This window comes from Prionailurus bengalensis, chromosome C1 (genome assembly GCF_016509475.1).
Source record: "Prionailurus bengalensis isolate Pbe53 chromosome C1, Fcat_Pben_1.1_paternal_pri, whole genome shotgun sequence".
NCBI classification, from domain to species: Eukaryota; Metazoa; Chordata; class Mammalia; order Carnivora; family Felidae; genus Prionailurus; species Prionailurus bengalensis.
The window spans coordinates 73,883,241-74,027,419 of NC_057345.1; positions in this window are offsets into that span (position 1 = coordinate 73,883,241).

The following is a 144,179-nucleotide window of genomic DNA, read 5'->3' on the forward strand; positions in this document are numbered from 1 at the left end:
AGGAACCTAAGTGGGGAACAGCAAACCTTTAACAGGCACCCGCTCTGCCCCTGGCACCTGTAACACTGGTCTTTATAGGACTGGTGGTACCTGTGGGGGTGGGTAGAGGGACAAGCTAAGTGATAACACAGGGTGAACTGGAGGAGTGAGCGTGTTCTGGGAGCCCGGAGGAAGGGCCCCAAATACTCAGGGGGGCCAACTCTGTGCCAGAACTTTCTAGATGCCTTCATGTGTGATGCCTCAGAGTAGACTCACATCATGTGATGTAGGCATCGTCATCCAATTTTCAGAAGAGAAAATGAGGCTCCATGAGGTTGAGAAACTTGCTCAGGGTGACATGGTAATAGGAGGTAGAAGGATTGGAGGGCACATTTGGTTTTTTAAATTAAAAAAAATTTTTTTTAACGTTTATTTATTTTTGAGACAGAGAGAGACAGAGCATGAATGGGGGAGGGGTCAGAGAGAGAGGGAGACACAGAATCTGAAACAGGCTCCAGGCTCTGAGCAGTCAGCACAGAGCCCGACACGGGGCTCGAACTCACATACCTCGAGATCGTGACCTGAGCCGAAGTCGGACGCTTAACCGACTGAGCCACCCAGGCGCCCCTGGTTTTTTAAAATTTTTGAGAATGTTATTTATTTATTATTTTTAGAAAGAGCGAGTGGGAGAGAGGGGCAGAGGGAGAGAGAGACTCTTAAGCAGGCTCCACACTCAGCGTGGAGCCCAACACGGGGCTCGATCCCACGACCCTGGGATCGTGACCTGAGCTGAAATCAAGCACTGGGCACCCAACGGACTGGGGCACCCAATGGACTGAGCCACCCGGGTGGAACGCACATTTGATCGACTCCAAAGCTGATGCTGTTCATTCTGAGTGACCAAAGTGCCCAAAGTGTCACTTTTTCTACTCCACTCCTCAATACCATAGCCTGTTTTCTCCCTTGGATGGGGAGAGCAGACAGGCGAGACAGGAGCGGGTCGGGGATGAAGGGTGAGCGGACACCGTGCAGAACGAAGTCACCTTAGCATTCTGACGACGAGTAAACTTTGCTGACCCCTGACCCCAAATCTCTGAGGGGCAAGTAAAGGGTCCCAGGAAAGAAAGTTTACTGGCCGGTGTGCGCTGAGTTGTGGTATTTATTGCCCAATCTGATGTTTTACGTGCATTTCCTGTGACCTCAGGCTTAAGAAGAAACAGAGACTTTAAGGCACGGATTCCAAAGGGCATTAGGTCTGTCCTCCTGCCCCTGTTTCACCTCTTAAAAACTCCTTTAAGGGGGTCTGTTGGCCTGAGTATATGAAGAAAAAAAAAAAGTGCTCCTTGCTCCAGGAAACCTCACGGACAAGACGTGACCTGTTGTGGCCCAGTTGTCTTCCGGCAAGCAGGCCTGCGTTGGACAAGCTGAACGTTTTCGTGGCTCAGCCTCGCCGCCAGCATCTTGGGGCCCATGGCTGGGGTGGGGCTGTGCAGAGCAACCTGCTAACAGACAACTGGCCACCTGGGCAGGGGCGCTTGGGGGGTTAACTCCCAAACAGCTTCCCACCCGTGGATAATTATTTCATCGGAAATGAAACCTCTGGTGTTCCCTGGCCTCATTTTGATAGCTGCCATCCTTCCTTTCCCTCTTTGGAGTCCTACAGTAATGTCATTAAAGTCCCCAGAAAATGTCAGCCGAAACCAAGGTTTCTGTCGGTTATAACCTATGAAAAATGTATTGGATTTAATATGTTTGGTTTGGGAAATCAGTTTTTGTCCACTGTAACCAATTGTCCATAATAACCATGTCTGTTGTAAGTGGTGTGCAGTGTAATAACCCTCATATAAAGGGTAAAATGAAAGACAAACCATTTCAGACGGTAGCTGGAGCCGTATCAATATAGATCACTGGCTACGTATATCAAATGATTGATGGCCATTTTTAAGGCTTTTTCAATTCAATGCCGCGCCGTCTAACGGCAGTAAAGCGCACAGTGTTTGCTGATACCCTTCCTGATAAACCGTCTGGTTGCAAGTGAGAACAGCTTAAGGAATGAAAAGGCACCAGGAGCCATTTCTTTCAAATGATCCATTCCATTCCCAGCGTCCTGGTGGGAACACGGCCCGGCCCTCGTTACAGGAGAGGGGAACGCGCTGACGGCTGGCAGCAGACAGGGTGTGCCCCCTGGCCGGGGGCGGGGCGCTGTCTCAGCACAGCTGCTGGCCCCACAGGGCTTCACCACCCCTGCTTAGCGGACTTTGAGGGAGAGACAGTTCTGGTGGCCCTCTCATAATAACAGCAAACACTTTGACTTGTTCATTCATTTAATCCTCAGACGAACCCCGCGAGGTCTGTATTCCTAGCAGTTCCATTTTTCCATTTGGGGAAACAGGCACACGGAGGCTAAGCACCTTGCACGAGATCACAGTGAGTGAGTGACCAAGCTAGGGAGTGCACCAGGTACTCTGGCTCCAGAGTCTGAGGATTTGGCTACCAGGTTATTCTACCTCGCAGGTCACGGAAGTGCGTGCGAGCTCATTTACAGGTGGGATCTCAAATCACAGAAGCAGAGGGTAGAATGGAGAGCTAACAATACTGTGTTGTACACTTAAGATTTGCTAAGAGGGGAGATGTTCCATTAGGCGCTCTTGCCACATGCATGTACAAAGTGATAATAATAATGATGATAATGAAAGGGAGTGGGAGGAAACTTTGGGAGGTAATGGGTATGTCTACGGCCTTGTTGGTGGTGACGCTTTCACAGGTGTAATCTCATCCTCAAACTCATCGAATCGTATACATTAAATATGTACAGCTCTTTACGTGTCAATAAAGTGGTCTTTTTTCTTCAAGTGCGTGGATATTTCGCTGTGATTTCCGCTGTTTCTTGCTGACATCCGCACCCACAAGCACCCGCTAACAGCCTTGGCTTGGTGAGAATGCCTTCGTCTTTATTCTAAGCCCTGACTCATCACCATGATGCTAACTGACAACCTCACTCTTCCCCCAGGAACATGTACCACAATGCAACCAATGAGACCAGGCTGGCTCTCCTCACACACCTCTACCTCTCCCGCACAGTGCATCCACCCGCTTACTTTAAACATGTATTTACATAAGTATTTGTGAATATAAGTTTCTCAGAATAGACTATAAACTAGAGGCGGAAGTCATTTGTCCGACTCGTTGCTATCCGCCCTGTCCCCACCACCCCCTCCGGCCGTGACCGCCCAACAGTGAGCCTGGAACACAGTAGGGTTCAAGAATTGTTAAAGAATAAGTAAAATGAATGAAATTCTTCAGTACTGACAGGAAAGAAGCTATTTTATCTGTCCTTCCTGGCCTTTATCCAGGATGAGAAAAGTGATAAATCCTTTTCAAAAGGATCACTTTCCTTAAAATATCCATGTCACTATTAAGGAAATGAAATTTCACAAGGGTCAGCATCCTCCAATATGACACCAGTGCAACTTTCACATCGCACTTGATTCCAGACACACTTGCACATGCATGTACACACACATGCACACGCATACCACACCCCCAGCGTGCATCCCATTAAACCCACCAGGCCCACACTGCTGTTCTTGCGTCCTCTGAGAGGCTTCCTTCCTCCCGGAGAGCATGCATCAAAGGGGTGAGCTCACTGTCTTGCCGGAACCCTCCTGATGTTCACTTGCTCTGGGAACACATGCAGATACTCACAGTTTAGCACACGGGCCCTGCCTTTTCAGCTGTCTTTTAATCTTTGGTAAATTGAACAAGCGTGGAGAACTTGCAGGTGACAACCAGCTTGGCTGAGACGCAGGGATGAAAACCATGTCAGTGGAGTCCCTAAAAGTCCTCCAATGTGCTTGAAGCATATAAAGAAAACCCTTGATCCCGGCTATCAAAGGGTGCAGAAAGATCAAGAAGAATTAAAACTGATGGTGTGCCAGAAACCACCTGCAACAGAAGGTCATTACTTCCCCTCGTTAAAACAGCCTCAGTTCTGGGGCCTGATCTGAAGCTTAATTGAAATGTTTCAAACAGTGGATTATAACGAAGATGAGACATCCCCTGTCCATTTCATGACCTTTGCTAAGAAAGGCAGATTGGTAATAAGGTAAAAAAAAAAAAAAAAAAAAAAAGTCTAAGCGATCGCCTGAAGACAGCAGAGCCTCTTAATGATATAAGTCTGGGACACCTTTCTTGGCCAGGAGGGGCTCTCCAGGCTGCAGCAGGGATAGGAAGGATCAGTATGAAGGTAAGAGGACCTGGGCCTCAGGATCCCAGCCGTTTCCCTGGAGCCTGCTTCTCCATCACCATTTCTGGCACCTTTCCTTTTCTAAACAGGAGTGGAGGGACACCAGATGCAATGCTACCTCTGGGATAGTAGTTGTCTGTTGTTCCACACGTTACTCTTGTGGTGCAAGGGGCCCATTGCCCTCCCGGGCTTCTTTTGCAATCTTTCTATCTGGCTTGTGTAATCACACATGACCCCCTTGATAGATGGAGCAAGGCCCTCCAAGTCTGCAGTGGACCGGACTGTGCCAGGAGGGGACACTGGCAGGAGATAGCTCAACGCTGATGTTATCAATTTCTCTATATCCTGAAAAAAAAAAATCACAATGCTGCTGCCACTTATGCTTTTCACATGATAATAAATTGCAAGTCATATTCGTCCAGAGATTTGAATGCCTTCTGGCTCTCTTCCCCTTTTTGGTATGATTATCTGCCCTGGCAATAAAGTCCATGTCTAAAGTCCTATGATTATCTCAACCTCCAGCTGGCATGTTGTGAAAGTCACTGTTTTGGGGATATTGTTGCAGCAGCTGATATGAAAGCTTTACAAAAGTTCCTACATCTTATGGTCATTTGTGCTTTAGACTCACCTGCTTTTACCTGCTGCATATCTTAAGTTTCCTACATGATTGCTCAGATGTTTGTCTTTGGGAACCCTCTATGATCTCCCCCATGCAAAGTCTGGTCTCAAGCGGCAAGACCTTGAGTGTGGTGGGCGGGGGGGGGGGGGGGTTGGGGGTGGTGGTGGCACTTGTTAGGATGCAGAGTCTGAGGCCCCACTCCAGACCCGCTGATCAGATCTACAGTCTAAGATCACCAGGGGATTCACGTGCACATTCAAGTTTGACAAGGGGCTTTAGGAAGAGGGAGCTATCTTGGCCGGGTGGGTTTGAGGAATCATATTGAGCATGCCTGGGGGCCGAACACACCTTTCTAAGATTGGATTCAGTTGACCCAGCACTGAGCAGGGCCAGATGGACGCCTTGCTGTTCTCGCACTGTTCTAATGAGAAAGGGTTAATAAGTCCTTCAACAGCTGGAGCGATTTTGCAATCAAGGACCAACATAAAAAGACAGCAGGGCCAGGCACCAAGGCCAGCCTGCCAGAGCTGTTGGATTAGAGTTCCTAAGACAGCCTGAGAGAAAGTACTAGTCGTTCCTTCTGACTTTATTAAACTTTTGTGTGGTGGCAAAGTTTGTTTGAACTTCACTAAATCCTCCAAATAAAAGAGTAGCTTGGACCATCTGGTTTTCTAGGATGAAATCATTTAATTCAGGACGAGCAATTATCAATAATTGTTTTGGGATAGTTCAGAATGGAAACTCGGTCCCACCTGCTGTTCTCTCCTGAAAGTTTTTTTTTTTTTTTTTTGCTAAGCTTCTGAGTGGAAAATTGAACTAGGAAAGTTAGTTTCATTTTTACGTCTTGCTTTGGGTATCTCTGATCCTATCTCATTTGATGCTAGTATAACTTTTTCTTCAAAATTCAGTATTTGCTCCCCCAAACCAATATACACACACCTACCTCTTTTTTTTTTTAAACATTGCTTTCATAATTGTCTACATTTCTACTGTCTTTGTATTTGTTCTTTACTTCTTTCTTTCTGAGTTTCAGCCCCACGATATTTTGGGGTTCTCTTTGTCATATTTAATCTTTCTCCCAAAGCATTTTCCTGGTTTACATCCCATTAGTCTTTTGGATATAACTGAAAAAAACCACATTTATTGAAGTGTCCAAAAAGACTCTTTCATTGAGATATGTTCTGATGTAGTTTTAAATAATTCTGTATGTAGTTTTCAATAATTCTCTATACTCAAGAGACCCAATTTTGGGGCTACTTTCTCAGGTGTGTTCCCTTTTGAGGCTTCCTGTGACTGTGAGAACTGGTGAAGGCCACCGACTTTGGAGCTCTATGTCTGGAGTTGCCAGACCATCTCAGGAGCAAGTACTGTAATTCTGTCAAGTGTCTCATTTTTCTGACCTGAAAAGTGAGGCCGTTGCCATCTCCTTATCCTCAGGAACGGGAGAGAGCTAAGGGGGGGACAAAGCCCATGACAGCTGAGTGTCCTGAGGCCAACATTCATCATACTGAATGCATGCTGCCCTCCTCCTCCTCTCTCTCCTTCTTCCTCCCCATGGGTGTCTGTTTCTCAGATCACATGAAGAGATCCTGTGTTGTATGCCCACACACCTACAGAGTCTGATAAATGTTCCCTTGGATTCAACTCCAGATCTTCAGTAGAGAATCTGGTTGGCTCAGCTGGGGTCAAAAGTCAGTCACTGGACCCATCATCGATAACTAGGGAGAGCAGCCGAAATTCCTAGAGAATAGGGCAAGAGCAGACACCTCCAAATGTGGCCATGATAATTACATAATCAGACAGTAATTTAAATGCCAACCTGGAAATGAGCTTAAATGGTTAAATTACACATATTAAACACTATTTTAAATGACTTTTTAAACACATGCCACAATAGATTTTAATAAAACATGTGCTTCTAAAATTAATTTTCATAGGCTTTGGGGGGACTTATACTTTTAATGTGGTTCTTTGTGTTGCTATTTAAGTCCTTGATAATCACCTCTTAATATTTCTCTAGAAAATATGAAGCAATATGCCACTTACAGCATATGTTGCTTAGTTTTTTATATGAAGTGTGGTATCTGATATTCCTAGAGCTTTTTCTCCTCTCACTTAAAGATCCATGCAAAGCCCTCAGTCAAGTCAGGTCAGTGGGAGATATTAGTTGTGATGGAAGAAAATGTAAAGGCTTCATTGACACACTGAATTTCAATGCTTGTTTCTAAAGGGGAAAAATATTCTTTATCAACAAATTACATTTTGATTTTCTTCCCAAATCAGTTATTCCCAAATCCACAAAGTGTAATCTGTCTAAAAGGGGGCTATCTTAATCCTTATTCTCTGGAGGTTGGGGGACTGAGGGTAGATTACCAATCTCAGACAGAATATCACAAAGCCTTCTGACTCTGGGGCATCAGACTGCAATGTGCTCAGAACCGGGTTTGATATTCTCTCAACTAGTGACAATTTCAGTTTCAACAACAGAAGGACTATAATTAAAAGAGAGATGGAGCCATCTATTTGGAGGTTTTTCTTTGGAATTTTGCCTCCTTATAACCTGCCAGAAGAATAAATGAGGATTTATATACCTTTGATGTCTGTGTTACTTGAGATTACCATCAACGGGTATCCATTGTTCTTCAGAAACTGGATTTTCTCACAAAGAAATGTTATCTAATGTGTAGATTCCCAATTATAAAATAATTATCATTTCAATCCATCAGAATCAGGACTGAGAGTAGACTCAGTCTAGTCAGTAGACATTGTGAGCTATAACAGTAGTAATAATATTAGCATTAATAATTGTAACAACACTTTTCTAATAATGCTTTATAATTTAGAGGTATCCTAATGATATAATGAATATGAAAGAACTTTGTAATTCTAAAAATACAAGATTGTTTTACATTACAACCAATTTTTTTTAAGTCGTTTATGTTCTTAGTACGTTGCAGGTGGTGGTGAGACAATTTGGGAGGCAACTAAGACATTGGTCTTTACTTTCAAAGAGTAGGTGAATTTCATTTGAGGACGCAAGATTAAGACTGAGACAAATAAGCAAATACAAAAAAAAAAAAAAATAAGAAAGCACCATCTTGTGAGACATAACCCGTAAGTGTATATTCAGAAGAGAGGGGTATCAAAGAAATCTAGAACACAAATTCCAGGAGGTCAGGGAATTTTTTTACTCATCACTGCATTCTACCACTTAAAGCAATGCCTGGTATATAGTAGGTGTTCAATAAACATTTGATGATTATTAATGAATGAGGAAGGACTTAAGAAGAACAGTGAAGAATGGTTATTATTTGTATGTATAGGGAGAACAGAGAGGAGGCAATTCTAGGTAATAGAAGAAAAATAGAGAGAATGGGTAATGGGTATTCCTTAGAGAAAAAACAGTATGGACAGATGGATTGTTTTGCAGTGGCACATGGGATGGCTCATAAACTACAAAGAGTAGATGTAGGATGAACAGTTGGAAGCCTGTCAAAACAATCCCACCATTACATCCTTTTGGCTCAGCCTATCTATCATATACCTTTAGGATGCACGAATTTCTCTCCATCTCTACTGCCATTGCAGCTCTGCTGGTCTTCTCCCACATGAACACTGCAATAGCTTCCTAACCTATCTATTTGCATCCACTCTTGCCCTGTGCTATCCACCTTTCAGACACTGCAGCTGGAATGATCTTTGCAAAATTAAAATCTGACCATGCCACCCTTCTGCTCCTTCTTGCTCTTAAGATATAGACAAACAGCCTGATGTGGCCTTATTGGCCTGGCTTTGGTCTATCTTTCTAGCAAAATTTTGAATTGCTTCACCCCACCCTTTCATAGTGTTCCCTGCAATGGTCGTCTCTGAGTTTGTTTGTTTGTTTGTTTGTTTTTTTGAGAGAGAGACAGAGAAAGAGCACATGTGCACACACGGGAGAGGGGCAGAGGGAGAGGAAGAGAGAGAATCTTAAGTAAGCTCCACACTCAGCGAGGAACCTCACTCAGGGCTTGATCCCATGACCTGAGCCAAAATCAAGAGTTGGACATTTAACTGAATGAGCCACCCAGATGTCCCTTCTCTGAGCCTTTTGAATAGGCTATGGCTTCCTCCTAACCCAGGGTCTTTGCATATGCTGTTCATTCTGTCTGGCAGACTCCGCTCACCATCCTTCATCCTTTGAGACTCACTCAATAGTCACTTCCTCAGAGAAGAATTCACAGACTTCTCTAATTTAGGCCAAATCTTGCTATTATATGTTTTCAGACTCCTAAATGCATCTCGTTTCCATGGTTTTAATCTAACATTTATTTCCATGATTATCTAATTTACTTCTGCCTCCCTTACTGGACTATAAACTCCACGAGGAAAAGAATATATAGTTTCTGCTCACCATTGTGTTCTCAGTATATATCTCTGTGCCTGGCATTCAGTAAGTGTTTGTTGAATGAGTAAAGAAACGACTAAATGAACAAGTGTCTGAACAGTGATATGGGATAAGGAATGGGGACCCTAGGACATGTGCACACAGCTTCGGAAAGAGAAGCAGCACTATGTGTTGAGAAGAACATGGCTTTGGCGTTAGAAAATCAAGGTTTGAGTCCTGACTTTCCACCAATTGGCAAAAATTGTTTTGGACCATTTCCTCAGCTGCTTTTAGTCTCTACTTCCTAACTTTAAAATGGGAAACAATACCACCTCCCTTCAAAGGGTAGCAAAGAATGAATGAGAGAATGTACACAAAGGTGCTTTATTAAATAGAAAACGCCTCCGTGATCTCACGGTTCATGAGTTCGAGCCCCACATTGGGCTCTGCGCTGACACTGTGGAGCCTGCTTGGGATTCTGTCTCCTTCTCTCTCTGCCCCTCCCCCACTTGTTCTTCGTATCTTTCTCAAAAATAAATAAAAATAAAACTTAAAAAAAAAAGGCACCTTATGAAGATATCATTTTACAGCCAGAAATGACCTTAGAAAGAACCCTGTCCCAGCTCTGGCTGTAAGGATACAGAAAAAATACTAATAATGGTAATGATTTTGATACTGACCCTTTTTGAGCACATACGAGGTACTGACCACTTCATCAGTATATTTCTTTATTACCTAATCTTTGCAACAACCTGCCAAGCAGAGATTATTTCTATTTCAAATTAAGAAAACTTGTCAGAAAAGCATAAAGTCAGGGTGAGAATTTGGTAGTCTTGGTTTCCCATGTAGCGATGGATTGTTCAATTATTTCATTGCAGGGAGGAGTGGGAAGAGTCAGACACATCTCCACATTTTTGAACTTGAGCCAGCCAGCGTCAGAGTTAGATGAGGAACTCAAAGTAGAAGGAATGAGGGTTTTTTTGTTTGTTTGTTTGTTTGTTTGCTTTTGTTTTTTTGTGAAGATAAGATTGTGATATCTCAATAGGACTGGTTTTTGATGAAATTACTGAGGTTTCCAGAGCAAGAAACAAAACCCTTGAGAGTTCTGTAACTGGCATTTCTAGTCCTTGTGAGGGTTTTATTTTCACTTATGGAAGAGAAGAAGCGTTTATTATTGTGAAGTTCTTATAACAAGACATCTTAAAATGTGAAATTTATAATTTTATTGCCATTTTCAGTATAAAATGAAAATAAGTCTTGATTGTGAGTTCCACAAAGAACAGTATGTTATTTCAGCCCCCACTTTTTGTCACAATACCACAATTATTGCTGCCAGCTTTCTCCAGGACACGAGGAGTGCTCCATCACTCTGCTCTCTCTGCTCCCTTCCTCCTTCCCAACTTCCTTTCTTCCTTCTTCCCATCTTCTTCCATTCTTTCTTTCCATATTTTTTCTGGTAAGATTTTATTCATCAAAATACGTGCACGGTGAGCGCTAGAAGTAGCCAAGAGCATTTCACTAATCCCGTCCTCTCTCATGGATATGGCCGCTGTTTTGCAGCTGGTGTTCTTGAGAGTTCATAGCCTGGGAGTTAATTCACCCAACAGATATTCATTGAGCTCATTTACTTTTTTCTTTATTGAAGTATAATTGGCATACAGTATCCTATTAGTTTCATGTATTTATCATAATGAGTCACTATTTTTATATATTACAAAATGATCCCTTATGGTAACTTACTGATTTCATGTAGTCCCATTTATTTATTTTGGCTTTTGCTGGGGAGACTGGTCCCCCCAAATAATGCCAAGACCAATGCCAAAGAGCTTACTGCCCATGTTTTCTTTTAGGATTTTTATGTTTTCAGGTCTTATATTCAAATCTCTAATTCATTTGCATTAATTTTTGTACATCGTATGAGACAGTGGTCCATTTTTATTCTTTTGCATTTGGCAAAAACTGCATATAGCAGTTTTCCCAACACCATTTATTGAAGACAATGTCTTTTCCCTATTCTGTATTCTTTCCCTCCTTTGTTGTAGATTGACCATATCAGGATGGACTTATTCCTGGACTCTATTCTGTTCCATTGATCTCTTTTTTTGTGGCCGTACCATCCTGTTTTTTTTTTTTTAATAAATTTCTGTTGTTTTTTTTTTTTAATTTTTTTTTAACATTTATTTATTTTTGAGACAGAGAGAGACAGAGCATGAATGGGGGAGGGGCAGAGAGAGAGAGGGAGACACAGAATCCAAAACAGGCTCCGGGCTCTGAGCTGTCAGCACAGAGCCCGATGCGGGGCTTGAACTCACAGACCGTGAGATCATGACCTGAGCCGAAGTCAGCCGCCTAACCGACTGAGCCACCCAAGTGCCCCCGTACCATCCTGTTTCGATTACCACAGTTTTGTAGTATAGTCAGGGAGCGTGATACCTCCAGCTTTGTTCTTCTCTCTCAAGATTGCTTTGGTTATTCCGGGCCTTTTGTGCTTCCATACAAATTTTAGGATTTTTTTGTTCTAATTGTGTGAAAAATGTTATTGGTATTTTGGTAGGGTTTGCATTGAATCCATAGATTGCTTTGGGTAGTATGGACGTTTTAACAATATTAATTCTTTCAGTTAATGAGCATGGACTATCTTTTCATTTATTTGTGTCATCTTCAATTTCTCTTGTCAATATCCTATAGTTTCCAGAGTTCAGGTCTTTCACCTCCTTTGTTAAATTTATTCCTAGCTGTTTTCTTCTTTTTGGTGCAGTAGTAAATTTGGGATTTTTTCTCTTAATTCCTCTTTCTGATAGCTCATTATGACTGTATAACAACACAGCTGATTTCTGTATGTTAATTTTGTATCCTGTGACTTAACTGAATTCATTTATTAGTTCCAACCGAATTCTCAAAATGACTTTATATCATGACTTCTCTTATGACTTTACACTGACAACTTTACATGACTTTCTCAGTCACACAAGGAAACTGAGAGGACAGAGTAATGAAGCAGTTTATCTAAGGTGGCTAAGCTAACAAGTGGTGGAGGAGAGAGATTTTTTTTTTTTAATTTTTTTTCAATGTTTATTTATTTTTGGGACAGAGAGAGACAGAGCATGAACGGGGGAGGGGCAGAGAGAGAGGGAGACACAGAATCAGAAACAGGCTCCAGGCTCTGAGCCATCAGCCCAGAGCCCGATGCGGGGCTCGAACTCACGGACTGCGAGATCGTGACCTGGCTGAAGTCGGACGCTTAACCGACTGCGCCACCCAGGCGCCCCAGGAGAGAGATTTGAACCCAGGCAATCTGACTGTTGAGCCCATGCTTGTGACACTGTTCCATGTTGCCTTGGGTACAAACCACAACCCTGAGTATTGAGACCCTACTGGTTCTTTTTCAGAGAGAATCTCAGGAAAGCAGGAGAGATTGGGAGACCAAACCCCATCTGAATAAAGCTACTACTAACCTTGCCCTAGTTTTTGAAGTGACTACATTCTTTTTTTGTTTTAATCTTTATTTATTTTTAAGAGAGAGAGAGACAGACAGAGTGCGAGTGGGGGAGGAACAGAGAAAGAGGGAGACACAGAATCTGAAGCAGGCTCCAGGCTCTGAGCTGTCCGCACAGAGCCCGATGCGGGGTCCCGAACTCATGAACTGTGAGATCGTGACCTGAGTCAAAGTCGGCCGTTTAACGGACTGAGCCCCCCAGACGCCCCTGAAGTGACTACATTCTAAGCAGCTCTCCCTGCCCAGACTTTGAGATGGTCTGTCATGAGCCAGCCGTACTTCTGACCTGGGGATGGGCTTGTTCAGTATTTACCCGGCCCTTGATTGGGGAGAATAATGTGCAGGGGTGGGAATCAGGTGGTTTACACCTGCCGGATTCTCTGGCTATATTTATAGTCATGTTTGTGCATTAATATTTTATACTTAGCTAAATTGCACGCATTGCATTTAAGGCCAGGTTTGCCTTGTTTAAAAACATCCAAATTGGGATTAAGTATTCAAACTGTAATCTCTTTAGTGGGCGTCTGTCCATTGGATTTGTAGGACATAAAGAGGGTTATTGAAATACTGTAACTTTAATATTTTTTATCCTCTATACAGAAATCACTCTTAAATGAATTTAGAAACTAGGGGAGGCATTGGACAGATACCAAAGAACAAAGCAGCTCTCATTATTCGTCAGGCCAGTTATAGCAGAGCCCGTGTCTGTGTAAGTTTCCCATCCGGTGTCTTCCTCGTAAGCAGTAATATGCTAGGCTCCTTGGTGCCGCAGAGTAAATTCCCTTGGGGCTTCTAATTTCTCCCCTCTCCCTGTTTGTGACCGTGTTGTTCTAAGTTGATACGGTTTCGCTCACTCTTTACCCTTGAGCTGCTAGAGATTTTGGTTCATTCCGACCTGGACTATTTCCAGGAATGCGGCAAGGGGTGGAGCGGGCTGGGGGTTAGTGTGGGTGACTTGAAATCTACGCATTTGTATTAATTGAAGAGTGTGCGGCCCTCGTTAGTATTCCACAAATATTGAATATGAATAATCAGATAAGACACTTCCTAGTATAAAGAAGCCAATAAATTTTATTTTTGTGGTACATTAAAATAAAATTCAGATAAAAATTTAAAATCATAGCATATCCAGAATAACCATTTGATAGCTGTATATAAATCTATTTTAGAGATGTGCAAGCACAAATTATGGAATGCCACAGCAAGCTGATTTAGGCTGCTTTTTCTCTAATATAAATAATGCAGAGTGCCGCAAATATTCAAGTACACTTAACTGAACATAATTAAAATATTGGAATATATTTTAAAAATAAATAATTAAGTAGTTAGAAGTATCTGCAATACTAATTCAAAGTGATAGTCATATGGTGATTATATTATGCGGTTTACCCAGTACTTTTGCTTTAAAGTGCTATAATAAAATTTGCATTTAATAAAAATTATGATTCTGTAATATTTGAGGATATGGGCAGATTCTATTTCAAGTATGAAACACAACCCTTGTCTCTCTGATCCATCAACAGATGGACTGAGAACAGACATTTTCAGCTCAGCTGAGCAGCTTGCCTGCAAAGACGCTACTTATACCCATTATCACGTTTTTAAATGCCATGTCATGGGTTTTGTTTGTCTGTCCCCCCTTCTGGATTGTCAGTTCCTTGAGGGTAGCGACCTATGTATCTTTGTACACCCAGCGCTGAGGGAAATGCTGGTGGGCAGTAGGCATTTGATAAATATTGTCAAGTTAATGACTCAAAGAATGAATGTCTTTATCCTTGCCCCCCGTTCGTTCTTTCTTTCTTTCTTTCTTTCTTTCTTTCTTTCTTTCTTTTAAATGTTTGTTTATTTTTGAGAGAGAGAGAGAGAGAGAGAGTGAGCGGATGAGGGTGAGAGAGAGAGAAAGACACAGAATCTGAAGCAGGCTCCAGGCTCTGAGCTGTCAACACAGAGCCTGATGCGGGGCTCGAACTCATGAACTGTGAGATCAAGACCTGAGCGGAAGCCAGATGCTTAACCAACTGAGCCCCCCCCCCCCAGGCGCCCCGCCCCTGCCCCCTGTTGTGAACATAGTAGGAGGCCAGGCATGCTCCTGATCAGGAGTTTGCCTTTGCCCTCCCTCGGTCTGGGATGTTCTTCCCTCAGATACAGCAGAGCTCAGTCCCTCACCTTCTTCACATCTTTGTTCAAACGTCACTTTCTCTGTGAGACCTCCTCCGAATTCTGTTTTAAAGAAAATTGCCCCCTACCCCACCCCCGATGCACAGTTTCTAGCTCCATTTGTATCTCCATATGAGATACTTGTTTATTTTGTGCATGATCCTATCACTTTTTGCTGAAAAGCGTAGGCTCCATGGTTTTGTGATTGGCTGGTTTTGTGACTGGCTTTGACCAATAGAATACAGTGGACGTGACGCTGGCAGTTCTGAGCCTAGCGTCGAAGAGAACTGACAGCTTCGTCTTCCTCCTCTTGGAAGCCCTGTGCTATCATGTGAGAAATATGGCTTTCCTGCTAGAGAGATCATGTAAAAGGAGACAGAAACAGGCCCTAAAATTACATGGCAAGAGGGAGTCCTGGTCTTCCCAGTATCTTATCTGCCTCTGGTCTTTGTGGCCATTCTCAGCAAGGCACCAGTCATGGAAGGAAGACATTTGGATGTTTCAGTCCTATCTGACATCGGAGACTCAAGTGAGACATCAGAAGAGCCCTAGTCAATCCAGAAAATTGTGAGGAATAATACATTATTGCTTTAAGCCACTAAATTTTGAGGTAGTTTGTTACATGGGAATAAGTGATTGAAATAGGCATTTACAAAACCTCTTTGAGCCTTTATTTTCTTGCCTGGAAAATGGAAGCAGTCATCTCTGCTCATGGGGCTGCTGTGAGGCTGTACATAAAGTACCTCAAATGATGCCAGGGAACATAATTGTCGCTTTCCTTCTACTTCCCTTCACTGGGCAGGTCCTTAAGCTCCAGACACATCCTTCCAATTTCGTCAGTCATCAAACTCTTCCTCTCCCCACCTGACCCATTTTCTTTGACAATTTATTTTGGAGAAGACAACTCGATAACCTCATCCTGGTGGATATGGACACCAGACTCATTTGTTAGTGCTTCAGGGCCATTAGGAGGCCCCAGTAAAGCACAAATGTCCTTCCTGAGGACTGAAGTTTTAGGTTCAGTGATGGAAGAGGAACACTGGGATGTGAGAGGAGAGCTCTGGGGGGTGGGGGGAGAGGGTTGAGAAGGAAGAGCATGTCTTCTTGGAGCCCCTTGGTTTTCTTGTTTGCAAGCTCTTAGGCTTAGGAAAGCCCAGCTCAAGACTCAGCTATGCTCAAGCCAAGGGAAGCGTATACTTTCTTCCACCCAGTACCCGTATCAGATTTACCATCAGGCATCTCCGTGGCCCTTATTCTTTCCTCACCTTTAAACCCTCCACAGCCTGCTCATTTTTCCAAAGTGGTGCAGCACTGCAAAGGAAGGCAAAGTCCATTTTGCGGTGACCCCTCATGGACTCAATGGTGAAGCCAACAATATCCCCCCTAGGTGTAAGGGAGGTAGGAATGGCAGAAGCGTGGGTCAGAAAATGACCAACCAAGCCCTGGCTGATTAGTTTATTTTTAGTTTATTATTTGCATATTAGTTTATTTTTAGACAAATCTTGTCTGTTCAGCAACTACAGACTTTGTTTGTTTGTTCAGGGTTACCAGCTCTGTTTTGGGGACTATATGCACTACCTTCCCATTCCTACGGCATTTTTATTATAAATCATTTATAACAATATTAAAGAAAACTTTCTCACAGTGAAAGAGCGGGGAAAAAAAGTTCCCTTTATAAGGATCAAGATTTATTTTTAAGTTAATTTTATTCCAATTTGATATGGTTGTGAATAGAATATTTCCAACACTGATTCTTTCTTTTGTTGATGTGGGGGGATGCATAACATAGAGAGATGAAATTCTCAGAAATTTTCAGTCAAAAAATTTAATGGAACAAATAGTGATGATGATTGAGGAAAGTGTGAATGGTGAAAGGGAGTAAACAAAGTACACAATTAGAAACATTAAATAGGGGCACCTGGGTGGGCCTTACTTAGCAGGTTAAGCATCTGACTTCAGCTCAGGTATTGATTTTACGGTTCATGAATTCGAGCCCCGAGTCAGGCTCTCTGCTATCAGCATGGAGCTTGCTTTGGATTCTTTGTCCCCTCCCCGCCCCCGCCCCGGCCGTTCCTGCTCTCACTGTCTCTCTTTCTCAAAAATAAATAAACGTTGGGAAACAAAAGCAAAAATGAACTATTGGGACCTCCTCAAAATAAAATTTTCTGCACAGAGAAGGAAACAATCAGCAAAACTAAAAGGCAACCAACGGAATGAGAGAAAATATTTGCAAATGACATATGAGATAAGGGGTTAGTATCCAAAATCTATAAAGCACTTATCAAGCTCAACACCCAAAAAGCAAATAATCCAATGAAGAAATGGGCAAATGAATAGACACTTCTCCAAAGAAGACATCCAGATGGCCAACCGACACATGAAAAAATGCTCAACATCACTCATCATCGGGGAAATACAGTTCAAAACCACAGTGAGATACCAACTCACACACGTCAGAATGGCTAACATGAACAACTCAGGCAACAACAGATGTTGGCAAGGATGCGGAAAAAGAGGATCTCTTTTGCACTGTTGGTGGGAATGCAAATGGGTGCAGCTACTCTGGAAGACAGTATGGAGGTTCCTCAAAAAATTAAAAATAGAACTACCCTATGACCCAGCAATTGCACTACTAGGTATTTAACCAAGGGATACAGGTGTGCTGTTTCGAAGGGGCACATGCACCCCAATGTTTATAGCAGCACTATCAGCAATAGCCAAAGTATGGAAAGAGCCCAAGTGTCCATCGATGGATGAATGGATAAAGAAGACATGGTGTATATATATATATACAATGGAGTATTACTCAGCAATCCAAAAGAATGAAATCTTGCCATTTGCAACTACATAGATGGAACTAAAGGGTATTATGCTAAGTGAAATTAGTCAGAGAAAGACAGTATCATATGACTTCACTCATATGAGGACTTTAAGACACAGAACAGATGAACCCAAAGAAGGAAAGCAAAAATAATATAAAAACAGGGAGGGGGACAAAACATAAGAGACTTTTAAATATGGAGAACAAACAGAGGTTTGTTGGAGGGGTTGTGGGAGGGGGGTATGGGCTAAATGGATAAGGGGCATTAAGGAATCTACTCCTGAAATCATTGTTGCACTATATGATAACTTGGATGTAAATTAAAAAATAAATTGTTAAAAAAAATAAACATTAAAAAACATTAAATAAGATAAAAAATTGCAAAAGGTATGGATAATGCACCAGCTACATAATTGGCCTATGAATAATTATAAACTGTTTATGTCTAAAAATATGTTTTCATTTCACTGGACAAAAAGGGGTGTAATAGACACTTTGTCTAAGGTCACTTTAAATTACAGAAGAATATTTTGGTTTTTGAAGTCATTGTTGAGATCAAGCTATTAGACTGAGAAAGGGAACTATTTTATTGTTCCCTTCCAAACTTTGGTTGTTTGAATTTCTAATGGTTTGGAAACACATAGGTGGTGGAGGTTGACGGCTTTCTCATCAACTTCACTGCCATCCAGTAAACAGATGCTGTAGCCTTTCCATTTCCTTGCCTTGAGCACTGTAAAAAATCTTTTCCTCCCCTTGGAGAGACTGAGAAGAAATGTGCTGGAATAAAGATACCAGGGTTTAAGTTTTGGACACGTCCATTATTTCTTGGTATTTCTTGGTATATAACATGAGGATAATAATCTTGTCCATATCTACTCCAGTGTGATAATGCCTGCATAAGAATGCAACACCTTTCAGATGGTTCTCACCGGGAGACCCATCCTGTAGCTCGTGATTGTCCCTGTCACTACATTAATATGGAAGGCTACTGGACATGAGCTGGCTATGGAAAGGGGTCTGAGCCTTCCAAATGCTTTCATTCTGCCACACGACCCACTGAGAGCAGGCTGTTCAGACAGCGACGATCTTTCCTTGTAGCTAAAATGAATAATTCCAATTTGATGGATGGGCTAATCTTTGCAAAACAGTATTTCAAAAAGAGATACTTTCTTTTGGTCTCTGTGCATTGTGAAGGGCACATAGCCAGAGCTTTTAAACTGCTTATTTTAAATTAGCAAAGTCATACGAGCACATGGGAAGAATAGTAAAAAGCGGAGTAATTTAAAACGAGTCACTCCTAGGTAATCACCGTTAGAAGTTTCTGTTTTTAACTCTTATCATAGCTATGATTTAGAACTTTAAACGGTGTGTTTCTACTATTGATTGGTCACTGGGAGTGACACCTATTGACCCCTTGATACGGAATATGAAGTATTCAGGGCAATTGCAACGCTATTCACTTCCTCTCATCCACTTCATTCTCAGATTTTGTTAGTTATATTTAGTTATTACCTAGAGCACTTTGTAATTTTAATTAATATATATTCAACCCTCTGCCTCTTGATTTATTGAAATTAGATTTCTATTTATTTCCTGCTATGAAAAAATGACACTGGTTTCCTTATACTCTTTTGTAGCTCTTCTCTTTTCTTCCAGTTTTAATTATAGTATTTTCACCTTGTTAAAATTTATATTTGCATTTTGTTTTGTGATTATAATGTTTTCTGTGCTTAGTTTGTAATTTGATTAAAAAATTAAAAACCAACAAACATAGTCCTATGATTGTGCAAATAATATTTACTGCAAACCAAGAAGTCTGTGGTTTGACCTAAAGGGCCACAAACTAAGTCTGGATTGCGAGCCTATTTCCTTCAAAAGAGAATTTTCTTAGTGTGTTAAAGTCAAATTGATTCTTTTTTCTTTTTAATTTAAATGTTTATTTATTTTTGACAGAGAGAAAGAGAGTGAGCAGGGGAGGGGCAGAGAGAGAGGGAGACACAGAATCTGAAACAGGTTCCAGGCTCCAAGCTGTCAGCACAGAGCCTGACACGGGGCTCGAACTCATGAACAGCGAGACTATGACCTGAGCCAAAGTCAGATGCTTAGCTGACTGAGCCACCCAGATGCCCCCAAATTGATTCTTTTAAAGTGTCTTTTTAGCTTTATTCACTTCTTCTGGTTCAACTGCACTCCTTCTTTTATCTCTTGTAGCCTTGTATTTTGACTTTTTGTTTGTTTTTCTGCAACATATCTTGAGTAGTTATTTTTCACATAGAATTCATGGAGCAAGCTTTGCAGCCTCTGCATTTCTGCAAATCTTTATTTTGTCCCCACTCTATGTTTATACTTTGGTTGGTTATAGAACTTTAGGTTTGAAACGTTTTTTGTTAGAACTTTGAAGGCATTACTGTCTTTGAAGGCATTTGCCTTCTAACATCAAGTGTTGTTGATGAGATATCTAATGGCAATCCAATCTTTATTCTGTTGTGATAGCCTATTTTTTTGTCTCTGGAAATCTGAGATTTTCTCTTTATCTTTGGATTTCTGAAATTTCACTAGAATGTCTCTCATAATAGGTTTTTCTTTTCTCTCATGCATACTGCTCACCACTTAGTGTGCTTTTTAAATCTAAAGACTCATGTCTTCTCCTCAGTTTAGAAAACTTTTCTTGTATTACATCTTTGGTTATTTCCTCCTTTCTGTAGGCTCTTCCTTATGCTTCTAGAATTCTCACTAGCCAGTTACTGATCTCTTCAATTTCTTCTCTCTGCTCATATTTGACATCTTGTCTTATTTTGAGAGATTTCGTGGAGTCTTCTAGATCTCCATTTGTCATCTATAACACATTCAATTAGGCAGATTACCCAGTGGATTTCTGATATAGACATAATGTATTTCTATTTCAAGAACTCTTATTTTGTTCTCTGAGCACTTTAAGAAAAACAGCACGTTGTTTTGGTAATTGGAAACATTATTCTCTTGAATTTTTTCTGAAAGTAGTTGAATATTTATATAAAGACATCTTTTATTTTCCGAATAATCACTGTTCTCTGTGAGGCAAATTGTTCCCTCTCTTTTTTTTTTGTAATTTCCTTAAATATTTAATAATCCTTAGAATGTATCTCCATATAACAGTACAAAGTTTCCTCAAAAAATAAAAATAGAACTACCTTAGGATCCAGTAATTACGCTACTGGGTATTTACCCAAAGGATACAAAAACACAGATTCAAAAGGGTACATGCACCCTGATGTTTATAGCAGCATTATTAATAATAGCCAAACTATGGAGAGAGCTCAAATGTCCATCTACTGATAAATAGATAAAGAAGATATATATATATATATATATATATATATATATATACACACACAATGGAATATTACTCAGCCACCAAAAAAAGAAAGAAATCTTGCCATTTGCAAAGACCTGGATGGAGCTAGAATGTATTACGCTAAGTGAAATAAGTCAATCAGAGAAAGACAAATACCATATGATTTCACTCATATGTGGAATTTAAGAAACAGAACAAATGAATATATGGGAAGAGGGTAAAAAAGAAGAGAGAGGGAAACAAACCACAAAAGACTCTTAATGATAGAGAATAAACTGAGGGTTGATAGAGGGAAGTGAATGGGCGGGGATGGGCTAAATGGGTGATGGGTACTAAGGAGGGCACTTGTTATGATGAGCACTGGGTGTTGTAAGTAACTGATGAATCCCTGAATTCTACCCCTGAAACCAATATTGTACTGGATGTTAAGTAACTAAAATTTTTTTTTTAATTTTTTTTTCAACGTTTTTTATTTATTTTTGGGACAGAGAGAGACAGAGCATGAACGGGGGAGGGGCAGAGAGAGAGGGAGACACAGAGTCGAAACAGGCTCCAGCCTCCGAGCCATCAGCCCAGAGCCTGACGCGGGGCTCGAACTCACGAACCGCGAGATTGTGACCTGGCTGAAGTCGGACGCTTAACCGACTGCGCCACCCAGGCGCCCCTAAAATTTAAATAAACATTAAAAAAAAAGAATGTGTCTCCATATATATTCTTAGGAGTTCATGAGTCCTTTAAGATAATTTTCAAATTTGGTTTTCATTTTAACGATAATCTTTTAAAATATCGGTTGTCGATTTTGGAATATCTAGTTTGGCAAGCAGGATCAGAACCTCCATTTGCATTTGTGCTTTTAATCATGGCATCCATGTCTTGTGTTGCCCAAATGACATCAGAGCCCTCTGCACAGATGGTGATTTGCACAGCCAGACCAGTCTGGAGAGGATTGTCTTCATGCTGGTGCCTGGGTTCTGGTTTGAGAAACATGGCTTCAGTGTATATTTCGCTCATGGATAAGATGACTACATAATTTATCATTCAATGGAGTAATAATGGAGACATTTGGTACACTTGGCTACCTGTCCCTAGCCACCATGGGCTGCCCAGCCATTGGATGATGAGGCCCTGGAATTGGTGACACTCACAGATGTGGCTGTGGACTTCACCCAGGAAGAGGGGCAGCAGCTGGACCCAGCTCTGAGGGGCCGGAACAAGGATATGATGCTGCAGAACTTCTGGAACCTGGAATCTCTGGCTATTTGGGGACTGGGAGCAAGAGAGGCAAAGTTCCTTGCATCTGGCCATCTCCTGATTTGTTGATCCCATCATACCTGAATAAGAATAAAACCTACGTTAAAAATATTTTTTTTAATGTTTATTTATTTTTGAGAGAGAGAGGGAGAGCGTGAGTGGGGGTGGGCAGAGAGAGAGGGAGACACAGAATCTGAAGCAGAGAATAAAACCTATGTTTTATCTGGAGCCTTCTGGGCCAGGCTTCACTTCCAGCTGGGGTCTGCAGAAAATCTCAGACTAGTTGTCCTAATCTCTAGGCTTCTTCCCTTTGTCTCCGCCTGTGGCCACTCTCTCCCTCAAATCTGGGTCTTTTCCCTCCTCACCTCCTCTGGGCTTTGCCATCCCTGCCTCCTGCTCTCTTCGGTGGGTCCACACGTTGTTTCTCAGTCTGCCTTCACTCTCTCACCTTGTAAATAGAACCAAACTTTCCCTGTAACAAGCAAACAAACAAAAAACCATCAACGACAAAAAACCCGAGACTTTCTGAGCATAGAAGGAAAACTGCTTATTAATGATTGTGTGGGGATTATAACGTAAACTGGAACGTACTGGGAAGCCCAGGATGACTGGTTCTCCTGCTGAAGGCAGAGCAGCTTTGCTTTTGTTTTCTCCCTGGCAGCTGTTACAGAAGTCCAGAATTGTCTCTGGCTCTGCCCTGCTTCTACCTCAATGCCCAGCCCCAGTAAAGGACCCGGCTCCTTCTCCAGGGAATAATTCTCTAGGCTTCACCCAGAACGCAAAAGCTATTAATTGTTAGCTGATCTGCAAGCATGGGGTGTGGGGAGTGCTTTGCCTCATTGGTTCAGCTGTTCCAAATGTAGTTCTTTTAATTAATTGCTCTTATGATTTCTCACTCCCCACCCGCCACCTCCCTCTTCCCCCCTCCAGCTCTGCATGTGTTGCCTCTGAACTTGGAACTTGTCCAGGATTTCCTTGCTGTTTTCTTCACTTTTCATTTCTCTGTCACCCCAGTCCCATGTGCTGTCTTCCATGAATTCCTCCATTTCTAGCCTGTTGACATGGCAATCCCACTTTTCCTGAATAGGTTTGGTTTCGTTATTTTAAAACATCTCTTTTCTATAACTTCCCTAGGACCTTTGGGGTAAGGGGAAGCAGATACTGGTGCTCAGGACACCCTCATGAACCAGAGCTCCCTGTTCAAAAGCTCTAGGCTTTTTGAATTTGAATCTGAATATGGATGTATCTGTTCTCTTGGGTATAAGACCACCTCAAAGTAAACAATGAAGTGACACTGAAAGATCCATTTAGGAGACTACTGCCTTTTCTATTCTGTCCTCTCCTTCTCTAAGTAAACCCAGAACCCAACACTCTGTGAAGGAATCAATTCTCAGAAGAGAACTTTCTTTTTTATTTTTTTTTTTAAATTTTTTTTTCAACGTTTTTTATTTATTTTTGGGACAGAGAGAGACAGAGCATGAATGGGGGAGGGGCAGAGAGAGAGGGAGACACAGAATCGGAAACAGGTTCCAGGCTCCGAGCCATCAGCCCAGAGCCTGACGTGGGGCTCGAACTCACGGACCGCGAGATCGTGACCTGGCTGAAGTCGGACGCTTAACCGACTGCGCCACCCAGGCGCCCCTCAGAAGAGAACTTTCTTAACTAAAACTCCACTCTGGTTCTTAACTAGAACCCCACTGTCTTCAGAGCTCAAACCTGTCCTGAATTACAGGGGGAATAGTTAAGTGGTTTAAAGTAGAGGACTGTTATTCCTAATGCTCTTTGGACATGTGAGGAGAGCATCAGAAATTGAGAAAAAGTTAAATATATGTTGAAAAGCCGCCACAGTTTTGGGCTCAGTGGTGGAGGGAATGCAAACAAATATAAGATTCCTTCCCTCAATATACTCATTACCCAGCGGAGTTGAAAATATATGCAGAAAAAGTTAAGAGGCAAGAGAGAGTAGGTCACATGTCAGTACCTAAGTGCCACGTCTGAGGCCAGCCTTCAGGATCATGGTTTCATAGGTCAGGAGCTCTCTGTAGATCTGGAGGCTCATGGAGGCAGCTCAAGCCTGTAAAACATACAGTGGTCTCCCCTTTAACTGCGGTCTCGCTTTCCCTGGTTTCAGTTATCTGTGGTCAGCCCCTGTCCAGAAGAAGATGATCCTCACTCCCCACCCGATGTCAGAAGGTCAATAGTAACCTACCCTGCATCCCAAAGTCCACGTCCGTCACCTCGCTTCATCTCATCAGGCGGGCATTTAACTAGCTCACGTCATCACAAGAAGAGTGAGTAGAGTAGGATACTCTGAAAGAGACCATAGTCCCATAATTTTTATTACGGCATATTGTTAAAACCGTCCTATTTCATAATTAGTTATTGTTGTTAATCTCTTACCGTGCCAAATTTATAAATGAAACTTCACCGTAGGTATGTATGTATGGGGCGGGGGGGGGGGGGGGGGGGGGACCATGGTATATTCAGGGTTTGGTACCGTGGTTTCAGGCATCCATCGGAAGTCCTGGAATGTATCCCCCCGCGGATGAGGGGGCTACAGTGCTCTGACTTTTGAAGAAAGAATAGGAGTTGGGCTGGTGGAGAAGTGAGACTGAGAGAATGTTGTGGCCAAGAAGAGGGAGGCTGCAGTGTGCCGTGCCTGGTGGGTGGGTCAGCGAGGTAAGCACAGAATGTAGCAAGGAGGGACAAGGTTTGTTAGCAAGGGGGACGGAACCTTGTGAAAGTTCTGGAATGTCAGCTAAGGTATTTAGGTTTTGCTCAGCCAGAGGATTTTGATGAGGAGTACATGATTAGGGTTGTGGTTGAGGAGGCTACAATGTGCTTAAGATGTGTTTATGAATTATAGTTGTGAAGCATGGGGAGAGAATAATGTGAAGACCAGACAGAAAGATAGCTAACAATTAATTCTATCAATTGTATTAATAGAAAAAAAAAAGTTGCCATTTTAGGGATGCCTGACTGGCTCAGTTGGTGGAGCATGTGACTTTTGATCTCAGGGTGGTGAGTTCAAGGCCACTGTCAGGTGTAGAGATTGCTTAAAAAATAAAATCTTTTTTTAAAAAAGTTACCATTTTAGGTTATAATATTAACAGAGATTTTGAGAAGAAAAAGAGATGACAATATCAGCAATTATTTAACAGCAAGCTTTACTTAGTGATAAACCAAAATTTTTAATGAATTTAAGAATTTAAAGTTTATCCCAAAATTCCTTATGAGCATCCTAAGATTAAGAGTATGACTTTCTTTTATCCTACCCAATAGGAATTTTAAAGGAATTTATTTTTCCAAGATGTGTGTGTGTGTGTGTGTGTGTGTGTGTGTTTGGCCAACATTATTTAATAATGTACCATCGGATGTGATCACCACATTTGCTGTATTATGGTATCTAATATATTAGAAAAGACTGCAGGCTTTTGGCAGGTGACAGAAAAATGGGTAAGACCTACATTTTAAAATAGATTATAAAAGCATTTTTGTTTACCTTAATTATAGAACCTATAAAGAGATAAAAAGAACTTCCACATTATAAATGAAGTTCTTCTGGAAGCAATGAATCCATCAAGATAGTGACTCTGTCTCTGAAAGTCATGATCTCATTGCAGCTAGGTTTGTAAAATTATGTTTGTGAAAACCCCAGATGGGTACTTTACTTCCAGCCTCCTCTTTGTGAGTCTTTTTTTTGTGTGCCAATCACTGTGGGGATTACATGGAGATAAAGACAACGTTCTTCTCCTTGAAGAGTTTGCCATCTAGCAGGGGTATATGACACTTATACTATAATTGCTGAATGGAATTAGTCTTACATTGTGTGAATATACTAACAGGATGGTCAAATGTGAATATACTAACAAATAAAGCCACTCACTTACTAGCTCTCTTTACTCCTATCTGATGAGAACCGAAGAAATCGTCTTGTTGATTTTCCTGAAGCTTCTCCCCTGTTGTCCTCTTCCTTGATAACATGCTGCTCTGGATGTTTTTATGATCACAGTAGTGAATGAAATCAGGCCTAAGAGGGTAGGTGACTGACCTTAGGTTCATATCCTACCAGATACGCCTAAGCTAAGTTTTGGGCCTTCTTTGGAACACTTTATGAATCTGTTGAGCAGCCCACATAGATCCTTCAAGAACCCATTTGTAACCACTATTGCACTGGCTCGGAAAGCAAAGGAGCAGCCAATGGCCACCATATGCAAACGTAAACTCTTTGAACATGACACTGTGTTTCCTTGTCCAGAACTCAAGGTATTTGGCACTCAGAACATGCATTCATTCATACATTTATCTAAATACTATTGAATTTCTACTCATGCCTGCCATATACTAAAGGCAGATAGTGGCTAAGGTACAATAATATCCTAAGGTAGCTTTCAGTAGATAGAGGGGACAGACAGATGCCACGTAGTGAACATATATTGTTTTTATCTGTCCAGCATCTCTCCCTTTCTTTTTTTCCTGGCAACACTCTTCTCTTTCCCATGGGGAAGTTCTCTTTTCCAATTTCAAGTGGTCTGGAGACAGCACCCATCAGAGTAGTTCTCCTCCACCCCCACAAAACCATGGGAAGTTGGGGGGCAGGCGATATGTGCCTGTGGCCATAGTGATTATCCCAGGAATAAACATGTAAACCCAAGCCAGGCCAACAGGAGTAATTCCCTGGGGTCTAATATGTGGCTGCCAGGAGAAAGCAGCTCTGCTTCCTCTGAGGTCATCGGGATGATGTAAACCCAGTACCCTCCGCAGTCAGGCTCTCCCCCAACCCAACTCGCACCCCCCTACTTTCTGCTCATAGAAGATGAGGCCCACACAGGGTGAAGCTGAGCCGGTGGTTAGAGAAGAAGAGAAAAAGATTCAGGAGAGACCAAGAGAAATGTAAATCGACCATGTACTTCGAATCTAGCTCTGCCCCATCCATTGCAGTTACCTATGATAACAAATTCCCTCTTTCCCCCCAGTTTGAGTTGTTTTTCCCTTACATGTAAGAAGAGTCCTAAGTAACACACAGCATGACAACCTGATTGGACCTAACACAGCTGCTGGGTGAACCAACGCTCACCTGGTATTACGGGATGAGGGATGACTTTCTAGAAGCAGAGACGTCAGAGCTGAGGCCATGTACCTTTCCAGGAAAACTGGAGCTGGAGGAAGGGATAGCATGGGCGGTGAAAAGGCCCAGGCAGAAGGAGCATCTTGTGTGAGAACCTGTAAATACGAGGGGAAATGGCTCATTTGGGGAATTACAGGGATTCTGGTATGCCTGGGGTAGAGTACAGAGACAGGAAAAATTGCTCAATGGTGTTGGTACAGAGTCACTAAGACACCGACTGCCTCGGTTCTCATGGAGTAGTGGTAGAAGAGAAAGATGGTCTCTCCCTCAAGGAGCCTATAATTTCACCAGGAATGTGGGACATAAATATGCACGGAGTTAAACCAACATCTATGGCCACAGTAAGATGTACCAAAGCAGCGACTGTGAAACAGACAGGAAGTGCATGAGATTCTGAGCAAGGTCACTGGAGATTGCAGACAGCAGGAAGCACTGGGACTGGGCCTTGAAGTAAAGGCAGGGTGTGGGTGGATGGACATAAGGCCCAGTGCAGGGCACCGGTGAGGAGACAGCTGACCGGTTCAGGGGGTTGAGTCAGGGAAGAGTGGAAGACAAGTTTGGAATAGTAGGTTAAAACCAGTTGGTGAAGCTTTGACTGTCTATTGACTTTAGACTTTATTCTGAAAGCAATGGGGAGCCGCAAATAGTTTCTGAGCGTAGAGAGGGGTGATATGTGGAGGAATACTTTGGTGGGGGCATGCAGAAAGACCCAGACCAATTGGAGGCGGAAGGCCAGAGGAGACCCCATCAAGGCCTGGCTTAGGGCAGCAGCAGGGACACTGAGGGAGGGTGCGGGGGAGACCGTTTATGAAGACAAAATGGCTGGGCTTGAATTCCTGGATGCGGAGAAGGAAGAAGGATGAGCAGAGCGTCCTGCCTGTGGGACAGAACGAACTCTTGTTATCCTGAGGAGAATGGGCTCTCCTGCCACAGCCCTTGCACCCCGAGTGTTCAGCCACGCTCACTCCCTGGGGAAAGATGCAGCTGCTGCCAAGGTGGCACAGCAGCCTTGATGGAGAGGGACAGAGGTGGGTGACAGAAGCGATTATGCAGCGATGCCAGGCTGGTTTGTTCTGTGTTACACCTTCTGTGTCAATACGCAGAACTGGTTTGACTGAATTCAGTGAAAAGAACACCTGAATTCAGGAAGACAACAAAGGCTTGACACCAAGGACCCTGCTTAACTGCTTCTACCTGTTTTTTTTTTTCTAAAACGAAAACAAAAACAAAAACAAAAAAATAAAAACAAAAACCCCCAAGCAGTTCTATTGTCATGCAGACAAATCGGAAGAGTCAACCCGTTTACTCTGGTTACCCGCCCCTCCCCCCCCACAGGTCAATGAGATCTCCATAACACTTCCTCCCCACACAAGTGTGTGTCCCGTGTGTCTATAAATTCTGGCAATGTGCTGGTGCTGGGGACACTGAAATGGATACTGAGTGCTGAGACCACGGGGGATGAGCATGGGCAGGGGACAGGAAGCAAATCCCAGCTCTGCCCTTTGCCAGTTGTCAGACTTTAAACTCATTGACCTTTGGTTTTCTGACCTATAAAATGAAGATAATACCGCTGTGGATGATTGTAAGGATGAAGAGATATTTATGTGTAAATTACCTAGCACAGTGATCGGCATATAGTAAGCATTCAATAAGTGATGCCTATTTATTACAGAACAAGATTTGTATAAGATGCAGTGGAAGAACAGAAGGGAGACAGCCCAACTTGAGGGAGTTCAAGGAAGGCTGCCTGAAGAGGAGGACACGTGAGCTGAATATTGGCAATGGAAAAGGAGTGAGGAGGGGACGGGGAGAGAAGGCTTCCAGGCAGAGGCGCCAGCACATGTAGGGAACACATAAATGACCAGCTTAGGACCAATTCATTGCATGGCTGGAAAGGCAACTCCACTTGTGTGGCGTGCCGAGAGTGAGTCGGACCCTGGATTCTAGAACCCACTGAGCACAGCCTGTGACCCCCCGTCATATTTGACACGATTGCTTGTACTTGGTAAAGGAAGCAGCTCCGTGCTAAATCTCATTCTCCCCCACGCCACAAACTAGCCCATTTCTGTCTTTCTTACTCATTCTCATCACACATGGTACTGACTCCTGAGGGCAAGAGGGAGCGTGCGAGAAGTGTCCTGAGGAATGTCCCCCAGTTGCCTGACGTGGTTTCAAAAACCGGAAATAGGGCAATTAGTAAAACGTCCTGGTGCTCATAGGGCAAGGCTTTCTCTAGGCCCTGAAAGCATTCCCCCTCTTTTATGTGTTGCTATTGATGCCTGGTAGAAGGTTTCTTCGGGACTGCATTGTTATGCCGAGTTCCAGATGGGGCAATTAAATACGGACAGTCGGACTGTTATTTTAGTTGCCTTTGGAAATAGAATTTACAGTGCTCGCTTGTCCTTTTCAATTTTCCCCCAACGGAGCTGTTCCCCCTTCACCTTGGAGGAGACAGAGCCTTGGTGGTGGAGGGAGCCACTGGCTGGGCCCGCTTCTGCAGGGGCCACGGCGTCCCTCTGGATGAAAGGCTCAGCAGAACTTGAAGTCATTATCGTGATCAAGGACGCAGGGAACCGTTTCGGCGTGTAAATGCAGATGCTCTCTTGGTTTCTGTGATAGATGTGTTCCCAGTGCCAATGCAGCAGTGTGTTGAATTCTTTTTAAAATCTGAACAACCTGCAGGCTCTTCTCTCCTTTTCTTAAATCCATTTCCCCGTTGAGATGAAAAATGTAATACTTTTCAGCTTACTTTAGACTTTCTTCAAAAGTATTTCTGGAAAAGGATCCTTCATGTGGAGCATATGAAAACTGTCAGAGGACGGGAGAGAGCGAGGTTTTGAAAACACACTAATGGACGGCCATTATGCCGTAGGGAGTTCCCCCGGAGAGCAGAAAAATACAGGCTGGGGAAGTCGTGGGGAGACAGAGCACAGAAGCTACGGATTAAGGGACGAACATAGTCCAGAGATCCTAAGAAAACCGGATACATAATGAGATGGGAAAATAATACTGGCTAAGATGAATAAGACTGCTGAGGTTTGCCCTAGGAGAATGCTGGAAAATAGAAGTTTTGGAATTTGACACACCGAGTTCCAGTGTTGACTTTCCCACCCGCTGGCGATCGGGCCAGTTAATTTTTCTGTGACTCAGTTTTCTCGCCTCTAAAGTGGCCCTAAAAATGACCACAAGGGTGGTTGTGCTGATTGAATGAGCTAATGTAGGTAGAGGGTCCACCTTATTCTCTGGTGTGTGCAGTGTTTCATAAATGCTACCTTTTATTATGCTTATTATCATTGTTATTAGCAGCGACACGAGGGCATAGATACCTTCCCAGACCACCGGCCAATCCTATTTCCCATCTGAGGGTGTACGTGCATGCGTTTTGTCAGACATGCTGGCACCCTTCTTTCTCGATGGCAGTGGATTGGCACATTTAACCCCATCGCTGGGATTCCCTTGCACGCATCCGGGATCCTCCGTGAGATGTTTGCCATGGCATGGAGCTGCTCACGGAGTGTTCTTCTACGCAAGGGGCTGTGTTCTGTTAGCAACATGGGCTCCACAAGGAGGTCCCGTGATTCATTTTCACCTCCTTGCCAGTTGCCTTGCCCCTACGCCAGGGCTGCGAAGCAACGAGCTGGAGGTTTGTGCTATGAGCAAATCTGAATCACAGAGAGAATATGAAGGAAAATGAGCAGCTTAAAAATACTCCATAGGAAAGAAATGGTAAGCCACATGGTTTCTTTTGAACTTTCCCAATTCGGCCTCTAGAAAAGGTGTCATAAAGCTCTGAGGAGTGACTAAGAGCTGGGACAGAGGCAAGTTTGTTACAGACGTCCCCGTAACTCCAGGAGCAAATCTCTTTTTTCCCTTCCTAAATAACTCCAGAACATTACACGGCATTAACAAGTTTCCCAGGACAGGAACTTCTAGTTTATTACTTGCTCACATTGTCATCAGAAATTAATTTTGTCCCTGAAAGACAAATTGGCTGGTAGCTTATGAAGTTAAATGGAAAGAACAAGTGCGCATCTGTTTCTTCTGCATTTTGTCTCCTTGGTGTCTTACATATAAATGAATCAGAGTGTTCAAACTTAAATTAAGATCTTTGGCTAGATAAACAGTTAAAACTGGTTCCCATAGCTACCTCTCACACATAGCTGTGATTGCATTATAATCCCCTAGTAATCAGCTCTAAATGAAAGAAAGATGATAAGGGTGCTCTTTTCAGTTTTCAGTACTGATTTTTATTAGCTCTCAATCAGTCCGGGACTGCTCTGTCTTTCATCACATTGTGGTAGTGTTTGTAGAATCATTAGAGTAATAAAGTGTAAATCTTACTGAGGTGCATTTTTCTTGAGGTGTTTTATATAAGGAAAACTCTGAAGATTACACTGGCTGGTACAAGAAAGATTTGTTTCTGAGACGAAAGTAAGAATGTAATGTATGCTGTATTCATTTATTCCTTCCCGGAGTCAGAATCTAATGAATTATCCAGCCTAGGTGAACCAACCACCACAAAACCCCCCTTGGACTTGGTGGGGGGGGGTTTACAGTGTTACCATACTGTAGATTTGCATGCAGTTAGCCACTTCCTCATTTGCCTTGTTATCCTTCTCCAACACTCTTCCAGTGTAAAGCCCTCACATTACAAACGCATTACCCACAAAACCGCAAGCTTTGCTATTCCCAATGTGATTTCTTCGGCAAACGAGTGTAATCCAATAAAACATCATGTCTCACCAACATTGAAGTATTTATTGCAGAATAAATTTCAGCTTAAAAAAATGCACTTGCCCCCGTTCTGCTCGTATATCACCGACTGACCGGTCTTCCCAGCTTCATGCGGGTCAGAGACCGCTAAGTGGGGCAAAGTGGCAACTGGAGACCACGGTTCTCAGGTGCCTCCCTGCATTGGTTCTGGATTTCTCTAGGCCCATCCAAGAGACGGTAGCATGAGAAGGAACTCACACTGACTTTCTCCAAGTAGTGTAGGGTTCTCACAGATTTTGCAGGTGTGCTACACGTTTGCAATTAACAGAATACTTAATCCTGATGTGCCTTTTCTTTCCCATAGGCTTTATTATAGCCAGAATATGTTACAATGCATCATACTCTACGATACCTATAAAAATGCCTCCTTGTTTTAAATGGTGGATTTTATGCATTTTATGTTTATATTAGGCCGAAAGTGTCCCTGTATTTTAGTGATAGACATTTACGCTCATCCACAGGGTAAGAAGCAATATAACGTCGCAGTGTGCTGTCTCTGAAGGAGTTTATAGAAATGTGGTGGTTTCATATTTAATTTTAAGTTACTAATTTTTAAGAAAAGGTTTTGCTTGTGATAATTATTACAGTTGCCGTGCTCACATGCTGATCATGTGCATCTTTGCAACCGGCTGAGTGTTTGCAAGATCCAGGTACCCAGAGAGTCAGGTGGTGGCAAATAGCGAAGCTTTTCTCTATGCATCTTTTTGGTTTGTAGCATGACACGTAAAAATATGTGTAGGATTTGGCCTGTAGATAGCATTTTTAGGGAATGAGAAGGAGAGGTCACTTGATTAGGGTGGTTCTAGATGATAAAAGAAATCTTGTTTCCAGGGATTTTTTTTTTTTTTTTTTTACCCTTAGATAGTCCTGAGAGAGACCTCATTCTTTATTTACTACTTATGTTTAAAAATATAAAAGTCTGAATTCAAGTACTGGTTCTCTTTTTTTTTTTCTCTTTTAAAAGAAAGCAAATAAAATATTTTGCTGATGATGGCGCTTTTTGTATGTCTTCGCATGTTGGTACTTAAATGCAATATGTCTGGAAGATGTTGCTATTTTACACTACACGCACAAGAAAGAGTAAATTGTAGGTCCTGATTATCAACAGATAACAAGACATACTGTATATAAATAAATGCTCGGCATCAAAACCCATTATTGGATTAGCTATATAATCATGTCTCAGGCTGTAAGTCTGTGCTGACAAATGAACACTTTTCATTTGGCTCAAGGTCCTCATCAGCAACGGAACTAATTTTACATTCTCACCCATTAAGTGAATAAGATGTGGAAAAAGCTGTCTGCTTTTTGAAGTGTAAATTTGCTGCTACAGGCTGTGCAGACCAAAGCGCTTTTGAAGCAGGCAAATGAGATCATCTCTAGGGACATGTGAACCTCACAAAGTTTAGGTCATTTCGGTGGATGGGACGGGGTGTGTGTATGCCTGTCCACCAATGTTCCTATGATTTAGGTGGACACATACATTGGGCCATGTGGGTGTTCTCTGGTGTAGACGGTGGGCTCTTGGCTTAATCCGGAGCGAACTGGGAGCATAGCGTTCATCTTCTCCAGAAACCAAGGATCCATAGAATGTGTGTAGAGACTGAGGTGGAACATCAGGGGTTGGCATGTTAGACAGGATTCTCTACCCTCTGCCACGCTCAAGAAGAAGCAACAGAGCCTCTAGTCTCTTGTTTAAAACCCCCTGGTAGGCCTGGAACCCTCCGCAGAAGCACCGAGATAAAAGATGTTGGTAGTGCTGGGGTTGCTGGGGGACAAGATGTACTGGGAGAGGAGAACTCCCCCCCCTCCTCCTTTTTGAGTGATTTTAAATACTCTATATGCTGATGACTCCACATTTATATCTCTCACCCAGATTTCTCCTTTGATTCTGATATACAACTGCCTATGTGTTCTATCTGCTCGGATGGTTCATACATATCTCAACTTAACACATCCAAAATGAAACCATGAGACTCGACCCCAAAATTCATCTGTCCCTCAGTTCCTCCTCATCCCACAAATTGTATCCCCATCTTCCTTCTTGCTCAAGTGGGAAACTTAAGAGTCATCCTTAAAAAAAAAAGAAAAAAAAGAGTCATCCTTGATTCACCCCTTTTCTTCACCAGTGAAATACAGTCTATCAGCTGTCATGCTAGTTTTATCAACAAAATACATTGTAAATCTCCTTGGACATCTGGAGCAAGCAAACATCACCTCTTCCCTTGGCAACGGTGACACCAGCCTCCCAGCTTGCTTCTCTATCTCTACCCCAACTCCACCTTCTCCCCATTCATAATGAGCAGAGCGTAATCTTGAAAGGTCATGTTATAGGTTGAATTCTGCCCCCCTCCCCATTCATATGCCGAAGTTTTAACCCAGTACTTCAGAATGTGACCTAACTTGGAAATAGACTAATTGCAGACATGGTTAAGATGAGGTCATTCACAGGGGGAGTAGGGTGGATGCCTATTGTATACAACTGGAGTCCTTCCTTCTAGAAAGAATGCTGTGTGGAGACAAAGAGACACACACGGAACGCAGATGATGTGAAGACACGGGGAGGGAGCCGCCTGTAAGGAATGCCAAAGATTGCCGGCGAACCACCAGAAGCTAGGAGAGAGGCCTTGAACAGATTTTCTCTCACAGTTCTCAGAAGGAACGGGCCCTGCTGATACCTCCATATTAGACTTCCAGCCTCCGGAACTGTGGGACCGTACATCTTTGTTGTTTGGGCCACACAGTCTGTGGTACTTTGTGATGGCAATCCCAGCAGGCCAAGGCAGTGCGGAATCATGCCCCTCTACTACTTAAGGCCCCAGGTGGCTTCTTATTTTATTCAGATTCAAATTCAAAGCCTGCATCACTAGAACCCTAGAACACTCTTTATGATGGGGGCCCACCCACTACCCCAGTCTCATCTCCCACCGATTCTTCCTTCATCATTTTCAGTCACACCAGATGCTTTTCTGTTCCTCGGTCTTGCCAAGCTCTTTTGTCTTCCACAGCCTTTGCACATGCGGTGCCCTGCCCTTGGAGTGCTTGCCTCCTCCTCCTCTCTCTTTGCCTGGCCAGAACCTCAACCTCCAGGTCTTAACTTACCTGTCACCCCTCCCGCCTCTGCTGTTATTCTCTGCTTTTGCCCCATTTTTCTTTTATAATTACTTATGATGATACGTATTTATATTTCTGTGTACTTTCTTATTTTGGTCTGGACTCTAAGGTCCAGCAGATCATGTCAGCCTGGCTCATCAGTGTAGATATTGCTGGTGCCTTACACAGTGCCTGATACACACTTGCTGTTCAATAAATATTTGTTCAGTGAAACAGCGAACGATAGGTGCTTAAAGAAGTACCTCTGCCCAAGTCTTATGGCTGGTGAGATGTGTTTCGCATAAGCCTTGCTCCCTTTATTACTGCTTAGAAAAGGAGGATTCTTTTGTGGGGGGCCTCAGTTGGCTTGGACCTAAGATGGAAATGTCTAGATCACTCCCTATCCTCAAGATGATCTGTTTAGGATTGGAGAACCTGATCGAGAATTGAGATGGAGGGATACCGTAGGCAAAATGGGCAGTGAGTCGGGTCTCTACCTACTAATTGCACCATGAGGTTTGTGAATCCTCTCCCAGAAAGATCATTGCCTCGGCAGGCCAAAGAATATAATGCTGTATAGAAATACTCCATGAACTCATCTTTTCCAGAGTCAAAAAATAAGAAGTTGTGTGGGTGAGTGTGGGAGAGATTGCTAGCTGTCCACCAAAATCTGTTCTCCTTTCTTCCTGGGCACACAACTAAATTACATTTCCGGGCCTCCCCTGCAGTTAGGTGTGGTCACGTGACTGAGTTCTCTCCCATGGTATATGGGCAGAAGTGAAGGATGCTGTTTTCAAACCCAGCCCACTGAAAATGTCTCTTGTGTCCTGCCCAAGATTTTTCCTCTCTGGTTTGTGAGGCTGTCGATGCCCAGGGCAAGCCTAGAAACCATGGCTGAAAATGCAAAAACCCTGTCAGCTTGGGTCTCTGAAGACCAGGTAAAGACCCTCTATAGAGATCTGAACTGAATAGGCAATCCTAGCAAGCGGTTTGTTTGAAGCCACTGAAATTTTGGGGTCTCTCTGTAACTGCAGACTGGCCAACTCTAACAATGCTGTGGTGCCTTCCTGAAGAAGCTGATGCTCACGACAGGGGTGAAATCAGCAATCATAATTTTGGCTAAAGGAAGTGGGAGGTTAAAATTGGCTCAAGCAAGAATATCTTCTCTCTCATGAGGCCCCAGAGCCACATGTAAAGGGATTTGGAAAGAAACAAGGTAACCACTGGTCCTTCCAGCACTGTGAGCTGAAGGGGATCAAAGAAAAGGTGACAGCTTCGAGTTGCCTACAGAGGTGTCTTGATAACTATCACTGCACCTCCCTGGACACTGTGCCACTCCAGATTAGTCCTCTCATCCTTTCTGGCCATGACTCTTCTTGAGGGCATCGCAGAGACTTCGAAACCAACAATAGGAAGGCAAAATTAAAACCAGTGACAGGAACACAAGATATGTGAGGTGAGCACAGAAGACCGGGAAGGGGAAGAAAAGGGCAAATAAATTTTGACTGGCATTCAGATTCAGATGTTTGATTACCTTCTCAAAGGTTATATCTGTGAGGAGGGTGGTGATTATGTTTTAGTGAGCTCTCCCCGCTCAGTGCTTGGTAGATCCTACGTGTTTAACGAATGTTTGAGAAATGAATAAATACGTTGTCTTATTTGGGCCTCCTAAAACCTTATGAGGAGATGAGGCGTTATTGCAGACAGTGTGTTTGTCGGTTGGGGTCAAAACCATTCTTGTTCCATTCTTCCTCCTTCCAGTACAAGAAGGACTGGGCTTCACAGTCCTCATGTGGTTAAGTGGGGTCAGTGACTGGTTCTGGCCAAAGAAATGTGAGTAAAAGTGACAGAGTAGGAAAGTGCACTCCAGCTTCTCTGTGCTGCTGCAGCCATTCTCGAGGTCTTGTGCTGATGAGCTGGAACCTCTGTCAGCTTGGCCCTGATTGACTCGTACCGGGCATGTAGTGTGAGCAAGAAATAAGATTTTGTTGGGTTAAGCCATCATATATGTTCTACTCCAGCAAAACCTGTCCTATGCGGATCAACGCATTTACCCAGCATTAACTTCCCCGTCTTCATTTTATGTGCACAGTAGCTCAAATTTTGCTTCTGCTTTTCTTCTCTGGATGCCCATCTTCTTCGGGGGCAGGTAGGCGCCTTCAAGGCTCACGGGTGAAATGGGGATGGTCTAAGCTGATCATGGTTACCTGGATCCCTTCAGCCAGTGATTACTCAGGGATAGGGATGTAAGCTAGGCGTGACCAAATGATGTGTGGGGAATTCTGGGGATTTTGGGGGAGAAATTGTTTCTCACATATAGACCAGGAGACAAGAATGCTTCCTTTTCATGACAAGGGGTATTATTTGGGAGGATGTGAGGCTTGGAGTGGCTACAACCATCTTGTGGCCATAAGGGGAGATGCCAATATGCTGAAGGTGACCAACTGGAAAGAAGAGGAATCTACGTTAGGCTATTTTAGTTGAGTATTGTGTTCCTTGTACCTCAAAACACCCAGACAGATCATCTTCATTTTACTGAAGAGCAAAATGAAGCTTGGAGAGTATAAGTGATTCACCCAATGTCTCTTCTTGTAGGTAGAAATCGGGTCTTCTAATTCCAAGTCTTCCCTTTAAACATTTCAGGAGTCTGCAAATAGATGTTCTCTCATGTGCCAGACCAACTAATTGGGGATGGTTGCTTGGAGAGTTGTGTTCGGAAGGTTTTAAGACCACATCCACCAAGAAAAAGGGTTTGAGCTGATTAATAATTTCATGGGCAACATAGGGAAACAGTATCCCCCCCCCCCCCATTTCTGTAGTATGTAGTGTTACTTCTGGGTTAACTTTCTGTAGGAAAAGTCATGTATTAGTTACCAACCACGTTGAGTGACAAATTGCCCCAAAATATCGTGGCTTAAAAATGCCAAACATCTACTATGCATAGTTTCTGTGGGATATGGAAGTGTGGGTGTGGACTGGCTGAGTGCTTCTGTCTCAAAATCTCTCATGTGGTTGCAATCAAGCTGTCTGCTGGAGCTTATGTCTATCTGCAGAGGGTCTATTTCCAAGCTCACTTATGTGGTTATTGGTAGGATTCTGTTCCTCATGGACCATAGGATTGAGGGCTTCAGTTTTTCACTGGCTGTGTCTCAGGCCCTTGCCACGTGTGCCTCATCGTAGGGCAGCTTTCCCCACGGTGGCTGGCAAGGGAGAGTATTTAAGAAAGAAGACTTTGTGTAACTCAGTCTTGGAAGTGACATCTCACGGTTTATGGAGAATTCCAATCATTACAAGTGGATCGATAATAAGTCCAGCCCACACTCAAGGGGAGGAGATTACACAGAGAAGGGAACATCAGGAGGCGTTTGGGAGGCTGCCCACTACGCAAGTGATAAATCATCATCATCATCATCATCATCCCATGAAATTACTCTTTCTGTTACCATTTCTGTAATTATCGCGGTTGACTACTTTGCCTCAAAAATTGCAGTCTCTTTTCTCAAAGTTCTAATCTCTCTCTGTGGGGCAAGCAATAACATGAACCACATAAAGATAATGTCTTATGTCCTGCTCCATGTCAAGGGTTAAGCATATCATCATAACAATGTTATTAATATTCTTTTAAGAATCATGAACAATATTATTAATGTTATTTTAATAATCATGAACTGTAATCAATAATAATAGTAAGTAACATTAGGAAAGAGTCTCGTAGTGTGGTGAATGCCATTGGCATCGGTGTTTCTCTTCTTACTCCTTCCCCCAAATCCTGGGCGCATCACGTGTGTGCCTGTTTTGAAATTGAACACAAACAGGGCTCTCCCTCTGAGTTTCTTGTCTCTTCCCAGACAGGATATGACCCAGGGCCATCTTTAAATCTGGTCTACCTCTGTGAATTTGCCTGTCGGTGGAAGGCCCAAGAAAAGAGAGAAAGGAAGCCGTTCACTTGGGTAACGTCCTTTCTTTAGAGTTTGGCGCCTCCTTAGACACCAGGCACACATTCGTGTGAGGGAAAGAGACGATTTCAGGGACTCAGGGGGGAAGAAAAAAAGAGCAGAAGTTGAATGGGTTAATGTGAATCAGAGACGTTGAATGGTTGTGGGGCTTTTACTAGTCTGTCAGGGTGGCTAAGACGACAGAATGAAAACTGGACTTTTAATAAAGGAAGGCAGATTAAATTAATCATGACAAGAAAATGAGCAAGAAATGCTTTGACATTGTTATTTAATAAGAAAAATGTGTAATTAACTGATAAAAATAGTTTTTGCAAGAAGCAGGCAGTTAAATAGTTTATGAAGCCAGGCAGGCCAAATCCTCAGCATCTCTGACTGTTAGCAATCAGAATGCTTTTTATATGGTGTCTTTCTTTGGAAACGCACAAGCCATCTTGCCACAGACATTACCTCATTTGCTTCCCAGCCTAACGAATGCTTTATGGCTGAGAAATGGTGGAGGAAGCGAGTGAGATGGAAGAGATGAAGAAACTGAGGCACGAGGGGGGAGACTTGTTGCAGCATTTCCAGGAAGTTCCTGGGAACAGTACTTAGCTTTTCTCCTTGTGTTTGGGCATTAGCTAACGAATTAAAATGCAACATTGTTGTCTCTTCCAAGAGCTGCACAGAGGAACCTGGGGTATGTATTATGGCTGATATGATACTAGTCTTCCGAACGAACGGGAGGTGGGGGTGGAAAGAGATCCTGGCATTTGCCATCTGGTAAGCCTGTCTTTAATCCTCAGTAAAGTAATGGAATGGAGATGAAGAAAAAAATGCGTAAGAATCAAGAGCATAATGCCACCATGAGCAAGCAGCTGTCTGGATTTTTAAAGAGCAAATTCCATGAGACAAATTTAATTGCATTTTTTAATAGAATTAAAAAAAAACCCTCTGCAACATTAGTGGGTGAAGGAAATGAAATGGATGCATCCGGAAATCTCACTTGAAAGATGAATTCAACCGAGCTGGTTCTGAGCTCTGTCTCATGGATGGAAACCTGGCTGGAAGGCCACGTGAGCGGCCGGTGGGCGGCTGTGGACTGCCTGGGAGATAGTGGCCCTTGGCATGCTTCTGGCAGGCTCTGAGATGGGCCGGTATCTACAGAGCATCATTATTAATGACTTGCAGGAGGTGACGAGCAGAACATTAATTAAATGTGCACATGTGGCCAAATGGGGAATTGGCGGCAGAAACACCAGAGAGGCAGGCGCTTGTTTTTCAGCCTCTGTGATTTGGCCTGTGAGAAGTGGCCTGACTGCTTCCCTCCTCTGTCCCTGCACCCTTGGGTTTGAACCAGAGTTTTGCACGATGCCATGGAGGAAGTGGCAGGGGAGGTACCTTTGAGCAGGCTCGAAAATCCCCTTCCCAAACACCAGGGTCTGTGCAAATTGCACCTGTAGCCTGATGCTCTGAAAAAGGAAGCCTACAATATTTAGTATTGTTATTAGCGGAGTAATGAAGCAGCTTCCAGGCTGGCTCACTGCTGCCTTGCCCCATTTTGTGGCATGTTTACATCTGCAAAGGGGAGCACAAGCAGGAGACACAGGGATGGGGCGGTGTCTCCTCTGGGTCACCTTCAGGGGAGCCCTTTGGCCCATCTCATTCTTCCTAAGAGAAGCCTGTGTGGTTTGACTCCTGAATATATTCAGGCATTTGAAATTAGGTGGCTCACCCCAAATCCTAAAGAAAGCCATGCTTATAAGTGAAGTCCAAGCATTACACAGTTTTCACATTCAGTCAACATTTAGTTCTCTCCTTAAGAGATAATTCCTGGGGCACTTGGGTGGCTCAGCGGGTTAAGAATCTGACTTCGGCTCAGATCCTGATCCCATGGTTGGTAGGTTCGATTCCCAAGTTGGGCTCTCCACAGACAGTGCGGAGCCTGCTTGGGATTCTCTCCCGCCCCCCCCCCCCCATGCCCCTCCTCAATTCATGCCTTCTCTCTCTCTCTCTTTCTCTCTCTCTCTCAATAAATAAATAAATAAACTTAAAAAAGAGAGATAATTCCTAATAATTCCACCGGCTTGGCTGGGAGTTTTGTCACAATTGGGTCTTGGCATTGCCTCTATTGGAATTTATATTTATTTGAAAATGCCTCTGTTGCCAGGGTAGAAAGAATGGCTCCAGGAGAATGCAAGCTCCCTGATCTGCAATATCGAGCACTGTGTGTTCTGAGATGGGAGATTATCCTTTGTGTTTTATTTAATTTGAGAACTATTAGCCAAACTCTTTGTAAGCAGGGAAAGTTTTGTAATGGTGACAGTGACACGGATCGACCCTATGCCTTTCTGAAACTGTACTGTGGCTGGGGAGGCAGCCGTGCAAGTATTTAGGAAGAGATGAAAATGCTGCCCCGGCCACTATGCCAATAGGAGTAACATGATCTCCAGTATTCACCGACTGCCAATGTGCATTATCTTTTCTAATTCATACAACATTAATATGGAGCTAGGCATTATTATTGTCCCTACTTATAAAAAAATGGATCCAGATTCAGGTGAAAGTTTCCAGAATGCAAAGTAAACTCCAGAGAATGAAGCCCATGGAGGTCTGACCTGCTCTGAGCCTCAAACCCATCGCTCCAGCATGGAGACTATCATCCAATCTTGATCCAAGGTTACTTTGGCAGGGAATTTGATGCCCAGAGAAATGAATCTGGAGCCTAAGGCCGAGACAGTGGCATATCACCCTTTAATTATCAGTGTACTGTTTTTCTAGAGGAGAGGCTGAAATTTACATGAGGGATGGGCAGAAATGAAGGACTTCTAATGGCAACATCTACCTTTTTTCTACTCATAAGCCATTCAGCTTTGGCCCCAGACTCGCACAATCTACCCAGGAAAGCAAAAGTTCTGAGTTGGCTGGGGCCACTCTCCCTAGAGGGCACTTCCGTGGAAGGCGCTCTGTTGTTACTTAAGCATGTCCCCTTCTGAGTATCATTTCCCACCTCTGAGATCTAATTGAGTCACTTGTTCCAGTGATATGTGGCATGCTTCCTTACAGGACTTCTGATATATTAAATTTTCTCCACATCATTATATTTCCAGAGACTTTTTTTTTTTAGGTCCAAGCATTATTGTGGAGCCTTTTGTAGATGGATGCTCCAAATTGCAACCCTACTGGCTCTGCCAGAGTCGTCTACCAACCTCTGACTGGGATGGCCTGAGGTAGGCATTCCAGTATTGAACTAAGGGAGCAAACGACTTCGGATCTGAGCAAAGACGCTCAGTGGTGACAAAGGCACTTTTGACCCTAAGGTTGTAACAGGTTGTTTTAGGTACCACACCATGGGAAGATAAGTGGAGGTTTTTTGTCCCAGGTCCCCAGCTATAGACTATATTTTGTAATGATCTTCCAATCCCACATGTCTTTTTATTTATTTATTTTTTAAGTTTATTTATTTTGAGAGAGAGAGTGTGACAGGGAGGGACAAGGAGAGAGGGAGAGAGAGAATCCCAAGCAGGCTCTGTGCTGTCAGTGCAGAGCCTGATGCACGCAGGGCCTGATCCCATGAACTGTGAGATTGTGACCTGAGCTGCAGTCAAGGGTTGGATACTTGACCAACTGAGCCATTCAGATGCCCCCTCCCCCCCCCCCCAAAAAAAAAACGTTTTCAGAAATGTGACTTTGCACTCCGACTTCCAGGAGGAATGTAATGTCCCTCCTTTGAAGCCGGGCTCTCCTCATGACCTGGTTTAAAACCAATGGGATGCAGTGGAAGTGACACCATGTGACCTTCATCATTAGGTCAGAGAAGGCCTGAAGCTTCCCCAAGGCCTTCTTCTGGAACCTCTGGGGGTTAACATCACCCAAAGAAGGCTCTGAAAGTCCTACTTGCTCTTCACTGGCAGTCTCTCCCTTTTATTTTTTTTTTAAGTTTTTAAAATATTTTTAATGCGTATTCATTTTTGAGAGAGAGAGAAAGAGCACGCACGACCAGGGGAAGAGCAGAGAGAGAGGGACACACAGAACCCGAAACAGGCTCCAGGCTCTCTAGCACAGAGCCCGACTCGGGGCTCAAACTCACGAACCACAACATCATGAACTGGCTCATGGGCCTGAGCCACCCAGGTGCCCTTTCTTATTCTTTGGGCCCCATACCTATGTCATTCATTTTCCATTTCCCTACTCCTTATTTTTACATCCATCCCCTCCTCCTCTTGATCCTCCTGAGTTTTCTCCTTCCTGTCCACTCACTTTCCATCTGGGGAGCAGCGAAGAGAACAAAAAAGAGAGCTCTGTGTGCAAGGTGATTACCCTGTGGGGTGCCATGTTACCTATGTGGTTACATTTTATCTCCTGACAGGCTTCTGAGCTAGGTGGGATTATTCCCATTTTTTTTTTTTCAGATGAGAAAACTGGGACTCAGAGCACAGTAACTTGCTGAAGTTCACCCAGCAAGTAAGTGCTTGGAGCTGGGTATCTTCCTAGCACTAAGTCAAGAACCATTCTGTTTCCATGGGTGGCATGACTTAAGGGAAAACAAAACTTAACAATTTACGGCCCATAATCCCGTTTCAGTTAACTTGCCTAGCAGGCCACAGGACGTTCTTCTTCCATCATAAGGGTTTGATTATTCCCATGAATCCTCTGTTGTCTTTAGAAAGTCCAGAGTTAAACAAAGAAACAGCAGAGAACAAAATTCCCGGGTTTTGTTATCGGTGTAAATCCGAACCTCATGGTATTCTTGCAGTCAAGTTTCTGCTGAGCACCGTGGGTAAGTCTACATCTGAGAGCACTGCCCATTACACTAGCAATGGGGGAGCTCACGGAAAAGAGTTTCCATCATAAGCTTAAACATACATAGTATCAAGATGGCAGTACCCAGCATGTAGTAGGTGTCTAATAAATATTGCTTAAATAAATAATTATTAAGATTCCTACCTTGGTATTTTTGAAGGGCATAGCCAATGTTATTGTTTCTGCTGAATTTTGTGACTGTATACTGCACCTTGTGTGTGTGTGTGTGTGTGTGTGTGCACGTGTGTGTGAGTGTGTGCGGAGGGGTGGGGAGTGAGGCTATGGAGGGCAGTCTAGTGTAGTGTGTAAAAGTCCATACAACCCCATGTGGGCAAATCGTGGTGTCATTCTGTCCCTCAATGTGCTCCTTTGCAAAGTAAAAGTTGGGGTAAGAGGACGTCTCTGGCTCCCTCCTGCCCTGGGTATGACCATCATGATTCTCGCATTGAGATCCAGATATATTTTCGTTGCATTTTCAGTGTGGGAAACTGGAACATGCAGTATAATCATGCAGTAGGGATTTTTAATCCAAACATTATGTATCCACTACTAATCAAAAATATAATGAAAGGATTTTAAAAAATAAAAAGCAAACTGAGAAACTCCAGACTAGAAAACAAGCTTTTTTTTTTTTTTTTTTTCTCTCTACTCTCACAGACTCATTCTAACATCTGGGGGATTTACAGGTGTTAAAAATGCCCCTGAAAGGAGTCTTTTTATTTCCTGGGGTGATGGAAATATATTGATAATTACAGGGAGAAATTAGTTTTTTTCTAGTAAAACAATTAAAACGGCTTAGTGTTTAAGTGAACGAGAACGTAATTTTCCTTTATTTTATCTGTCATTAAATTGATGTTACAAGCTATTAGAAGAGTTTAGTTTAGTCAAGGCTGATTTTCAAATATAATTCATATTCATGTGGATAGTCAGAGAAGAGGGTGGAAAAGTTCAGTGCCTGTGCACATATCCACAAATACATCCCATGGGGGTTTCTTTCTTTAAAAATCATGAAAACATGCTGGCAAAGAAGGGGCAGAATGTGAAATAGGGAGACTATACATAGAGTTCTAAAGGGGCGATCCCTGCTTCCTATTAAGAGGCAATTCTTGATTTAGTGGGAACATTCTACGATATTCCCTCTTTTTTAAGTTGTAAGTGCAAAACTGTAATGCGTGAGCATCAACATGTGACATCTGAACACATCTGTACAGATTTGAGCATTATAGTCAAGGATACAATGGCCCTCGTCTCTTCCTGGCACCATGTTCGGTGACATCACATGGGTAGTTTGAAATTCACTATGCTGGGATTCCTGACACCATGGAAGTCGGCAAATGCTACAAATCAGGCTTCCCCTCCCCCAATCTGGTTGTAATTGAACTATAATCAGTGGTATGTATTTACCAACACACCATGGATCATAGCTCAATAAAACTTACAACAAAATTAATGGGACATTAAGTTCATTATTGTTTGCAATGATAATTAAACATAAATGACTTACACACACTCGTATACGTAACCAGCTGCCCTTTACTGAGCTCTACTACGTGTCAGGCCTTGTAGATTGTATCTAGTCCTCATCCGAACCCTGTAAGACATGTGTCACTGTCTCTATTTGATAGGTGAAGAAATGGAGACTCAAACTGAGACTCAAAAGAAATTGTTTGTGGTAACATAACTAGTTAATTGCTCCATCAGGATTTGAACCCAACACAGTCCTTGCCTACAGTGAGTGAGCCCAAGTGTTGCTGAGGTCAGCTCATGAGACTGCAATGGGGGCATGATGCTGAGAGAAGCAAAAACACCCTGAAGGCTCTTGTGATACTCCAGGGTCCCAAAGTCAGAGACTGAGCCGTCAAATGTCTCATTTCTACAGCAGGGTCCACCCATGGCTCAGGAGTGATAGTAAGACTGCGGTGTTCCCGGGGGCCCAGATTCCCACCTACGCTGGGAGTGAGCCCTCATGAGTCTTCATAGAGCCGAGAAGTAGTTCTGGGGCAGCCTAGCTCCAGGGATTTTCCTGCTGCCCTTGCCTTGAGGGCAACTTTGTCACCAAAGTTTTCCTGTAGACCTCCAACCGCTGATTTTTCTTCTCCTTCAATATCTGTTCTCCCTCTCTCTCTTTTCCCTTCCTTATTTTGTATCTGTGCAGCCCAAATCTTATTCTACCTATTCAACCTCTGCCCACTTGCCCTCACTATTGCCTAAATTCATCTTTGCTTCCAACAGTATCTCAGCAGAATATGACTCTTCCCATTTTCTGAACATCACCAGGACTTCTCAGAGCAACGGGGTGGAGAAGATTTCTCTTTCTATTGATTTCTATTCTAATGATTGGCCACAGAGTGTTTTTAAGGGGAGAGGTGTCTTTTGTTAAAGAGATGCCTCGGTGGGTGCTTGGGGAGGGGTGTCTGGACTGGCCCACATGCTCCAGGGAAGGGAAGCCACTCTCCGTGATAAATACAGAACAGTTGGAGCTCGAGGGTGGAAGCGAGGGGTGGGGTGAATAAGAGCAGAGGTGGGAGGAGGGAGAGAGAAGGTAAACCTGCCTGGGACATTTTGGTAAAGTCTACAAACCTGTGAAAGAGTTGGGTGGGGGAATTTCGCACTTTGATTATGGAAAATGAAGAAGGCCCTGGTTCCATATGGGAGTTGATGTGTGGGAAGGAGGCTGTTAGTTAAGGGGCCCCTGGAATGAGCAGAGACTTGGAGCAGAGCTTTGGGTTTCCAAGGGCCACAGAATGGGTGAGGTGAGGTGAGGTGGATTCTGGGCCATTTTCTTCATACCCATAAAGATCTGAGGGTCTCTGGCTGGCATCTGAGTTACCTTAGCTTCCAATGGCTCATGGCTTCACCAAACTAACCCAGCCTGCTCTGATCTTGACCAACATCAAACATTCCCTTCTCCCATCTCACCATTTTTCTCCGTGGGCCATGTGTAGGCTCAGGATAGCCAGCTGGTAGTGAGGGGGATGGGGTGTGGAAACTGAGTTACTGGCAGCAAGGAGATTAGGATAGATAGATAGAACACCAGAGGTGGAAGAGAGGCAGAGTCCAAGAAAAGAAGGCAATCGGTAAAGAAAGAAGTGACATTTCATGAACCTCCCTCCGCCAAATGAAATAAAGCAAAACAAATACATATCCCAAGGCAAAGTTGACACAGAAATAGAAACTTCATCCCCCCAACAAGAAAACTCCTCTTTCCAGATGGTGGTAAGGTAAAGTGAGAGCAGACAAGGATAGCCAGGATGTGGTGATCTGGTTGCATGGGGTACAAATGGTAATTTGCAATGGCACATTGGGCCCAGGCAACAGTAGATGGCCATGGTGATATCTTATGCCTTACTCGGTTATTCTCATGGACATGCCACTGAGAACTGAGGTCTTAAATTCTGTCCCCAAGTGTGACGCTGAAACCGGAAGGCCCATCAAAATGAGCCTTTCTGAGTGCTATGCAGAGATGATAAAGGTGTGGGAATCCTGTCCATGCTAACATCACAAAGAAAGAACTCGGGGATGTTCCTTTTCAAGTCCTGGCTGATGGATTTTGAGGTGGATAGCTGGTTTCAAAAATCGACATTTAAAAATCGTACTTGGGATGTAGGTAAAGCACCTCCAATTCTTCAACCAGCCAGTTGCAAGTTGAGGAACAACAGCCCCATTTTTTATGATTTGCCTTAGTCACTGACAGTGATCCCCTAAACTCTAGAAAGTTGTCACCAACCGTCAGACTGTGGGTCCATAGCCCTTAGAAAAATAACCCCAAAGAGTACAAATTTCCCACCTCTACCAAAGAGAGAGATAAAGAGAGAGAGAGAGAGAGGTGTTCAACTAAATTACTCAGACTTTGAAAACACAACACCATTTCTCACTTTGCTTTAGTATAGTAATAGTAATTTTAACAAAGGTCATTCTCAAGCGCACAACTGTATAAACTTGCATTCTGAATGGGAAGACTGGAATGTAGGCAGTTGAGCCCTGGGATGGTGTTTATGAGCAAATCCAAGAGAATGCTGTTTGCCAGTTATGTTCTAGTTGACATCACTCTGCCTGGCATCTCCATTTGCCAGGTGTATACAACATGATCTCAATCAGTGAAAGTATATCCCATGCCTTTACCATGTTTGTGAACCAGAAAGAGGAATATCCACACCGAACGAGAATGAATTCCAGAGAAACTCAAAGAGATTTATTGGGCTGCCATTTACTCGCTGTAAAATTGAGCTTGTGATGGTCTCTCCCTCATAGGGTTTTTGGGAGAATCAAAATATGATCAGGCTCGTAAAACTTTAGCCAAGAGCCTGGCACAGAGAATACACTCAGGAAATGGAACTAGAACTTTTATTAATAAGTGATGGGAAGTTTCCATGGTGTGGGAAATTTAAAAATGAATAGAGCACAGTCCTTCCTTTAAGAATCACACCAAGGAGGGAGTAGAGGAAGACAGGCCGGCAGATAATTATGATATATAGCACATAGTAAATACAATGTACAATAAATAATAGGAGTGTATATTGGGTGCTACTGCAGGAGAAGCTTCAGTGCTCCGAAATGGGGAATCATTAAGGGTGAAAGGACCATCTACTTGCATTAAGCCTGTGGATGTGAAAGACTAGGTCCTAGGAAGGCCAGCGCTGTCATTCTGCTGTCCTAATGATGGATGGGGATTTGTGAGCAATTGAATTGAACCTCTGCCATTACTATCGATTGTTGGGATAGACTTCTCGATCGGAGCCAGTGGGCCACAGTCTGGGTCGGTGGTCACACTGACAGAAGGTTTGTGACCTTTCGTGGGCTTCCCATGTGCCTTGCACACGCCCATCTGCCAGGGACCTAGGATCAAGCTGGCAGTAAAGGACTTGGGGAAATGAGGATTGAATTAAGTGACCTCAGATCTAAGCCAGCTGTGGCGAAGCCTCTTCCTTCATTTGAGGAGGAATTTTTCTCATTTCCAAAGCTTTGCAGGCAGTTAAGGCACAGAGGTGGAAATGAGATGCATAGAGGTTTAAATAGAAGCCCCGGCTGCCTTGTTCTTTGACCCCGAGCAAGTTATTCACCCACTCTGAACCTCAGTTCCCTTGTCCACAAAATAGGGAGAACGAAACTGACCTCATTAGGATTTGGGGGCTTTGTTTTTAATAATAGCTTTATTGGGATATAATTTACGTACCATAAAATTTGCCCTTTTAAAGTGATTTTAGCGGTTTTTCATATACTTCCAGTGTGCCACCGTCAGCACTATCTAATTTTAGAACATTTTCATCACCCCCCAAAAGAAACCTATACACATTAGCCATCACTTCCCATATTTCCTTTCCCCCAATCCTTGGCAACCACTAATCCACTTTCTGTCTCTATGGATTTGTCCACTCTAAACATTTCATACAAATAAAATCACACGATGGGTGGTCTTTTAGGACGAGCTTCTTTTCCTTAACATGATGTTTTCAAGATTCATCCATGTTGTAGCATGTGTCACTACTTCATTCCTTTTTCTTGCTGAATACTCTTTCATTGTGTGAATATACCATATTTTATCTATTCATCCAATACGTTGGTGGGCATTTGGCTTATTTCCACTTTTTGGACTGTTGTGAATAATGCTATGAACATTAGTATACAAACTTGTTTGTGGATATATGTCTTCATTTCTCTTGGGTATATACCTACGATGGAATTGCTGGATCATCTACAGACTCCGTGCTTCACTTTTTGCAGATCTGATTGTTTTCCAAAGCAGTTGCACATTTTATAATCCTGCCAGCAAAAAATGAGGCTTCCCGTTTTTTTTTTTTCAGATCCTCAACAACACTTGTTATTGTGTGTCCTTTTGATCTTAGCCATCTTAGTGGGTGTTGAATGGTATCCACATAGTGATTTTGATTTGCATTTCCCTAATGACTAATGATGTTGATCATCTTTTCACGCACTCATTGGTCATCTGCATATTTTCTTTGGACAAACATCTATTCAACTGCTTTGCTGATTTTTAATTGGGTCATTTGTCCTTTTATTGTTGAGTTTTAAGAGTTCTTTGTATATTCTGGATATAAGTCCCTTTGCATGATACATGATTTACAAACTTTTCCCCCCTATTATGTGGATTGTCTTTTCACTTTTCCTGATGTGTCATTGGAAACACAAAAGCTTTTAATTTGAGTGAAGTCCAATTTATTTTTTCTTCAGAAACTTGTACTTTTGGTGTCATATCTAAGAAACCATGGCTTAACCCTACGTCTTGAAGATTTACTCCTATGTTTTCTTTGAGGAGTTTGGTAGTTTAGCTCTTACATTTAGGTGTTTAACCCACTTTGAATTTTTGCGTACAGTGTAAGGTAGGGTTCCACTTTTATTCTTTTGTACATAGATGGATATCCAGTTGTCCTGACATCATTTGTTAAGAAGAAAATCCCTTCTTTATTTAACTATTTTGACACCCTTCATTAGGTTTTGAAGAATACATGACCTAATTTATGTGAAGTTCTTGGCATATGATAAGTTTTAGTACATGGTAGCTATTACTATTATAATCATTACCATTCAGCTCATGGGTAAATTTCTAATCAAAATATGATAGATTATAGGTCTTCTCTACTAATCTTACTACTAGAAATTCCAGCAAATAGGAAAAAAGAGTAAGTGGCAGCAATTAGCTTGAAATCTTCTATGTAAGGTTTGCAAATCATAATCATGTTTATTTAGCAGCTAACATGTGTTAGTACTTCCTATGCACCTGACACTTTATTTCAAGCAACTCAATAAGCTCTCACCACAACACTATGAGATAGGTACTTTTTTAATCTCTTTTATTCTGCTGAGGAAACTGAGAGCAGTCAAGGTGCCAGTTCAAGGCTGTAAAAGTCCTCGCAAGTAGCAAGCCACAGAGTGTGTATTTGAATTCAGACAGTCCCTGATGGCCCGGGACACGGTCTCAGTAGACATGGTGAGCGTGAGAATGAGAGAAACATGGAATGTCATGTGCATTGACTAAACGAGCAAGAAGGTGGTTAAGAACCCATTCTTGGGGTTCAGCCCTCAGCTTGGCCACTTACAAACTGTACAACATCAGGTAGCCCAGATTCTTTAACATAAAATGAGGATAATTAGGCTTATCTCATGGGCTTATTGTGAAGAATAAAGGAGTTACTATATGTAAAGTTCTTAGAACAGTTCCTGGCACATGGGGAGTGCTCAAAATTATCAGCTGTGATACTGATGAAGAGCTTTAACCTGATTCCACGCTTCTTGTTGCAGAATTATTCCTAGTGTCAGGGCCGGCTTCATGGGTGAGCAACCTGTGCAGCCCTACAGGGCCCTATGCTCCAAAGGGCCCTGGATTTGACTTAATGCTCTCTTGTCACCATATTGAATTTTTCAATTATTTTTGAACACAGGGCATTTCCATTTTGCCTTGTGGCCCACAAATTATGTAGCCAGTCCTGGGTGGGGCATAGGTCTGGCTTTGGCCAGAAGAGTTCTCTCCCCCTACCCAGTGATGCCCAACATGGTACATGGAGGGGTATCTCTTCACATACACACACACACACACACACACACACACACACACACACACTTCAGAAAGAATCTCCTTGGTTGTTATGAGCTTTAGTGGATCTCAATGTGGAAGATAGTAGTGTTCAGTTTAATTACCATGTCAGCAAGGCCAATGCATACCCACTTGACATTCCTGATTTATTACCTAAAAATGAATGCAATGCATAGTGGGCCCCAAATCCTGCCTCTATTATTGGACTGAAAACCTCCATTGACTTCAGCTGGCAGCCTGCACGACTAATTGAGGACAGAGTTTGGCCCCATGGGTTTTATATAGAACATTTTTCTTTATTTCTTGTTTTCATGGGTGTGTGTTGTGGGCTGGGGATTATTTTTATGTTTTTCCACTTCCTGATTAGTTTTAGGACTTGTTTATTTGGAGACTGCTTTAATAAATTTGCACAGCGGGGTGAGTTAGTAACAGGGTTTGGTGTATTTAACCAGGAACCACCTTCTTTTCAGTTTGGTTTTTGGTATTTAGCTTCAGGGCACAGTCACTCCGTTTCAGAACCAAATCTCTGCCAAAGCTCACCTATCCCTGCTCTGGAGAGGCGATGGTAGCTTACTCCGAAGGCAAGCCTCTGTTCCCACACGGAACTACACCACAGCATCCCACCATGGCACTTTTAAAGTGTTCTTGATGTAAATGGCATTTCCCTGTCTCCTCTTCTAGATTGTGGGTACGCAGCAGGCAGGTACTCGGTCATCAGTGTGGTTTCAGTGTCTAGCATAGCTCCTGTCATAAACACCTTCATCTGAGAAACATTCCCTGAGCATCTTCTATGTACCAGATAGAGTAGGTAGGACAAGATAAATGAGGTCCCTGCTTGAGAGGGGTTTCCATTCTATGGGTGAGGCACAGGTACAAGGAAGCAGACGATTGTAGCAATCATTGTAGAGTAAGATTGTTATTAAAAAATACAATTGGAGGGTGTGATAGAATGACTGATTGCATGTGTGTGTGTGTGTGTGTGTGTGTGTGTGTGTGTGTATGGTTCGTCAGGGGAAGACTCCCGGAAGAGAAGACTTCTGAATTGAGATGTGAAGGCAAGAAGGAACTAGCCACATGCAGATAATCATTGCAGGCTGAGGGAGCCGCCGATGCAAAGGCCCCAGAGCAGAAAGGAGCTTGGCTGTGAGGGGCGGAGGGGAGGCCCAAGCGTAGCGAACATGAGGACAATGGTGAGAGATGAGCCTGACCAGGTAGGCATATCCCAGATAATGCTGCCTTGGTAAGGAATTCCATTTATTCTGAGGACATTGGGAACCTTAGGGAGGGGCATACTCTGACTATATTTTCAAAGAGCCCTCTGGCTGTGTTGTGGAAAAGGAGCTGGGGGCAGTGTGGGCAAATTTGGAAGCAGAAAAACCACTCAGGGGGCTTTTGTGTTAATTTGTTGAACTGAATGGATTACTTGCAGAAAGACGTTGGTGCTGTCCTTGCCAAAGCTGGCAGCGGAAAGTGGAAGCGGAGGATGAGATTAGGGTTCAATAGCCTCTTACCGTGAGAGCCAATAGCGAGGTGACGTTCCCCTTGACTGCGTCCTTGCATCTACATTTCCAGGAAACATCAGGAGCCCCAGATCATGTCCCTGTGATGCTGGTAGGATGGGAGTTTTGGGGAGTGAAGAGTCTGGCTGGAAACGAGGAGGGAGGAATCACACACACAGCATGACTTAGCTAAGGAGGGAAACTGGAGGGAGGAGGGCATTTCCAGGCAGCAAGACGGGGTGGCCATGAGCTGGAGCTCGGGGGACGATGGCGTGAAGCGATAGCTTGTTTAATAGCGAGTGCATGGCGGTGCTATCAGCAATGTAGAGCCGGGTCTGCCAGTGCTGCACATTGGAACTTATTTAAAGAGGCTATTGTAAAAGTCTCCGAGCCAGTTAATTACCAGTTTTTGTTATGTCAGGAGCTCCTTGAGTAAAAGCAGAAAGAAACCATTCATGAGTATGTTCCAGTTCTGTAGTTTAATGGGACAAGTGAAAAAAAAAAAATTAAAAAACTGATAAAATGATTTAGTTCATGGCAGGGTTGAAACCCCTCAAAAAAAAAAAAAAAGGCTGAAATTACATATTGTGCTCGCCCTCCTCCTATAGGAGCCATTCAAAGGGCTGCAGACTTAATTGGACTAATGACCCATTGCTGTTATGCATAAAACTCAGGTGCCGGTAGAAAACTGACAAGGCCGAGGGAACGGCGTGTCGCTGTGAACCCAGGTGCACGTGATGACCCAAACGGGCTTTTCCAAACACGCTCCCGGAGGTGAAAGGGGAAAAAAGTTGTAAGCAGCTTGTGCGCACAGCTGGGGCGGCTCCTGGGAGCAGGTTCCACTCCATCTTGTGGTCCAACGGCCCAGCTTGCTGAAAACAAATGGAAAGAAGTCCACGTGTTCAACTGAAGACGATTGGGAAGGGGCAGGAAGTGCAGATGAGAGGGCCCAACGAGGCAGAAGGGAATGCTTTTAAAAGGTGCTGTACCTGGGCCAAGGCTCTGGTCCAACATGGCGACGTAGGAAGGCTCTGAACTCACCTCCTCCAGGGGTATACCGACCCCAAGCTTCTTTATAGACTGGCTCCCCGTGAAGAACTGACGGCTGACTGAACAGCTTCTGCACAACAAAGGAGACCACAATGAGAATGGCAAGAGCTAGAGACAGGTGATGAAGGGAGTCTGCACCCAGACACTGGGGACTGATGTGGCAGGACAGGATTGAGGGAGCAGAGCAGATCTGCCTGCCACGTGAGCGCCCAGCCCCTGCCCACAGGAGCCCAGATGCCATGGGGCATAGAGAAAAAGCTGGGGTTTAACAGAGCAACTAGAATACAGAAGAGCCAGCCGTAGGACTCTGCCCGCAGAGAGGAAGCTGCTGGAACTGTCTGTGGATCGGAGGGGCTGGTGAGCACCATGGTTTACAGTGTCCTTCCACTTTGATAGTGGGTAGTGTAGACAGAAGCAGGGTTCTGGGTGACCCAGCCAGCCGCCTCAGTGAGTTCCAGAGCAGCACATACGGGGATACTGCTGGTCAGTGCCCGCTACACCTCCAGCTGTCAAATTAGGTCACAGGGGCACAGGCACCCCAGAACACTCCAGGCCTGCACCACTTCAGCTCCAGATGGCTTGCTAGGGCACCCCAGAACATAGCACTCGGGACCTCCTGGCTCTCACCTGCTGTAGCTCCAGCCACCCTGCCAGCATGCCTCTCCCCCTGCCCCAACCTCGTACAGAAAGCCCTGGACACCTGGCTTGGACTCACTTCAACCTCAGCTATCCTGCCAGTGTGCTCTCTGTGTGGAGAGCCCCAGGAATCCCTGGCCCACGCCTACTTCAACTCTGGCCATTGCATCAGGGCAGCCCCCGCACAGAGTACCCCGGGACCCCCAGCCCATGCCAGCCACAGCTCCAGTCAGCTTGCCAAAGTCAACAGACACACATAGTCTACACAGGAGATGACCATACCCAAGATGATGCCTTCAAATTTAGAAGAAACTGTTCTGCTTAATTCTTAGACACAAGCACAGAAAGTCAAGCAAGATGGAGAGACAGAGGAATATGCTTCAAATGAAAGAACAAGACAAAAACCTCAAAAGAAGAACTAAACGGAACAGAGATAAACAATACACCTGCTAAAGAGTTCAGTGATTGTAAAGATGCTCACCAGACTGGAGAGAAGAGTGGAAGAAATCAGTGAGAACATCAAAAGAGAGAGAATATAAAAGGGAACCAATGAGAGTTGAAAAATACAATAACTGAAATGAAAAATACACTAGGGCTGATCAATAGTAGGTTAGTGGATGCAAAAGAATGAATCAGCAAACTGGAAGACAAGTTATGGAAAGCACCCAAGCTGAACAGCAAAAAGGAAAAAGAATTTTAAAAATGAAGATAGGTTAAGAGATCTTTTGGACAACATCAAGCAAACAAACATTCTCATTATAAAGATCCTAAAGGAGAAAAGAGAAAGGGGCAGAAAACTTATATGAAGAAATAATAGTTGAAAAGTTCCCTAACCTGGGGAAGGAAATAGACATTCAAGTTCAAGAAGCACAGAGAGTTTAAAACAAGATGAACCTAAGGATGTCCATACCATGACATACAACTACAGTGTCCAAGGTTAGAGAGAAAAAAATCATGTAACAAATGTAGTTGTACGAACTGAACACATTTGAGAAGAAGAGGCTGAGTATTTAAGACATTCTGGACTAGGAAAAAAAGACATTTGGGACTAGAAGACATTCCTGTCTGGGGTTTTAGTTCTTCACCTGGGTTGGTTAACTCAAGTCACTGGGGATGTATCAATACCCCAATGCGGATGTCTGGAGCGGTAGTTGGAGAGAGCATGACTCACATGGAGATTGCCTCCAGATTTTACTCCCTCCCAGTACTGGAGTTAAATAGACCTATGTTCTGATCCTGGTTCTGGCACTTACAGGTATGTGATACTGGGTCGTTTATATTACCTTCTGATCTATCAAATAGAGATAATGCAGAGCTCATCTAGGATACTGAGGTAGCTTTCATCTATTGAATTGCTAGGGTTTCTCGCATACCCCAGACATAGGCCTGATATTAGTGATTATGTTTCATGTAACATTTAGAGATGAATTCCATTGAACACTTTGAAGTCACCCTATTATCAGATACCTTTGTCAGTAACTTAGGTGATATAGGTTTTCCTTATTTATAGTGTAAACTCAGTCAATGCCCAAGAAGGTTTCAAAAGAGCTAGAATAGCTGGAATATCATTTATAATGCCTTGTTTTCTCTTAGCATACTTTGTAGTTACTAACAATATATTCTCCAGATCCCTCTGAAACAGGTGTCTTATACTTTCTCATTCTCATTGTTTTTCAAATAGGCAGGTAGTAGGCCCTTCAAAGGTATATGTATGGAGACGAACGGCTAATTCTTTAGACCATCTGTAGCCCAACTGGGACTGTCAGTGGGCTGCCTGGCATGTTAGGTCATGATCATCCCTGCATCTCCTGCTTTAGGCCCTCTTCATTACCACTTCCTCAAATGGGCAATAGTCCACTCCAAAAATAATAATGGTTTCACTGTGTCCCCATCTAGATTAAGGTTATGTAACCGCATCAGAAAGAAGGCAGGCGCCCACAGGCATAGAACGAGGTGAGAGATGAATGAAGTGAGGGATGGGCTTGTGAGGCTTTGTCAGTTGTCTTGACAACAGTGTTTTACAGATGTGCGCATGCTGATCTGCATGATTTAAAGCAATGAAGTCATTTTGTATTTTCTCTTTTCATTTTGCGTTTCCAGGGAAGGGCCTGTCAGTAGGCTAGGCTTATTGCCATGGGGGACTATCAGATCAGAGGTGGTCTAACAACTGGCTTGATTTGCTCCTGAGATTCTTCATAGAGACTGGGGTCCACACTTGCTTCCTCAATGTTTCTCCTCTTCCTCACTCCGTCTGCTGCTGCTAAATTCACTGATGAGGAATTACTGCCAAGTCTGATGGGCAATGGTCCTCACTTTGACCTTTCTGAGGACTCTGACTCTGCCCGCAAAGTTTCTCTTCTCCAGACTGTTTCTCTGTTGGCTTCTAGGACACCACATTTTCTTGCTTGCCCTCCCCTCTGTCCGGTGTCACACTTCCCCGGGACCCTGAGCTCAGGTCTGTCGCTCTTCGGTTGAGTTCTCTCTGGGATTCTCAGTTTCAACATGGCCTCAAACACCCATAACCCATGAATCTTTACCTCTGGCCTTTGGTAGCCCGGACATGATGTCTCCAACTATCCGACGCCCCCTCAGCTACTTATTCCTGTGCCTGGTCATTGCCAAAATGAGAGCTCTTCTATAATCTCAAAATAATGTGCTTGCTTTTGGTCCCCACCTCCTGTCTTTCCAGCTCATTTTCTGTAGCACCCCCGCCTGAACAATCCCTTGGCCACCAGGACCATACTCTATTGATTCTTCCACAGTTTCACTGTCCCTCACTTCTTTGATGTCCTCATTCTTCTTACTGGCCTTAAATTCCATGCTCAATCATCATAATTAACATCCTGCCACATACTGTTGACCCCTTTCCCCTCTCTCATTTCCTCAAACTCATTTGGTAAAACCACAATATTGGTTAAAACCAATTCTCTTCCATGCAGCCGAATATGACTGGAGAAACACACAGCCATGCAGACAGGTCTCACTTTAAATTCATGACCATGAACCTTTAGTGGGTCCTTAATGCTTAGTTCCTGGTCCTTTTGTTCTCTCGGTTAACTAATTTCCTCACCCCACACTCGCTCTCAGCTAATGGCCTTGCTTCCGACATCACTGAAAAAATTGAAGCCATCCAAGGAGAAAGTCCACAGGTTCCCACCCTACCTCCACCCACTTACTGCCATCTATGCCCACAGACTTAGCCTTGCAGGCTGTTCCTGCAGATGAGCTACGTGTGCTCCCATCTGCAGCCAGTCCCTCTGCCTGTGCTCCTTATCCTGTCCTGGTCATCTACTCAAGGGTACTGCTCTAGCATCTCTCCTTTCCCTCCCACATCTTCGATATCTGACTCTCCACTGGGGTATTCCCATCAGCATGGCTCCTAATTCACTCAGAGGAAAAGACAGAATCCTTACAAGTGGCCTGTGTGGCCATAATCTGACTCCCCATCAGCTCTCTGACCACATCTCCTATGTCTCTCTCCTCACTTACTTTATACCACACTCCCTGAACTCCTTGCTGGTCCTCCAACCTCAGGGTCTGAGGCTTCCTTCCCTGTCCGGAAGCTCTTCTCCAAGTCTGCTTGGCTCCTCCCCTATCTGCTTCAAGTCTTTGCTCAGATCTCACTTCTCAGGGGGGTCTTCCCGGACCATCCTCGTTAAAACCACAAAATCTGTCTGCCCAACCTCTGCACTCCTGATCCTCCTTATTCTGCCCTGCTCTGTTTTTGTTTTTGTTTTGGCTTATTATCTATCTTCTTATATAGTTTGCTTCTTTATTAGGTTTATTGTTACTTGCCTGCCTCTGCATTAGGGTGTAAGCTCCTTAAGGGCAGGCATCTTAGGTTTGTTCATTGATGCATTCCAAGCACCTGGAAGAGTACCTGGCACAGAGCAGGAGCTCAAGAAATTTGGTAGAGGCTGACTGCCGGTGCTATCCATGTAGATATTCTCTCTTCCTGTATTTCTGGCTGAATTTCCTACACTATTCATATAATGAAAACCTGCCATTTCTCATACAAACCACAGTCCCTCCTCTCCACCACTCCATGAGATTAACTTATGTTCCAGTCACACAGACATTCTGGCCATTGATTGCATATGCCAAGCTCTTCTGTGCCTCCAGACTTCTGCTGTTGATCCTTCCCCTGAAAGCTCTCCACTCCCTTGTCCAATGTGGACTTCTACTCAAGGGTCGGCACAAATAAGCTCTCTTTTGTGATGATTTCCTGGGAATTTCAGGCCTTTGCTGGGCTCCCAGACCACCTTGTGTGTCACTTTATTACAGAGGAAGAGACTGTCTTCCTCTTCTTTGTGGTTCCAGTGTCTCTTCAGTGCTTGGCAGTGTGTGAATGAGTGAGTATACACTTAGTTGTCCCCCACCCCCAGCTTTGTTGAGATAGCAACATATAATACTAAGTTTAATGTGTACAACATAATGATTTGATATCTGTACATTATTTCAAAAATACACAATAAGTTCATGAGCAATAGCTAGCTTCAGGAGTAGTTGGACCTAGCACTTCAATAATGTTTATCATTTCTCTTCTCTGCATGCCTACGCTTGGCTTAATTCTCAGGAAGTTTCTCTCCATGAATAGCCAAGATGGCTGCTGGTAGCCCCAAATAATTGTATTTCTCAAGAATTATACCATGAAAGAGCGATTGGTCTGACTGAGTCATATGCCCACCTCTGAGGTCATCACTGAGGCTATGGGGCTGGAGGATTCTATCAACTAGGATTAGGTTTACACAAGACCCTGTATTGTGGGGAGGACAATTCATGGACATGCTGGCCCAAACTAAGCTGCGTGGGTTGAGCCATATTATTATAGAATGGGTGAAGGATAAAAGAGGAATAAATAATGAAGATTCACAACAGAAGCAATCAAAAAAAGCTATCAGACTATGTAGAACAAAGAACTTTCGCCCTTTTTGCTCCACAAATATATGTTCAATAGATGGCCATTCTGTCCCTTACTTGAATCTTCTCAACTACCTGGCTTTCCTCATTTCATCAATTTCTAGATTTCTAATCACTGAACCCAAGAACCATATGTTCAATACCCTGATAACAGTGATCATTGGTTTGATGGGTGATTGAAATCCCACATCCTTGTTTTTCCTTATCTGCCACATCCCATTGCTGATCCCTGGGTCAGAATCAGTCATGTCTTGGATGTGACAGGGTTAGCACCTCTGTTTTTGGTATAATGTTTAGCATAATTTTTTGATATGTCAGAGCACCAAAGTAGTGTTTTGTGTGGTAAGATGATGAATGAGGATTATGGTTAGTACTTTGTTTTTTTGGAAAATTGTGTCTTTTGCTAAATCTTTTGATTTAGAACTATTAATATTTTGTAAAATTTTTTTTCAGATAATATATGTTCATTGAAGAAAATCTAGAAAATATAAAGGAATATGAAACAGGAAAAAAATGGATATTTGCTTATCCTGGTGAGAATAATTATTAAAATTGTTTTATATTTCTTGCTAGATTTTCTTAATGCAGGAATATGTCTATATGTGTGTATAACTACAAAATTCTCTATATACATCATTTAAACCTACTCATCTGCTTAATATAACTTAATATTTCTTGTATCACTAAATATTCTTCTAAAATATGATTTTTAATTTTCAGAGTCCATATATATGGCTATTGCTAAACTTACTTAAATTTCTCTATTTTGGTTATTTTGGTTGTTTACAGTTTTACATTGTAAATAATACCGTAATATGCATCTTTGATTTTTCAAATCTTTGTGTTTTTATACAAATTCCTGGACATTGACTCCTGAACTGTTTTTAGGATTTTTACACATAGTTGGAGTTAATTTCAGAAAATTAATGCACCTACCGAGAATGCACGAGCATATACATTTCCCTGTATTCTCTTCAACACTGAGTAGTAACATTTAAAAATTGCTGATTTCATGGGGGAAGGAAAGCATCTCATTTTTGTTTTAATTTATATACCTTGATTACTGGTCAGTCTGTCCATTTTCTTTCCATTTATTGGCTATTTGTGTTTCTTCTGCAGAGTATCTGCTCATTGGCTCTGCCTGTGTTTCTTTTGCTGTGATTGTCTTTTCTACTTTGAAGGAGTCTTTCGTGATACACCATTTGGTGGAACACCACACATTGGCCAACAGGGAGAGCTACTAGGTTTTGCAGTTGCCTTATCTATAAGATGGGGTAATATTAGATGGATCCATAATCATTTTTAATAGATCAAAATATTTAAATCTTAGCCATTTCAGACAATTCAACCCATAGACTTTGCCTTGCATGTCTCATGGGGAGTTTAAGAGACTCAAATAAGTGGAGTATGCAAATACTTTATGAGCAACAGGCATGAAGCAAAGTAAGGAACTCACTAGTACATCCATAGTAATCTAGGTACAAGCCATTTTACCTATGGTGTTTCACCTATTTCTCACCACAACCCTGCTAAGTATATTTAGCAGATGAGGACACTAAGGCTCTGCCAGTTTAAGTCCTGTGGCTCATCAGGAGCAGAGCCAGATGTTAGCCTGGGACATTGGGCCCCCTGGCTGGTGATCTCTCTGCTATGAGATCCTGCTTTCCTCCAAGGCCAGAAACGGATTTCCTCCCAGGTATAATCTACTTCTGTGGCATGCTAAGCAATGGACATCAGCCAAAGCTGCGCAGACACAGTCTGGATCAGCATGGTGACCAACTAACTCTCATTAACAACATAAAGAGCATTATTGAATGTGATTATTTTCTTTGGAGATGATTGTGTTTCAGAGACTTGCAATTTTGGGCACCTATGAATGTGTTTGGTTCATAAGGCTAACTGCTATAATGATTTGGAATCATGACCATCTTGGGTAATTCCTTAGGTCATTTTCATTTACAGTTGCCTAGGTTATGACAAGGCAGATTCACATCCCTTATAATGCAATTGGGAGAATAATGCTTTTAGAATTCTGAAATTTCCAAAGAGGTATCATGTGCTTCATAGTCCCTTACCTCTCCATCTGGGCTTGTGAGAATAAACAAAATCCCTAGAAGAATAATATTTCTAGAAATATGAGGAAAAACTTAATTTCTTTCATTTTATATCCAGATGTTTTCCAGCAGGAAAGAAAATCTCCATAGAATGTAAGATTCCCAAACAAATAAAACTTCCAAAAGAATTTTCCTTTTAGCAGATCTCGTTGTATTACTTGCAAACTAGCTGGTGAATAAAAGATGCTTTGAAGTTTGCATAGTCAATTAAAAATATTTCTTAGGGATGAGCAGACGCATTCATAATCTATCAACAGGTATTTTTCTTGATCATCTCCTGTGCTTAGTTCATCTTTATATGTAGTACTTTAGTAACCAAAGCTGTCGTTAGAATTCATGAACAAGCCCTAGACCAGGCAGTGTGGAGACCATTGACTGAGGTGGCCTTGCAAATTAGGAAGGGGATTAACTCTAAGGCAGAAACCTGTAAATTCCACAAAGGAGCAACATACAAAATCCTGTGGGAGTAAAAGTGGGAAGGGGTCATCTTTGCCTGTGGAGACCAGGGCAGACTCTGAGGAGGAGGTGGCATATGGGATGGGAAGGCTTTGGGCAGACTGAGAATGGAGGTTGGGGATCCCAGGCAAAGGAGATAACAGAAGACAAGTCAAGGGGGTCCCAGTGATATGGGGCTAAGGTGGGGTGGGGTGGGCTGCAGTCAGGCTGGGCTGGTAAGTGGGAGGGAAAGCGGGTACACGGGCCAGAGGATGGGGCTCTGGCAAATGAACCTCCCGGGGTGCTACCATCCACCTTGCTTCTTGCCAAATCCCCGTCCCTGGCCCAGTGCCATTCAAAGGAGGTGCTTCCGGTTATTGATAAACTCAATAAATGAGCAAGTGAAAGAACAAAGACCAGAGGAGCAATAAAGGAGGACAAAGCCTTCAGGTTTATGGCAGCTCATTCTTTTGTCTAATTCACTCTCAGAGCACTTTGTAAGTTGGTATATTTATCTCTAATACAGTAGAATCTCCCTTTCCAGACTGGTGGTTCGTTACCCGAAAAAAAAATCAGTTAAAAGGAGTATTATAGAAAACTATGCACTTATGGCCTTAAATTGTTTTATTTTATCTTAACATACATAAATGAACTTTTACTTACTAGCTTGCTCTATCTCTCTCTCTCTCTCTCTCTCTCTCTCTCTTAATATAGAGCCAAGGCCTTTTCTTTGAGTAAGGGTCCACTGATTGAAGCTTCCCCAGTAGTTTTGCATAGACACATTATAACCCAATGCCTATGATTTCCAGCTTGGTTTCTCTTAATGTAGGAAACAAACTGAAAGCAATCTGAATGCAGGGCCATTTTGAATTTTTACTATCTTACCCCAAATATTTACAGTTGTTTTGTCCACATCTCATTGGACAGCATTTTTTGTTTTTAGCAACTGCTTTTACCAAGTGTTTCCAGATTATTCTAGTTTAGTTTTCATTTCTTTTTTGTTCCTGGAGCTCCTATTTCATCAGATTACATGATATTGACCAAAATTATGTAATTATAATCTCAAAGGAATTTGGAATAAGGAGTCTAAACAACAACAACAACAACAACTGACTCTTGATCGGCACACAATTCAGACTGTAGGAGTAGAAACCTGCAGGTAACTAGAGCCACTCCTGTGTTCAAACGCTGAGGTCCTCAGTCAGTGTGTGCCCCAGAGGGACAAGAGAGTGTCTGTGAACCGAGCAGCTGGCTAGTCTGGGGTGAGAGAGCTTCTAGGGTTCTACGAGCACCTCTTCCCACAGTACACTGAAACCTTAACCAGACCGCAAGTGTGTCCTGCACGCTTGGTGTAAGGCTGATCTGTCTTAGGGTTCACCTGAGGCGCTTAACCTTAGAAGTGCCAAGGAGATGCTGCTCTAACACTTAAACTTATCACAGAGTCCCATGGGGTGGCCTTCACAGCAGGCGTTGGAGTGAAACTCTGGGGTGTGTAATTGTTTCAGCATAAATCTGTCCATAGTGGGGAGGAAGTCTCTTGGGGATCATGGAACAGTGCTTGGCATGTTGCTAATATGTATTAAATAGCTCCAAATAAAAATGGACATGGTTTCCTGCTACACTAGGCAGATTGCTTGGCTCTCTGGGAGTTGAGTACTTGCAGGAGAAAAATGAAGGTTTCCAAGACTCTTGACTAGTGTCCTAGCAAAATTCATTTTCCCTTGTCAAGATGGCTGGTTTCCTGCAGGAAGGAAGGGAAGGCAGGCCCACCTGAGCAGGTCAGGCCAATGCCATAAACCCTGATGATTCTTGTCCTGCACAAAGCAGGCACAGTGACCCCCTGGGAAGAGAATCTGGGTCTGGGTCAGGAGCCAACCATCCTATTCATTCTTGTGCCAAATTGGCCACATACGCTAAAGAAACTCCTTTGATCCATGAATGCCCACATTTTTCCCCCTGTAAACTGAGGGTAAGTTGAAAGCATTTGTGGAAGTCCTTCGCTGTCCACGTCATGTACGATTCAGGGCCAAGAACCATGCACTCATCTGCCTCCTTATCCTCTCTTCACTTGGAGTAACTGAGCAAGACCTGACTAATTCTGGTCTCCCAGTGATCCACCCACAAGAGTTCATTAGTGCCTCTGCCCTCGAAATGACTCTACACCTCAGGATTACCCTTGGAGCATGAAGATCATTGCCTAGAAAAATTTCGGGGGGGTCGGTCGGGGGGTTGAAATACTGAGGTTGTTTTGATTTGCTCTTCTATCTTCTGACTGCTCTGAGGATTTTTAAGATCCTTTGTACCTACACCCTCCTCTGAATACCCAGCACCTCCGTCTTCCCAAACTTCCGCCACTGAGCACATGTATAGAGCCTCCCCTCATGGAGCAGTGTGGCCTTGCCCTGCTCACCTATGGAGTTGTGAAGTCAGGTGGCAGAGCAGGAAAAACCACTCAGCTAGTGACTCCAGGAGCCCTGGGCTTTGTGATCTCCACTCCCCTCCCCCTGGAAACCCCATGCTGCCCCATAACAGGGAGTGGAGTCAAGCTCAGGGGTGAGTCAGCTGGTAAAACGTTCCATTACAGTGTATGAAATGCCACCATCATTAAAACAAGCAAAACCAAAGTAAAACATTGGTGAACAAAGAAATGATTTTTTCCGAACAAACGGACGGTGTTTGCATCTGATAAGGAACAAGTGAACCTGTAGTTCTTCCTGTTTAATAGTGGCACGGGCCCAGAAAAGTGTTTAGAATGTGTTTCTGGAAGTTGTATACAACAAGGCTTTCTGTAGAGCCACCTTTGAGACCTGGGGTTGGGGTGAGGAGGATTAGGAAGTGGAGACCCAGGGAGGGAGCTGAGGACTGGCAGGGTTGGGAGGGCCCCAGGCATCCTGGACCAGGTGACACTGCCATCTGGCTCCAGTTTCGTGGGCTTTGGAAAGCAAGTCGTGTTCTGAAGGCAAGGCAAGGCAAGGAGGTTCCCAGTGCCAGGGAACGGGGTAAATGAGAATTTGTCTCTAGGCCACGGATTCTGGAATTTCCCATAATTAACATTCCAGCTGAACATTCAAAAGGCCTAGGCTCTTGGTAGGCCTGTAAATTAAAGCAGGATCAACTATTTAGAGTCTAGTTGGGAGAGTAATGGTCTAGGAAACCATTGCATTTGTTATCTGTGAATGGTGACTCAGTTTTTGCATTTGTAAAGTGGCAATAGATGAAGAAGTTTAAAAAGTGTTACTGCTGACAAGGATCTTAGAATTAATGTAGTCGAATTCCTTCGTTTTAGAGAAAAGATCCTGAAGCCAGACAGGTGAAGCTTGTTACTTTTATAATATTAATAATAATAGAACTGACTGTACTGAATGAGCTAAGTGTAGAAATTCATTTAATTTTCACAAATTCTTTCTAAAAAGCTGTAACTATTATCCCTACTTCACAGATGAGTAAACTGAGACTTAAGAAGGTTGAGTACCTTAGGGGTGCCTGGGTCGCTCAGTCGGTTGAGTGTCTGACTTCGGCTCAGGTTGGGATCTCGCAGTTTGTGAGTTCGAGCCCCGGCGTCGGGCTCTGGCTGACAGCTCAGAGCCTGGAGCCTGTTTCAGATTCTGTGTCTTCCCCACTCATCCTCTGTCTCTCTCTGTCTCTCAAAAATGAATAAACGTTAAAAAAAAAATTAAAAAAAAAAAAAAGAAGGTTGAGCACCTTGCCCAAGGTCATGCAGCAAGTAATGGGCACAACTGGGACTTACTATCAAGTCTAGTGGATTCTAGATTCCAAGATCTTAGAGAAAGAACTCGTAGCAGCACACGCAGAAAACTTTTCTGTTTTATATCTCAAGGGTCTGAAGAGAACCATAAAGGTGAAATGTGAGGAAGAAAATGGTGCTTTTTAAAGCAACCCCATGCTGCGTTGTCTGACAATAATGACGGAGAAAGAGTGCTGACTATGGCTCAGATGCTGTATTGATTATATACCTGGATTACATCAACCGTTTAATCCTCACTTCAACACTCTGGGTAAGTGAGCGTATTATTCCCATTTAGTAGATTAGTAACCTGAGGTGCAGAGATGAGTCAAGGTCACACAGGTAATAAATGGTCGGATATGAACCCACGATCCTACCTTCTATGTTGTACATGCATCTGACATGCCTGTTATTGAATGTGTTCCCATACAACTACCACATAATGGCAATTTACACTTATTATGATGACCTTGATCACTAGAGACAGATTAAAATGTAATCACTAAGATGCATCTTATTGTACTCAAGTGCTGAAGGTGAGTAGTCCATCTAGTCTCCAGATAACGCTTCTAGATTGATAACTCAGTTCCTGACCATTCACCCATAAGGATCTATTTGCTTAGGTCGAAGGGATGCGCCTGGCTACAGTTCACCCTTTCCTCTTCAGAATTGGATGAGAACCCCGCCCTGCCATTAGTCTCAGCTTTGCCCCTTTGACTGGTTGTCTCGAAGTCTTGTTGCAGATGGGACAAGCGGTAGGTTTTGTGAAATTGTGGCATCCTGGAGTGAAATTACTTAAAGTAGAAGCTCTTTTCCAAATGATTTCATGTCTAAGATTTAAATGATTCACTTGAGAAATGAATCAGTTTGGATTTTAGAAGTTACTGTAGGGTCATTTTCTTTTTTCTTTCTCTTCTTTTGCCTCTAATGGATAATTTGAGGGAATTGGCTTTTATATGAAGAAAATAAAACATGAGTTTGCAAAGTTAACATCTGATCTTATTGCCTGGTGGGATGCCTGGGAAAAGGATTTTCTGATGGGTCTTGGATCCTGAGGTGCCTGAGGGCAGGAGCTACATATATGCTATTCTCTTTGTCTATTATTTAATGCAGGAAAACTGGACACTATAAACTTTCTGGTTAAAGGATATATAGGAGCTGATTTGAAAAGTCAAAGTCTGAACTAGAGAGTTGACCCCTATCTGGGCTAACCATCCCTCCTTACTTGGGCTTCATTGCAGCCGCCTGCCTGCATCTGACTCTGAGCTGAATGGTTGTCCCCACAGGACAAAAAGTATGGGTAAATAAAGCTGATTAAGTGTGTATTTTATTGAGCCTGTTCCTTTTTTGGAATAAGGCCCATTGAGTCATTCCAGTCTTCTTAGCTTTTCCTCTTACATGGTAATACCTGTGTCTGAGCATGAAGTTGGTCCTAGGTGTGTCTATCCATGGTCCCTAAGCTCATGAATGACTTCCACTCTTTTGCTTAGCTACTTGTTTAATATTTCTACCCATCTTCAACTCTTCAAGAAAAGAATTACTCTTTCACTCTGTATTAGCAACCCATGCCCCCTTTTTTCCTTCACTTTAATTTTACCTTTTCTGAGGAGAGATCTGGTCTTAAAATTGTTATAGCTATGGTTTATTGAATGCCATTATGTATCTGGATCTATGCTTGGAGCTTTATTAACAATTTTTAATAGTTGTCACTGTATACTTACTATATGCCAGGCACCGGGCTACATGCTTTACAGATGTTGGTTCACTGAATCCTTGTAACAAGCTTGTGAAATGATTATTATTATTAAATCCATTTCCTAGATGAGGAGACTGAGGGCCTGTGAAGTTAACTAACTTGCCCATGGTTACCCAGCTAGTAAGAGGCAGAGGACAGAATCAGGCAATTCAACTCCCTACCTTATACTCTTAATCACTATGACATATAGTCTCCCCTTTAAATCTGTAGTCATGCATATTCTTCATAACCATCCTTCAAGGTCAGGTGATTTATTGTACATAAACTACTAAGATACATATTTTGATCTCAGGTCTGTCTGCTTCCCGAGCCCACACTCTTTCCTTTCTCTAAGTTGCCTTTGAGAAAGATAGACTTTGAGTTGCCCACCATTACCTGCTTAATTGTACCTTTCTCAGGCAGAGAGATAGGCAGAATTATTTATGCCACACATGATGCCTAAGCATATATAGTGGTTTAGTCCATTGGTTTACCAATGATTTTAAGCTTAGTATCCTTTCTTCAGATTTTATGTGGTAAACCAGTATGTTCAAGAGATCAAGACAAAGCTACTATGCTTGAATTAAGAGTAGGGGATCAATGCCCTTTTTGTGCCTACCGCCTATAAGCCATGGTTTCTTCAGCCCCTCTATCAAATTTTGAAGGACACCAAAAAGTACAGCTGGAATATCACTGATTTCATCCTAAGTTAGGTACACATGGCAACAGTCTCTAAGTGGAAAGTTATTTATCCCATTTATGTATTTATCGAGCATAACCTTATTCCAAGATATCAATGGTCTCCAAAAGAAAAGTATTGTGCTTATCTCAGCCAGAGGTACATATTAAACCTATCTTTGTATGGTGTCCACTAAAAGAAATTTATTTGTAAAATCGAATCAATAAGCATTCCTCTAGTGCCTGCTAGTCTTGAGAATACAAAATTCAAAATGACATGGTAACTTGTACTCTACATTATAATATAACTATTATTTTCTCTGTTTTCTGACTCATTTAAGCACAGGCAGTTAAGGCCACTCTAGGACTACAGTAACAAAGTGAGCTGTCTTGGATTTTTCCTCCCACAGAAACATCAACATCCAAGCCATGGACACATCAAAAACAGTGGTCACTCAATGATTTTACTAAGCAACTAGCATCAATCATAGTTCACTTTCTTCCTCCAGACAACCCAGAGAATATGCCAGGCATGGCCCTCAGCTGCTGGTTTCCTTTATATGAAGGCAGATTTATCATAGATAGATAACTCATGGTGAGATGTAGAGTATCATGAAACCAAATTTAAGTTTCCTGGCTGCATCTATTATCTTTACCATTTTAATATCAGATTGATCTTCTGAATTTTGACATTCAGATATAATGACAGGGAAATCGTACTCTTCTGGAATGAGGAAAGTGGGAAAGATGCCATATACATCTTTCAGGGTATGGGTATACGGGGTGTGCCAAAGAATAGTACCTGTCCACCAAATACCACTCCTTTGTCTTTTAGGCACACACCTAGACTACATTTCCAAGCCGTCTTGGCAAAAGTGATGTGTACCATTTCTAGGCTGGCCCACAAAATCACCCTACACAGGCCTTCCTGGTCTCTCCTCCTGTATTTTCTGGTTGAGTGGAGAGGATGAGTATTTAGAGGAGGGTGGAGTCAGAAGGTGGAAAGAGGGAGAGTTTCTCAATTACTATGTAAAGCAAACCCTCCTGGACTGTGACAGTCAGAATCAAAACTTCATTGTGCAAAGCCACCAAGATTTGGGGAATGCTTGTTATAGGAGTTAGCCTACTCTGACTAATACAGAGGTACAGTGAATCGAGCATAAGAATTACAACCAGACAACGCTAGGTTCTACACCAACTTTTCCATTTACCAGCTGTGTGACCTTGCACCAATTACTTAGCCTCTCAGAGTTTCAACTTCACTTGTGAAATGGGAATATAATAACACTTACTTCATAGGATTATGCAGTACTCTATGAAAACATATGTGTATAGTGTCTGTTACATAGCAGGTGTAGGAAGATTACAGATTTACTCACAAAATCCAATTGTGCAAAGAAAATGTAATTTCTTTATTTCTCTCTAACTGACTAAATTTTCTTCAAGATCCTTCAGCCCTGAGGTAGTAGGGAAACAAATGTGAACTTTAAATGAGCCAATTAACAATATGTCAGTCTCCTTTTGGCTTAAAACCATCTTTTTCAGGTAGATGATCAGGCTTTTGGAATCCTTGCCCTCAAGGTGGTAGATGGGGGAGTTTGTTCTGTCACCATGGCAATTGGGAGTGGTCCCAGAAGTCTTCATCAGGCTCTTGGATGCTCTCTGAGTTCTTACTGGTCCTGCTGGATTTTGTCCTTTCTCTGTATTATTAGTGCTTGCACAGCTGGCATCTGCTTCAGGAGACTTGAGACCTCTTTTCTCTCAGGTTGGTGATGGCCTGGTGGACCTCTCTTTTGACCCAGCTGGGGCTAGGTAGCCTTCTGAGGTCTGGCTGTGACTCCCCCATATGCTTGCTGGCCCAGACTGTCCTTGGCGGCAGGGTCATTTTGCTCTACCGTGATGACCCTTCTGGTAAGCTGACTATCCAGCAAGTCAGTTACTTTCCAATTCTTTCTCTAGAGCATCCAGGAACTTCTGAAACTTTCCATACAAGAAGGAGACTTCAGGAGATTAGCTCAAGCTCTCTCTCAACCTAACCATGACTTAGCTATGATATGACTACCACATGCTGAGGATGGGGGTAGGGCCAATGCTCTGCAAGACAGTATTTCCCCAGAGACTCAGACAAGGATAGAGGCCTCTTTGCTCTTGGTATTTCGGGCTGACAGACTTAAGGGTAACCCCTTGTGTTCCCTACTTCCTGGTTTTCATTCCCTTGTTTAATCTCTGCCCCTTGCATATGGGTGGGTCCTGTGATTGCTTCTACCTAGTAGAATATGGCAAAGGCAAGCAGTAACAGTCATGTGATTATATTACATTGTAGAAGACTCCATCTTGCTAGGAGACTCACTCTATAGACTTTCCTTGCTGACTTGATGAAGTGGCCATGTTGGTAAAGTCCATGTGGCAAGAACTGTGGATGAACTCTAGAAATTGTGGGTGACCTTCAGGGTCTGTGGGGCCCGCAGACATCAGCCAATAAGCAAGGGCCTCGAGTTATACAACCAGAAGGAAATGAAGACTGCCGAAAATCTAAGTTTGGAAGTAGGTTCTTTCCTGCCACACACGCAGATGAGAACACAGGCTGGTTGACATATTGATGGCTGCCCTTGCAAGATGCTAAGCAGAGGACCTGTGAGATAATACACACATGTTATTTTAAGGTGCTAAGTTTGTGGTAACTTGTTTTTCAGCAATGATTAACTCTCAAGAACTTTGGCTGAGAGGAATCATTCACAGCATTCGTGTCCCCTCATTTCTTTCCTACCTCTGCCCTCTTACACTTCACACAGTCCTCTGGGGGCTAGAAGGACAGATTTAACTTTCCTCTTCAGTCTAGGGGAGCACCCCTCCCTCTGTCCCCATCTATACACACATCATCGTTTCCTCCTGCCTGAAGTTCACTCTCTCTACTTCCTTTGTGCTCAGGATGTAGAGTGGCTACTATGAGACCTAAGTTAGAAGAAGAGGTAAAAGGTATAATGAGGATGTTATATTAAAAATATTATCCTCATGACACCGATCATAATACATAGTTTCCTTCCCTCTAGTTGGTATGAACCTCATTGTTTTCCCAGGTCAGGAAGTTATACAAGCCATCTTTAACCAATTTTCTCTTGAGTTTTGCCCCATCTTAAGCTCCTCCTGGCATGAGGAAGGCCATCAAAGCTGGGAGGCCTGCACACTCAGATATAAATATGGCTTCCTGGTTTCGTATCGGGATGCATCTGTTGGTAAGATGATCAGGATAAGTTACTATCCAGTTTTGGCTCATGAAATATAATCACAGATGATCAGAGCTGGAAAGAGAAGTATAAAGTCCAAATACTCTCATTTTCTAGAAAAGGAAACTGAGGCCCAGGGAAGTAAAATGACTTGGAAAAATTCACCCTTTTAGTTATTCCAAACCTAGAACCAGAACCTGAACATGCCAACAAGCAGTCCATACACTAGCTGTCTTAAGATATCACGTACAGACTGCAAATAAGCGTGTAGCAGACAATTCTTTATGAAACAAGCCTTGCCAAAGTGGATTATTTTTTAAATCCACCTTCTTGAGACCTCTTCTTTTTGCAAGAATTAAGTTTTATCCTTTTTTGCTGGTAAAAGAAAATCTTCCCAGGAAAAGTCAAAGAATAGCTGCTTTTCTCTGACCCGCCAAATGGTAATAGCAGCTGTAGAAATATGTCCCATCACATCCCAGGGAGTGAGAGGTGGGGCATTTACAAACTTTGGGGTCCAGTTGGGGTTGTCTGGATCTGGGCAGTCTCCTGACCTTGGCCGGAGACAGAATTTTTTAACTGTGCTTTTATGTATAGTCTCTTCTGTCTCTATCTCTCTTTTTTCCTCTGAAGAAGGGGAGTGAGTCTTTATATCATTTTTTCTTTTTAGTCGTGAGTTTCTGACAAAGCCGGGGAAATATGAATACAGCCTTTGTGAAAATGAGTGAGAATCTTCTTTAGAAAACAATTCTTTTATCACTTTTATTCATTTTGCAGAGATTCCTTTCACTTCTAGAATTAGAAAATGGTCTGGGTCATAGAGAATGACCTTTTTAAAGCATGTTGTTATCTTATTCCTAATTCTCATAAGAGAGCTCCCTGCAGATGAGTAGCTTGAGACGCTGTTAACGTTGTTTCATTTTGTTCTTTCCCAGTCCAGCAACAGTCAGTTTATGATGTCAAGCACGTGCCGTCTTTCCATTTTGTGTGAGACAGTGTAGTGTGGTGGATAAGAACTCTGATTATGGAGTCAGACAGACCTGAGTTCAGAGTTCTGTAATTTTGGATGAGTTTGTCTTAGTTTCCTTACATGTAAACTGAGGAGAGTACTAGTACTTAGCTCACAGAGTGTTAGGAACATCTAGCCCAGAGTCTGGCGCATAGAGGGTGCTATCATAACACACGGGGCACTTTCTTAGAATCACTGAGCACATTAGTTTGTTCATGTTCCTAGCTTAGACTGAAAATTCCACTGCAGCGGGTAATATGTCTGTCTTGTTCATGGGCGGAATCCAACATCCAGCTTGGTGCCTGCTACATAGTAGGCGCACAGAATATATTTATGCGAATAAACGAATAGACAAAAGAACGATCAAGAACTGATAACTATTATTAATGTTACCTTGAACTTGGGCTGCACACCAGCAGATCACACAGGCTAGCTGAGTCCTCTCCACGGCGTCTTGTTCCATATGCACATCCAGGCTTGCCCCTGCAGAGAGGTGGATGTCAACTGCTTCTGGGCCTCCTATCTTGGACATATTTAATTCAGGTTTAGCAATTTGGATAGGCATTCCTTCATCATCTGGCATCAGTGGAAGCCTATAGAAAATTCTAACAGCCAGACATTCAAAAAACCAATATCTAAAGAAGAGCCAGAAAGGGCAAGCGTTAAAATAATCTGGTTAGAAAAGCAAAGTTTCTCGTAACTTAGTTCTCAAAATTCAAAACCTAACACGAACCCCTCATGAGTTCAATAATTTCTAAGGAAACTGAGGCTTTTAATGTTCCTGTTCCATTATAGATAATTTCCTTCTCATAGGAGGCCTCTAACAGCAGTTGAGATGGAAATAAAAATAGTCTGAGGAGAGAGAGTGGGAGAAATAAAAAAGGAACATAATATGGAAGTGAGGGAGGTCCCTAGGAGATGGAGAGTTTTGTAAACAAGCTTTCTCTAGACAGTGATTGGATTCATTTTTATGTCTCTAGAGCCTAGTGCAGAGCATGGCTGTGTTAGCAGATCTGCACACATTCTTGGGGGGAAGGGGACCTACAGGGTGAAGTCCTGGCAGAGGAGATGGGGCTGGAGCACAAACAGGGTGGGGGGGCACCAAAGCAGAACAGAAAGAGGAAGACAAGTACTTGGAAGGAAAAAGGGAGAGAAGACAAGAAGCTGGAGTGAGAGGTTCTTCTCCCACTTTCCACTTGTCCTCTTTTGATTTCTTTAAGAAAAGCAACAAGGGAGAAATATCAAGAGCAGAGAGTTCTAGAAGGATTTGAAGGCAGAGGTGGGAGAAAGACTAAATTCCTGGGGGTCTGGGTGGCTCAGTCAGTTAACAGCCTGACTTTGGCTCAGGTAATGATCTCACAGTCCATGAATTTGAGCCCCGCATGGGGCTCTGTGCTGACAGCAGAGAGCCTGGAACCTGCTTCGGATTCTGTGTCTCCCCCCCTCTCTATCCTTCCCCTGCTTGCACTCTCTCTCTCTCTCTCTCTCTCTCTCTCTCTCAAAAATAAGTGAACATTAAAAAAATAAGAAAAAAAAGAAGACTAAATTCCTTGTTCCTTTTTTTTTGCTCCGAAAAGTTTAGACCTCTGGTCTGATTCTCCAGCGCCTGTTCCTATTTGTATATATATTTGTCTCTCCCACTAGACCATACCCAACTTGAGGGCGGATAATGTTTTATCCCTCTCTGTTTTCACCACTGGACCTAGCTGGGTGCCTGGTTCATTTGATGTTCAATGAATTGAACTGGCAAGAATAGTTGATGGTACCTGTGAGTGGATGTATCCATATACAGAAACTGCACTTCTTCATGATAGTGGGGCAATCAATTCTTTCTCTGCCCTCTGTCTCATTTGGGACATACGCGATAAGGATCAGAAAACGGTAAATAAAAAGGGAAATTTTCTGCACTTTCACACATGATGTTATTCAAAATCACTAGAATAATTTAACCAGAATAGTATAAGTCAACTCTATCCTTAGAGACTATTGAAAGGATATCTCTGAATGAGACAAATGGCATTCAGAAGCGTGCACCTTTCATTATAATCTACTTGTTCTCATCTCAGATTAACTTATTCCATGAGTATAAGGGATACAATTTCTTCCAGCTATAAGGTCCTGTCTATTACAGGCTAGTTAGTGTTAGAAATAGGTAAAGTCATGACGACATATACAGCTAGAATATTTTAGAAACAGAATATTCAGGAGATGAGTTGGGATGGAAGGATATAAAGAGGGAAAGAAAATAAGGATAAGAAGACAGAAACAAGGAACAAAATGCTCATGCAGTGGAGTATAATAAGGCTACATTGTTCTTATCTTTGATATGTATAAATGATCAAGCCTATACTCCTACATACTGAGGAGGGGAAAGTGTGGTTTAAGACGTGTTGCAAGTTAGCCCTTGAGTGACAGAAAAAGTGTATCATGTAATTCTACGTGAGACCAGCTTCTCAGCCCTTCCTGGGTCCTAGGGTCCCTTTCAATAATCTGATGAAAAACAAATGGGTCTTTTCCCCAGAAAAATACACAACCATCCAAAATTTTGCATGTGATTTTGGAAGGACACAGACTCCTGCAGCCCATTTATGGACTCTGTGGCAAGACCCCTTCTGGTAGATAAATTCTCCATGTTCCTTACCTCTTATCCCAGATTTGGGCTTTCAGCTGCCATTTAACCCCAGAGCAGATGAGACACAAGTGCTCTCCGTCTGTGGGTAGGGGTGATCTGGTGTCTTTTTTGTATTTTTGGTGCAAACAGTTGGTCTTCCAGAAATGGGAACTGCTATTAATAGCTGATGTTTGGCTGAGGCAATCTGAAACAGTTTTCTCCAAAATGCTCTACGGGCAACATGAGTGAAGGAGACAAACCAAACACTAATGGTTTACATGAGTCTGTCAAGGGATATGTGGGGATTAGTGGTAAAGGGAGGGGAAGAAGAGGCCATGCATCAGTGTGAGATGCCTCAGAGCCAGCATGTGGCAATGTTACAATGTGATGTCACACATCTGTTTTCAAGCTGTGATATGCCTCAGACTAGAACAAATAGATCTAGCAAAAGGTCAGGAATGGCAAACAGAATTCATCTTCCTTGGCAGTTCCAGTAGATTTTGTGATAGTCGGTTATATTGGTTCCCCCCAGTGAATCGCTCCTCCTGGTATTCACATCATTGTGTAACCACCTCCCCTCAGATTGAGGCCGCTCCTCTGACTTGCTTTAACCAGTGAAATGTGACAGAAGTGTGGTTATACCAGTTTTGGCTGAAACCTTGAGAAGACCTGGACGTGTCTGCTTTTTGCTCTTGGGAGCCCTAAGCTGCCATGTGAGAAGTCTGTTTGCCCTGCTAGATAGACCATGTGGAGAGGCCATGTGGAGAGAGGAGGGACCCTGAGACTCCATGAAGGAGACTGCAGCCAACAACTGAGGCTCCAGCCATATGACCCCAGGCAAGTCATTCCAGCTACCCCCAGCTCTTTTTGAGCCATTCTAGCTGAAGCATCAGACACATAAGTGAAGAAGCCAGTTTAGATGTTCTTGTCCCAGCAGAAGATATGAGAAGCAGAGATAAGCCATTTCTGCTATGCCCTATCCAAGTTCCTGACCCGCAGAATTCTGAGAAACATTAGCGATGTTTATTTTAAGCAACTACATTTTGGAATAACTTAATAAAAACAATAGAGCACAAAAACATTAATTTTTACCTAGAAATGGGGCATTGTTATAACAAAAGCATAAACCCGTGGCATTGGTTTGGGGGCCAGACAGTGAGTAAAATCCAGAAGAGCCTTGAGAAGAATGTTAATGATATGCGAATAACAATAAGAAAATTGTATTGGAGGCTAGAGAAAAGTTGACCTGAATTATGTAATGGCAGCAAGTGACACTGTAATCACGTGGAAGACAGAAAATATATATCTAATGAACTTGTGGATTTTCCTGAGGAGATGATCAGGCAGAATGTTGGAAGGGCCAAATAACTGCTTTTAGTGGTGCCTGATAAGGCACAGATAGAGAGAGAGAGAAATTAGAGAAGGAACCACTTAGTTTTCAAGCAGAATCACGAGGAAACATTCCCAACCCAGAATCTGCTGAGCTGGAAAATAAAACAGTTTCTCATTCCCAAACTCTCCAGCCTATAAAAAAAATTCTTAAATAAAAATCTGGAAGCAGAGATCAATTCCATGACACTGCCTTGGAGGTCAAAACTGGATCAAAGGTGTGGTTACAAGATCCTTTGTGAAAACCTCAGAAAGATTTAAGGTTGTATTTTGTAGACCTTCTAAGAAGGGCAGCAGGGTTTTAAGAATCGTAAGGCCCTGTTTCCCATACTGTCTCAGCCTGACAAAAGAGTTTGTAAGAGTCTTCATGGCATTTTCCCATAGCACCCTGACTCTCAGCCCAAGGCAGAGTGGAACTTATTTTGGAGAGATTTATGAGTGTGAGTGTTTTTAATGGATTAAATTATAACTTGATATAGGAAGCCTGCAAAAACTTAATTATATCAACATGGGCTAAAAGGGACAAAATGGTTAAAAATCAAAAGTAGCCTCTGAGACCCTAACCTCTAATGGTCGGTCAGAAAGCAGATTGAGAAAGCTATTCTGCACAAACATAAGCATTTCTAATGGAGAAGAAAGAATGACTCAGTAGGCAGAACCAAGAGTCACAGAAAACTACTTTAGGGGGCAGAACTGAACCCTTTGCCAGGAACATTCTCTGACTTTAGAGTTGAGGATTTACAGTAGAGAATTTCAGAATTGCTATGGACCAGTGACTTCTGTGTGCCTCCCGTATCCCTCTCCCACTTATGAATGGGAGTGTCTACTGTGGTTATCCTGTCCCTTTCTCACTGCTGTATGCTGGGTGTATGGAGGTGGAAAACTTACCTTTTTAATTCACAGGTCCTTGCATTTGAGGAACCATACCTGAGTATCTGTACAGAGGGGACCACACATCTGCAGCTATACCTAATTTAGATAATGAAATTTCAGACTTTGAGTTGACACTATAGCCATGATAAGATGAGACTTTTGGAGATCTAGGTAGGGATCACGTTCCTCCTGCATGTGAGAGGAACCTGAATTTCTGTGGTCAGAGAGCAGACCATGGTAGTTCTCAAAAGCTGGCTCCCAACAATTCCTCCCCTGGAAGTATGTACAAACTGCTCTTCCCATAAAGAGGTGGAGATTACTTCTTTTTCTCATTCTCTTGAACGGTGGATGATATTATGACTGATTTTGACCAGAAGAATGTGGTGAAGTGATGTTTTGGGAATGGGCAGCTTCCACTCAGGAAGCCTATCTGCCATGCTGTGTTAAGCCCAAGGAAGACAGAGAAATCAGGTAGAGAAGAACTGAGTTTCTCCAGTTGATGGCTCCATCTTAACTCCCAGCTGAAAGTGAGCACCAGCTGTCAGTCATATGCATGAGCCAACATGGACATTTGATCTTAGTTAAGCTTTCTGATAACTGCAGCCCAGTTACATGGGGTCAAAGAACCATCTATCTGGGCCCAGACAACACACAAAAATGTGAGAGATAATAAAGTGGTTGTTATGTTAAGTCATTGGGTTTTAAGGTGATTTGTTATGCTGCAGTAAGCAAGTGAAACAGGTTCGTAGTGGTTTCTTGGAGTACTATGTTGAGAGAATTTTTAGGCCATATGTCGGTTTGGTAGGAAATACATTGTAACTGATTGCCAGTCTCTCATAGGGCCAGGAAGGGAGAGTGGAATCCTGTGTAAAATGGGACTGGAATTACAAAATCACAACGTATGCTATCTTAGTAGAGCTCAGAAAGAGTCACTGGCAGCTTTGTGTGAGAAAATTGTGATTCCGAATAAAAGTAATGAAAAACCTTGGCTTTTGTTTAGCTCTGAGTTTTTCTGTTCTGAGTTTTGAATTTATTAATTTCTGAAGAACTTTAACTTAGGAGAACAGACAGTGAAATGGTCAGGCCAAATGAAACCCTAAGGGATTATCACTAGGATGCAGCCATCCTCTCTGTTTTCTCCCTTCTCTCCTTCCATACTCAGGGCTGCAAGTAACTGTGAAGAGTCCCTGGAACTGTTAGCGTCCCTATACATTGGTCTGTATTTTCCTGAATTGTCTAAGCTCAAGCCCAGTATAAAATAGGAGTGCTGCACCTGTCTGTGAAAATTTCACTTATTCATTTTAATTTACCTACAGTCATCCTATGTGACGTATGTTATATACAGCTTTGTCTTTGCCAAACATCTCTCCAGGGACTCAGGAGACAGAAATAAACAAGGCAAAAGTTCTAAGCAAGTCATAGTCCCTATCTTCAATGAGCTTGTGTTCTAGTGTCCAGAAATCGATCTGGATATTACATCAGGATAAAAACAACACGGCAACAGAGGTACACGTTATAATCCTAACTAGCATTTATTGTGCAGTTACCATGCGCCAAGTGTCTCCTCTAATTTTCTCAAAATTTTTAATTTTAATTACTTTTTATAACATCTTTCTTGAGATATATTTCACACATCACAAAACCCATCTCTTTAAAAGTATATAATTCAGTGCTTTTGGTATACTCACAGAGTTGTGCAACCATCCCCTGCATCTAATTCCAGAGCATTAGATCACTACAAATAGAAATGACACCTACTCATCAGCAGTTACTTTCTATGCCCCTCATCTCCCTAGCCCCTGGTGATTACTAATTTACTTTTTATCTCTATGGATTTGCTTATTTAGAACTTTTTGTATAATTGGAATAATTCAATATATGACCTTTTGGGCCTGGCTTATTTCACTGAGCATAGTTTTCAAGGTTCATCCATGTTGTAGCATTTATCATCTATTTTTTTTATTACCAAATACTATTCCATTGTACGGATATGTCATATTTTGTCTCTTTACCAATTGATAGACATATGAGTTGCCCCTATTTTTTAAACTATTATGAGAGGGTTACTAGAGGAGGTGTGGGAGGGGGGATGGGCTAAATGGGTAAGGGGCATTAAGGAATCTACTCCTGAAATCATTGTTGCACTATATGCTAACTAATTTGGGTGTAAATTTTAAAAAAGTTAAAATAAAAAATAAAAATAAATAAAAAATAAAATAAGCTATTATGAACATTGGTGTATAATATTCCTAGGTATTTACATAAGAGTGGAATTAGTGGGTCATATGGAAACTCTATGTTTAACTTTTTGAGAAACTGGTGAATTATTATTGTCTGTATTTTTTATTTTAGCCACTCTTGTGGGTGTAAAGTGGTATCTTGTGATTTTGATTTGCATTTCTGTAATAACTAATGATGTTGAGCATCTTTTCATGTGCTTGTTGGCCATCTGTATATTTTCTTTGGAGAAATACCTATTCAGATCATTTGCCTATTTTTTAATTGGGTTGTTATGATCTCTTTCATTGTTTAGTTTTATATATTTATATATTCTGGATACAAATTCCTTATCAGATATATGATTTACAAATATTTTCTCCTATTCTGTAGTGGTGTTTTCACTTTGATGATGTCCTTTGGAGCCTCTAATTCTTTAATTTTTATGAAGTCCAATTTGTTTATTATTTCATCTCTTGTGTTTTTGACATCACATCAAAAAACTGTTTTCTAATCCAAGCTCATGAAGATTTACTCCTATGTTTTCTCCTAAGAGTTTTACAGCTTGGCTCTTATATTTAGGTCTAGGGTCCATTTTGAGTTAATTTTTATATATGATGTGAGGTAGGGGTTCAGCTTCATTTTTTTTTTTTTTTGGATGTGTATATTCAGTTGTCTCAGCCCCATTTGTTGAAAGATTATTCTTTCCTGTTGAATTGTCTTGGCATCCTTGTAGAAAGTCAATTGACTATAAAATTGTAAGGGTTTATTTCTGGACTCTCAATGCAATTCCATTAACCTAAATGTCTATTTTTATGCCATCATTTAATCTTTATAACAGTTATATGAAGAAGGTACTACTAAGGCTCAGGGACTTTGGGCATTTTGTTGAAGATCATGCAGTTACTATGTAGTGAAGCTAAGGCTGGAAACTTGGATTGTCTGATACCAAAGCTCAGACTAGAAAGCTAATAAATCCTCTGCTCTCCCAGGAGGGATGGCTGTGGTATGGGTTTATATAGGCAGGGAGTGCCAGGATGGAAGACATTTGGAGTCAGGGTGGATACAATCTGTAGGGATGTGAAACTAAATGTCAAGACCCAGGGGACAGTCAGAATGGAAAGATGACAAGACACCACAATTAATTAGAGCCTTTGAAAGCTCAGAGGAAGCAACCTAACTAGCCTATGTGGTTCAGGGATGGTTTTCACAAGAAACTCACATTTAATCAGTGTCAGGAAATGTCTGTATGAGTTTGCCAGATCGTGTGTGTGTTGGGTGAGGTAGGAAAGAGTCTAGAGGGAATATCATGCATGAAGACCTAATAGTGTTAAAGAACATGGCATAGTCAAGGAATGGCAAGAGCCCAGATGAAACCCAGGGGGAGCTTTGGGAACTAGCTGGAGAAAAGACTGGAAAAGTAAGTTGGGGGTATAAGGGCCTTGTATGTATTGTCAAGGAGTTTTTATCCTGGAAGCAACTGTGAACAGATGATTTTATGTAAAGGAGTTAGGTGTTCATATAACTGGTAGCACAGAGCAGGACAGATTAGAGAAGAAGGAAACAACAGCAGAAGGCATGGATTGGGAGCTATTGCAGGTAAGATAATGAGAGTAGGGATGGAGAAAAGAGGGCAGTTAAACAGGAGGCATACGTGATAGGACTGATGATTGATTTGTTATGGAGAAGAGAGAGGGAGAGACAAGAGGGAGGTAGAGAAGAACAGAAGAGGAAAAGGAAGAAAGAAAAGGAAATAAACATTTTTTGAAGGTCTAACATGTGATAGCCCTGTTAATATGTTTCTATTTTCAGGTGAGAAAACATATTCAGACAAGTTTATCCGAAGCCACAAAGGTGTTAGTCAACAGTTAAGGCAGTTTTCAAATTCAGTCCTCTTAGACCACAAAGCTCCTAGTCTTTCCTCCACACCATATTGTTAAAGATAAAGCTCAAATTTTGGGTACAGGTGAGAAAATGAGTACTGATACCATTTATAAGAAGAGAAAAAAAGAGCTGGTTTTAACCAGCTCTTTTGAAGTAGCTCTGATGACACCAGTGAAGATGACCTCTGCGAGGTTAGACATATGGGAGCAAAGCTCAGGAGAGACACAAGGACTTAAGACCACCGTAAGACTGTCTTCTTTTCTATTCTTGAGCTAAGATGTTGGGTTATGCCTTGGGAAACAGCTGAGATTGCCCATGGAACTATATGGAGTGTGAAGAGAGGGAGGACAAAAAATGAATTGCTCAAATGGATCAAAGATGAAAGGTGGAAGAGTCTGGGGCATCTTCCCTGGTGGCATCAGTTCATCGGCCCAGCTGGCTTGTACCCGCAGAAATTTGGCTCCCAGGCCTCAGACAGGCTTGAGTGACAATAGCAAGGGGTTCTTTTCTTCCTGTAGTGAGCACTCAATACATGATCACTATTATTATTACTGTGGTTATGATTCTGCATGGAGCAAAAATCAGCAACTATTTTTCAAGGGTATATTTAGTACAGTCCTCTTCCGAGGCAGGAATATGGGATAACATGATTTCCTGTGGTCCTTCCCAGCTCCATGGCTTCATAATCCTCCAATTTAATATGTAACTAGTGAATAAGAACTATCTTGAAATGTTGATTTTTGGCACAGAGTCTATCATTATACTTCCAAATTTTATTGGGAAATATTTGAAGCCAAAAGAGACTTTCGTGTTGTTGATTTTAAAAAAAGCTTCATTCATATTCATCTACAACTATTCATTTAACACTTGCTCACATAAATAGTCCTATGCTAGGTGCAATGGAGAAGCCAGGTAAGTACAAAATCTCATCCTCGGGCAGTTTGTAATCTATTAAGAGGGGATGATAAGCATATCTTTCAATGGAGTGGGTGACTAACCACAGTCCAGAAGCCTGAAGGTAGCCTTGAGATTGGGTTTGGTTTAGATAGTCAGAGATAAGGCAATTCCAGCAGAAAGAAAAGGGGAATCTGAGTAGAAAAGAAAAAGGACAGATAGCCCAGGTGTGTTTTAAAAGCCAATTAGCCCAAGGGAAGCAGGGCACTGGCAAGGAATGGCCTTGAAGGCTAAGTTAGAAAGCAAAGGAAGAGTTACAGGTCAGAAAGCCCTTAATTGCATTGTCATGCATCCACTCAGACTAGGCTCATCCTAGACTTTTCACAGGGATGCCATCTTTTCTATATAAAGTGGCATCTATGGGTGATTTGCTCCCATTCCAGCCTCTTGAAATGATTATTTTGGAAGAAGCAAGTTTACCATTTTTTCCCAGCTATTGGAGAAACCCATACACTACCACATAGATTGGTCACTATTGGAGTTCTGTACATTATCCGGAACTTTTTACCATTACTAGAATGTCTTCCCTTTACTCTCTTTCCCAAAGCCATGAAGCCAGCCCCAGATGCTGCCATCTTAGGAAGCAGAGGCAACTGATTCCGAGGACAATTGATGATTGAAATGCTGTCTGATTCCTCCTCCGCATAGCTCCTAATCCCTTTCCTCAGTAATTTGTATACATTCTATTTATCTGGGATGAAATCCCCCACAGAGGGGCCTGGAGCATACTCTGTTTTGTGTAGCTCCTGGATGGCCAAGGAAGGGGACTTGGGAGAGGTTTCTTAGATACCAAATAACACATAGATGATTTATACATAAATGAGTCAGAAATATGGAGATTAAGTTTTCGCTGAGATGCACATGAATTAAGGAGAAAAGTGTTTGAGGCAATTTAAAAAGAAATGCCATGAAACTTAAAGCATATGGAAAATAATACAAGATGTTGAAGAAATCTCAAAACGGATGGGGTTTGGCCTAAGGAGTCCTCGGAGCCCCTCCCCATTTCACAAAATTCTCATCATTTGAAGAAATTAACATGACTTTAGAGACTGGCTGAAAAGGGTCCATCTCTCAAGGTTTGACTGGCTCATCCCTAGTCTAATTGTTCACATTTTAATTTTTTTGTTACCTTGTTCTGCGGTTCATGTCTAAATACTCGAAGATGTTTATATTGCATACATTCAGCTTTAATTGGCCCTTAAAAGAAGGTGTTGATTAGAATCTGCTCAACATCAACAGCTAGCTCACACAACATTCTGTAATTACTGTTTATTAATTTAGTTCAAGTGGCATAGTTGAAAGCCCTGTTCAGATGGGAGAAGTAAATTGTCACTGGTATTGAATATGTAAATTATGTGCATTGTAAATTTCCATGAAGAAATGTTTAAAGTTAAATGCTGTGCACATAAACCCTTCTGGTTTTATCTAACCCAACCCTTGGAGTCGACTCAGGTCTTTACTTAGAGAGCACATGGTGGAAGAACCCTATGGGGGGGTGGGCCATGGCCCCAGGGAGGTGCATCTTACCTTGAGTTTGTAAAATGAGATTTTGTAATCAAGTTTTGTTGTGTGTGTTCCTTTTTTCTTGAAACAAGGCAACGCTAATGTGCTCTCTTTATCTTTGTTCACAAAGCCCTTTGATGGAGTCTCCCAACAGATTTTCTAAGGCTGTTTGGCAACCCAGCAAATTCCCCTGCTTCCCTAAGGAAGCTTCTAGATGCTGTTGGGTGGCATGCTGCAAACAACAGGAATTGAAGACTGCTTTCCTTCAGCAAATAGCTAAAATAAGTTACTGTGTGTGTGTGTGTGTGTGTGTGTGTGTGTGTGTGCGCGCGCGCGCGCGCGCGTGTGTCGTTTTCTTCCCCTAGAATATCAAAAAAGATGGCAGAAACAGGGGCAAATTCTCCATTGGGATTGTTTGTTGGAGCCCAAACCATCTGACCTCCGGGAGCTGTATGATAGGCTCTGAGCAGCCCCTCCCAGGAATGAGTGTGGTTTAATCTGTTTGTGGAAAATTTATTATATCAAAGATTGTCTTAGATTCTTGCTGTATTTAGGTAGAAGTAAGTAAAGTTTTCTTTGAAACATCAAGAAATGACCAAAATACCTTGCTTTTTTCTGTACCAATGATGCTTTGGGCAAGTTACTTAATCTACCTGTTTCTTGGATTCTTTACCTATGAAATGAGGAAGACGATAGTACCTACTTTATGGAGTGGATGCAGTGATTAAATGAGATGATACCTGCTCAGTGCTTAAAACAGGCCCTGCCCAAAATGTAGGGGCAATAAATGTTAACTATTATTTGTCCCTGTAAAAGTTTGCATGTTAAAACTGGAGTCCCAGATGCTTTTATACATTCATTAAAAGATTCCTTTTCTAGAGATTTCTGATTATTTGGGGAGAGTCTTAAATGCATGACTAATCAGAAAAGATACTTTTAAAAAATAGAGAGGAAAACCAAGGGTTTTGTAAGTGTGAAAATTCAGTTGTAACTTTTTTTCCTAAAGGTTGAAAAGAGTAGTTGAGGCAAAAAGTACATCTGGCTCCTATGTCACTGAAGCCCACACATGCCCATTTGGGGGGGGCTTTCTGGCTTTGTACAAGTTTTTCAGCCCAGATGTTGGATGTTTTCAATTTTGTAGAATCTGACTATAAATGAACTGAAAGAAAAAATGGCCCAACTGTTACTGGGACTAATTATGATAGTTCCAAGGAGAATGTGCATGCTTTCACTTTTCCTTTATGAAATGTTCCTCAAGAAAGCCTTTTGATTGAAATAAGCCTTTCAGATGATAGCTGACATTTTCAGTAATAATAATCCTCCTTCAGATTCATAAAGAGGAAGTAATGGAAATGCAAAGTGCTTTGCAGATGCTGCCTTGTTTATTTGCATTACCCTCCTGTGTGGCAGGTGGCAAGAATTATTCTCCCTGTTTTACAGATGCAGAAACTGAGGTAGTGAGAAATACAAGCACGAAGCAGAAGCATGAAAGTTCTAGAGCAGGTCAGTGATAGAATAGGGAGGCCTTATAATCTGATGGAACTAAATTCAATCAAGTTAGCAGCCATCTACTAAGGACACTCATGCTAATGAGAGCTCCTGTCAACCAGACGAACTTGCCTTCATGGATCAGATGTGTTTCGGCTAAGTTGTCTGTTCACTGCTATAAAGTAAATCCCATGTTTCTATTCATGTCTTTTGAAAAGACAAGGGCCCCCAAATTACTCCCATAGTTAGAGTTCAACATTTTTGACATGGGAGAGAGCTAAAAGTGGTTACTCAGGCTCTGGCTATTTTTAATCACTCCACCTCCCACCCCACTCCCACCTCATTAGTGTTTTGAGAAGTTGGGAAGAAAGATGGTATGGAGCTGAGAGGACAATGCAGTATTTTATCCCCTTTGGTGTTCACTCTGAGCAATCTTCCTTTAAGTCACCAGGAGTACTGCCCAGCCAGAGCTCCTCCCTCCCCCCAGAACAGATACTTAATACCCCTAGAATTTGGCTTTGCATCTCCCTTGGGTGATACTAAGCTGTATTTTCACAGATCACAAGTAAGCAACACTGTCTTATTCTTGGTTTAATTTCTTAAAATATTTTGTTTCTTGATCTTTGCCAATCAGTGTCCTCCTTGCATGCCAGATACAGACTGACAGTGGGAAGAGGTAAGTAGAGAGATGAGCAGGGAGTCTCTGCCTTCAAGGAGGTTGGAGCTCACACCAGTTAGGGGGAAAGAAGCAAATCAACATGGAGAGGCACCTACCCCTTTCCTATGGGGGCTTCAAGGGGAACTGTGGAAGAATGGATAGGAATTAGCCAGGTGAAAATGTAGTGGGATGGCATTTCAGACAGAGGGCATGGCATATGCAAAGGCTTAGAAACTTGACAGAGCTTGACCTCCAGGGAGCTGTGAGTAGTGTTATATGGCTCTCATGTACAGTGCACACCCAAATTGACTGGATGTAAAAGTGGAGATGAGTGGAAACCAGGCTCAGAAAGTTCTTTAGTCCTGAGGAATGTTTTCCTGAAGACCATAGAGCATCCCTGAAAGCTCTGATATGACAATGATTTGAGCTGAAGTCTTCCAGTTCTACAGAACCAACTGGTTCCCTACTTTGCCAATGGGGTAAATATGCTGTATATTTATGTTTATTAGCCAAAGACACAGATCCAATAGGATGAGTCTGTGTGTATCTGTGTGTGTGTGTGTGTGTGTGTGTGTGCGCGCACGCGCGCGCGCGCATGCATGTGTATTTTAAGGGACTGGTTTGCGTAATCCATGATAACGGGGGCTGGCAAGTCCAAAATCTGCAGGATGGACCAGCAGGCTGGAGACCAAGGAAGAATTGATACAGCAGTTCAAGTCTAATGGCCATATGCAGGCAGAATTCCTTCTTGATCGAGAAAGGTTATTCTTTTGTTCTCTTCAGTTCCTCAACTGATTGGGTAAGGCCAACTCCATTATGGAGGGCAATTTGCTTTAGTCAGAGTCCACTGATTTAAATGTTAATTTCATCGCAAAATACTCTCACAGAATCATCCAGAATGATGTTTGATTATATTTCTAGACACTATGGCCCAACCAAGTTGATATATAAAATTAACCATCACAAAGGGAATATATATACATTCACACAAGTGTAGTATTCCTACACTTCTGTTTTCCATAAGACTCCGTTCATTCATGTATTCTTTAAAGATCACTTACTGAGTGCCTACTATGTGCCAAGTTCTGGAAATCCACAAGTAAGCAAGATCAACAGTATTAGTGACCTCATGGAACTTTCTAGTGAAGCAGGGATTGGCAAATTATGACTCATGGGCAAATGTGGCCACAGCCTATTTTTAAAAGTTAAGATATTTGGGACACAACCATGTTCATTTATTTATGAGTTATTTATGACTAGTTGCATGCTACAATGGCAGCATTGAGTAGTTACTACAGAGACAACATGCCCTACAAATTCTAAAATATTTACTATCTAGCTCTTTATAGAAACTTTGATAATCCCTATATTGGAGAATATAGGCAATAAGGGCATAGACAAATAGACGTATAATATGATGTCAGGTGGTCAATAGCGCTTTGAGGAAAAATAAACAGGACAAAAGGGTAGAGTGATGGGGCGCTGTTTTGACATGACACTTAGGAAAAGCCTCTCTGTAAAGATGATATTTGAGCAGGGAACTTAATGGTGGAAGGGAATGCCATGAGAATGCCCAGGGATAAGTGAGTCCCAGGCAGAGGATTCAGCAAGTGCCTGGCATGCTTGAGGATCTGGAGACAACTGAATGCCAGGACTGATCTCCAGCAAGTTGTTCTCCCATCGGGTGCATCCAGGATGACCTGTGTTTCACTAAAATTAACTGAGAGATTAGATTCTTGCAGAGTGTGTTGTGAGTTTTTGGTTCTGCAGCATTGGAGACCAAGTCTTCATAGCTTCCTCATTGGTCTACCAAAGCCCAGGTGGAACCAGAGGCTTCCATGTCACTCTCTCTTCTCCTCAGCTCTGCACCGTTGCCGAGTCCAAAATGCAGATTGCTCATCCTGGCAATCCAAACTCTTGGTCCTACTCCAGCCTCCCTTTCTGACATGGCATCATTGTGTCTTAACCCTTGCAGTTCACACCACCCCCAAGCTCCTTCCCCTCAAAGTTCCAGTATTTCTCCTTCCCTCACACTCCGTTCATCTTCCCTTCAGCTAATGCCATCCTTCTGCTTCTGCAGTGCCTCACTCCATCTTTCTCACTTGCTCTCTCCACTTCTCTCTCCCTCTCTCCCACTCTTCCTTCCTCTTTCCCTCATACCTCCAAGTCCCCTCCCACCCATTGCTTGTTCTTGACTCTCTATCAGCATTGACTGAGTTCATCTAGTCCTGTTTATGCTTCTATATCTCTTTTCCCAGTAGCCTATGAGACCCAAACAGCAGAAATTCAGTGGGCGCAACATTGCTTTTCTCTGCAGAAGGAATGCAGTCAAATAAATGACCATCACTCAGCATTTTACTAGAGACTTGTTTGTACCTTGTGCTCTGCAAGGGTCCTAAAGAGACAGCTGTGAATCAGACATAACCTTGACCCTTACAGAGTTCACAAGTATACTAGGGAGAAAACATAAACAAATGCATATGGTACAAATGGGTGTTTGTAGAATGTGCTTCAGAAACAGAGATAGGATGTGGCTAGCTCTGCCTAGATGAATTAGGGAAGTTTCTTTGAGAATATGGCATTTTAGTAAGGTCTAGGTGGAAGAAAGGAGGGGGATTCTAATCAGAAGAAGCTGTTTATGCAAAGGTAGAAAGCTGAAAAAGGAGCTGCATGTATCTGAGACTGAGGGAGAAGTTTTAAGTGGTGAAGACAGGAGAGAGTGAGAATGCTAGGACATGGGGCTAGTAAACATAAAATCCTGATGTAAGTAAGCAAGCAAGAAAATAAACTTTATCTTTGTATCTCCCTCACTTAGCCTAGCACCTAGCACTACCTAGAATTGTGAACACTTGGCAGTGTCTTGATTTGAACTAAGCAAGTTAAATTTCACTATTATATCCTTAAGACCCACTTGAATGAACATGATATACCAATAAGTTTTTCTATTTTTTTTAAGTTCATTTATTTTTGAGAGAGTGAGACAGAGCATGAGCAGGGAGGGGCAGAAAGAGAGAGGGAGGCACAGAATCCGAAGCAGGCTCCAGGCTCCGCACTGTCAGCACAGAGCCCGATGTGGGGCTCAAATACACAAACTGTGAGATCATGCCCTGAGCCAAAGTCAGATGCTTAGCCAGCTAAGCCACCCGGGCACCCTGGTTTGCCAATAATTTTTGTATGTGATAGAGTTTACATATCATGATCGCGTTAGATGTATGGGTTGCACTGCAACATATATCACAGAATTTTATTGAGCTCACGACCTCAGCAGGTATCTCTCAATGATCTCTGTGGTTTCCTTGGTAGGACCAATTTATTTAATACACCTAAAAAACTTACTGTCCATTAATTAGGAATTATGCTCTGAACTAGAAGAAGCAGGTGAGCCCTCTGCTCCTTTATGCACTGGGGGCTATGGGACAAATGTGACTCGGACCTGTTGGCACTGGGCATGGCTCTGGAAATCTCAAGTTATTCCTGTTCTAGAGACTGTGGGAGGTGTTAAATCAATTTGTGTAGAGTAATGCCTATTTCTTCTAAATCTGAGGTCCATTCTCGTCTTCTCTGAGATGTCAACAATGTCGGTGAGGCTCCTGAGACCTTGCTCTTTCCCAAGGCTCTAGAGTCCCCATGAAGTCTAGAGCCTTCCCTACAGCACAGCTGCTTCCTGTTTGGGCCACCATTACTGCCCAATCACCCTCTCATGCGGAAAGCAACCTCAACACCATTGAATAGGTCCCAGCTTATCCTTTTCCTAGCTATGATCTTTCTTTGTTTGTTTAGTGGAGCATTGGCATTTGTATAGTGTGGTTGTCACTGTACCCCAACAACCTCTGAGAAAATAAGTTGACATTAATAGCAATAACTCACACACAAAAAAAGAATTATGCTCTGTGTTTCAGTAATGGAATAAATAGGTTGAAGTCAGGGGATATACCTGGATTTTTACTTTTATAGGACCCTCACTGGATATTAATAAAGTCAGGACAAGTGGATGTGACAAGGTTTCCTTTAGAAAGGACCATAGAAACAATGACCAATGATGAGTTAGTGTCAATATTTAATTACTAAACGAGGTGAGTATGACCTAATAGCAATGTGATTTCCCAAATAGCCCAAGCCAGACCTTTTTTTTACAAGGCTGTCCATGTGTTCTTGGCAGGAAGCTAACACCATCTTAAAGATGAGTTTGTTCTCTATTAGGTCAATGAGGAGTGAACTAAATATTTTCTCATTGGGTCTTCACATGAAAAAAGTTTAACAGCTTTGAAGAAGCTATTACAGGCAAATGCCTAAAAGAAATACCCATTTGAAAAGTCTATAATTATGTACTTCTATAACAGTGTGTAAAGGGATCATAGTTCCCATCAAGGGTTATTGAGTAAATGGTGAGTTCTTAAGCCAGTAACTGCTTATTTACATGATGGTCGGTAACGGCAATAAAGGAATCATTGCAAGCTGCTGAGTAGATCTTATTCATCCATGTAGTTGGGGCTCATAAGGTGCTGAAGTCTGTTCTCAGACAAAAACAAAGCAAAGCAAAGCAAAGTAAAACAAAACAAAAAACGCTGCAGCAACTTGGAGCAAAGTGAGGCACTACTTTCCCATTGACCGGGGGAGGCTAACGAGAGCCAAAGGCTCTCACAAGTGATTTAGGTTCAAAGTGACAGGAAAAGCATTGCTTGAAGGACATCTGCCTTGGACTACTCAGCCTCCATTCTTCTTTCTTCTGATAAAAGCCTTTTTTCCTTGAGATCTACCCTACCCACATTGCTCATGACTCTGGTAAGGCTGCCAGTCAAATGGTCAGGCTTCTCAATCAGCAAGTGATCCAAGTAGCACTCTTAAGAGTCCTTTGGCAGATTTGATATAATTTCTGGGAAATAGACATGTATATGTATTTTTTCCTAGGACAGCTTGGTAAAGGTCAGTGTAAGCTTGGAGCTGCTGATGACTTTCTTTACCACCAGATAGAAAAAATCTTGTCTGAAACTAAAACTAACACAGAATAAGGTAGAGGTAAGAGATAATGAAAAAGAAATCGATTTCTGACCACACTGTCTGAGCACCTGGGTGAGCCACATCTGAAGCTAGACTTCATCTTGGCTTCCCAGTTACATGGGCAAGAGATTGCCATTTTATGTTTATGTGGTTTGAATTGAGTTTCATGTCATCATGACTGTTGGACTCCCCAGTGTGGGATACTCGATTTGTGATTTTTCTTTTTCTCTACTGTCCATCCACCTCATTTTGTGAGGCTTCCTTAATGTGTCCATCAGATGACATGCATTTGTGTATTGGGACAGATGATCTCTCACTGGTTGGATTCTGCTGTCAATAGTCCCAGAAAAGATTGTGTAAGAGTGGAATCTAAAGGTTTGGCTTTTTCTGGCTAATGCTCCCTCCATGAGCAGGAATCAACAAGAGTTGTCTGACCGCACCTGAATGACAGTCCCAGGACAGAATGTTCCTCCCCATGCTTTTGATTTCATTCCTTTTTAAAATCTTTGTCACATGAATGAGGTTTGTACCTTTTTAACTTTATACTGGATGATTAGCACACGAAGATACTCTGTTGCAGAACATTTTACTTTAATATTTTCACACTTGTAAAAAAAAAAAAAGAAGTGTGGTGCTGGGAATGATGTGCTCCTGAGGCTGTGATTATGGCTGAGAGATCACTCACCATGGCAGATGGAATCACACAGTCAATTGCCAGTGCGAAGCCTCCAAGAAGATGAAAAATATAGTTTTAATTGATGTAGGTCTTTTTTTTAATTGTGTGATTCCATTTATTTGAAATATCCAGAATAGGCAAATCCATGAGGACCAAGAGTAGGGTATGGTGGCCAGGGGCTGAGGGTAAGGAGGAATGGGAAATGACTGCTGATGAGTGTGGGATTTCCTTCTGAAATGATGAAAATATTCTGGAATTAGTGAGGATGGTAGCACAACTCTGTGAATTTTCTAAAAACCACTGATTTATAGTCTTTAAAAGGGTGAATTTTATGGTTTGTCAGTTATATCTTAAAGAAAAATTAAATCCTCAGGTTGGGGCGGGGGGATGGAAGTTTATTTACCATCTCAACAAACATGAATCCTTTCCTCCTTTAAGACTGGTCTTGTCCCTCATGCTCATGAACAACTCGTGCATGTTCATCAAACAGGTACTGATTTAGCTTACTATGATCTAGTTCCTGCTCTAGGTACTGGATGTACATCAGTAAACCAAGCAGATACAATCTCTGCCTTTGCTCTTTTCTTTATCACTCTAATGACATCACCTTCCTGGAAGTTTTTGTATTTTGTTTCCTTTGAAATTTTATTTAAATTCTAGTGAATTAGCATACAGTGCAATATCGGTTTTAGGAGTAGAATGCTGTGGTTCATCACTTATATACAGTGCTCATCATAACAAGTGTCCTCCTAATACCCATCACCTTTCTAGCCCAACCCTTGACCCATCTCCCTCTATCACCCCTCAGTTTGTTCTCTATCATTAAGAGCCTCTTATGGTTTGTTTCCCTCTCTCTTCTTTTTTTTCCCCTCCCATGTGTTCATCTTAAATTCCACATATGAGTGAAATCATATGGTGTTTGTCTTTCTCTGACTTATTCCACTTGGCATAACACACTCTAGCTCCATCCACATCATTGCAAATGGCAAGATTTCATTTTTTTGATGGCTGAGTAATATTCCATTTTGTGTGTGTGTGTGTGTGTGTGTGTGTGTGTGTGTGTGTATTTATACCACATCTCCTTTATCCATTCATCAGTCAATGGACATTTGGGCTCTCTCCATAGTTTGGCTATTGTTGATAATGATAAACATCACAGTGCAAGTATCCCTTCGAATCTGTATTTTTGTATCCTTTGGGTAGATACCTAGTAGTGCAATTGATGGATCATGGGGTTGTTCTATTTTTAACTTTTTGAGGAACCTCCATATTGTTTTCCACAGTGGCTGTACCAGTTTGCATTCCCACCAACAGTGCAGAACTCTTTTTCTTTCTCCACATCTTGGCCAACACCTTTTGTTTCTTGTGTGTTGTTAATTTTAGCCATTCTGATAGGTGTGAGGTGGTATCTCATCATGGTCTTGATTTGTATTTCCCTGATGATGAGTGATGTTGAGCATCTTTTCACGTGTCTGTTAGGAATCTGGATGTCTTCTATGGAAAAATATCTGTTCATGTCTTCTGCCCGTTTCTTCACTGGATTATTTGGTTTGGGGGTGTTGAGTTTGATAAGTTCTTTATAGATTTTGGATACTAACCCTTTATCAGATATATCACTTGCAAATATATTCTCCCATTCTGTAGGTTGCCTTTTAATTTTGTTGATTGTTTCCTTCACTGTGAGGAGGTTTTTATCTTGATGAAGTCCTAATAGTTCATTTTTGCTTTTATTTCCCTTGCCTGCAGTGACACGTCTAGTAAGAAGCTGCTACAGCCGAGGTCAAAAAGGTTGCTGTGTTCTCCTCTAGGATTTTGATGGTTTCCTGTCTTACATTTCGGTCTTTCATCCATTTTGAACTTATTTTTGTGTATGGTGTAAGAAAGTGGTCCAGTTTCATTCTTCTGCATGTTGCCATCCAGTTTTCCCAACATCATTTGTTGAAAACAGACTGTCTTTTTTTCACATTGGATATTCTTTCCTGCTCTTTCAAAGATTAGTTGACCACATAGTTGTGGTTCCGTTTCTGGGTTTTCTATTCTGTTCCATTGATCTGAGTGTCTGTTTTTGTTGCAGTACATACTGTCTTGATGACAACAGGTTTGTAATATAGCTTGAAGTCTGGAATCATGATGCCTCCAGCTTTGCTTTTCTTGTTCAGAGTTGCTTTGGCTATTTGGGGTCTTTTGTGGTTCCATACAAATCTTAGGATTGTTTTCTCTAGCTCTGTGAAAAATGCTTGTGGCATTTTGATAAGAGTTGCATTAAATGTGTAGATTGCTTTGGGTAGTATAGACATTTTAACAATGTTTGTTCTTCCAATCCATGAGCATGGAATGTTTTTCCATTTTTTTGTTGACATAAGACTTTATAGCTGAAAAGAAGCCTTTACAATGGAGTGAATGAAAATGCAGGATTTTGGCAAAGCCCAAAAAAAGTGTTCAAAAGAGTAAGTGACTGCAAAGTCACTAGGAAATGAGATTGCCCCAAATTAGGCTTCAGTCTAATTTTTCAGTAAGCAGAGGTATGGAGTTAAGAATCAAGAACCGGACTGAAGTCTTTTGAGAAACATGGATGCACTGGGTGCTCCTGGGGTCTCAGGATTGAGGTTCAAGAATCAGGGGTTGGATGACACTCTTCCCAAGTATGGGTTCTGATCTTAGCTGGGAATGTCATACTCTCATTTTGCTTGGTGTTTTTTTTCAAGATTTCTCAGCAAACATCATCATTTCTGCAGCAGCAAGGGGCCAACAATGAGCACACGTTTCTTAATCTTGCTCAAGATGTGGAAAGTCTTAACTGGTAGAGTGAGAAAGACAACTGAGAGCCGGGGAAAGTGGCCGTCTCCATAATGGGAATCAATATCGTTAGTTGGAGGACTTCTTTAGTGTTGTGCATGTGGTCTAGAGGAATGCAGTGCTTATCGTGGGATAATAAAAATAAAGAAGTTGTGACAGAAATATACAATAGGAAAAAATAAAGCTGAATAACAGATGGTAAATCTAGAGGAAAGAATAGCAGATGACATACATTAAAAAAAAAAAAAGGAAAAAAGACGCCCAGGAGAAGGGCAGAGGTGGAGGAGAGCCAGCAAAGGATGAACAAGGGCAAATTGGAGAAGTCTGTTGATGTTTGTCATGTGTATAATCCGAGATTCCCCTGGGATGCCCATGTCAGTCACTTCAAAAGTTTTTGAGGAGTAGCCCATGAGTGTATGAGTGCCATACATTTTTTTTCCTCCATGCCTACTTTACAATGTTCTTTCAATAGGAGACTTAAGCTGAAATTTTACAAACAAGTCTCAAACTTAAATCTTTTCACTTGCCTTTGGGAATCTTAAATCATTCGGGCAAGAATGCTGGAGAATAGAGGATAAAGGAGTAGTGCTTTTACACAGAGTTGGTTCTGTCTTGTTATTGATTTACAAGTTTAATTTCCATCAGAATGGCAGAATGAGAAAACCTGAGACGTTTCCATTGGCTTCTGAGAGGCCTGGTTTGACTTGGCTGACAGAACAACCAAAATTACCTAGGGGTCTTCACGTACAACTAAAATTTAGGAAATGGATGCTTTCTCAGTGGCTGTTGTTCTCTTATGATGCTTGCTAATGGTTTCATAAACCAACTACTGCCCTCTCTCCTGCTTCACCCTCTCTCCTGTACCTCCCTCAGTGCTTCCCAGATTGCTACTACCATCCTTTCTCTCTCTCTCTCTCTCTTTTTTTTTTTTCCTTTCTTTAGCTCATCTCTGGGTCACAGCAGCCCTAGAAATGGGGGATATTTCTTCCAGGGCATATTATGTAGTGGTCCCAACCACCATGACTGTAGTAACCATGATGCTCAGAATACTTTCTGTTCCTTAGCATGAATTTATGATGCTATGGTCTACACCATTCAGAACTCTAAAGGTTCCATCATAAATATGAGGATTTGGTGCATACATCTTCTTGAAAAGCAAGTGGGCCAGTGATTAGCCTAAACTGATTCCTTGAACATTTAGTCCTGTACAAAATCCCTGTTACATTTTAGTGAAGAGTTTACTGTCTACTTGATACCTTAATAAATGGTATTGTACCCTGCACAAAGATCATTACAATTCAGTGTCAGGGGAAACGAAAGCATCCAGCCAGTATATTTATTTTGAATATTAGTTTTATAGAGGGGAAAGTATAGAGATGCTATCTGTTCAAGTCCTAATGGAGCTGCTCCCATTCCTCAAGGGGTTATCACATAGTATCAGAGAGATCCCAATCTTTAAGATTATGGGATATAGAGTAATTAGGCTTCAATGTCTTTAGGAGTGGTTTTTTTTTTTCTTTTTCTTTGTAAAAAGAAATGCCTCTTTCCAGATGTAGAACTGAAGTATCTGTTGCTTCTGATGTTGCTGTCAGAGGCCAATTGGGAAGCAAAGTATCAAATACAATGACTCCTTTGAATTCCCTTGCAAGAGGCAGAACACTCCCAGCCTCAAGATTCCGGTCCTTCTTGCCTTAGTGTGTGGAAAAAAGCAAATCCCTTCCAACTTGAAGAAAGAGTCTTCCTCCTCCCCACCCTTGCCCCGACCTCTGAACCCAGCCAAGTTCTGCTATTTCTTAGGAAATGGTTTGGTTTAGAAGAGTGGCATTTGAAGGTGAAAGAGAGAGAGATTAGAGGAATTTGAGCCTGTTTTCACAATTCCAGTTGGGATGTTGGAGAAAATGTCTGTGACATTTAAACTGCCAGTTACTTTATTAGATTTTCATTTCTAAAGCAGAACTAAGTAAGTGCAGTCAGTCAATGATTCCAGCCAAAATAATGTGCATGATTAGGCTCATTAAGAGTCTTTCTTCCCTTAACTGAAAAGTTTTAAATTCTGGCTTTGAGTGGAAGCACCGTGGAGAATCGAGTGTGGCAACGTTTCCCATTTCAGTTTCAAATGTGCATAAGCATTTTGTGTGTGTGTGTGTGTGTGTGTGTGTGTGTGTGTAAGGAGTCAAAACTTTGGGACTAAAAAATAAATAATAAAGTGCTGAGTCATTGCTGTTCTTTTTTTTGAATGTTGGGTTTTCTAAAAAAAAGGGGGGGGGAGAGAGAGAGAGAGAGAGGAGAGAGAAGTGTGGAAGTGGGTCACTTTCAGAATTTTTAGACCATATAGTTTTGAAAGCAACTGTGTTAGCTTTCAGTACCTGACGACAAAGCAAGACAGCTAGACGGGACACAAGTGAGAAGTGTCTTCTGTGTTTCCTTCTCTTCCTCCCCGCCCTGCCCCTCTTTAGAATATAATTTAACTTAGAACACATGTAGATTAGATCAGGGAAAATGTGGATGGGGACAGTAGGTTCAAATTTTTCTTGCGGTTTTCTTGTTTACTTATTTGTTTTCCTACCGGCTATTTTGGGGTTAGGGGGAAGGGGTTGTGCATTTTTAAGACGGAATTGCTCTCTGAGCCTTCTTTTATTATCTTTGAAATTAGATTCTTCTCAGTTATTCAGGAGCAGATTATCTAGCTTGCAGACTATCTGGGTATTTTGTTTCTTCCCTTTCCTCTCTCCTCTTTGCCAGTGTTTTGACAATTTCCTCATGCTGCTGACATCCACAAAATTGACCATAAAAGGAGAAAGGAAACATCCAATCAGTTTTGTTTGTTAATTGTTCTGGTTCAATTTGTTCAGAAAGAAACTAAAATATAGACCAAACCGGAGTTTGAAGATTATCTGTGAATCGAATCTTTCCATACTTTCTGTAAGCCTCATTTGTACAGATAATCGAGGGTTGGCAGAACTTCAGAGAAGTATCTCTTAAGAGAGATCAAACACTTCTCAAAAGCCAGCTCCCTCTGAAATGGCAAATTTTTTCATTCCCATGGGAAAGTCATTGCTTAGAGAAGCAAAGAGACAGAGGTGCTGAGAGAGAGAGAGAGAGAGAGAGAGAGAGAATTCCTCTGGCCTGATCTACCTTTGATGGGACAGACTCAATAGAAACTGGCTAGGTTGGTGATTTGTTCTGGGCCCAGAACTGTTTCTAAACATGTGTGCATGTGTGTGCACACGTGCATACTTGTATAATACTTAAATCCACCTTGAGGCAAGATGCCAGGAGAGAGATATGGAGGTCAATGCCTATGAGCTGCATGTTTCTTCTTGATAATGAGAGGTCTCTCCACCCCCCAGCCCCTCACTCTCCACTCTTTTGGGTTCAGGGGCTGCTCTTCTAACTCTGACCACCCAGTGGTGTGAAACTAATGATTAACCCTTTGGCACCAATGCTGGAGAATTTGCTACACTAATTGGTAATGCAAAACCCATTAGTGATTAGTGTGGGGATACTCTGTGAGTCCAGGTGTCAGAAGGTTAATGAAAAATTGAGTATTGTATTTTGCTGGGGGATTAAAATTTTTCGGATGGGTGATGTCTTTTTCTCCTTTCTGCCAGCAGCTGAAGTTGAGCATCAAGCCACTGGCTTCCATGGGCTGGCCTGCTTGCGGCAAGTCTGGCCGGATTTGATCTGGGAGATCAGAAAACCTTTGTCACCAAATCCACACAAACACCATCTAGAACTATCCTTCACAGTTCAGAAATAGAGATGGCTCCCAAGGGCCACATTAAGAAGTAGATTTAATTGCCCAATAATTGCAAGAGTTGTGCCTGCAAATATATTTGTTAATTGAAAAAAAAATTTTTTTTGCCATATTTGGGCTCCTGGAAATGGATAAGAGGGAAATTTATTAGAGAACTTTATTTGGACTGGAGGACCCATTTGTGCAAGTACATTCCTTATTAATAGGTCTTTGTTCCTGCTGTAACCCTCAGCCAGGTATTTTGAGAGGCATACTCATTTTCTTCTAAGTCATATCAGCATAGTAATCACTTTGGCTGAAAACCAGCTGCCATTTGCATGTTTAATAAAAATATAACACCAATACCAAATTCAAAACTATTTTTCCTTTTAGGCTAAGACTTCAAAATAACCTGGTTCCCTGCATCTACCAGTAATGCTGTTTACCCTGGGTTGAGGTCTTTAAAATAGGGAGAAAGGCGAAAACAGTTTGATCACTCTTTCTTTCCCCTATCAGTCACCAACTATCTCTCTTAATTATGGTGTAAGGACATTTACATAACCAGGGGGAGGGTCCTATAACTACATTTCTATTATGCTTGGCACTTGTGTGAAAGGATATTATATTCATGTGCATTAGAGATTGCTTATAAAAGATCAAGACAATAATAGCCGATCAGACAATAAAGGTCTCTTTTCTCCTCCCAGACAGGCTGTCTCTGACAGAAGAATACAGTTCATCAAAAGTGTCTGCAGGTTGTCAAACTCGGGGAGGTTTGGGGACCCTCTGAGGCTGTCATGGTCAACAAGAAGATTTTCTGTCGGGTTTTGCCATCACTCACCCTGAGGAAATAATCACTCACTACATTCTGCATGTTCTCATGATAGAGCTCTCCATTTGAGAGAAAAGAGCCATTTTATCAAAGGACAATATAGCCCTTCTCTGGGTCCACGTAGCTTCCATTATCAGACCATAATAAATCATATTTATGTTCTCAGTTAATAAGACTGATTACAATGCAGGTTTCAGACGTGGGAAAAGCAAAGCAGGTGAAAAGATGTTTTAATGAAAATATGATAAGAAAACAGCTTCTTGTGAACATTTTGCGCTATTATTCGTAATGATTACAGACAATTTTTGATGCATCTTCTTTAGCAATGGTTTAAGCTGCATAAATTGGCTCGCTGGTAGATAAGTAAAAATGATAAGAAAAAAATCATGAAATTGTCTTATGTTGTCTAGAATCATTATGTACATAACAAGTGCAAAATGGGTCTAATGTATGTGCTGGGGACGGAGGGAAAACAGATTTCTCGGGGAAAGATGGTTTGGGTATTATTCAAAATGATTTAGAAATTTTCTCATCTCACTTATTAATAGTCTGCGTTCCCTGGAATTTGGGGGTGCCCAGCACTAATTTCATCTCTGTAAATGAACCAACAACGTTACCTCTTTTATTCAGTCTCGAAGTTGTTTTTCCTCTTCTTCCCTCCTACCCCCCTCCCCGATTTGGAGCCCAGTACAAAGAGACAAAGAGACATATATTTTCTACTCAATGTTTGTACAACTGCCATTAGTGCTAATGGGAGTTAAGTGCTCCTTGGGCAGAGAACAGACCCCAAAGTTTAATATTGAAGGGTACCTTATTAAAAAGGTCTGGACATTTTTAGCTTCAGTGAGTTCAATTACATTAAAGAACCAACTTTCTAAATTAGTGCAAAAAGAAAAAGAATCAGATAAAGTATTGAAATGGCTTTAGCCTCTAACTGTGTAATTCAGAAGAGCAGCCGATGGCTGAGGAGTTGGGGTGTGCAGTCTGTCGTGTTCATTTGCACTAACTTACGGATTTGCTCGCGTAACAGATAACAATTCCAGGTTAGCACCCACAACACTCGGAGCAGCCCTTTCTACCGTCCATTTGCATCTTTGATGAGGATGTCGTTATTCTTGGCTTGCAGGTTTCTAAAAGACAGTGAGGCTTTTTGTAGCCCATGTTATTCCGGACGGTGGTATTCTGAAACATCGGATTAACACAATTCACCCCAGATTTAGCTAGTGGTTGGGACATTTTCTTTATGTGGGGGGAGAGGGGATTGGCAGGCCTCACTTTGTACACTTACGAGAGGGTCTTTTAAAATTTGCTTGTAGAATGGCCGCTGTTATGAACTGAGAAAGCGAACATTCTTCATAATGAAGTTGTCACAGCTAGACTGCTGGAGAAGACACAATATAGACAGCACTGTAAACTCTTTTTACCAAAAGCAAGCGTCACCAGGATCAGAGTCTCTATTGTACTCAGAGATGCTTGGATTGTATTTTTTTTCTAAGCCAGTTTGCACTAATGTAAGATATTGGGCAACTTGGTGATGTCAGTGATGCCTCACAGATTAACTTCACAAGTCAGAAGAAAAATTCATGGGGAAAATAGATGATTTTAACTGATAAAGGTAGGCATGTACTTATGGATGTATGTGTGTGCCTGTGCAGGGGTCCCATGTTTTTCTGCAATATTTCTCTTTTTCCCGAAATTAAAAACCTATTGAGATTCAGTCCCCTCCCCCTAGATCATTGCTTTCTTTGTTGGCAATTTCTCTTTGTTCTATTCTAACTTGGGTGGAGGAGGGGAGAGTGATTGGCCCCATGTCAGTCACATTGTCTGACTTTCACAGAAATAACTGCCAAGACTTTTGCTGCCTCTTCCTTTGATTTTAGCCCTCACTCCATTTTTCTTTTCATAGGTTGACCAAAAAATATTGCCTGCAAGAGAATTCTGTAATGCCACCATATATCTAATATCTATGAGGCGTTTTGTTTTAGCATTACTGGACTTAACCACAAAAGACACTTGACATTGATAAAGAATCTGTCAAGTCCAGCCTGATCAGCACACTGAAATCGCTCATGACAGGGAAGACACTAGCCCCCTAGAGCAGTGGTAGATTAGGAGAAAAATGATTAGGGCCTCGTGGTTGTGAAGCCATTTCGTGTTGGACCGCATATATGGAGCCAAATGTGTTTTACTTGCCACACTCCATTAGCATGTGTGAAACAGTTGGGAAAATGGCCATATGATTAGACAGAAGGAAACCTGGATCTTCACATTGGGACTTGTTACTACTGAATAATGTCTATGCAGGAGGGATTGCTTTAGAGTGTGCTAATTTCTTGTATAATGGAAAAGAAGTGGCATTCGTGACTAGCACCTATGTAATTTGGTCATGGACAGTGCCTCCAAGTCCGCCAATTTTCAACATTTTTTTTTTAAAGCCTTGGTGAAATCCACGTTTTTATTGGCAGGAAGTTTCAGGATGTTTGACTCCTAAAACTTCCTCTCTCAATGTCTCTATTGAAACCAGTAGACTACATTTTCCCAGGGCCCAAGCAATCTTTGTGTGGCTAAGAAACAAAACAGAGGGCTGCCTCGAGATGAAGACTCACGTCTGGTGTAGTTCTTCTAGTTTACATTAAATTTTTTTAAAGAGAGAATGTCATTGAAAAGATGACTTTAAGGATGAAAAGATAAGACAGACTCAGATACAAATGAAATTCCCAGCAATGCTTAAAACACCATGACTGCAGCACTATAAGGAAAAGACAGAGTAGGCAGGATTTTCCTCTTGGGGGTAATCTGTTGAAAACCTACATAGAATGAAAGAAAATCTATTGTGGGAAAGAAAGATAGCCTTCTTGAATGTTGCCTGCACAATTATGTACCTAGGCGTGTTAAAGCTCCTCAGAACAAAATCTTGTCCCGCATATGACTGGGGAATTATTAAATGTTGACTATTAAATCTTTCAGTTAGTTTCATACTGTGTTTATTTCTCCAGAATGATGAATATGCAGATTTAAAATTGAACGCCTCTGTTCCCAAGAAAATGATAAAACCAAGTCCTTGCCGAAGTCTAGCATTTACAGATGGGCTCTCCAAAGGGATGACTCACCCCAGCAGGCGGCCACAGTATCAAGTAAAAACTTTGCCACCTCCCACCTCCATGGAGAGGGACCATGTGGACTGGGAAACTGCAGGGACTTTGACGATGGTCCCTGGGCACTTGTGCAAAACTTTGGCCTGATTTAGTAATTGTGGATAACTTTACCCAGCCCCAAATCCAAGCAGAGGCAGCAAATAGACATTATTTCCAAGAGCAGGAAAGGGCGAGGACAAACCAGAGGGCAAGGGAAAGAGGTGGCGGTCCCTGGACAGACCAGCAAGACAGGCAGTAATTAGCGCAAAACACCCACCTGTGTCATTTTTTCTCGCACTTTCTCAGCTTGTCAGGCCCCCAAAGCTTCGTAGTTGGTCCAAGAATTCTATGCAGTCCTCCCTTGTGGCCACACAGAATGTGTTTGCAGTACTGAAGGCCAGCCCAGGACTAATTTTGAAAAGCGAATCTGGGAAACAGCTTAATTTCATTTCCTTTGGGATTTTTCTGGGACAAAGTTAGAAGTTAAGACAAATTGAGCAAAATAGCAGTTAAAGGCAGAGGCTACTTTGAGCAAAAGGCTCCTACGTTATCCTTGTCCCCAAAATTCTATACCGGAAGGAAGTTTAATGGGTTTTCAGTAAATGGTGGGAAGTTCTGATGCTACACTGAGCTGTTTTGCAGCCCCTGAGATGCTGGCGTGAACCGTGGGGTCTTTAATTAGAGTGCCCTCTTGAACATCCAGGAGAAAGGCATGGCCAAACGTACATACTGACTTGTGGTTCTCAATTTCACGAGTGTTTGATGAGCACCTACTATGTGTCAGGTACCATGATGCACAGAGCAGGTCTTCTAGACCAGTGCTCTTCCTGCCACCCACACACTGCTTCCGTGGGATGATTGACCCACAGTCACTGCTTCTGAGTTTGTAGGTCTCAGGTCAAAAATAGCCATTTTGGCGGAAACTCGAAAACACGAATATAAGTGAAAGGCGTGCTTACCTTTTCTAGAGGAGTCAGTAGACAACGACGTACGTAAGAACACAGGCTTGGAACTTCTGGTCTAACCATGGCTCCTTTGCTTTCCGGTCGGTTTGTCCTCGGGCAAGTTGCTTAATCTAAGTCTCAATTTCTTCATCTGTAAAATGGGTATAATAATATGACTTATTTTCTTAGCATTGTTGGGAGGATTAAATACTTGTGAACAATTGGAGCAGCCAAAGCCAGATTAAGAGCTGGGCCATCAAGGCAGCTGCCCATGGGGAAGGGCGTTGTGTGTCGATGTTTAAGGGACACCAGACGCCCCTGGAGTAAACGATAAAGTGGTGCCAGTAAGGTGCCTTCTGCACATGTTCCTGATATATCCGGCTACATGGAATTGATCCTATCCTGCCAGAATAGATAGCATCCTTCAGAGAGAGAAAAAAAAAAAAATCCCTATTTGCCAGTGTTGCTGCGTTTCCAGCTGCCATCACCCACCCTGAGAACAGCAGTTGTGGGCAGCTGAAAATAATGCCAGGCCTGTGGCTGTATTCTGGAGAATTATGCCATTATCTAAATCAGAGTCCCGATACCAGGCTTCCCAGGCAGTTGTTTGACTTAGAGAATCTTGCGAGAATACAAGAACAAAAACATGGGAAACATTCTGGCAGCATGAAAGTCAGAGAAATTAGATTTTTAAGCAAAATTTGAACAAGGTTTTGTAACTCTATCAATATAAGTTATCTCTGTGCTTTGAAAGAAATACTATTTGGTTCTTCGACTAAAATAAGTGAAATGGAAGGCAACTCTATAATCAAGTTAAAATGTTTCAGTGCATGCGATAGTTCTCTTGTTTTTAACATCGAGAAAGACATACGTGAATTATATTCGTCGCAAATCGGTTTTTCCCCTTCTCAGCAAATGACGGTCAATAGGATATTGGCTTGCGGGGACACCACGTGAGTCCCCTCGGGCTCCCCACATTCTGTCTGGCCCCGAGCTCAGTCAGTGCCCAGCACGCGGAAACTCTCCGTGTGCCTTTGCGGTCACGTTGACCTACGTTAAAGCATCTGATGACGAGTTCCCGAGCAAATGTTGCATCGGCGACTTCAGGACTTCAATCTGTGGCATGAAGGTAAGGGGAGACGCTCAGCTGTTGTAAGCGTACTTCCTGGGACTTCTGGGCAGGTCTGGCCTCTATATCTCCTTCCCTCTTTCCTCTCCTTCCTCTCCCTTCTCCTTTGCAATCCTTCCTTCTCTTCTCCTTGCCCACTTCTCGGCCCTGCTCCTCCGCACATCATTCACCCGCACCATTCTTGGGGCGCTGTCCCGTCCATGCTAGCTCTCTTCTCCCCTCCTCTCATCCTCGCGTCTGCCTCTCCCTCAGTCTGCACGACGGGCTAGTCGATACGCCATTAGCCAACAATTCAAGAGAATGGTCTGTCTTCTCTGAATTTCCACATGTGGACTCTCGGCTGTGGTTTTATCTGGCAGTTTTATGCACTTGAAGCGAGGGCTGGTAGCCTGGGGGTCAGGAGGAAAGGCTCCACATTCATTTTTGCCTTCACCAGAGAGATCTTGGCATGGTTGTGAGGATTAAATGCATGTAATAAGCAGATCTCCTGGACCCCGGGGTCTCCAGGAGCAGAACAAGGCAGCTGGACTATAGCTGTAAGTGTTCACACATCTTCAAAGATGTAAGAACCTTTTTTACAAACATGATTTTACATGAGATCCGATGTACAGAGCCCTTGAGGCAGGTGATGCTCTAGAAGCAGGAGGCCAGGAGCTCGGCTTCCTAGGGCTCATCCTCCACCACCACCACCCTGGTTCTCAGCCCCCTTCTCAGGTGGCCTCCCAGGAACCTACTCCAGATCCACTTGAGATCCACGGTAACTCCAGGAGCGGGAAGGTCCTTGAGGGCAGCTGCCGAACCTTGTCTCTTCCGGTCTCTAGTCCCCCGCCCATCCCCTCAATGTCTCCTCAGCAAAATGCTAGTTAGATGCAAACAGCTCCTGTTTATTTACTCCAGTCAACTTCCTGGTGGCTAGAAGAGAATATTACCGTATGCTTGTAATTACAGAGATTTCGCCTGTCTGAGGCAGTATTTCAGAGCGTGGTTAGGGGTTAGACTTCAGAGTGATAAAAATGGATGCAATTTCTTAGTCAAATCCACCTTGTGGTCCTGGGTGTTCTGAGCATTGAATCAGCAGGAGGCGACTGTTGAGGTGGTTCTTGGCTCACAGTTTTCTCTCCTCTCAGACTGACACCAACAAGTCCCCAAGGGCTTTTTTTGGGTAGCATGACTCTCTCCTCACTCAGTTTTGGCTCTGGTTTATGGGTCTGAGTGTGAACATTGACCCAAACCACGTCAAGCAGCATCTTCCCCTGGGGTTTTCTAAACTGGAAACGAGAGAATATTGTGTACCTCTTTGTGGAGGAGGTGGCCCCTGGATGCCAACCCCAGGAGCTCTCTGAGCTGTCGTCCCCAGCATGTGAAGGCAGTCAATCTGTGAAAGAAAAGGAAGCCTCTCTCAGAGAGGAATAGAGCCATGTGGTGGTCAAACCCCAATTTCAGATTTTTCCTGGGCCCCTGCCCTTATTCCTGACTGTGGTCCTGTATCTTTCTAATTCTCTGTGTGGCCCGAATCAGTTGGACTCAAGTTCTGTCACTTTCTACCAAGAGAGTCCAGACTCATTCAAGAAATGCTCCTTTTTCTTGTTTTCATCCGATGTCATATTAAGCTTATTTTTCATAATGTTAGTTCTGAGGAGACCCCACACTTTGTCCTTCTCTCCTCTACATGAAACCCAGAGCTCAGTGTGACCATCTCCCAGGCCCAGAGAGCCATCTCCACGGGGAGACCCTCTCGGACCTAGAGTGATGGCGGGACACTGTTTTCTGCAAGACTGGTTGGGGCCCCTCCTTCGTGTCAGCGTGATATCCTCTAGTAAAGAGCCACTTAGGATACTTGCGAACTGCGTGGTAATCATCTGTTTCCCCTCCTGGCTTGAACCTTCTTGAGGCAGGAACACTGGTCAGTTTCTTGATTCCCAGTGTCCCAATGCTTGGGAAATTTTAGGCACTCAAGTTTAGTTTTTGTTTGTTCGTAGTAAAATGCCTTGCCAGATAATACAATTTCCCCTCTCTCTCTCTCTCTCTCCCATTGAGGGGTTTATACTTTCAGTCACGGATGCTAAAAAGTCTCCTTGCGTCCCTGAGAGTGGCATCACATCCCCCAAAGGATTTCCCTCCAAAGAGTGGATGTAAGGTACCCTGGAGGTTACCCAACTCAGCTTATTATAAGGGAGAGTGAATGAGTAGCTCCAACATCTAGGAAAGGGGGTAGAATATTTTGAGTGTTGAGGGTTTAAGATAAAAAGCAAAGCGGGGCGCCTGGGTGGCGCAGTCGGTTGAGTGTCCGACTTCAGCCAGGTCACAATCTCACGGTCCGTGAGTTCGAGCCCCGCGTCAGGCTCTGGGCTGATGGCTCGGAGCCTGGAGCCTGTTTCCGATTCTGTGTCTCCCTCTCTCTCTGCCCCTCCCCCATTCATGCTCTGTCTCTGTCCCAAAAATAAATAAAAAAAACGTTGAAAAAAAATAAAAAGCAAAGCAATTGAACTCCAAAGGCGGAGCTCTGGAGGGAAAGAAGAATGGCGTTCTGAACCCCTGAGGTAGTAGACACTGGAACCAAAACCAGCTCAGTGCCTCGGAGGCTAACCAGTGCCCAAAAAATGTGAATGGAAAGAGCTGGGCAAGAGTCGCTGCATGGTAGGGGCACAGATGTGGGAGATTTCGCTGGGGTCAGCACTGAGGAAACGGCACTGTCCCCCCTCGGAGAAGCCTGGCAGACCTGCACAGAGATCTGGATCTGCAAGGCAGTGTTCCCCAGGGAATTGGTACCATCTGCCAGAGCCCACAGGACTGACAGCGTGTTGCTAGGAGAAGCAGAGGGTGGTGGCCTGAGTGGCCTCCTGTATTTTCTGGTGGGGCTGTGTGGGAATCCAGGCTTCCTGGACGGCTGATCGGGGAACGGGGAGGTGTGAGAGAGACACCACAAGATCCTGTTAACAGCAAGCCTCCAGCAGTTCATCAGAAACAAAGAAAAGTGCCGTGACCAGATTTTGTATCCCGGTTCTGGAAGGCGATACCGCCTATGTGTTTGAATGGACACATGTGACGTTTGGGTCAAGTCTCTTGGGCCGTGTCACAAATTTCAGTACGTCCAAAGGTCCCCGCTGGACTATTACAACATAGAAATGCCAGATGTTTGTACGGGTTTCACTCCTCACAACAGTGCTGTGACGATAAGCCGGGCAGTTAGCACTATCTCCATTTTAAAGGTGAGGAAACCATTGCTCAGAGAGATGGGGTGACTTGCCATTGTTACAAGGACAGCTAATGGCAGAGCCGCTTCCACTGTGCTGAGGTGTCTCCCTCACCAGGGTGGGAAAGTGGGGGGGAATGCTCGGCCCCTTGTCAAGACGTCGGGGGGTTCTTGCCCTTCTACCAGTTGGCTGGGTAACAACAGGCCAACCCTCTTTGGAGGTTTCTTTACGTTTTCCTTCCCTCATTTTGGGGGACAAGCCGTGGTCTCAAAGGCCTTTTCTGGTGTCACCATCTCTGGACTTGGGGATATAAAGAGAAGAGATGGCTCGTGTACGGGGTTGGAGGAAAAACTGCTAGTTATCCTCCAATGCCTAGTTTCCTCTCTCTCTCTCTTTCTCTCTCTTTCTTTTTTAAAATAAACTTTCATTCCAGAATAGTGTTAGACTTACAAAATGTTGCAAAGACAGTACAGAGTTCCCATATAGCTTACTTTCCTCTGTTGCTATACCTTATTTTAATATAGTACATTGGTCATGATTAATAGACCAATATTGATACATTATTATTGACTAACGTTCACATTTTTTTTTTCCAAATTTCCTCAGGTGTTTTTGTTTTGTTTTACAAACATCTTTTTTGCTTGTTAGTTTTTTGATTCCAGGATCCCACCTAGGATATCACGTTATACTTCTTAGTCATGTATCCTTTGACTTTTCTTGGATATGACAGTTTCTGAGACTTTCCTTGTTTTAGATGACCTTGACAGTTTTTAGGAGGACCAGTCAGGTATTTTGTAGAAGGTCCCTAAATTGTGATTTGTCTGATGTTTTTCTCATGATTAGATTGAAGGTTACATGTTTCGGGGAAGACCACAGAGGTAAAGTGCCATTCTTATCACATCATATCGACTATCAACATGATTGATCACTGTTCATGTTAACCTTGATTACCTGGCTAGAGGTAATATTTGTTAGGTTTCTCCACTGTAGAGTTACTCTTTGTTTTCCCCCTCCTTTTCCATACTGTCATCTTTGGAAGAAATTCACTATCCGTAGCCCACACTTAAGGAGTGGAGAATTATGCTTGACCTCCTTAAGAGTGGAGTATCAGATTTTTTTTTCATTCTCTCCTACTACTTAGTCAATCATTTATTTATATTTGTATGGACAGATGGATACTTGTTTTCACTATGGGTTATAATCCAATACTACTTTATTTTGTTGCTCCCTTCTTTTATAGTAGTAAAGCAAGTAAGTACTTGGCTGCATAAATGGCTATCATGAGCAAGACTACATTTCCCAAAGTACCTTGCAAGTAGGTATGACTATATAATTAAATTCTAGCCGGTGGTATGTGAACAGGAGTGACAGGTACTACTTGTTTCTTTCCTTGAATGCATTTGCTGAAATGTGGCATTGAAGTTAGAGTTGTGGCAGCCATCTTGGACAAGAAAATGACCTTGGAAATGGAGACCACACATGGTGGTGCAATAAGATAAAAGCCTTGGTTCCTGACACCGTGGAGCTCCAAAGAAACCCTGGACTGACATGCTTGCCTGTATGTTACCTGAGGTGGAAAAAAAAAAAAAAATCTATCTTGTTTAAGGCTCATAATTGAGTTTTCTGCTACTTCCGGAAGAACCTAATCCCAACTGATAGTGTTGCATGGGTGTGTGTATATACAGGGAAGGTATGGCTCCAGGAAATAAAATTGATTTTTAAAAAAATACACCAGAATCTTCTAGTTAGTTTTCCAGAGAAGGGTAATTGTGTTATATTCTTTTTAAAAATGTTTTTATTATTTTTTGAGAGAGAGAGAGAGAGAGAGACAGACAGAGAGCAAACAGGGAAGGAGAAGAGAGAGAGGGAGACACAGAATCCAAAACAGGCTCCAGGCTCTGAGCTGTCAGCACAGAGCCCGACGCAGGCTCGAACTCACAGACTGGGAGATCATGACCTGAGCTGAAGTCGGATGCCCAACTGACTGAGCCATCCAGGTGTCCCCTTTGTTGTATTTATATTATTTATAATTTTATTAAAGTTACACCTATGGGTAGAGGGGTGTTGTTTGCTTGCTGTCTGGTTCTCTGACTTTCTTTGTTTTGGGAAACTCGCTAAGATTGGTTTTTGACTCACAAATAAAAGGCAAATTCCACCCATTATCCTTGGAGTAAACTGTGAAGCCACCTGGAGTCTCTGTAGATGACGCAGAATGTTCTATTTAGTGGCTTAAACCCGGTGAATCTTTTGCTGCTGTTTTTGAAAAAAAAAAAAAAAAAAGAAAGAAAGAGAGAGAAGATTTTTCTGGAAAAGATTTAGTTAGAGAAGTGTTCCCTGACATGGGCTTAAGATTGAAAGACTTACACTTTGAGAAATAGACTGCGGATTATTGCTTTTGTCTTGTCTGGCCATGGAATTTCTCCTAGCCAAAGGTTGGAGGAATGGGGGGAACAGTGCCCATACTGGGATGGGACTGGTGGAGAAGGTTGGATGGGCTACAAGGGGTTAAGTGGCATATACAACCTGGGAAGTGGAGAAGAACTGATGGAGGACTAACTTTGAGAATGAGGACAGAGGGTTTTCGGGAGGGGAGAGTGATGTAGCCATGAATTAATGGGAGGCTTGGAGGTGATTATGAGATCGCACAATGCAAAACCAGGAAATGATGACTGCAAATATCAGCTGCAAATATGATATTACCCTTATAAAGTTTAGGCCCATGTAGCTCAGTATCAGGGCAGTGTCACCACCCATGTTTTGTTACATGGAATTTGTGAATAGCCCAACTTCTTTACTCAGATTTCTCAAAACTCCTGGCAAAGACTCAAAGAAGAACACCGTTCCTTTTCCTCTTTTAGTCATTTCTGTTCTCACGGCTGGCTATTCCAGAAGCTGCTCTCCACAGTTCCTGGAAAACTCTCTTCTTCTCAGACCCTCACTGATTTTCCTCTTCCTCTCCTCCTTCCCCTCATCTGTATCTTCATTACGTGAAGTTGACCTAGCCCATCTCGAGGAGGTTGCAGATGGAAAAATTAGGATGGAAGTTACAGGGTTCTGTTTTGCTGGAGGACGTGACAGGTATCTTTTCTACCCACCCAGTTTTATTAAGGAAGTGGCAATATTTGTTGATAATATGCGTTGAATTCATGAATAAAGGCATCCAGTCAAATACTTGCCTTCCCAGATGCCTCAGGAGTGGCACGTGACCATTTTGACCAATGACGTGAGCAGCAATCTGCTGAGAGTTTCTAAGAAGACTTTTGTTTCCCTGGTAAAGTTCTTCTATAGCTGGCATGGCCCCTCCATCTTTCTTCCTACCTTGAATTAAGAGTGTGATGTTTTGGATTCACAGCAGGTATTCCATGCATGTCAGCCTCTTAACCTTCTTTCTTGTTTCTGCCATATCAATGCCACCCACTGACCCCCACCTGTCTAGGCCAGTCTGAGACGAGGCAGGGATACCTTGACATGCATGAGCAGAGGCTGGATCCTAAGCCACCCTCTTGCCCCTGGAAGAACTTAGATTAAGGGTGGTATGAGGTATGAGGGGTCAGTAACCAGTAAGAGATATAAGGAAGAGAGAAAAGGGGGGTGGGGATCTTGTTGTTTGAGGGTGGGAGGCACTGGCTATTCAGAGCTCCCAGGGCTGTGAATGATATGTGATTCCAAAGGGTGAGCTAAGAAAAGCATGAGGGCATGAGGGCCAGAGCCAGGGCGAAACAGTGGGCCACAGCCTACGCATCAATATATGGATCCTTATCTAAGGCAGAAGGCCATTCAGGAAGGCGGAACCCTGGCAGGGAAATTGTGGAATCAAAATGAACGATGTACCAAGGTGGGTAGAGCGTGGGCAGAATGGGCCGAGAGAGTCAAAAGTTACAAACTTCCTATTATAAACTAAATAAGTCCCGGGGTTGAATGTGCAGCATGGCAACCATACTTGATCGTACTGTGTTGCATATTTGAAAATTGCTGAGTGTGGAGCTTGAAATTCTCATCACACGAGAAACAAATTCTGTAACCATGTATGGTGACAGATGTTCCCTAGCCTGATTGTGGTGATCGTTTCACAAAGCATACAAATATTGAATCATTATATTGTACCTGAAACTAATATAATGTATGTCAATTATACTTCGATTTAAAAAATGGCCTATTTACCTATAATAAGGACTAGGTCAGGTTTTCTATTTTCACAGGAGACTTAAGCCCCCCAGAAGATGGACATGGGGAGATTCACACACACACACACACACACACACACACACACACACACTCCATCGCTCCATAGTATATGGGTGACCCACACTATAATCTGACAGCGCATGGCTAGGCTCTCCTTACTCACAGCAGTCCCATGCGAAGAGCCTTTCTGCGTCCTACGTCCCAGAGAGGGCAGAAGCAATGTAAGTTTACTCAAATTTTGTTAATAACATCTTTGTTCGCAATAACCTCTAAATGATATCCTATAAAAATGTAAATTATCTTCTCTGCTATCTGTTACTTAAGAGCAATATTATAACAACAATAAAGGAATCTAAAAATGATCTAATTTCACGTTTTACTCCAAAACATGGCCAGGGATAAGGGTCCCAGTGACTGTGGTGTCTGGCAATGTAGATTTTCAATGTGCAGGTAAGTATTGATGGCCTCTGAAGGACTGATTTAGTTGGTCAGACTTAAAAAGAGGGAGACTCTGCAAATGTTGGGTTCATAGATCTTCTCTTTTTGAGGATTTGAATTTTAATCAAGATATATTCAAAGGTTTTGCACATGTTTTTTTTTTGTTCAGTGATTTATATAAACTGGTTTAGTTAATCAATATAGCTCATTTATATTAAAATGATGTTATTTCATTGGTGTCAAACCAGCCCCTGGGAAGTCTAAAGAGTGAGGAATTCATATCCATGCAGGGAGACACAAATAGGAAAGAGCAGGGGTAGGAATGGAAGCAAAGAAACAAACATTCCAGGGAATGATGTGTGAGTGATGAAGACGGTGTCACAGTCTCTGCAAGGGAGAGCAAGTGGTACCTTCCTGGAACTCGGTGGGTCTCCCTCGTCTCGTAGTTGAGAAACTCGGGGTTCAAAGGCATCAGGCCATATCAGGCTTTCCACTGAGTGTGCGCTTTGCAGTTTTCTGTCATACCCTGTTGCCTTTTGAGGATCTGGCTGTGATCCTTCTGTGTATGTCTCAGAGAACTCCACTCCTATTGACTCTTTTTTTAATTTTTTTTTTTTAATGTTTATTTATTCTTTGACAGAGAGAGAGAAAACACAAGCAGGAGAGGGGCAGAGAGAGGGAGACGCAGAATCCAAACCAGGCTCCAGGCTCTGAGCTGTTAGCACAGAGACTGATGTGGGGCTCAAACTCACGAACTGTGAGATCGTGACCAGGGCTGAAGTCGGATGCTTAACCAACTGAGCCACCCGGGCACCTCATTCCTATTGACTCTTAAGAGGACCAGAAAGGGTAGCAATCTCTCCCCAAACATCATCTTGTCTGAAGCTTCTGGATAAGGCTTTTACAGTTAAGCTCAAACTTTGTCTTTCTTACAGGGTTGTACCTTGTCTACCCCTATGAAACTATCAATAGACACAGAGTTTTATCATACTTTTTTTTGACAACCTGAGACCTGATGGCTCTAACAACTGGGCTCTCAAGTGTTTAACGTGTAGGCCAGCAGATGGCGCCATTTGTCATTCATTGACACCCGCGTATGAAAGCATGAGGCACGGCTTCTTGCCTCTTTAATTTGGGTAGTATTATAAGTGAAGTGTTTTCGACTGTTTATTATGCATGAGCCAAAATTCCATGAATGTGTAACATTTTCTCCTGTATTTCCCTTTTTTATAACATCATTTAAATTCCTTATTAATAATTTAAAAATGTTCTGGATTTTAATCACTTTTCTCATCACTGAAATATCTGATGAAGGGATGTTTTTTTCCTCTGCTGAAGGTGAGATAGAGGAAACCATCAGCCAGGAAGGAAGATGAGAATCTCACTCCTAACTCAAGCTCATGGCCCCCTGCGCTTCACCTCATCTTTTCAGTTTAATTGAATAGTACTTATTTAATTAATAAAAATATCTGTCTGGTGCAGGTTTCAGAAATCCAAGGCTTGAATACGCTGCCATTAATAAAACAAGTTTTTTTTTTATATCCAAGTTTAATTATGGTGGTGTTTGTTTGATAGCTTGTTACTGTAAATAAAAGAGATAAAGGCAGCCCTTCACTGGAGTAGCTCGAGAGCTGTGAAATATGTACCTAATTAAAACTATTGGTGTAAGAGGCTAATAAAGTACATGTGCCTACTAGATGTCTTATTCTAATGAATCTCGGCTAATTTGCTTTGACTGATGAATTTCGGTGTTAGTGGTAGGGGCTGAATAATTATGAAATTTATCACAAGATACAAGGACTCATTAAGGATTACTCAGGTTGAGTTAGAGGAATGTTTTCTTTGTCAAGAACACAGGCCTTGACCAACATAATTACGGCAATGCCAAAGAGTAGCCGGATTCCAATCCAAACTCAAGTGAATGTTTAAGGCCAGGAGGGGCGCATGGTAGGGGTTGGGTGGTGGGGGCAGACAGGAGACTGTCAATTCTGGAAGAAACACCTGTGTAGTATTCAGGCCTGAATTTTAAATAGAAGCATTCAGTGCACACAGACCTCCTCATGGATGGTTCTAGTGACAAGGACTCCCTTCTCACTCTTTTATTGAAAACATTTTCCCACTCTTCAGGGAGAAAAATAGATGAGCCTAGCATTTCTTTAGCAAGGACACTGCTGCAGGAAGCCCACTCAGCCCCCAATTCTTTTTTTTTTTCTTCTATTTATAGGTTTCAGCTTTCTGAGTCTCCCAGCTTATTAATGAATCTGATTTCATTAACTCCTGGCTGGTAGACCCCCAAACTGAGGCCATGACTGGAGCCCATTTGGGCCAGTCTCATGGAACCACTTGCCGAACACCCAAGAGGGAAAATATCTGTTTATCTTGGAATGGAAGTTCTCACTCTTACAAGGTATGCTGCTGGCAATGCACAAGGGCTGTCTTCCCCACGATGAACTGGACGCTCTACTCCTCACCACCCAGAAACCTGAGCAGAAGGTGAGGACACACCGGGACACCTTCCCGAGGACACGAACCAGAGGCGGTGGCAGAATTGCCCTCCTGCAGACAGGCAGGACTGCGGCCAGAGGATGAGAGCAGGGAACGAAGAACCACAGCGAGCTGAGGCTGGTTTCCACTTCTCCTTCTGGGGGCCAGGAGGAGGGGGGTGGGAGAGGCGGGGGACGAGAGGCAGCAATGCTCCGGTGAGTGACAGGTGATGACACCCAGCTAGAAGCCTTGTCAAACAAATGGAGACCTATTTACCCCTCTACCACTAGAGATGGCTGTTCCCAGGGCTGAAATCAAGGGGGACAACATAAGGTCTCAGGAGGGTTTCATGGCCCTGGCCCCGGGGCAGTCACAGTGTGAGAAGGTCCTCTTCTTGTTCACATAGGAACAAAGGACTTTAAATTCTATGACATCAGACCAGATATATAACTATATCTAAAGTGTATATACACATACTCGCATAAATATTTGCCTCTCAATGTGATTTAAAATGGAAACAACTACAAATTCAACTTGTAGGTGTTTTACTACCAAAGCATTCAAATCAATTAATCCCTTGCTTTGTTTTTCTTTTTAAAATAGCTTTGATACAAACTTTCCCGATTTACTTAACTCTGAAGAGAAATGCCTGGCACAACATGAAGCGAAATTTCAACCTTCATGCCAAAGAGCAAAACTTATTAGATAACTTGTTGAATTAAAAAAAAATTAATGTTTATTTAATTTTGAGAGAGAGAGAGAGAGAGAGAGAGAGAGAGAGCGAGCGGGGGAGGGGCAGAGAGAGGGAGAACAGAATTGGAAGCAGGCTCCAGACTCCAAGCTGTCAGCACAGACCCCGACACGGGGCTCAAACTCATGAACCGTGAGATCATGACCGATCATGACCGCGAGATCATGAGCCAAAGGGGGATGCTTAACCGACTGAGCCACCCAGGCGCTCCAATAACTTGTTGAATGTTTAAATTGTTGTTTTCTAACTCAGAAAGGCATCTCTTTTTCAGGAAAGAAAATATCGCTATGGTTCAGGGCAAGAGTGGTGTAGGTTTTAGGGTTTCCCCTTCTCCATCCCCATCCTGACCCTTTTGCCTAAATAAGTAATAATAACAATAATTCGTATTAAGTGCTTACTGCGTGGCAGGCAGGGTGCTCTACACTACCCTCAAGACAACCCTAAGAGAGGGGAACTATTAATATTTTCATTTTACAAAAGAAGAAACTTACGCACACTGCCACAAGGTCCCACCCAGCAGGGGAGTGCCTACCTAACTGCTACACAATGTTGTCTTCTGATTGCGGTATGCTCTGAGAATCTTCTAGAGCTTTACCACAGTTTTTCCTTTCTTACCACATAAGCAAAAAGAAACCATAGCTCAAATGCAGATTAATGCCAGATCTACAGACTCAAATGGAGTCATGTGGGGTTAGCATCTGTTTTGAAGGCTTTGCTTTCAAGTGACTGTGGATAGGAACGCAGGAGGCTGGGCACCAAAGTGGAAACTGAGCCTGTGTGTCAGCATCGGTGGGGCCACTATTTTATGTGAGGAGAACTCCTTTTGCCTTGGATCCGTCATCTATAAAATGGAGTTGGCCAAACAGTCCAAATGCCAAAGGGTTGGGCACCTATATTGACGGGCTTGATATGAATCCCCAAATAGAGCCGCCTGCCTCTTAAAACCTTGCTTCTTCCCAAGCCATGATTTATATACACTGCTTTGTCTTTTATGGTTTCCTGAGTTAGTTGTTTCAGACTAAAATTTGTGTGTTATAAGCCTCGGAGTGCATGATTTCTTAGGTTTTTAATTACAAATGTAGTTTTGACCTATTAAATCACGTGTGAGGTAAATTTACCATAACAAAGCCTTATTAATCCCCCACAATTAAGAATTTACAGTTCTTTTGCTGAACTTTTTATTGACCTCCCGTGAGGATACTTGCACAACTATTGGGAAGAAACTTTGTAGCCTCTAACCGGCAAGCCAGAGGTGTAGCAGTAAGATTATGATTTAGGAAATCACTCGGTACATGGAGCCAGACTTCCTGTTTTTATAAACGGCGTCTCCTTGAGGCCTTACAATAACCGTGTGAGATTAGCACCATTGTCCCTATTTTATAGATGAGCAAACCGAGGCACAGAAGTGTGATAGGAATTGACCAAGATTACACGGCCACTAAGTGGCAAAGCTGGGATTCGAAACAGGCCGCCTGGCTCCAAAATGCGCGCTCTAAGCCAGAGTCTACACTGCCTCTTTTAATCATAATAACAGCAGCAACAACAATAGCAGCGGCAACAAACGCATAGAGCACTTACTATGCTCCCAGCACTATCCTATGATAATATGGATGTTAGCTCATGTATTCTCATAGTAACTCCATGAGGGGGGTCCATTTCTTATATCGCCCCTTTATAGATGAGGAAACTGAGGCATAGAAAGGGTAAGCAACTTATTTGAGGTTCCATAGCTGGAAGGGAGTTACCAGCCCAAGCAGTGGGCTGCAGGGTCACGCCTTCCCCCAGGTGACACTGTTTCCCCCTCTGCCCATTCCCACCTCTGCTGCCCACCCTGGGAACTCCTGCCATAGCAAACTTGCCCACCCCCCCCCACCGCCTCCCTTCTCCAAACCCACGGTGCACTTGCCAGCTGCGGGGCCTTCTCTCCAGCTGTTCTCATGACCTGTGAAGGGCTCTTGCGCTCCTGCCTGGGTGGTTCCAAGCTCGGCTGCTCATAGTCTCTGAGGCTCGGCTTCCTCAGGTGTAAGGTGGGGGTGCTGTGATGATTTTCTAGGGGGATGCATGTCAAAATTTGGGTACGCATGAAGTCTTCAAAGAGTGACAAGTTCTTTTGCATCTCTTATCCTCAAAGCCCAGTTCGGGTCCCTTCCTCTGCAAATTCCTTCAGTGGACAGTATAATCAGCTGGCCTCTGAGCTTCCCCAGCCCTCTGTGTATATATCTCTATTTAGCACTAATCGCCGCTGGCTTTGTATCGTGGTTGCTTCTGTGTGTGTCTGACTCTCCCACTAGACTCCGAGGTTCTCAGGGTCAGAGACTATGTGTGATTCATCTCCATGTCTCCAGATGCAAGACCAGGACTTCAATGCATACAAATTCTTAAAAATGTTTTGGTGAATTGAATTAAAAAACAATGTGGCAGAGCTGTGGGCTCCATTAACAACAAGCTGCATGGCCAGGTGGCTCTCCCAGAAGGCTGGGGGTCACTCCCATGATGGCAATTTAGAAATGGAGCCAGGGCGCCTCTGGCTTCATCTGTCCCCCTCACTCCCACCCCTGCTCTCTGCTCGCCGCTGCTCAAACCACAGCTTTCCTGATTGAAGGCTTCCTTCCTTCCTCGGCGTGTTCCCTTCGCTGCAGTGTGCCTGAAGTGCTGGGGAGCCTGAGTCCCGGGGTTGATTGGAGGAGTCCTCTGTCATTGCCTCAGATGGTGGCGGATGTACCAGACTTGCTTCTCTCCCAGGTCTCCTTCAAATGACCTTCGCTGAGGCCCAGAAATTTTGACCTACAATTTTAGATTAAAAGCATCGTCTTCCGAAGTTCTAAACTGATGGAATCATGGGACACACTGACAAAGGCTGTCTCCATGACCCCAGTTCCCCTTGGCATGCCTTGTTGGGAACCCTCATGGCAGAGAGAGAGCTAGATCAGAGGTTTGGGCCCTGGAAGGAGCAGCTTGTGACTGGGGGTGGGCATGTGGGTGGCGTGTGGGGAGAAGACCATGTCGGCAAAGAGGGCCAGGACATGGATGATGGGACGAGGCAGTCTCAATCAGAAGAGAACAGAAGATAGAGAAGGTGGGTGGTGAGGAGATGTGTCCTCCGGGCCCTCTGCTTCCTGATTGTGCCTACAATAAACTGGGAGGAGTCCCTTGTTGGATTTCTGGTGGTTGAAGGCCACCCTGAAAAAGAAGAAACTTAATCCCCATGCTGTTGCTTCCGTTAAAGGGCGAGGAGAGAGGCAGTGCATTCTGGCTGCTGAGAGATCTGACTCTGGGGCCCCACAGAACCAGATTTCGATTTTGGTTCCGCTAGGGACTCTCTCAGGGATTCTGCACAGTTAGTTAACTCCTCTGTACCTCACTTTCCTTGTCTTTAAACTGTGGACATAAATAATAATGCCCCATGAAGCTCTTCGGAGGCTGATAGGTGATCCTGGATGGTAAGCCCTCAGGAAAAGACAACCAGGCTTCTGAAGAGAAGCGGCCCCAGCTGCTTCCAACATCCGTGCCCAGGGTCCGGTGAGGAAAGTGCCAGACCACTCAGAGGGACAGTGAACAGGAGCAGGCTGGCCATGACCCTGGTCTGCAGAACTCACCGGTGTTAGTCCTGGGAGGGTCGGATCCCAAGTGTCAGCTGATTAGGCCCGAAGACTTAGCTGTCTAGCCGTGGCCACATAGCCGGGGAGGCACCAGAGTTAGGCTTCCGCCTGGTGCCTCATGGCCCTTGGCCAGGGCCCTGGAAGCCAGAGGCATAGGGAGCAGCAGGCTTTGTGAGGAAGGGTTGGGCCACTTCCCGGCCCATAGCAACCACCATCCTCAGACTTAAAGGCTCACAGAAGGAGGAGGAGATCTGCAGACCACAGGTTGCTGGCAGGATGGCTCTCTCTGGGTGAGGACCATTCCTAGCACTTAAATGAATTTAGCCCATTTTTCTTCCTTCTGATCCTTGCCTTATGTAGGTATTTTTTCTTGTTTTCTTCTCAGGCGGGACTTAGCTCCGTGCTCTGGGCTTGTGGATTTTCCCTTCCCCCATGCTCCTCTGCCCTCCCTGGTGCCTATCAGGGACAGGGAGTGATTGAAATTATTGATTCAATCCGTTTATCCTCCTACCCCGGTGCATCTCGGCTGGACCACTGATTCTAGGGCCGAGCCTCGGCACGGTCCGCTGGCTTCCTCCACTTGGTGCCGAGGGCAACTGGAGCTGCAGAAACTCCTGGGGAGTCAGCAACGAAGACCAAGGACTGGGCTGGCAATGGACTCCGGTTCCCAAGCCAGCTGCAGCTACTGAATCCAGGGAAATTGTGACGCGGCCGGCTGTTCCGAAGGCCGGGCCCGTCAGCTCGATCCACTGCAAAAGAGGCAGACTTGACTCTCACCCTCCAAGTCCAAAGTTCCTCCAAACCTGCATCCTGAGCTCTTACAAGGAATCCCTGTGGGAATACTCCCTCCCATAGTATGGAATAAGTCATAGCCACAAGAAGGAAGACATTGCTGTTCCTTGAGTGACAATAAAAGCATCATCTTGGGGGCAATTGTGACTGGACTTATCGTAAATGCCTTCCTCTTCTACTAGATTCCCGAAGTTCTCCTGCCCGCCTGCATTTATTTCCCAAGAATTCTGTGCAGCTGAAGTAATGTGCATGAATATTGCGTAACATTCTGTGGACGGATACCATATCGTAGAAATAATTTAATTGACGACCTGTAATGAAAAGAGCACTGGGTAAGTCGCTTGGGTTGCAATTTCTCTATATATTTTTACTTTGCCAGGGATAGTGCTGTTGACATGAATAGGCCAGTATTGATTTCATTTAAAATTTTCAACATCTGAATGATGTGAGCAGTGATCTGTGGGAAGGTACGGCGGAATTGTCGGCACATCCCTTGCTAACAAAATACCATTTTGAAAGGATTTTTCTATTAGCATTCACAACGAGAAGAGGGAGTGAAAAGGGTTATGAGAATGTTAAAATTTTCACTGACCAACGAAATATGAAGTCACCGTCTTCATTTTACTCTTAATTAATTGAGTTATTGGAGCTTATATAATCCTCTGTTAAATACCTAAAAGAAAGCAGGCAGGGACCTTGAGGTGTTGAATAGAATACTTTGTTTTCTGAAGGTAGTGACTTCAATGACCCCATGAGAAAGTGCCCGACCGCACGCAGACTCCCCCCTAGAAATGGATTTCAAATGCAGCAGCAACTCCTTAATGCCGCCCTTTTAATGAGTTCCAATTCAGCGGTTGTAACTTACCAGCATTTAACAACAGGAGCACAAATTAGATTTTCAAACTTCAGGGATGGGGTTTCTCGTGGTGCCTGAGTCCACCAGTTGGATAGCAAAAGGTTGAAGGGAGATAGACCCTGGGCAGGTGGCCCTGGGGATGATTTTTTAATAGCCCTCCTGTGGTAAACTAGGGATACTGATCGGGTTCCATTTGGGGGGCGTGTTGGGGGGCGGGTTCCATTTTGGGTGCTCTGTTTGCTCATCCTGGAGAGAAGTTTCTAGGGAGAATGTGGACAGTATGTCAGGTGGCAGCTCTTGTCTTCATGTCTTTGTTGCTCTGGAAGCTAACACAGATGAGCAGAGAGACAGGCTTGGTGGTGAGTGGACGTCCAAGTCCCCAGAGAGCCCCAAAGCTGCCTCTCAAGCTTTCTAATGGCTGGGCCTAGCTTCAGGTCAGGTGGAGCAAAGAGGTTTGAAGGGAAAATACAGGGAGGGAGCTTTCCAGAATCACTGGTCACTTGTCTGGTAGAAGAGTCCTCTGGCTGCAGATTCTTCCAGAAAATGGGTTCTTTGGGTAGTAGGACTCCCTTGCTTGCCCAGCCCACTGGAAGAGCTTGTCAACCTTGGGAAAGGAGGCCCAAGAGAACAACTGACCCAGTATACAGCAGGAAATGGAGAAGTGCCCCCCGGATGCTGCTTTGAAGGGAATGAACTCATTCTAGCTTCAGTTCAGGCAGTAACACAGTGGGGAGGGCAGAAACAAGGCTGAAGGGATGTCATGGCAGTGGCTTGGGTCTTCACACCAAGGACGATGGGATGGCATGAACATGTTTTAAATCAACAGAGACACATCAGTGTCACATGTGCCTGGATGTGTGGGCGGAAAGCAGTTCCAATACTTTCATTGACATTCTTGGTACACAATCTAGATTATGAAAATATGTATCATTTCCATGGAACTCAATAAAGCCATTTTCATTTCGAAAGAAACAAAAAAAAAAGTTCTGTAAACTGTTTTAAAAAACCACATTGGTTTCTGGTCACTGAGAAAGACTTTCAGAGAGGCCACTCTAATGATGACAGGTACCGTCCAGGCATGTGGCTAGGCCCAGGGTTCTTCTTCCAGACTGTTCTCTGTCCTGCTTTTGATTGTCCTCCCACCAGTCATAGAGTGGGGAACAAAAGTAAAAAAAGTCCACCACAAATGCATCCTCGGGAAGCCTTTCACCCCAAGCGTACCAAAAGCCCATACTCTGGAATGAAGCCACCCCACAGGAGTGTGGCCTGCCACAAGGGTTTGCTACAGCAACCTGCCGGCAGCCTGATGTTCCCATCGTCGGCGACAGATCTGGGGGGGGGGGGGCTTCCCACTGGCTCCGGAGACCCCCAAAGTGCCAGCATGTTGTTTGAAGCTGGGGGGGGAATGGGATGGTATCATATGATATTATATTCAGGGACCCTCCGGGCATCTTCCTGGTCGGCCACTCAGCCTCACTCTGAGGCAAGTGAGAGAGACAGAAAGAGAGAGAGAAGAGGAAATGGGATGGGAACATTCGTTTTATTATGAGCTAGCTCTGTGGTTTTAATTAGCCCTGAAAAAATCTGGACTGCTGGGCTGGACCACACGGAAGGCTGACTCCTCTAATCTGTCTAGGCCCAAGGAGCCTCAGACTGCAGCTGGCTCAGGGCTTTCTCAGCAGCCGGGCCGGGGCCTTACTGTCCTGTTGCTACAAAGGTTGACCCCCTGCACGGTGGGCAATAAGAAGGAGGCCAGAGAGACAAAGTGAGCTCGCTCTCAGTGCAGAGGAGGGAGGCGGCTCACCTTGTCCTGGGCATCAGCCCTGTGCCTGGAAGGCCCTGCAGAAGCAGAGAGAACACTTCAGGAGAGGGACAAGGAGAGGGAGGGCTGGGCTCGCCGCCCCCATGCACCGCACCTTAACACAGCTGCGGAGCATAAGCTCTTACCCAAATGCCTGCCTTTTTAACTCCTTGAAGCCAGAAAAGTGCGACCCAATATCCTCTATCTAATCAACTAGTGCTCCTGTCCTTGAGATGACCCACACATTGTCGCGTTAGTTCAGTTTCATATTAGCCGTGACGGCTTATCAGTACATCCTGAGGGAAGGACAGTATATTTAAGGTGATTTGGGGTGGTTCATGGACACAGGTATCAAGGTATATTGCTTCATTTAGTGAGAAAATTATTCCATTTAAAATTCTCTTTCAATCCTTCTAATTAATTCAGCAGACTGTCTCAATTGATACTGTGTGTCTTTAACACCTTTTTAATAACGTAGTCTCTCTTATTTTTTAAAAAAGTTTATTGAAGTATAGTTGACATCCAATGTTATATTAGTTTAAGGTGTACAACATGATGATTCAACACTTCTATACATTACTCATTGCTTGCCACGATAAGTGTAGCACCATCTGTCACTATCCAACATTATAATATCATTGACTATAGTCCCTGTGCTTTACTTTTCATCTCCGTGATTTATTTATTTTATAACTCGAAGTTTGTCCTTCTTAACCCCCTTCACCTATTTTACCCAGCCCCCCCGCCCACCTCCTCTCTGGAAACCACCAGTTTGTTCTCTGTATTGATGAGTCTGCTTTTCGTTTGTTTGTTCATTTGTTTTGTTTTTAAGATTCCCCATATAAGTGAAATCAGATAGTATTTGTCTTTCACTGTCTGACTTATTTCACTTCCCACAATACTTTCTGGGTCCATCCATGGTGTTGCAAATGGTGGGATCTCATTATTTTTATGGCTGAGTAATATTCCAGTGTGTGTGTGTGTGTGTGTGTGTGTGTGTGTGTGTGTGTGTGTGAGTTTCCCACATCTTCTTTATCCATTTGTGTATCAATGGGCAATTAGATTGCTTCTATCTCTTGGCTATTGTAAATGCTGCTGCAATGAATATAGGGGTGCATTTCTCTTCTCAAGTTAGTGCTTTTATTTTCTTTAGGTAAATATCCAGTAATGGAGTTATCGGATTGTATGGTATTTCTATATTTAATTTTCTGAGGAAACTCATACCGTTTCCCAAAATGGCCGCAGCGATGTAAATTCCCACCAACAGTGTACAAGGGTTCCCTTTTTGCCACATCCTCGCCAACACTTGTTATTTCTTGCTTTGTTGAATTCTAGCTATTCTGACTGGTGTAGGTTGTAACGTTTTTAAGTCTTATTTTCTTTTTATTATTTATTTTTTGAGAGAGAGAGGATGCAAGCGAGCAAGAGGCAGAGAGATAGAGGGAAAGAAAGAGAATCCTAAGCAGGCTTTGCACATCAGCGCAGAGCCCGAAGTGAGGCTGGAGCTCTCCTGGAGCAGGGCTCAAACTCCCAAACTGTGGGATCATGACCTGAGCTGAAGTTGGATGCTTAAGTGACTGAGCCACCCAGGCGCCCCTCTCATTGTCTCTCTTTTTAACAGAGAGTAGGCCTCATTGCCAGAGTAGATAGCAATTGACAACAGGATATAGCAATAATTTAATGACATGTTTTTCTTTTTTACTTATTAATAAATTCCTTTTATTTAAGGTAAGTGATACAGATTGTCCTCTTATGTTAAGAATAAAAATGATCAAGAGTTATTCAATGTTTGCCAGGGACCAGAAACTGTTTTTAGTGTCTAACATATTTCATTTACTTATTTATTTTAAGAGAGAGAGCGTGCTTGTGCATGTGCACAGGGGAGGGGTAGAGAGATAGGGAGAGAAAGAGTCCTAAGCAGGCTCCGTGCTGTCTGCACAGAGCCGGACGTGGGGCTTGATCCCACAAACCACGAGACCATGACATGAGTAGAGATCAGGTGTTGGACACTTACCTGGCTGAGCCACGCAGGTGCCCTGGTATTTAATGTATTTTAATCCATTTAATCCTTGAAACAACCCTGTAAAATAGAGCTACTCTCATCTCCATTTTACAGATGCAGAAACAGAGACAGAGAAAGTGTAAATAGCATGCCAAAGTTTACCCAGTTAGCAAGGGGTGAAGCCAAGATTCTGATTTAGGAATTCTGACTCAGGAGGGAAGGTAGTGGGGTGAATGATATTCACATGCCATCCTGACCCTCCAATCCATGGCCCTCGTGAATGTTATGCAGATCTTCCTCCAAATAAAAGAAAGGACATGATATCTGCAGACAGAGGACCTGGTCTGCGCATGGCTTCTTTTTATTATCGTGAGGCACCAGGGAGGGCCCCGTTGGGAGTCTCACTTGTCCTGTCTTCCTATCTGTGAAACAGGAATTCAAATGGCACTGATGTCAAAGAGATTTTATTCTATATGCTGTTCAAGAACCTTTAGAATGAGTGAGCTGTATCCCTGAGTGAATTATTTTCAGAGGTGAAACTGAACAGCGTTATGTCACTAATTTCGAAAATCTCCACGCTTCAAAAATATTTGCAGATATTTTTCATGTTATAAACATAATTCATCTTTTATTATGGAAAAGGCCTAAATAACTGCATATAGTTAGTGAAAAGAAGGCTCCCGCATTGACACCTTGGTCTGTTACCCTTTCTGATACACACATACACAGATACTATGTTTTTTAAAAATGAAAACGAGATCGCATCAAACATACTATTTTTTGACTTCCCTTTCCACTAAAAGGTTCTATTTTCTCTTGCTCTGGTCCATGTCTCCTTCTGAGAGGCAACTTTGCATGTTTCCGATTGGGAGACATCGAGGTTTAAAATGCCAGTCTTGCGTCCCTAGTTCTGAAGATTGTAAATGAAGGGTCTATGATAGCTGGCAAGAGCCATTAGTGTAACAAGATATCACTCCAAAGTCAGGGAAAAAATCCTTTTGTCTATATGGAGTTTGATCCCTTAGTATATTTGGGGCCTCATCAAAGGGGAGGTTCAAGATAGTCTTGCTTGTTTTCCACATAAAACTCAGAAAATTGCTTGATTTAAAATGTAATTCCTCTCCTCTTTTCCATTTGTCATCTCTGAAACATTTTTTAAGAAGTGTTAGACCTAATGGAGTAACAAACTGCAAGGTAGTAATAATATTTTAGGTAGACAAAAGCTCATTCTGGTAGGAAAACAAAGACATAGTTACAGCCAATGACAGTGGAAAAGGAAAAGAAATGTTGCTTCTGCTCTCAATCAATCTGAACTTACCTAATTTAAAAAGTTAAGCTGTTTCGAATTTTGTAATTGTTCTAATGGGGAGCCGGCAGAGACATTGTGTTATTCTAGCGTGTTCTGGAATGACAACAACTTTAAAGATTTTTTTTAATGCTTTTCATTTTGAAAGTCTTTCCAGATTTCAAGTCTTGCCTGGTGGCCAACCCTTAGTGTTCTGTGGCTTTGTGGAGACATGGGCTCACCTCCTCCTGGTGCCTCACTCCCTTTAGCTTTAATTAATAACTCACAGTAAAATCCCTACTATCTAGCCAAGTCACCATTGGCTGTAATCTTGTCTGCTCTCGTGAGCCAAACAGAAACACATACTTTTTCTTGTTCAATCACCTGCATCTGCTCTTTAATTTACAGAGGAATCTCATTTTGCTCTGTGTGCCCCTCTCCGTTCTGTTTATTTATTTGCTTCTCATATTTTTTTTTCCCAAAGAAAACCATAGGTAAGAAGCTATGCAAATCTAATATTGAAGATTCTAATGGCAGATGCCTTAGTTCCTGACTATCCAAACACTCCTTCCAACTTGTGGCATATGGAAGGATGAAGAATTCAAAAAAGTATCCTGGTGTAACACAGGGAGGACTTTATCTTTAGCTAGAGCAGTGGTTGAAAGTGGGCACATGTAGCTGGTTACATCGCTTCAAAGTGTCAAGATTGAATTAAAAAAAATTTTTTTTAATGTTTATTTATTTTTGAGAGAGAGAGAGAGAGAGAGAGAGAGAGACAGGGCGTGAGTGGAGAGGGGGCAGAGAGCGAGAGGGAGACACAGAATCTGAAGCAGGCTCCAGGCTCCGAGCTGTCAGCACAGAGCCTGACGCAGGGCTCGAACTCACAGATGGCGAGATCCTGACCTGAGCCCAAGTCGGACGCTCAACCGACTGAACCACCCAGGCACCCCCGTCAAGGTTGAATTTTAATGCTGTTCTTCCTCTTGAAGTGTGCAAAAGATTGTGGATCATGGACGGCTGTGTTTTGTATTCACCTCTGTTTAAGGACTAAAACGCAAGCAAACCTAATGTAAGGTTAGGATCATATCTTTACCTACCTACCTTTTTTTTTCTTGGCATTAGAACATTCTTGTGCTACTAAAAGTGAGAGTGAAGCGTGCATTCAAATCATCACCATCGCCATAACCATCACTCAAATCTGCAAACCCAAGTCTGTGACAGAGGACCCTAACTTCATCCGTACACCAACAGCAGCCCTCAAATATGAAGCAACAAGGCTTAGGTGCCCTTTATGTCATCAATGTTATAATAGAATATTGCATATAGTACCCTGCTAGCATTTTTGGTACTTTAGTGCTATGGTTGGGGTCCTTTCTTCCTTCCTTCCTTCCTCCCTTCCTTCCTTCCCTCCTTTAGTTCTTTCTTTCTTTCATTACTAAATACAAATTTTATGTACTGTGATAAAGTAGTGGAAAGAAACTGTGTCGTTCTCTTGAGCTAGTAGAAATAAGATTGCTGCTGAAAACCTTTAACTCCAAATTCTCTGGCTTTCATGGGAATGGAATTTCAACTCTAATGCAGCATTAATGGGGTTTTGCATTGAATTGCCTTTTGGGGTTTGATTTGCCTTTTAGAGAAGCTGGTGTTTGACTGCATGTTCAAACACGGCATGTATTCTTATGAGCAATGTGAGATTCAAATAAACACAACGAGTGTGTTCATTCTGATGACCTCCCCATCACACATTCAAATAAACACAAATGTTCTCAAATGTATAAAAGCAGCTGTGTTTATGTCAACGTGCAAAGCACCAGATATATACATTCAGATTCACTCATCTATCTGGAACCGTGTACCTCCGCTCATCGTTAAAAATTTAGTGGAAAATCATGCATGGGGCATGTGTAATGTGCAATTTTCAAGCATACACACATCTCTAAACAAATTTTCTTCAAGCATGTTACTGACATTTGTTCTAATTGAGGATGAAGCCTGGAGAAACTTTGAAGTTTTTGAAAACAAAACAAAGCAAAATGCAAGTTGCTACCAGAGGGCACTAGCGTATCTACAGCATTCTGGCAGCATGGATAAGTCACCTTCCCCAGTATTCAGAACAACCTTCTCTGCCTTTCTTCCCCTTTCCTTCTCCCTTTGTTCCCTCTCCTCTCCTCTCCTCTCTCCTGTTCTCCCTTCCTTCCTTTCTTCTTTAGGTTAAGCAAAACCATGCAAAGTTCTTTTTTCCCCCCTCCTTCCCTCCCTCCCTTTCTCTCCTCATTCCTTCCTTCCTTGCAAAGCCATGCAAAATGCCAGCTCAAAAGTTAGTTTTTTCCCCTTGTTTGCTTTAAGTATCATAAATGGGAGACGTGACAAATCATTTCTTCACCTCAGCTGGAAGAGCTCAGGCATTAAAGCCGGGTTAAGCTATACTCTCTGCGTAAGAACCAACTTTGGCTTTGGATGTCACACTAAAACAACACTTCCATCTTGTATTTCTTCAAATATGAGAAGAATTTGCAGCTCTCCAGGATAATCCCCAGCCTCCATTTTGCTGGCACACAGTATATCTACCTATGTGCCAGGGACTGTTCTAAATATTTTGAATATTTTATCCTATTTCATTCTCAACCACCCTCTGAGGTAGGGACCATCGCTGGCCACATTTTACAGATGAGGGAGGGCAGAGAAGGAGCATTCTTGAGGTTGCAGAATCAGTAGGTTCTAGGCCTCACGGTTTTTCAGAGAAGCTGTAAATCCAAATATTTACAAGTAATACCCCAATTTTTAAATGTTAGCAAAAAAATTGAAGTTTTTGCGAAAGTCTGTCAGCTAAACAAAACACATCTGGTAGGTGGATTAAGCCCCTCGGCTGCCTCTTCTGATTTAAGGGGTACTATCTCTAGTTTTTCGGTGTTAGAAAATCTGCTCCTAATAACTAATCAGATGACGAGAAAGTAGAATTGGGAGGCAGAAAACTCATATTCACATCTGAACTGTGTCAACTCCCAGCTGCACGACCTTGAACAAGTCAATTCCTGAGCTTCGGTTCCCTCACCTGCAACAGAGAGAATTCCTGCCGTAGGAGGGAGATTTTGAGTCTTGTAATCCTCATGGCTCTTGTGTAATATTTACATTAAAGCCTTTGGTAAACTCCAAGCACTATATAATTAGAAACTATTGTTATTATCATCTCCTTATATCTGAATGTGAACAGAAGGACACGCACATTTACTGCGTGCAGACATGTTGCCCTACAGAGACTTCACCAACAATGGCATTACCCCCACTTTATAGATGAAGATTCTGAGACTCAGGGAGGTAAAAGAAATTGCCGGAGGGTTCCAAACTAGTAAGAAGTGCATGTGAAATTCACACAGGTTTGTCTAACTCTGAATCCCATGTTTTGTTCCCCCATACCCCCATTAACATTACAAAATGTATTAAGCTTCTATGAGGCATTCCACTTTTAGTGGGAACCAATTTATAAGATGTGTCAAAGTGACAGCTTAGGATCCAGCTAGAATGAAGCTTAAGGTCAGCAACTATCGACGAGGAAAGGAAGAAAAGCACCGTCCAGGGCACGCAGGCAGGAACAGACTGGACGGAGCCCCACGGTGGCCATAGCTCCATGCTGGGCATGGGAATGCTAGGCACCTGAGAAGAGAAAGGAGGGCTCTGGCAGGCTGCCTGCCACTTCCTCTTGAGAGCAAGCTGCTGCAAGGGGTGGGGTGGGGGGTGGGGGGCTCCTCCCTGCTTCCTGCTGTGCAATCCCCAGAGCTGCAGAGGCTAGAGAAATGAGGCTAGTTGTGCTGTTTGCTAGCTTACCAGACAAAAGCCACATTTGCACATACCAGCCTCATCAGTCCGGGAGTGACATTTGGACCCTGTCCTGACTTGTCCTTTTGTGCTATTTCTCAGTTGGTTTTGAATTAGGGAGGGGGGCTATCTCGCAGTCCCCCCACTTCAAGCCCCCCCCCCCCCCCCCCCCGCCAGCCCCAGCACAAGGTTGAAAGGATGGAAGAAGGAAAGAGTTTAGTTCTCTTTGGCTTTGGGTGTGTCCTGGGCAGTCCACCTTCCAGAACACCTTTAAATGAGTGCAAAATCTCCCTTTGACCTGAGAAACTTTCAGGCTGAAAAGATCCATTTCTTGAAATTTTATTTATTTTTGAGAGAGAGAGAGAGAGACAGAGCACGAGCGGGGGAGGGGCAGAGAGAGAGGGAGACACAGAATCTGAAACAGGCTCTAGGCTCTGAGCTGTCAGCACAGAGCCCAACGCAGGGCTCAAACCCACAAACCGGGGGAACATGACCTGAGCTGAAGTCGGATGCTCAACCGACTGAGCCACCCGGCTGCCCCTGAAAAGATCCATTTCTTGAAGACAAGGTAAGGCAGCACTCTGTGCAAGCCCAGCAGTCTATGGCAACTTGGGGGAAATGATTTGACCCTTCATAAAAGTTATTTGGCTGGGGATGGGGAGGGGGGAGTTGCCTTTAGGATAAGAGCTTTACAAACTAGGGGCTCTTCTTACGGAGTTCAGTGACCTGTGGAGAAGGGGCAGGTTCTTAACAGCTAATTTCTGTTATTGCTCCACTTCTAATTCTCTTCCAGTCATTAAAGAGGAAAGAAATTTAACATGGGGGGTGTAACGAATATCCAACCCCATGGAATTACAGGATGGATGGTTTCCCCAGCAGATTCAACAGTGGTAACGATAACAATAATCAATACAAATTAGGGACATGCTTCTGTTTTAATGCACTTAGTAACCAGATCTCTTGTCCTCAAATAAGTCCAAAGGAGAACTGTGTCCTCCTAACCAACTCAAGTGCTGTTGTGAAGGAGGTGTATGTGTGTGTGTGTGTGTGTGTGTGTGTGTGTGTTCCTTTTTCTCTTAGGGATTCTATAGCTTCCTTCATTCTTCGCCTCTCTCATATTACAGAAAGAAGGTAATTTTTCCTGGCCATTTACTAAAGCTCATTAAAGACTGGAGAGAACAAACAATGCTACTCCTCAGAGACTACCATTCAAAGTCACTCCACAATTCTCTGTTCTAATACTTGAGACAAATTAATTATTCCTTAGTGAAAAGTGTATAATTCCTATTCTTCATTTTTTGGGGGTGGGGAATAATAATGGGAAGTTTATATCTGAGTGAAAAGCTGTCTATGCTGAAGGGAAATGAGAAAAAATGTGCGTTCTGAGAGGAGTAAAAGCAATTATTCTAATAATAATTCTAAGAATATTAATGTCTTTTTAAAGTAGATTGCCTTCAAATAAACACAGAGGTTGAAGCAATGGGAGGCTGGTTTGTTTATTAATCATTCCAAATGTGCATTCTTCTAAATGAACAACTACACGATCAACTTTGCCGGCACATATTAAATTTAGTTAAACAGCAACTTGCAAACGTCTCAAAACTTTTGTAACCAGAGACTAATTTGTTTAACACGTTTAAATGTTATATTGATGTAAAGCCCCACATATTAAACTTCAAAGGAAAAGCTCTTGAGAGCTCCTCATTTTAAAGACTACATGCTGCAAACGAGATGGAGACAAGTCTCATTCTCCTGTTTTGTTTTGTTTTTACATACGAGGCAGTCTCCGGGCCCTGGCCCTCATCCTCAGCGGCGCTGTGTTTGGTCATCTGCAGAGAGGCAAGTGTCTAACTGTGGGGACTGGAAGGCGATGGTTAAGAAAGGCCTAGTGTTTCCCTTTCATCTCTATTAATTAATCCTGGCTCCGTTGGCCCGGAGTACGTTGCTGTTGACATCACCTTTTCCTTACACTTTAAAAAGTCCCGAGAGAGATCAACTGCAGCACAAAACTGGACAAAGAGTACATTTGGTAACCATTTTATTTCTCAATTACCAACCTAAACGTATGGAAAAGATTTGCGCGCTCTCCGATTTACACAACAATTATGCTTCAAAAGTTTAGAAATAAATAACTTTTTTCTCGGACTCATTAGTCCCTCCACCAATTGTAATTGGCGTCAACTAACGAGTTTGCTCCACGGCTTGCCCTTAATTACTGATAAAAGCTAAATTGCAACGCTAGCCAATCAGAAACGAGTTTATTCATGAGAGTATAGTATTCTTTTAAAAGCTCTATCTGTCCTAATAAGTGGTTTTGTGTTTGGCTGAAACCTTCCATAAGCTCCCTTAACATACGCAATGGACTCTTAATAACTATATGCAGTGAAGGAATATCATTACTGCCCTCATTCAAACAGATAAGACAAAGGGAACATTTTATAAATTTCAAATGTGTACATCATGAACTTGGCAGACCCTGAAATCTCATCCATCTGGTGGGAAATAGATATTCGTAGTCATAAGACCGATACTGAGAATTTGCTTCCTCCTCCAACGTCTAATTTTCCCCCCCAGTATCCCCAGGCTTCTGCAACAGGCAGTAAGAAATAGGAGAAACCCCAACCGTCATGAGGCATGTTAAACCCTAATGGTATAAACAAGGTTTGGCTCAGGCCACAATCCCACATTAAAAATAATAGACATTCAGGAAACAAGAGTGTTAAACGCTGGTGGATGGTGGACTCCTGCCACCAGGGAGGCCTTGCAATCGCACAAGCCTAATTGTGGAAACATCACTCTAAAGACAGCCCTCTTTGTTTTTGTTGTTGTTTTTAGAAAACAAAAGAAACCTCTTCAGGATTATTGGAAATTCTGAAGATGGGTTCTTATTCTATAATATCCTACAATAATTAGGATGCTTTTGTCTGCTATGATCACAGAGCCCCGTCCAACGTGGCTGGAACAACGGGGGTATTTATTTTATCACATAACAAGAAGTTAGAGATGAGGAGTTACCGGTTTCATTAATGCAGGCAAACCCCATCATTCAAGACACAGGTTGTTGCTACCTCTCCATTCCCATGGTCCCTAGATGGCTGAGGCAAGTATCTAATCCTAGAATAACAACATCTAAAGGCAAAAGAGATGCGGCTTTTTTCTTCTGCTACTTTTTATTTAAAAAAAAAAAAAATTAACATTTAGTCATCTTTGAGAGACAGAGACAGAGCATGAGCGGGGAAGGGGCAGAGAGAGGGAGACACAGAATCCAAGCAGGCTCCAGGCTCTGAGCTGTCAGCACAGAGTGCGATGCAAGGCTTGAACTCATGAACTGCGAGATCATGACCTGAGCTGAAGTCGGACGCTTAACCGACTGAGCCACCCAGGCGCCCCTTATTTATTATTATTTTTTTTAATTATTATTATTTTTTTAAAGTTCTCTTCCGCTACTTTTTAAAGAGCAAGGAACGCTTTCCTGGAAATAACCCCAGGCTCACCTCCTCTCACATCTTATTGGCCAGAACTAGGCCCCATTCCTGCTCTTAAGCCAATCACTGGCAAGGATTGCCTCAGGCTTAGACCAATCACAATTCACCTCTGGAGGCTGCGGAGGGTCTCAGATCCCTGTAAAGTGGCTTGGTCCCTGGATACCTGAACAAAACTGAAAATTTCACCGGAGAGGAGAAAGAGGATGGCGGTGAATGATTTATTGGCAAGGTAAACAACAGCACCTGTCACGCACTTAAAGAGGTTATTATTCAAAGGTAACCATTCTTAATGACCTCCAGTCAAAAGTGAAGGGTGAATGAAAGCATGAATCCAGAAGGCAAAGTAGAATATGGGGTGTGGTCTGTTGTTGCTTTCATACTTGTTCTCTTGACAAATTATCCTTCAATACAGGGGAACATGTCTTGGCATTGCAAGGGGGGTGTAGACAGCCAGGTGAGGCAATGGGGGAAGGGGGCCTGGGGACCAGGGTAGGTTCTGCCACTAATTTGCTGGGTAATGTCTGCTGCATGGGAGACCTCTGTGCACCTCACTGACTTCACTGTGAAATGTGGGAGTGGGACCAGAGGATCCCTGACAGCTCTCCTCACCTTGGAATTTGATAGATTTTCACTTTACTCACTGCCATCAAGTAGTCTCCTTTGTCTCTTTGCTCCCCAGCTGAAACAAATGGCATGGCAAAATTCTCTCCCTGCCTTTAGATGTTTGTCTGTTAACTCTTTCTCCTGAGACTACATTATAAGAATTACTAGGGCAAGACGCCTCTGTATGCTTTGCTCCCTCTTGTATTCATTGAGCTATTATTTAGTGAGGAGCTACTCAGTGCTATGCACCATGTGACATATTTGGTTCACCCATGGTGGCCGCGTGGTCTTTATTTCCTTATTGGTTTTCTGCAGCAGTTTTTGGTGTCCTCAGGTGTTCTTTAGAGAGGCAAAGTAGCACTCCTAAAGTAGGGATATTATATGTTTCGTTCATTAGTTTATTACGAGGGTGAGGCCAGGCTTAATTCCATAGGATCACAATTTCGATGAATAAGGCAGCACTCCCTGCTTCCCAAAGCCACCCACTTGTTTCGTAAGTACAGTTGCCATCTATGGCAGTGGAGTGAGAAAGTCGGAGAGGCTAGTCCACTGTGGTTTTAGAGACAAATGACAATGGAATGATTAAGGAACTTTGTAAAGGCAAGTAAAAGAGGGTTTTCACATGAGAATGGAGAAGCAGAAGCCGAGGGACTCAGAACTTTAAGGTTCCTGTGGAGAATTCTCTTGGGCACACTTTTTTTTTTAAATCTCTAACATCATTTCCCTCAAAACTTGTTCGGTAGTTACTTTAGCTTTTATGCATGTGACCAAACTTTGTGTACTCTTCTAAGACTGACAAGCAGGTGGCTCTAGTGTTTTAGAGGGAGAGGAAAAAAAAATCCATGCAGTCTCTGGCATATTGACCTTTTTGAAGATGGGGGTGATTATTTTAAAGTATACAAATTCCTGACAACCCAGCATAGGATCGATAGCAATCGCAAAAAAGGTGCCAGATCATTATACTACTTATGTGAAATGTAGTACCAGCTCTCAGTGTGACGAGGTTCAGAATTTTTTTTGTAAAAATAAAAAGTATTATCGCAGACACTTTATTGCTCAGCCAATAGAGCCATTTCCCTGCCCCTAATTTTCTACTTATCAATGACTGATTTTTTTTTAAGGCAGAGATCCTTGATTCCAGGAAAGATATTTCCCACAGCCCAGGGATTTAATCACCATTGGTTTAGGGCTAAGCATATGGCCTCATTTTAGCCAATGAGACATAAGGGGAAACAAAGTTCGTTGGGTACTTCCTTTCCCAGTCAAATCATCTTGCCAAATCAATGATCTATTTTCAGTCATCATCTTAGCCTCTCAGCAGCTTTTAAAGATGTGATGAGTTTTCTCTTCTAGAACATTCTCTTCACGTGGCCTCTGGTTTTCCTACTACTTTATTGCCTTCTCTTTATAGGCCCTAGATTGGCTCTTCCTCTTCTTCATAATCTCTAAAGTTGAGACACTCTAGGGCTCAATCATTGGCCCTTTTTCTATTGACACTTACTCTATATGGCTTTATTCATGGTTTTAACACCTTCCATATATTGAGAACATATAAATTCATTTCTGGAGCTCAGACCTCTCCCATGAGCTTACATCTCTAATTGTATCTAACTGACTTCTCAACTTCACCACATGGATGTTAAATGGGGATCTCAACTTTACTATGTTTTGGTCCACAATAGAATCTTGATTTATGCCCCCTCATCCTGCTTCTTTCCCAGTATTCTCCACTTCGGGAAAAGATAACTATCGTTCTAGCTCATGCCAAAAGGCTAGAGATCATCCTTGATTGGGTTCTGTCTCTCAGCCCCTGACACAGCCTCTCAATTGGTATATGCTCTGTGCACTATCTTCAAAGTACATCTGGAATGTTACACTTCTCGCCACTTTTACCACTCACCACTTTCATCTTCCACTGCAATAATTTCTTTGCTATTCTCTCACTTCCACTTTTACCTCCAGCGTCCGGTAGAATCGATTCCAACTCCATGTTTAAAAAGTTAACAATGCTCCAAAGAAGATGAGTTCATTTCTCACATCAGTTTGGAAATAACTTTTCCAGCGTGGTTTTGGCAACTTCATACTGTCACCAGGGACCCACCTTTTACCACAGCTTCTGTTTTCCCACTCCACTGTCTCAGTACAAGGCTTTGTCTTGGTACACCATTTTCATCATCACATCATCTGCTGGTGAAATTTTAGCCCTTTGGTCCGCATTTCAGGTCTAAGGAAGGAGGAAATCTGGAGGGTAAAAAATGGGTCCTTCCCACCTGAGGCAGTTCTCATTAAGTACTTTCCTGGGAGTCCTATCTACACTTCCCCTTGCATATTACTTATTGGCCACAGCTCAGTCCAAACATGCTCCATGGAGCTGCAGAGGAAGTTTGGGAAATGCAGTCTTGTTTTTTTAATGCTTACTAGTTTTTTTTAATGTTTATTTATTTTTGAGAGAGAGAAGAGAGAGAGCAGGGGAGGGGCAGAGAGACAGGGAGACACAGAATCCAAAGCAAGCTCCAGGCTCTGAGCTGTCAGCACAGAGCCCAACTTACGGCTTGAACTCACAAGCCTTGAGATCATGACCTGAGCCCAAACCAAGAGTCAGATGCTTAACTGAGCCACCCAGGTGCCCCTGGTGTTTTATTTCTAAGAGGAAGGAGGGGATGGATCCTGGGGTAAGCTTGTAGCAATTTTTGCTACACATCCCTTATATCAATTCTTCCCTAAGCCCAGTTAATTTTTTAAAAAATGAAATCTGATTAGGACATCATGACTTAACACTCTCCAATAGCTTCCCATTGTGCTCAGATTCAAATCTAATGGCTCTGCCTCTCTCTCTCTCAAATCATCTGTTTCATTTTCTGTCCCACATACTCCATTCTAGCAACACCAGCTTACATTGAGCATGCCAAGCTTATTCCCACCCCAGAGCCTTTGCATTTGCTGTTTCTGCTGCCTGAAATGTGTGTGTGTGTGTGTGTGTGTGTGTGTGTGTGTGTTCAAATCTGGGCATGACTCAGCACCTTACTTCCTTCAGGTATAGTCTTGTCCTGTTTCCTGATGTCACTCTCTAAAATGATGACTGCAAAACCATGATCAGACTTCTGTAGAGCCTGAAAATCTTACTTTTGGTATACCTACCAAAGTCACATCAAAAACATCCCACAATAAATACAATGTGAGTGTGCCCATATAAGAATTGAATTATATCGCAAGTGCCAAGTTAATCAGTTACCTTTGTAGACATTTACTTGGACATTTATTAATTTTAATTTTTGCAGTTTAGCTTTTGTACTTTGAAATCACTAAACTTTCCACTTCAGGTTTCTAACATTTTCTTTTTTTATAAGCTTAAAACCTGATATGCATTGAGCATGTGCTACAGGACATACTGGGTAAAACTTCCTTAGATCCCTATAAACTTTATCCTAACCAACACACTAAAATTGCTCTGACTACAGAAATTTCCTCATTTTTTAAAATGCTTACTTATTTTGAGAGCGAGAGAGAAAGAGAGGGAGAGAGGGAGAGAGAGGATCTCAAGCAGGCTCTGCACTATCAGTGCGATCATGAGATCATGACCTGAGCCAAAATCAAGAGTTGGATGCTCAACGGACTGAGCCACCCAGGCGCCCTGAAACTTCCTCATGTTTAAAACATGTTAATGAAAAACTTATTAATAAAAATTACACAACTAATGTTACTTCTACCGTGACACCAGTGATCTATAACCATGGTTTAGAATAGGGTTTTTCAAGCTCAACATTACTGACGTTTTGGGTAGAATAATTCTTTGCTGTAGGGGACTTTCCTGTGCCTTCTATGATGTTTAGTAGCATCCCTGGCCTCTACTCACTTAAGTCAATAGTGATTTTCTGTCCCCCCTACTTGTGACATTGTCTCACAGACATTGCCAAATGTCCACTGGGGGACAAAATCATCGACTGTGGAGGAAAAACCATGGGCTTAGAAACTAAAGTTGTACAAATCTATTCAACAAAACCCATATACTGATTTCTTAACAGATAGGAGTGGACCACGGAAGGTTTCTTCAACCTGTAAATCTTTGCAAATTCCAAGTTTTGAACTTCAGCTTTAACAGTGATCTTGAGAGATCACTTAACCATGATTTGAGTTTCTTCCATTAAAAAACTTTTTTTAAGGTTTATTCATTTTTTGAGAGACAGAGAGAGACAGACCATAAGCGGAGGAGAAGAAGAGAGAGAGGGAGACACAGAATCCGAAGCAAGCTCCAGGCTCTGAACTGACAGCACAGAGCCCGACGTGAGGCTTGAACTCACGGACTGTGAGATCATGACCTGAGCTGAAGTCGGACGCTCAATCGACTGAACCACCCAGGCTTCCCTGAGTTTCTTCAATTTTAAAATGGAGGCTATGAGGGGTGCCTGGGTGGCTCAGTCGGTTGAGTGTCCGACTTCAGCTCAGGTCATGACCTCACAGTCTGTGAGTTCGAGCCCCGTGTTGGGATCTGTGCTGACAGCTCAGAGCCTGGATCCTGCTTCAGATTCTGTGTCTCCCTCTCTCTCTGCCCCCACCCCCCCCCCCCTCGCTCATGCTCTGTCTCTCTCTCTCTGTGTCAAAAATAAAGAAAACATTAAAAAAAAATTTAAATGGAGGCAATGAGACTGATTGTGTCAGGCTGTTAATAAGATTAAATGGTTTGCTATGTGGAAAGAACACAGCCCAGTGTCTGGACACATTGAGGGGTTCTGTATTTGTTATTTCTCCTTTCTGTGTTAAAATGGAAAGAACTGAATGAAAAACAATATTATGGCTATTTCTGACATAAACTCAGCATGTAGGAAGGGGGATCATATGGGGGCGGTAGATGGTGTGGGGTGGGGAGAGGGGAGCCCTGCCCAACTTCCCAGGAGCAGAAGGGAACTCACAGCTGTCATGACACATGAAAATCCCAAAAGAAGAGTCACGGGCACATGGATGCATCAAAGGAAATTTGGAATAGAAATCATTGTTCTGTTTGCCACAGGTACTCAAAACACACCTAAAATCCAGTCACTTCTCACCTTCCCTCTGCTATCACTGTGCTTCAAGCCACCAGCATCCCTTGTTTGATTACTGCGAGAACCTCCTGTCTGGTGGACTCATGGCTTTGGCCTTCCCACTCTATAGTTCGTCCTCAACGACGAAACCAGAGGGAGTTTTCTAAAATGTAATCAGATTTTCTCTTTCCTGCCAGAATCCTCAGATAGCATCCCTTCTCAATCCAGGTGAAAGCCCAAGTCCCCCACCTGCCCCTGCGTAAACCCTGATCTCTCCTACTATAGCCAGGGTACCTGGCCTCCCTCCAGCTTCTCAACTGTATCCAGCATGGCGCCTCAGGGCATTTGCACTGCAGCTGCTTCTGCTTGGAACTCCCTTTCCTTCAGATGCATGGCTCCTTTACTTCCTTTAGGTCTGGACACAAATGTTATCATCAAGACCTCCCCCAACTCAGCAACGTAATAGTGTAATCCACCACTGGACCCATTCCACCTGGGCCCCCCCTGCTCCCTGTGTTTTTCCCCTGCTTTGCTTTTCTTCATAGCAGGTACCACCCTTTAACACACAATAATTGATAAACACCCTGAGCATAGTGAGGCTACTCCAGTTTTTTGCCCCACTCTGCTAGGGGTGGTAGGATACAGCAAATAGAATAATTCATGGTAGAGGAAAAGAGGTGGCAACAAAATAGCCTATTTGGCATTTTCTCACAGCATTTTAGTAGTTTTCTATTGCTGCAAAACAAATTACTATAAATGGCTTTAAACAATACCCATTTATCATCTCAGGGTTTCTGTGGGCTAGAAGCGCCAGTATGGCATAGCTGGGTTCTTTGTTCAGGGTCTCCCTAGGCTGAAAGCAAGGTGTCGGCCAGGACGGCCATCTCTTCTGAGTCTCAAGGTCCTCTTCGGAGCTCACTGGCTGCTGGCAGGATGCATGTCCTTACAGCTCTAGGTCGAAAGTCTTTTTCTCCTTGCTACCTGTTGACTGGGGACTGCTGTAGCTCCTAGAAGCCACTCACATTCTTCCATGGGTTCCCTCCATAACGTCTCTCACATATGGAAGTTTGCTCCTTCCTGGCCAATAGGAGAACATCTTCTGCGGCTTTGAATCTGTCTGACTGCCTCCGTCTCTGACTTCTAGGCCTTCTTTAAAAAGGATTCCACTGATTAAGTCAGGGCCACCCACACTGAAGAAGACAGGATTATACAGGGGGTGCACACCAGAGAGTTGGAATCTTAAGCACTATCTTAGAGTTTTGACTTCCCAGCATTCCTGTGAGGATTCCACTTGGAGAAGTCTATTACTTGGTCCAAAATTATCATATGCATTCAAAGAAAGTAAGTCCAGGACAGTTGGCCACAGTGGCTGAAATCCATGCACACAACTTTCGTCCTGTAGGCCATTCCTGGGGCTTGCTGGAGAGCCATGTATTTGGCATTGTCAATATGGGGAGGGGGGCTTATTAATGTTTCTAGAAAGATCTATAACAGTGTTAGGTAGATGCTTGCCTTGTTTTTTAGATAAAGGACACATTTATTTGTACATTGTGGCATTTGTTTCTTTAAATGGCATAGCCTTTAGAAGGTGCCTTCTGATTGGAAGAATTACAACAAATCTGTTCCTCCAGTCAGAAAGGATGCACCCTCCAGTCACGGAGGTACCAGCCAATGTCATTCTGCCACCCCACATCTATCAGGAAAAGGGATCATTTCCATCAGCCATTTGGCAAAATTGAAAGAAAGTAATTATAACACAACAGTGTCATAGGATCCATGACACCTGCTTTAAAAATAAATCTCCTGGCTTTGTCTTCCCCTTTATTTTCAATAAATGCTCCAGTATTATTGCCACTGCATTAATCTAGCAGCAGGAAACCATTATCCTATGACAACAGTCTCTCCCATTAACATTATCTTTTAATTTTAAGATTGTTTAGATGACTGCTAGAAGCTACTAAATTAAGATAAAATGAAGAAAGAATTATTTTCTTTAAGCCAAGTATTCAGTCAAATTACCCGCCCCCAATCTTGATGGCACTGGCAGGAGAGACACCATTATTTTTGTCTCAGATTACTTAATACTATTTGGGTATAAGTTGGAATTTCTAGAAATCCACACATGCTTTAAATGTCATCTAGGAAATAAAGCATTAAACTTTAAATTATTATTTATATTGTTTGCTATATTCCATGGTATACGTTGAGGACTTGGAAATACTGGTGTTTTTCTAAGAAGCAATTGTTGTAGCAAATAAAACAATAATGAAATCACAATGATGAAAACTCAGCAAAGAAATAAAGGAACCATTTGTCTAGTAGAGTTTATGCTGAGAAATAATTGAATTTGAAGAATGCAGCAAAAATGAGACAGGAGGAAAATAAACCCAAATTAAAAGAAAGTTGTGATTGTTAGTGATTATTACTTAATGTTCGGACAAATGGACTTTAAAATGACCATCATATTAAATGGTGTCTGTAAGTTCTATATCAAATAAATTCCAAACTTTTTTTTTTCCAAATAAAAAGTAACTTACCTACTCCCTGCTAATTTTAAAAATTCTCTTTTATTCTGTCAGCTGTATCCTAACACCTGAAGACATTCTTAAAATCTCACAGTACACATTTTGTTCTACCCTCATCTGTTCCAGTGGTCTCAGGGCTTTCTTTCCAAAAGGCAGAGTCTGATACAACTGCAAATGAGGAATATATCTAAATAATTATAGAATAGTGACATTATGCAGTCAATAGTCTAAATCTGTGATTCCTCACTCCCATGGGTGAACCTCACATAAGAAAATTAATAGAAACTGAGTTACTGTCTTAATAGAAATTGTACTGGAAAAAAAAAAAAAAGAAGTGCTTCAATTGTGAATTCCCTATATTGTTAATGTAGTTCAAGTAGGCCATCAATATGTGTCCTGTTTACTGATAGGTGCAAAATAGGTGGTGGGAGATCAATCAAAACCCCCCTCCATAAATTACCACGACTTCTAGAAATTATCAAAACTTCACTGGAGTGTCATACGTAGTCTTCCCAGCAATGAGTTATAGTCAATAATTCATTCCTTGACTGAGCTGATAACAGGCAGATATTCTAATAATGTGCCAGGATTTACTACTGGACACAGCAGTAAGTAGGAATTTCAATGCAGTGTTAAATGTTATCTCAGTGGAGAAAAGCAATAAAACCAGGACAGAGAGAGGCATCTGGGCACAATGCGTGGATGTTTTAACCCTCTAATTAGAACAAACATGTACAAAGGTAGTGTTGTTTAAGTTTTCATTCTTTCTTTGAAGCAAATTGTTTCCAGAGTATTGTTCTGTAATGACTTCTCTTGCCCTTATTGTCAGAGAACACAACAGATGGCTCTGGAAAAAGGCTGGAAAGAAAGTCTATTTTATTCTTGGGTTGTTTTCCCAAATTTTAAAGTGAATTCACTTAAATTATTTTCCCTTCAAAGGAAACTTTCCTCCAAAAATTGTCATCTTAGACCCAAGATCTCAAATATATTTTCAGTGATTTCTTATCATACAGAGAAATCGACAAATTTGCTTTCTCTGTCAGAATGTTTTGAACCTAGGAAAGAAGTGGTGATTCATCAAAAACAATTTTATTATGAAATTTGATTTATGTTGAGAAATATAAATGGTGACGTTATAATGTGTACCTCTGTGTGGAGGGAGCACATTTTGGTCAATTGAGTTATCCAATTTTATTATTTAAAAAAATCCATATCGGTTGTTCTTTTTATTCTAAAAAATTTATGGCACTGTATAGAGTAGAAATATGTGTTTCTCAAGTCTACGGACAGCTATGGATTGAACTGGCCTAATTCCACCACGGTCATTCATTACAATTAGATGAATAAACATTATCATGTTTTCATCAACTTTTTTTTTTGTGAGTGAACAGAGACCACTATTATACTTTAAAATATTACATTTTATTACAAATGTACAGAGAGAAAAGGCTTAATTATATCAATACTGTAAAATTAAAATTATATCAATACTGTAATTAAATACAGTATATAATACTGTATATAAAATACTGTAATTACTCCAACTACAGGAGCTGTGGTTTGGGGCACTTGAAATTTCTGAATTATTAGCCTTTCTTTTACCAAGAATAGTTAGTGGGAACATAAGCGGGGCAGATGAACTATGTTTTAATGCTTTCGTTTCTCTACCATAAATGCTCATTTCCATCGTCTTGGAGAGGAACAGTAATTAATGTTGAATGAAATTGCTAGTTTCTACTGGATTTATAATTTTAATATATATTCGTAGTAATGACCACCTCACATATACACAGATGGCCCAGTCATCTACATACCCTCTTTTGCATCTATTACAAAATTAAATTTATCCGCAATAAGATTTAATTTGACTTTAATAAGCATTGTCTGTCAACCTAGTAGACCATTCATAAGACCCTAATGAACATATAATATACTCACATATATAGTCTGATAATATATCTGCAATGATATATGCAGAATATCCCTTGTGCTTGAATACTGTTGACAGAATTCAGTCCTGGAAGTGGTGAGTGAGTAAGCCAAATAATTTTTCTGTAATATCATCACTATGGAACATATTCATATATCAAGATTTGCTGTAGATTTGGGGGATATTTAAAGTCCTGTTCCTACCCTAAAAAACATATGAAGAAAGTGAGTAATCTCTTGCCACACTAATAAAAGTAGCCTTCCTACATCGGGCAAAATCATGTATCACAGATTTTTTTTTTTTTCTTTCTCATCATCTTTTTCTCCTTTCCCATCATCCCCAGGAGTTTCAAATGTCCTAATCAAGTAGAATAATTAAAAGGAAAATCTACATCTTAAATTATATTTCTAATCACAGCAATATCAATGCTGTTTCATTTTCCTCGTGACCTTTTAATTATTTTATTGTGATAAAATCAACTTCTTCGCTATGCTTTGACATTACCCTACAAAAAAAGAGGTTAGGGTAGAACTTTCAAAATACTGATTAACATAATCAGGGGGGACATTTACCAAATATAGACATTTAGATTGCTTTAAAAAAGAATGAAAGAAAGAAAGGAAGAAAGAGCGGAAGAGAATGTCCTAACACAGCAAGAACCTACTCCTTTATCACATGAAACATTTAGTGAGATATGGACAAGAAATTTTGAGAACTATGGCCAAAAGGAGGTCAGTAAATTTAAAGTATTGTTATTAGTATTTAAAGCCAAGCTGTGGTTCTTTGAGATGTAGTCTCTTAGGTAAGTTGAGATCTCCATAAATCTTTATGCTTAAAGGTGGCAGTGGTCTCTCTGCCTCTACTTCCCGTGCAGTGCCCCCCCCCCCCCCAAGCCAACACCACCACCCTAAGACACTGGCGGGGACATAACTGCCATTCCCCTCCTTGGATTTTCCGTTACATCTGTGTAACTACTGTTCCCTCCTCTTTCCGCATCTTTTACACTT